A 132996-nucleotide genomic window follows, 5' to 3' on the forward strand; every position below is an offset into this window, starting at 1 on the left:
TTTTGGAGCCAGATAATCCTGTATTATAGGGACTATCGTAGCTCAGGTTGCAATAACAAGATACTATAAGTGAGTGGTTTAAACAACAGAAGTTTATTTTCTCAGAGCTCTGGATTCTGAGAAATCCAAAATCAAGGTACGAGCCAAACCAGTTCCTATGGAAGACTCTTTGTGGCCTGCAGGCAGCGGTCTTCCGTGACCTCGCACTGGCTTTCCTTGGTGCTTGCACAAAATCTTCCACTTCTTTTTTTTTTTTTTTTGAGACAGAATCTGGCTCTGTTGCCTGGGCTAGAATGCCGTGGTGTCAGCCCAGCTCACAGCAACCTCAAACTCCTGGGCTCAAGCAATCCTCCTGCCTCAGCCTCCCGAGTAGCTGGGACTACAGGCATGCGCCACCATGCCCGGCTAATTTTTTCTATATATATATTTTTAGTTGTCCATATAATTTCTTTCTATTTTTAGTAGAGACGGGGTCTCAGTCTTGCTCAGGCTGGTCTTGAACTCCTGACCTGCCAGTGATCCTCCCGCCTCAGCCTCCCAGAGTGCCTGGATGACTGGCGTGAGCCACTGCACCCAGCCCTTCAACATGTAATTTTTTTTTTTTTTTTGAGACAGAGTCTTTCTCTGTTGCCCAGGATAGATTGCCGTGGCATCAGCCTAACTCACAGCAACCTCAAACTCCTGGGCTTAAGCGATCCTTCTACCTCAGCCTCCTGAGTAGCTGGGACTACAGGCATGCACCACCATGCCCGGCTAATTTATTTTTCTATATATATTTTTAGCTGTCCAGATCATTTATTTCTATCTTTAGTGGAGACGGGTCTTGCTCTTGCTCAGGCTGGTCTTGAACTCCTGACCTTGAGTGATCCTCCCACCTTGGCCTCCCACAGTGCTAGGATTACAGGAGTCAGCCACCGCGCCCGGCCCAACATGTAATTCTGACAGGTTACGATTCAGCCCACGGCAGGAGCTGTCCTGTACCTTGTATGATGTTCAGCAGCATCCGTGGGCTCCACCCACTAGATGCCACTGAGATACCACTGGCCTGCCCCCCACCCCCACTGCAACGCCTGACAATCAAAAACACCTGTGAACATGGCCAAATGCCCCCTTGGGGGACAAAATCATCCCCGGGTGAGAACCATTGGCTTAGCAGTTTATAAATAGGGTGAGAAGAGTTGAGTGTGATGGGAGCTGTGTGAGATTTGACCATCCGTTAACAGTAGGGTGACAGCTGAGAAGGGGCACAGTGTGAAATGCTGTAGCACCCCAGAACACAGCAGGTGCAGAGGCCTGGGGTGGTCAGGGACTTGGGGAAACAGCACGAAGCCCAGTGCGGCTGGAGCAGGGCGGGCACAGAAAAGGGAGTGAGGTGGGGTGTTCATTGTGGATCGTTGATAAATGCTTAGGATGCTATTATATCCTCATTACATTGCCAAGAAAGAGTATTGTTCCTGTTTTCTCTCTTGTCATTGAGAGAACTTCATTCCATTTCTCTAAAAATAGGCGTGTCTTACCCTAAGCTCAGTTTGGAGAATTGCCCTGGACTTATAACCCTGCCTTTGCCCCCAGACTGGAGGGTCCAGGGCGGTCATTATTTTCTAGAGGAGGTAGTGTCCCTCAGCTTTGGCACGACTGCCACTTGGAGCTGGATGGCTGGTGGGGCTGTCCTGGCATGTAGGGAGTTGAGCAGCATCTCTGGACTCTGCTCACTAGTTGCCTGCACAGTTGTGACACCAAAAATGACACCCTTGGACATTTCCAAGTGCCCCCTGGGGTGGAGAGCAGTCACCCCTAGTTGAGAACCACTAAAGACAGGTCCAGGAGCATAGCCTGAGCAGCACCCTGGGCCTCTACCCACCAGATGCCAGGAGCGCCACACCCCCCCGCCCGCCATGATGACCATGGTAAACATCCCATGGGTGGCAAAATCACTCCCATTAGCACTGATCTACAAGGTCCTAAACTATGCAGTTTTCCCCAAATTCCATAAGATCTTTAAGATTTTGTACAAAGTGAGCTACAAGACACATCGCAGTCTTTACGATCTGAACAGTTTTCCATTCTTGGTCTTTTCTTTGAAAGACTGCACCGTATCAAGCCACTGAGTCCCCTAAAGTCCTGTGTTTCCTTATTTATAAGGAGATAGAATGATTGTTTGGGGGGAAAAACACTTCTGCAAAGTTTAAAATATATTTAAAATATACAGCAGAGTCTGGCCCAGATCTTTTCAATCACAACTTCCCTCCATTGTGTACTTTCTTCTTAACATACATCCTACCCTTGAGCTTGGTACCCAAGTGGAACCCTAAATTGATTCAGCCCCACTCTAGTAACTTGACCACTTTCCCCGATTCACACCCAATTTCTCCACCATGTTTCTCATTGATGTGAATTATAGATCTTTGCCTAAACCTCATACCCCTAAATATTGTTACCCAAAGGCCTAATGTCAGCTAAGTATAAACTAAATACCATAGTCATCTTGAGCATTTGAGAATCATCTTGTAATTAAGATAAAGTAGGTCCTTTGTAGTATCACTGCCTGGTTGAGTTCAGGCACTAGATACAAAATATGATGTTTACTCCCTGTTTGCTCAGGCATGTTAATAAAGGCCACTCCAAAAATGCTTTCACTCTTTATTATCCTTGTGAGAGATAACACGTGATATGAAAAGGGTATGTGACTTGTGCGGAATCCCCTCTAAACCTCAGAGAAACACCAGTGTTAATTAAATCCTACATGTCGACACCCCGTCTAGTGATTTACAGTTGATTTTCACAAACAAGAATTCTCATGGAGAGTTCACGTTCTTCCCCTTCAGACGTGTAAGTCACAGAGAGAAAGGTCCCAGGGTGCTCAGGAAAGGTAATCAACAGCATGACAGTCTAGTCGTCTCGGCAACGTTATATTCAATCATCAGTCTGGGATTGATTTCCTTTATTTCCTCCAACAGCTTCTGGATTTTCAAATTATAATCATATGCCTTCAGCCTAGAGAATAAGAACATAAAGTATCCAAACATCTGTTTCAGGACATTGAAAGCAGGAAGTTTTCTGGGTTTTGTTGTTGTTGTTGTTGTTGTTTTGTATTGTTTTGTTTTTAAGAATACGGACACAAAAATTAGGGATCTCTTTTTTTCTATGACACCTATACGGATATCAGACTGAAATCTGACAGAACATTGTAACGGGCTCACCACAGCTTCCATGGTTTCTATAGTTACTAGTATCTAGGGTGAGCTCTAGTCCTGGTGTCTGTCCACGGTTTACCTTTTCAAACGTCAACTCTCCTAGCAATGTCGTGGACCCTGACTTGAATAGGACAAGCTGCTACCAGCTGGAGAGATAAGCTGAGCGTACATGAGAAGTGTGTGGCTCATCTAAGTCAAATTAGATTACTTCTTCAGGAAATGGGGTTGTCCTTCATAAATGTTAAAGTGATCTCCAAGGTAAACGATAGCAAACTCAGATACGATGTGGCTGCGATATCCAACCTCATGTGTGTTGAAATGGGGTGGGGGCGGTGATTGAGGAAACAAGATAGGACAGAAATCTAAAACGTGATGAGAGATTAGTCACCACAGTTCTTGGTGGCATTATAGGTCTTGGTCCTGCTGGCAAGAGAAGTATGATGCTATCTTGCTCAAGTTTCATGACAAACCCATAAAACCTTAAACCAGTTTAAATGTGTGTTATATCTACAACTAAAATACACTTGAATAAGATGAATACCTACAGTATCACACTGACTACTACTTTGTTTTGGTTTTTGGGACAAGACTTCACTCTGTCGCCTGGGCTAGAGTACAGTACGGTCATCAGAGCTCACTGCAACCTCAAACACCCAGGCTCCAGTGATCCTCCTGCCTCAGCCTCCCAAGTAGCTGGGACTACAGGTGCATACCACCATGACCAGCTAATTTTTTTTTTTTTGTAGAGATGGGGTCTCACTATGTTCCTCATGCTGATCTGGAACTCCTGGACTCAAGCAGTCTTCCTGCCTCGGCCTCCCAAAGTGCTAGGATTATAGGCATAAGCCACCACTCCAAGTCTGATTATATCCCTTGAGAAAATATGAGTATGGATCTATTCATGAATAATTGAATAATTTTGGTGGTGATACAGAATCAACACAACACCTCCCACTACCAAATCACTACCCTAATTCTACCCAGAAACAAAGTCATAATAGATCAAATGGTATGTAAAGGACTAGGACATGGGTCAGCAAACTACAGCCTACAGGCCAAATTTAGCCTACCACTAGTTTTTGTAAATTAAGCTTGATTGAAACACAGCCACTCCAATTTGTTTATGTATTTTACATGGCTGCTTTTGCTCTGCGGAGTAGCCAGGACAGAGCCTATTTTTATGTACTGCCTGGTCATTTATGGAAAGTGTACATTCACCATGCATGGCGGCGAATGTCTATAATCCCAGCTACTTGAGAGGCTGAGGCGGTAGGATCACTGGAGCCCAGGAGTTTATGACCAGCCTGGGCAATATAGCAAGTCCCCATCTCTAAATGTGTGTGTGTGTGTGCACGTGTGAGTGTGCATGTGTGTCTGTGTGTGTGTGTGTGTGTGTGTGTGTGTGTGTATAAAGTGTACATATTCATCTAGAATATGTATTGCTAGAAAAGTGAGAAGCGGTATTAGAATTCTTTGGTCAAAAGCAAGAGGAAACTAAAGATAGATTACTTAAATTATTGAAGAGACACAGACGTTTCACACAATTAAGGGAATATCTGTACAACCAGCTTCTGAAAAGCTGAGGCCCAGGGCAGTGCTGGGAATACCAAAAACCGAAACTACTTATTCTCTTTTGGAGACAGTATATTCGTGCCTGTGTATGTGCATGCACATGCATACATGCACGTACTCTAGGATGGTTGAAGCTATCAGCATGCCCAGTATTGCATGTTGTGGGGAATGTTGGATAATATTCAATTCAAAAAGAATTTTAGAGAAGTATCTAATAAAAAAAAATCCCCCCCCCACCAGCCTGGCCGGGCACGGTGGCTCATGCCTGTAATCCTAGCACTCTGGGAGGCCGGGGTGGGCAGATTGTTTGAGCTCAGGAGTTCGAGACCAGCCTGAGCAAGAGCGAGACCCCGTCTCTACTAAAAATAGAAAGAAATTATGCAGACTTCTAAAAATATATATAGAAAAATTAGCCGGGCATGGTGGCGCATGCCTGTAGTCCCAGCTACTTGGGAGGCTGAGGCAGGAAGATCACTTGAGCCCAGGAGTTTGAGGTTGCTGTGAGCTAGGCTGATACCACGGCACTCTGGCCCGGGCAACAGAGTGAGACTCTGTCTCAAAAAAAAAAAAAAAAAATCCCCTAAGCTAGAGTATGCTATTGAAAGATGCTATAAGTTGATTCCTATAAGGTATGCAGCCACCCACCCCCCAAAAATAACTATTCTCTGCCTGAGTAACTCAAAATGCGAAACAAAAAGGCCATACCTGAGTGTCTTCAAGGGTCCATTCTTTTGTTTTAAAGCCTCAAAGAGCACAGTTACTCCACTATTCCCCAAATTATTCTGGCCCAGGTCCAGAGTTTCCAGCTTCTGGTTGCTAATGAGAGCAGATGCAAGATCCTGACAAGACAAAGATGTGATGGAGCAGCACCAGAGCCTGTGGAGAAAGAATACAGAAACGCACTCATTCACTGAGCAAGTACAGTATTACCAGACACACTCTTACTTGCCAGGGATCTAGTAATGAGGAAATGAAGGAAAAAGAAAAGAAGAAGAAAAGAAAAGAAAGAGAACACCAAATCTTTCTTCTCACAGAGCTTACTTTAGTGACAACAGACATCAGGACATGTTATATGTGAGACAGTGGATGATGGAATTGAGACAAAACAAACAGGATAGGGGTTAAGTCAACTGGAGCAGGACTGGGTAGATTTGAATTACAGTAGCCAGTGGAGTCCTCATTAGGAAAATGTTACAGGAGGGGAAAAAACTAAAGGTAGATAGTGAACCACTATGATAACTGGGGGAAGGAATCTTACAGCCAAAATAGTGAACCAGTGGCAAAGTTGAAAGAGTTTGCTCATAACAACAGGATTTCATAAGACCCTGTAGGCTACAGGGACCTTTTGAGTCTTCGGAAATAAGGTGCTATGGTCTGGCTTGCATCTTTAAAAGGTGCCTTGGGGTGAAAGAAATGTCAAGAAATCAAGGGCAGAAATTTGCAGACCAGTTCAAAGACTATGCAACAATCCACATGAGAGTTAGAGGCTCAGATGAGAGTGTTAGCAGTGGAAAGGTAGGTGGTCAAATTCCAGGTAACTGGAAGGGGAGACCTAACGATGGTTTGAATGTGAGGTGTGAAATGAAGGAAGTAGAGGATCGGAAGGCTTAGAATCAATGAATAGGATTAGATTGTTTTTGTAGACCTTATTACTGAGGGTTGAGTTAATCACACTTAGTAAAGCATGACATGTTATCATTACTTCTATTCCATTTCTCGTCTTGTCTTGCCAGAGCCCCTCTGAGATTGCAAGGTGCCTTTGCCAGTGGAAGGCAGTGGAAGGTTCTACGTAGGGCAGATACAGGTCATGCTAGCTTATGTATAACTCCCCTCCCCAGAAGTAATCAGCCTGGAGCACATCTGGCCAGGAATTTTAAAGAGTTCTCCAGAACAACCAGAAGTAAAAACAAAAGCACCCTGGTATTCTGGTTTTTTTTTTGGGGGGGGGGTTGTTTGTTTTTTTTTTTTTTTTTTTATCTCTAGAGCAAAGCTAAGGAAGTAATTACATTATCCAGACTGTCTTTCCGTTAGGCTTCTAATTGCAAAGTAGGTTCACCCATGAGATGCATTTAACAGACTTGGAAGAGAAGTGCGGCGGAGCTCACTGTCCCATTGATGCAGCCACTGCGTTTCCCAGGGGTGGAATCCCAGGGGACTGAGCTGGGGCAGGCCCACAGCCTCCTGATCACTGGATCCCAGCAAAAACTTTGTGTTCCTGAAATCTTCACTGGAGGCCATCCCACCTACATCCCACCTCTTCAGCCTCTGGAAACACCCAGTTACCTATATTCAATTTCTGGAGGGGTTTTCTCTTAAAAGTAGATGAGGACTGCTATGACCACAGCTTGAGATATTTTAGAATATAGAAATTAAAGATTTCCAAACACTTTAATGATGAGCAAAAGCACTTACCCCAGGCATTTTAGGTTAGAATTTGGATTCTTTAAGGCCTCACAGAGAAACCACAATCCAGTAGTTATGGTATTGAGACCCAGGTCCAAGTTTGTCAGGCTGGAGTATTCTTGGAGTAGCTTTGAGAGATGTTCGCAGCCGCGTCTAGTTATGTTGCATTGCCGTAACCTACAGGATAATTGAATGAAGATGCGTCTATTATCCCTTATGCCCTGCGAAGTAGTTGTTTCTTCCAAGATCGTGTGCCTTCTACCTTGAACCACACATTTCCAGGCAGGCTGGACATAAAAGCCATGCAAATGGACTTATGATTACATTATTTCCACCCCGCTTAGGTGGTAGAGGATTAAACCAGCCTTTGACAACCACCTTTTACCATGGAGAAACAAACACATCTTTTGAGATACAGGTTTTTCTAGGACTGTAGCCTCTTGTACATCAAGAGCTTGGGATTTGGGTCAGACAGAGCCAGGACTGTTTCTGAAGCCTCCTTTATTTTTTGTACTCTTAGCTTAGATCACTGAGATTCTACTTCCCCTGATTCATCTTTTAAGTTTTTTAAGTTTTATTTTTGATACGTGATAGTTACACATATATACAGGATTCAGACAGAGCCAGGACGGTTTCTGAAGCCTCCCTTATTTTTTGTACTCTTAGATCATTGAGATTCTACTTTCCCTGACTCTTCATCTTTTAAAAGTTTTATTTTTGATACGTGATAGTTGCACATATATACAGGATATAGTGTAATGTTTTCATATGTATGTTGTGCAATGATCAAGATGACTATAATTAATGATAACATAGTAATATACACACCCATCATTTTATTTTATTTCAAGTCTTGGCTTTAATTGACCCAGCAGAATTGTGCTGCACCCAAAAAGGTAAACATTCCTGATAACTCAGTGGCTATGGTTCTAATTTATGCACTGTAGATTCTCCTATAAGCTGAGACTTCTACAAATCCTCCAGGTTAGGAGGCCTGACCGTAGGGAAGGGTGGGCACATCACACGCTTAAGCAGGCAGATCTGCAACCAGCACCAGCAACCCTGTGCCCCAACCAAGCCAAAACAGCAGCCACTGTGGAACTTGAAGGTGACCCCAAAGAGCAGAGAGATGGTAACTAGACCAGAAGACACCGTGCTTTGTGTTATGTGAAATCTTAAAGTCATATATGAACCTGGGGAGCTTGGGAAATGAAACTAAAAGTCTAAAATTAAGTTGACAGCCTACATGATAGAGGTTTAGCCAAACATTATTGACTTTACATTTTTTAAGTAAAGAGAATTGAAAACTCATCATAGAGTAGACTTCAGACCTACTGCAGACATGACCATGGGCAAGCCAAGTGGATAAGCTCCAGATCTCTAACTAGTAAAATCACAATAAAGGTACTTATCTCATAAGGTTGTAAGGACTCTAAAAATAAGGCTTGTAGAATTTAATATAGCCTGATTTGCAGTGTTTAATAAGCATGTGACTTTTGTCTGTTTAGATGCCTACATGAACTCTAAGATAGGTCTACTTAGTGACATCATATATGAAAATTTTATGTTCCAATGAATATTTTAGGTAGAGATGTATTTCCCTTTCTTCTATCTGCCATAAGAAGCTAGATATTCAAGTCTGAAGTGATTGGGACATTAAAGCATATCCTAGAGTAAGACACTGGGAATTTCTAGGGTCCCTAAAAGCCATAGTGCAAACTAGCAGACAGCAGGTTTATAGGAGAATGAGAAACCCAGAGAAATGAACATTAGACAGAATTTCTAAACAGAAATAGGGCTCCAACCCTGTGCAATCTCTTGAGTACTGTCCTAACTATGATCCTCCTATGAACAGGTAGCTCATGCTGGGCTTGTTCCCGAAGAACCCATAGAACAAGGGTCAAACCACAGTCCATGGGTCAAATCCAGCCTGCCACTTTTTTTTAATAAAGTTTTATTCCTTTACAAGTCAACCACAATAGCAGCCAGAGACCCCATAGCCCACAGAGCAGGAAATACTTTAAATCTGGCCTTTTACAGAAAAAGGGATTTTACTGACCCTATCCTATCTCCAGTTGCAGGAAGTAAGGTGTCACATGAATTTTAAGAACATATACAAAACAGATCTGAGAACCAATCACCTGTCTCAAATCCCCACAGTAGGAAGAAAATCTGAGGACATGCCAATATTATAATAACATCTCTCTCCTTGTTTCTACCTGTTCTAATTCTCACCAGGTTCCTTCCAGTTACATTTGAAAGAAATTATTCAACCTTCACATCTTTTCTGCTTGAATTCACATGCGTGTGCGTGCATGCTCACACACACGCTCACACACACTCACACACACACACACACACACACACACACACACACACACACACAGCCAAGCAGGGACTTACACCAGGGTCTCTAGTTTGCAATCAGGGTAACTCAAGCCCTCGCACAGAATTTTCACTCCACTATCCCCGAGGTCGTTCTTGGCCAAGCACAGGTACCTCAGCTTCTGGTTGACCACCAGAACAGAAGCAAGTGTCTTGCAACAGGCTTCCGTAAGGTGACAGTCCTCCAACCTGCAAAAATATGAAACAAATGGTAAAGTGGTGAACACACTTCCAAAAATCCAATCTTCTTGGCTATATTCAAATGCAAAAGACCTCAGCTACATACAGCCCCTCTTGTTAATTCCCTGCCCTCTGTCATTTAGTAGTGAGCACAGCCATGAGTGAACAGGAATGAGACGACCAACACACAACAGCCATCCACCTGAGACCAAAAATAAGAAGCAGGTATTTAAGTCGGTGAGACGTCCCGTATGGGCTCTTAGCTAGTCAGACGTCTGTTACCTTTTCTCTTCTATGGCCCCAGACCTAAAACAGATGCTCCACAGGAAGAGAAGAGACTTACGACAGCCTCTGCAGGAAGCACTTTGGGTCTTTCAAAGTCGTGTGCAGCAACTTGACACCCTCGTCCAGGAGCTCGTTGGCTGAGAGGTCCAGGCATGTCAACGAATGGTTGATTTTGAGGGCCAAGGAGAGATCATCCCATTGCTGAGCGGTAATAGAATGAAATCCCAACCTGCAGGAGAAACAGAAATAAGTCATCCTTCCGGGAGGACAGAGAGACTCTCAGATCATCCTTCACTTCCCTGAAGAGTGTGTCCTTGGCTTATGTGACTCCACTCCAATAGGTGTCCAACCTGGCCTGAATTATCAGAGAGATTTGATCTCCTTTGCTTCCTCAGGTATCACCAAGGACATCTGGTCAACATCTAGGCTCATCTCTAAGAGACTGTAACACAATTGTGTGTGAAGTTTCACCAACGTGGTTTGCTTAGACTTAAGTAGGCGATTCCATAGGAAAAGTTGATGTGATTGTCTCATAGAGGGCAGGCCTATGCAAACCTACCCCAAAGCCCAAGGAAGCCAAGAAGCCAAAGAAAGAGGCTGATATATCCAGTTTCTCAGGAAGAATCACTTAATAGGGACTTATGAACAGAAGCCATGTCTTAGGCAAGATGAGATGGGAGATCCCCGAGCCATAACCCCCCAGACCCATGGCTTATATAACGCAGGGAAGGAATGTATAAAACAGTTGAAGTCCACCCTCAGAAAAAGGCAAGAATGCTACATGAATCTGCCTAAGGGGAGGACTTCTGGGTGAGATTGTTTTGATCTGAGGGCAGGATTTGCAATAACAATATGAAAAGGCAGGGGGTGAAGCAGAAGTCAACATGGAGGATTAGCACCCAGGATGGCGTTGCTTTAGCCTGTACATCAATATAAGGGAGAGTTTCTTATTTTGAGTAAGTTATTGAAGAAAATAAAGATTAAAGCAATGAGATGCAATTTGATACTTAGGTAGCCAGGTCCAAGGTTTGTTAAGTGTTCTACGGCTAAGAATTGAGAACTCTTCCAGTTGATGGAAACATGAATATTGTTTAGGTGTCTTGGAGAACATCGAGGCCACTCATTAGCCCATTGCACTGGGCTCTACAACGCCCCCTCTTGCAGACTCTCATTTAATGTCCTCAAAGGATGCACTGCAGACCAGACTCTAGGAAAAGCTTATTGTTTAAATCATGGCTCTGCCTCCTATGTCCAGTCTTTGCAAGTTACTTAACCTTTATAATATTTGTGTTTTTTCCATTTGTACTTTGGAGAAAGATAGTACCTTCATGTCAGACAAAGGATATAACTCATGTATATACTGTGCCTAGTAGGATGTTTTCCACATAAGTAAAATTGGAGTTCTTAAAATTAGTACCCTTTCTTCCCTTGGAGCTTAACCTATAATAAGGACATCAGCAATCAGAATACAAAGTGGGATACTAGGTGCCTGAAATCAGCATATAGGAGATTCTACATCAGCCATTTGTCATTTTGGAGCCTCAAAGTATCCATTGAGAAATAGCTAACCAAGATTTTAAAGCTATGGTTTTCTTCTAATTGAAAGACATAGAAGGCTGGGCGCAATGGCTCACGCCTGTCTTCCTAGTACTCTGGGAAGCCGAAGTGGGAGGATCGCTCAAGGTCAGGAGTTCGAGACCAGCCTGAGCAAGAGCGAGACCCCATCTCTACTAAAAATAGAAAGAAATTATATGGACATATAAAAATATATGTAGAAAAAATTAGCCGGGCATGGTGGCACACGCCTGTAATCCCAGCTACTTGGGAGGCTGAGGCAATAGGATTGCTTGAGCCCAGGAGTTTGAGGTTGCTGTGAGCTAGGCTGACGCCGTGGCACTCTAGCCTGGGCAACACAGTGAGACTCTGTCTCAAAATAAAAAAAAAGAAAGAAAGACATAGAAGATTATCTTTCTAATTGATAGCTGTTATTGATTTCTGATGTGTCTATAATTGGGGTCTTGTCCCTACACAAAGCAGTTCACATCTCATGTTTCACTCATTCTTTTTTTTTTAAAGAGACAGGGTTCTCACTTTGTTGCCCAGGCTAGACTTATACTCCTGGGCTCAAGCGATCCTCCTGTCTCAGCCTCCCACATAGCTCTGAGCTTCCACGAGGAGTAGCTGGGACTAGAGGTGCAAGCTACCACCAGCTCATTTGATTCTGAAAATCCCATCTTATGGATGAGAAAACATCTCAAGATCACCTAGGTCTTAAATGTCAGAGCAAGGATTTGAACTCATTTCTAATTCCAAAAATCTGTGCCGCTAGTCAGTACCTGGGATGCTACTCAACTGAGAGGAAAAAAGACAGCCAAATGACCACTGTGGTGGTGACACTCAGTACTCACTCAGAGAGCCACTCAAGGAGGAAGGGATCTCTTAACCAGTGAGCTACCAAGAGCCGGAACACTAGATTTTCCCACAGCATCACTGGGTGGTCAATTAAGGGCAATCACTGCTCTAAATCACACCAGGCAGGTAACATGCAGCCTAGAAGATCATGTGCCCTAAGCTAGAAGGTGGCACAAGATTCTGGGTGTTTTTCTTTGCATCCAGGGCTAGTTATGCAACGCAGGAGACAAGCTGGCAGGGGAAAAGAGGAGAGTGACACTCCATTCAGGTCTATTTGAGAAACGCATTCCCTGGTTAGCACAGCATCCAGGCAGGGCAGCTACCTTTGTCCTAGTCCACTCAGCACCACGTGGCTCCCTTCACGCACTGGAGACAGCAGTGACCGAGACCTACCTCAGATGCTTCAGCTTGCACTGCTTGTTTCTGAGGATCTCACACAGCATCGTCAGTGTCATCTCATCTCCCTGGACAGGGCCTTCCAGGGTCAGGCGAGTCAAGGACTTCTTACCAATGAAAGCCAGACAGAAATCCCGGTAAGCGCTGTCAGGGGTGACGTTTCTAATCCTAGGAAGAAACAGGAGGGATTCCATCTTCAGTGTTTAATCCTGTCGTTTAGAGGTATATGTAAACAAAAAGCTGAGTTATGTTTCAGATCTAGAGACCATTATAAATTCTCCCTTCCATTGTTGTCTCAACCTTTTACCGAAGGGCAGTAGTACCAAGCTGTGTGTCATTTCAAACAAGTGCCGTTCCTTCTATGGCTTGTTGAGGGGGAAAGGCAATACGTCGTCTTCCCTACGTTTTGCGAACAAGCACATTCATGAACACATGAGGACATCTCATAAGGACACGTCCCACAGTAAGGTTTAGAATCCCACTGCTACTGAGACAGGTTGACAAGAAACGCCTCCTTTATCTGCACCGATGGTAGGAAAACCACAAAGACGACGTTTCCAGCTTGTGTAGGTAATTAGCTCTACGGAGTCTGTAAGGAGGAACAAAACAGTAACGTGGCTAAGTCGTGTTTAGTCTGTCTATGTCTCCTTGAGCATTTCACAGCCCAATTTATGGAGTCCAAGAAGACTCTGCAAGGCTTTATTGGGCAAACTAAGAATTGTCTGGTTCAGATTTTAAATCTCATGTCTTTATTACAATTTCCAGTTTCCTTCAGCCCCTGCCTGGGCCTTCCTACACTCTTAAGAAAGACTCTTAAGATGGTCCCCCAGCAATCCCCATCTGCTGGGGTTCACATTGTGTGATCCCTCTCCCTGGATGTGAATGGGACCCATGACTTTCTTCTAACCAAATAGAACAGGGCAAAGGAGATGGGATGTACATGATCAGGTGGTCACATTGCATAACATGGTGGCACCATCTTGCTGGAGTCCCCACCCACCCCCACCCCAATCCGGCTTAGAAGAAGATATTGTGTTCTGAGCTTCCCATGGGGGGGTGCCTCATGGAAGAGCTGGGGACCACCCTTGGCTTGACAGCCAGCAAGGATTCTATCCAACAGCCACGTGAGCTTGGAGGCAGAACCTTGCTTAGTCGAGCTTTCAGATGAGACCACAGTCCAGCCTGCATCTTTTTTGCAATCTGGTGAGAGTTCTGGGAGCACAGGCCTCAACTAAGCTACATCCAGATTCCTGACCTATAGAAACTGAGATATTGAGTGTATACCGTTTGACGCTGCAATGTTTGGGGTGATGCACTATACAGCAACGGATAATTATTACACCAACACCACGTACCTCTGACCTTCTCATCACCCCAGGCCAAGTGATGGTCACTTTGAATGCCAGGTCTCCCTTCCATGCCACTATCCCTCCTTGTGCAGACCTATAGTTGCCGTACTCAGATTAAAACGTTTGGTCAGTACTGAATAGGTACAGGCACTGTTCTGAGTTCCCATCTGTTACAACAAACCACAGTTTAAGAGTTTGAACAGGCCAGGCGCGGTGGCTCATGCCTGTAATCCTAGCACTCTGGGAGGCCGAGGCAGATGGATCGCTCGAGGTCAGGAGTTCGAGACCAGCCTCAGCAAGAGCGAGACCCCCATCTTGACTAAAAATAGAAAGAAATTATCTGGCCAACTAAAAATATATATAGAAAAATTAGCTGGGCATGGTGGCGCATGCCTGTAGTCCCAGCTACTCGGGAGGCTGAGGCAGAAGGATTGCTTAAGACCAGGAGTTTGAGGTTGCTGTGAGCTAGGCTGACGCCACGCCACTCACTCTAGCCCAGGCAACAAAGTGAGACTCTGTCTCAAAAAAAAAAGAAAAAAGAAAAAGAAAAAAGAACTTACTCCTGTCCAAGTGAAACTCTGTACCCTTTGGTCAACATCTCCTTGTTACTCTCAGCCTCTGATAACCACCACTGTACTCTCTACTTTGAGTTTGATATTAGAGAACAGAATGGTGGTTACCAGAGGCAGAGGGGAGGTTTGGATGGGGAAAGTGGAGATGTTGGTCAAAGTATACAACGTTTCATTTACGCAGGAGGAATAAATTCTAGTAACCTGTTGTAGGGCATGGTGACCATGGTTATAATGTGTTGTATATTTCAAAATGGCTAAGAGTATATTTTATATGTTCATTGCAAAGAAATAAGTATGTCAGGCAATTGGATATATTAGCTTGATTTAATCTTTCCACAGGTATACATGTATCCTATCACATAGTACCACAGTGTTGATTAATTCAAGATTTAAAGTAAAATAAATGAAAAACATTAATAAAGGATACCATCATAGTCACCTGCCTAGGTGGTCCACATCTTGGCTTGCATCTGCTTTGACCTACCTTATTCAGACCCATCTCTCAATGCCATTGCCATGACAGTGGCTATGAATTCACCATCGCTTTACCAACATGCTTTTACTCGCCAACTTGAAAAAGCGCTCTCTGGAATATTTCTCTACTTTCCATCCAGGTATCCCCCTGACACATGCCTGCATTTCCTATAGGCTGAGATTCAAATATGCCCCCAGCAGAGGTTTGCAAACTTCCAAACTCTTGGCAAAATTTCCTGAAAATTACTTGATGTAATATGACTCTCCCACTGGAACAGTTTTAAGATAGGAACCATTTCCTTTCTTTATATTCCGAGCACCTAGTGGCAGCCTGGTCAGGAATTCAAATATTGCTCTCATTTTAAAAAATGCGAGAAGCCCGGCCACGCCTCAGGATCCCCCTTGAAAGATGAGCTTCTACTTACACCACATCCTGCAGATGACAGGAGAAACGGGTTATATGGTCACAGAGAATCCTCACAGAAGAGTCACTCAGGAAACTTTCACTCATATCCAGATAGCTCAGACAGGAATCTGAGCTGACCACAGAGCAGAAATCCCTCCAGAGCTGAAGAGAGTGACGGTCATGCTCAGCACAACTAGGAAGGAACAGACAAGAGCACTTACTGTATACATATTGTATACAGCAGATCTCTAGGACTAATTCATCTTGTGCAACCAAAACCCTGCCCAATAACTGTAGAGTTTGACATTTATCACAAATCTAAGTGAATAACACTATGTTTTCAATGACTTAATCCTTTTAAGGCATGTTGGTTTGGGGAAAGTTTCAACCCTTCAACATACACTGGTTTAAAAGGATGTCAAAGTAGACTCATTAAGTACAGTGCCTGTCGTTAACACTCTCCCATACTCAAACTTGCTGAGACAGATCTATTTTTGTGAGAAGACATGAGAGGGCAGGAGAAAACATTTGGAGGTGGTGGATAGGTTTATGGCAGAGAGGGCAGTTATAGTTTTGCAAGATATACTTACCTCCATACTTATCCAGTTGTATACCTTAAATGTGTACAGTTTTTCACTTCAATCATTCTTTGATAAAATGGTATGAGTCTTAGTGATCTACTGCACAGAATGGTAACTATGGTAATGGATTGTATATCATAAAATTGCCAAGAATAGATATTAAGTATTTTTACCACAAAAGAAATGTGAGGTGATGGATTTGTTAATTAGCTTGATTATTCCAAAACATAAATATATCAAGATGTCACATTATACCCCGTAAATGCATACAATTTCAGTCGATTAAAAATAAAACATAGGCTAGTTTGCAGTGGCTCATGCCTGTAATCCTAGCACTCTGGGAGGCTGAGGCAGGAAGATCACTTGAGGCCAGGAGTTCCAGACTAGCCTAAGCAATAGCAAGACTCTGTCTCTACAAAAAATAGAAAAATTAGCCAGGCATCATGGCATGCACCTGTAGTCCCAGCTACTCAAGAGCCTGAGGCAGGAGAACTGTTTGAGCCTAGAAGTTGGAGGTTGCAGTGAGCTATGATTACACCACTGCACTCTAGCCCAGGGGACAGAACAAGACTGTCTCAAAATAAATCAGTAACACAAAATTAAGCTTTTAAGTTCTGAGAAAAGAAAGAAGAGTACATATGGAAAAAAACGTAACAAGTCTGGGTAGGGAGAAAAAATACCTGAAATAATAGAACTCTCTAGGCATATTCAGGCCCATCCCCACACGAAAACTTTAACACTAAAACAAGGTCTGGCCGGGAGTGGTGGCTCACACCCATAATCCCAGTGCTTGGGAGGCCAAGACAGGAGGGTCACTTGAGGCCGGGAGTTCGAGACCACCCTGGGCAATACAGTGAGAACCCCATTCCTACAAAAAGTTGAAAAATTAGCCAGCCGTGATGGCGTGTGCCTATAGTCCCAGCTGCTTGAGAGGCTGGGGCAGGAGGATCACTTGAGCCCAGGAGTTCAAGGCTGCAGTGAGCTGTGATTCCCAACGCTGCACTCTACAGCAAAATGTTGTCTTTTTTTAGGGCTTTAAGGAATTAAGATTAAGTGAGGTTGTAAGGGAGGGAAGAACAGAACCAACATCCTTACAAGGACACAGCAAGAACATTCAAGATATAGTAGACACGATGTTGTAAGTAGGAATGGAGTCTTTGGAGCTTGTTTTACCTTTTTAATTTAAAAAGGTTTTTCACTTTTTAACGCTTTTAAAAAACTCCAGTGAGCAGGAAATTCCAACCCTAAGCTGCAGGGACACAGGAGACTGGCCTCTCCCTAGCAAAGCACGGGCACAGGGTGACGATGGGACCTAGGAGAGTAAACGGAGTTCTTACCTCTTAAGCTGAGCATGTGGTTCCAACGAATGATCATTCTCTAGGAATATCCCCTTTGCTACCTGCAGCGAGATTCTCTGTACGTTTTGACAATGCTTGAGGCAGAAGAAAGAGTACATCATCTCAAATGTATCTGTCACGTGAACAGAAACTTCCTTGAAGTGGGCCATGGCGTCCTTCACCAGCCCCTCATCTTGAGACTCGTAGAGGCAGTACAGAAACTCCTTCGTGTCCGTCTCCGAGAGGGGTTTATTCTCATTGAGGTTTGCTTTGTGTTTCAGTAATTCCGGTTTGATCTTCAGTGACACTCGGCAGCCAAAAGTCATCTCCAACTCCTGGGCTCTCTTCTCATTCGAGAGGCCGAATAAGAAGTAGCCCACTTGGGTCAGGCTGGGGTTCTTCAGTCTCTCCTCCTTGGAGAACAGCTTCTGCACGTCCCCGATGTCCCGCGTGTGGCTCTCCCGGGCATCCTCCTCCTCCGTCTCCAGGATGTAGAACGTGGCAGCCAGGAACTGCTGGAGGCTGAGGTGGAGGAAGGAGTAGCAGCCTTCGCAGTCCCTGTCCTTCTGCAGGATGCCCTTGTCCAGGAAAGGAGACAGGTCGGCCTCCTGCACCCCGAGGCTCCTGAGGTCTTCCTCGTCAAACACACACATCTGTGTCCACGTGCCCTGGACAGCCAGGAAGCACAGAGTCCTCAGTGGGCCTCGCAGGTTGTGGTTGGGGCAGTCACCGGGCGCCGGCATGAACTGGCCACAGAGGAAATGCAGGAACAGCGACGTGGTGGTCAGGCAGGTGGGGGCCGGGTCCTGCCCCTTCTCCATCTGAAGCTTCAGACAGGTGCAGACGATCCGGCACACCGCGGGCGCCGCGCCCATGCGGAACAAGGCCTCGTTGCTCCTCATCAAGTCGAAAGCTCGCAGGGCTTCCTCCTCATCTTCAAAGTGTTTCAAGAAGTAGGCTTTCCTGTCCTGCTCCAGGAAGCCCTCGATCTCTAGGAAGAGGGGCTGTTCCACCAGGAGCCGGAGATCCCTCAGGGCCTCGGGCCGCGTGGTGACCAGTAACGTGGCCTTGGGTGACATCTTCCTCTTCAGCAAGCTGCCCAGGAGGATGGGCACTGGCTTCTGCTCCTCCCAGTCGCCACAGATATCTTGGATCAGGGCCCCCTCGGGGACTTTCAGCTCTTCAAAACCATCGATGACGAACAGGATCTTCTGTGCTTGGGCAAGGACCTCAGGGACATCGTCCTGCCCTTCGGGCCAGTCCTTGGAGATCAGCTCTGCAAAGCTGCATGTGCCCATGTGGTTGAGCTCCTTGCAGCTGAAGTAGAAGGCGTATCTGTACATCTGATTGAGGTTGTCTTCTGTCCAGTCCAGCATCAATTTCCTGGCCAGTGTAGTTTTCCCGACACCTGCGGGGCCCTGGAGCACCACCGTGTGTGGTATTGGCTGTGTGCGGGTCTTGGAATGCAAGAATGGTACGAACTTCTGGCTTCTCTGAGTGACATCATCAAGGAAATGGTCACTGTCTCCCCGCCAAAATTTATTGTTCCAGACCAAAGGAGGTTTCTCCAACGCATTTCTATGTCCCCCTTTTTTACCTGCAGTGATATGCAATGGGAGAGTTGAGATGCCAATGATTCTATGGTACTCATCTGAAAAATACTTTGTAAAGTACCAGAAATAAGGAAAACTACAGAGATGTGATTTGCCTTGCAGGCTTTCAAACACCAAACTTATGACTCTAAGATATTATTTACCCACCTGGCTTTTCTACATCCAAGTCTTCCTCTGTGTCTCCCAGCTTTAAGCCATCTTCTATTCCTTGCTCCGGGGCATCCTCTGTAAAATACACACAGACATAAGCCTGACGACACACAGGGTTATTTGTACTTCCTACATCAGATATTGTTGTAGATAAAGAAAGTTTCAAATATTGTTTTGTTAGAGATGAGGTCTTGCTGTGTTGCCCAGGCTGGATTTAAAGTCCTGGCTTCAAGCAATCCTCCTGCCTCAGCCTCCCAAGTAGCTGGGACTACAAGCGTGCACCACCATGCCCAGCTAATTTTTCTATTTTTAGTTGTCCAGCTAATTTCTTTCTGTTTTTAGTAGAAATCAGGTCTCATTCTTGCTCAGGCTGGTCTCGAACTCGTGAGCTCAAGCCATCCTCCCACCTCAGCCTCCCACAGTGCTAGGATTATAGGCCTGAGCCACCGTGCCTGGCCTCAAGCTTCTATTACGTATCAAGACATAGAATATGCTAGTTATCTAGAGCTTCAGTCCCCAGCCCCCAGGCCCATGGGCCAGTATCGATCTGCAGCCTGTTAGGAACAGGGCCGCAGAACGGGAGGTGAGTAGCAGGTGAACAAGCAAAGCTTCATCCGTATTCACAGCCATTTCCCATCACCGCCTGAGCTCCGCCTACCCCCATCTGCGGAGACACTGTCTTCCATGAAACCAGTGTCTGGTGCCAAAAAGGTTGAGGACAACTGATCTAGAGAGAAAAGGCAGACAACCTCTAAATCAGATACTATGAACTGAATTGTATCCTTTAAAAATTCCCGTTGAAGCCATAACCCCCAGTGTGACTATATGTGATTGGAGTTAGGGCTTTAAGGAATTAAGATTAAGTGAGGTTGTAAGGGAGGGAAGAACAGAACCAACATCCTTACAAGGACACAGCAAGAAGGCAGGCGTCTGGAGGCCAAGGAGTGAGGCCTCAGAAGAGACTAACAATAACAGCACCTCCAGGCTATCGTACCAGTGGTATTTTGTCATGGCAGCATGAGCCAGGGAACACAGCAGACTCCATGCCTCTAGTCTTCCTGCCTTAACATGCTTCTGCAACCCAATCAGAATTTATGCATTCTGATCTGGGTATGATGACTCACACCCATAACCCCAGCTACTCAGGGGGCCAAGGCAGAAGTCCTTGATGCCAGAAATTCGAGACCAGCCTGGGCAACTTAGCAAGACCCCATCTAATAAACAAAAATGAATTCACTTTCCTTTATAAGTTTTTGTTTATGTCTGCTACTGGGAGAGAATATAAGCATCATTGTAGTGGGAAACATTTCTTCATCATAATCAGAGGCAAAAATAAAATTTGTAGAAAGCCATATAGTAAATATCTTTGGCTTTGTGGGCCACAGGGTCTCTATTACTAAACTGTCATCACAGACTGAAAGCAGTCACAGACAATGCGCAGACAAATGAGTATGGCTGTGTTCCAATAAGAATTTACAAGAACAGGCAGTGGTCTGTGTTTCACTCATGGGCCATGGTTTTCTCGGCCACGTTTGTTCTACCATATTATTTTCAAAGTTGTTTTTGGTTTTTGGTTTTTAAGGAACAAGATTCTGCTCTGTTGCCCAGGCTGGAGTGCAGTGGCTATTCACAGGCACCATCATAGCACACTACAGCCTAGAACTCCTGGACTCAAGTGACCTTCCCATCTCAGCCTCCCAGAGTAGCTGGGACTACAGGCTCATGCCACCACGGCCCAGCCTGTCCCGCTATACGATAAGGGTACAACCATTTGATGACAAGTCACATAATTAAACTACCACCAGACTGATTTTTAACAAACTGTCCAAACAAGTAGTTCTCAACCATGGGCGATTTTCCCTCCAGGGTACATTTAACAATGTCTGGAGACGTTTCCAAGGCTCACAACCAGGGGAGGTCTTCCTAGCAGCTAGTGGGCAGAGGCCAGCCCAAAATGTTAGTAGTGCTCAAGCAAGAAAACCCTACTTTAGACCCAGACTGTCCACAGGGTCAGCTCAAATCAGTCATTCCCACTCATAGTGATCAGGACTTTATTCTTGGAAATAATGGGGTCAGTCTTGTCTATGGATCTCCAATTCCAACACAAAACAGAACACATTCTCCATGATATACAGCGAATACCATACACAGTGGAAGAAAGTGGCATAGAGAGAATGCTGTGACTTCAGGGGCTAAGGGACTCAGAGGTCTCCTGTCACTTATATCACACTCCAGCACCTGGTGATGTTCATACAAACCCATTTCTCTCTTTTCTGATTCTTCTTCTTCTTCTTCTTCTTCTTCTTCTTCTTCTTCTTCTTCTTCTTCTTCTTCTTCTTCCAGACATGTGTCAAGTGTTTTGGAAAGCCATGTGTACTCTGAAAATAAGAACAGTTGGGCTTATTAGAGCAGTATTCCTGAAATATACACCAGGAAGACATCTAAGAGGGTTCACAGTTCAACTTTGGGGTCTTAGTCTGTTCCTGCTGCTATAACAGGATACCTGAGACTGGGTAGTTGATCAGAAGTTTTCTCACTGTTCCGTAAGCTGGAAAGTCTAAGATCAAGGCACCAGCAGATTTGGTGTCTGTGGGGGGCCTCACTCTGCTTCCAAGATGGTGCCTCTTGCTGCATCCTCATGTGGCAGAGGGGTGGGAGGGTGCTCCCTTCCACCTCTTATAAGGTAGCCAAACACATTCATGAGGGCTCCACCCTCATGGCTTAATTACCCTCTAAAGGCTGTACCTCGGGGGACACATTCAGACCCTAGCATAGGATCGCAACAGTTAAGCCCCTACTGAGCTAGCACAATAGTAATAGTGCCCTGAAGTTCTCAAAGCAAGCATGGTGAGCCGCTATTTCAGGGTCACTTGGTGCATTACGCTGGAGGGAATTATGAAGGAATTCATACACAGTTCAGAGCACACATACACTTGTACCTAAGGAGAAAGAAGCCTCTTGGGTTATCTCTCACATTTAATAGGTAATATTATCATGAACTAGAGACAAAAATACAGGAGGGGTTAACATATAGGGGAAAGGGACATATTTCATGATTAGCTTTTTGTTTTCATTTTTTTTTCCCTTGAGACAGAGTCTTGCTCTGTTGCCTGGGCTAGAGTGCAGTGGCATCAACCTAACTCACTACAACCTCAAACTCCTGGGCTCAAGGGATCCTCCTGCCTCAGCCTCCCGAGTAGCTGGGACTGCAGGCATGTGCTACCATGCCCAGCTAATTTTTTCTATTTTTAGTAGAGACGGGTCTTGCTCTTGCTCAGGCTGATCTTGAACTCCTGAGCTGAAACGATCCTCCCACCTCGGCCTCCCAGAGTGTTAGGATGACAGGCGTGAGCCACCGCACCCGGCCCATGATCAGTTTCTGATGGGGAAGAGTTGAACTTACCATGGGACTAAGAAGATAAACAAAAGGCAGCTGTAAGATTCTGAAATTTAAGGCCGGCTGCAAGACATCCCAGGGAGGCATCAGTATAGTTTCAAATTTAACAAGAGAGATGAAGCAGGACAAGTAGAATGTGAAGAGAGTCTGTTAGATCCCTGGGACCTACCAGATTTTGAGAAGCAGGCAAGAGAACATTAAGTCCCTGATGAATTAAAAATAATTCTATAGAAGAGAATGACAATAACATAACTGACACAGAAACCAGAAACAAGATGTTAAAAGATGAAAAAGGGCCAACAGGCACTAAATAGTGACTCTATGGTACCCCCTCAACCCTACAGAATGACAAATGTCAGCTTTAGACCTTTCATTTTCATGAAGATTAGGTCGTCCTTGAGAAGCTACCAACGAATAGGTAGTGAATTATTAGAAGTCATCCAATAGCACCAAGTTTAGGAGTGATGACAGGTAGAGCCATAAAGTAAACCATTTGGATAGAGCCATGATTCTGAGTTTTACCTCCATATCAGAATTATATGGGCAAACCAGAGCCATGGCTCATGCCTATAATCCTAGCACTCTAGGAGGCCGAGGTGGGAGGATCGCTTGAGCTCAGGAGTTCGAGACCAGCCTGAGCAAGAGTGAGACTCCATCCCTACTAAAATTAACACACTAGCCAGGCGTGTTAGCATATGCCTGTAGTCCCAGCTACTCGGAAGGCTGAGGCAGGAGGCTCATTTGAGCCCAGGAGTTGGAGGTGACTGAGCCAGGTTGACGCCATGGCACTCACCCAGGCAGAGTGAGACTGACTCAAAAAAAAAAAAAAAATCATATGGGAAGCTTTTAAAAATGCCAATTTCCAGCCATCCCACCCAACCAATGAGTCAGAATCTCTAGATAGGACCCTGGCACAGCAGTATCTTTGAGATTCTGATTTCACATGCAAATCAGTTTGAAATCCAGTGCCACAGCACAGGGATGGGCAAACTATGGCCCAAGTTTGGTCTGCCTCTTGTTTTTGTAAATAAAGCTGTATTGGAACAAGGTCACGCCCGTTTGCTTATTATCATCAAAGGCTGCTTTCATAATACAACCAACAGATGAACCATGTCATTGTAAAGAGACCCAAGGGTCTGCAAGGCCTAGCGTTTATGATCAGAACCTTTACAGAAAAAAGTTGCTGACTCCTGCCTAGGAGGAAATGTGGTGTTGAATAGTTTTCTTTTAGTGTGATAGAATTGGGTGAGTTTTTTCTACAAGGGAAAGGAAATGGGAAAGGAATGCTGATTTAGCTGGTAGCAGTCTGGAACTCTAAGATTTCTCAAGGGCATTAAACATACAATTCATGGAAAAAAGAGAACAAATGAGAATATTTACATGGGAGACTAAGAAGACCCCACTAGTAAATGCACTGTGGGATTCTGGATTGGATCTGGGCACAAACAGGATGTTAGTGGAAACAAATCCAAGTAGTCTGCAGTGAAGGGTCGTATCAGCGTCTATTTCTTAGTTTTGTCAAATGTAAGATGTGAACCTTAAGGGATGCTGGGTGAAGTGCACACGAGAAATCTTTGAATTGTCTTTGCAACTTTTCTACTAGCCTAAAGTTATCCCAGAACAAAAAATTTGTATAAGAATGCTGAAAATATCAAAAAAAAGGAGGTAATGAATAAACTAAAATCATGAATATCTGTACACTGCTATCATAGGCATTAGCCAACAAAAGGACACGGGGTGGCAGAGATCAGGGTAGACAGAAGGGGAGAAACAGAAACATGCAGAGTCCACAAATGAGGCTGGTTCTCCCCACCCACCCATATAGACATCTAGAAGGTATTCAGAGCATGCAGAATATTAGGAGTTTCAATAATATTCCTGATGTTCCTAAAACCCTGGGTACTCATTCTTTGCTACGAATGACTGATATACGGGTTCTACTTACCCGGGATTTGAGCTTTCGCCTTCTTAGACAATTCTGTGAGATTCATCTTCTCCAAGATGTTCACGGTCACACTCCTTATCCAATATTTTGGGGATTTGTCGATCAGAATTTCTGCCAGTTTCTTGCCGTCGGCCTCTTCTACCTTGGACCATGGGGTATTCCTTAGCTTACCTTGTAGGGGAAGATCCTTTAATAGAGATTTGAACCTCCTTAATTCATCCTCGTTCAGCTGATCCAGTAGGGTTTCCAGGCTAAACTCTGGCTGCAGAGATGCCATAGCGCCCAAGTATGAGACCTTAAGACAGAGGAATTGGGGTGGGGGGGAAGAAATTCATGAACCAGCATCCTTAAATGAAACAGTTTATGTGCCAAGAACAGGCCTGTTCTCACTGCCCCACTAGCAGTAAACTATATAGGCTGAATTAATAGAAAACATGAACAGACCCAGCATAAGTAAGGAGAGTGAGTCAGGAATCAGAAATCCCAAGAAAAGCCCAAGACTTGATAGCTTTACTGCTGAATTAATTCTACCAAATGGTTGAAGAACTAAGATCAATTCCTCTTAAACGCTTAAGTTGAAGGGGAAAGAATATTTCTGAACTCATTTTGCAAGGCCAGCACTACCCTGATACCAAAGTCATGCAAGGACACTACCCCAAAAAAAAGAAAAAAAGAAAAAGACACACACACACAAACACCAGTAAGCCCAAGTCAACAGCACATTAAACAGTCATTCACCGTAATCAAGTGGGATTCATCCATGAGGTGGAAGGATGGTTCAACCTATGCAAGAATCAATGAATGTGATATGCAGCATTAACAGAATGAAGGATGGAAACCCTGTGATCATCTCAACAGATGCTTTAAAGGCATTTGACAAAATTTAATGTCATTTTGCGATAAAACTGTCAACAAATTAGATATAAAAGGAATGTACCTCGACACAATAAAAGCCATACATATACGACAAGTCCACAGCTAGCATAATACTCCATGGTGAAAAACTGAAAGCTTTTCTCTAAAGATCAGCAACAAAACAAGGATGCCCTCTCACCACTTCTATTCAACATAAAAGTTGTTGGGGAGGATACTTTGGACCCGTTAGTGGGAATGTAAATTAGTACAGCCATGATGGGAAATGGCATGGTAGTTCCTCAAAAAATGAAGAATAGAACTGCCATGTGATCTAGCAATCCCACTGCTGGTATATATATCTAAAAAAGATGAAATTACTATGTTTAAGACATATCTGCTCTCCCACCTTTATTGCAACTCTGTTCACAATAGCCAAGATAATGGAATCAACCTAAGTGTCCATCAACAAATGGATGGATAAAGAAAATGTAGTATACACACACAATGGAATATCGTTCAGACATACAAAAGTGGAAATCCAGTCATTTGGGACTATGTGGATACGTCTGGAGAATGTCACATTAAGTGAAATAAGCCAGGAATAAAAACAATATACTACATGATCTCACTCATATGTGGAATCTCACTAATATGTGGAACCAAACTCATAGAAGTAGGAGTAGAATGGTGGTTGTTACCAGGGCTGGAGATGAGGGGTGGACGATTGGAGAAATATTAGCCAGGGATACAAAATTCAGTTACATAGGAACAAGCTTTGGAAATCTATTGCACAGCAAGGTGATTATGCTCAATAGTATATTGTAGTCGGGCACGGTGGCTCCCGCCTGTAATCCTAGCACTCTGGGAGGCCAAGGCGGGAGGATTGCTCTAGGTCAGGAGTTTGAGACCAGCCTGAGCAAGAGCGAGACCTGTCTCTACTAAAAATAGAAAGAAATTAGCTGGACAACTAAAAATATATAGAGAAAAAATTAGCCAGGCATGGTGGCACATGCCTGTAGTCCCAGCTACTCAGAAGGCTGAGGCAGGAGGATTGCTTAAGCCTGGGAGTTTGAGGTTGCTGTGAGCTAGGCTGATGCCACAGCACTGTAGCCCAGGCAAGAATGAGACTCTTGTCTCAAGGAAAAAAAAAAATCAAAACCTTAAGACTTCCAAAAGCAAAGACAACTTAGGCCTTCCCTAAGTTCAGAGACTCTGCTACTGCCTTAAAGAAGCCACCCATCAAAAGTTTTACAGCTGCAAAAAAATAAAAAATAAAAAATGGATTCTGATAAAGTGAGTTTGGAAGAGGACCCTGAAGCTAAGATCAGACCCCTGCCCAAGCTGACACCTTGATTGAAGCCCTCAGAGTCCCTAAGCAGCCATACCTGGGCCCCCGACTCACAGAAACTAAACAGGTTTTTTTGGGTTTTTTTGAGTTTTTTTGGTTTTTTGTTTTTTGGGGGTTTTTTTTTGAGACAGTCTCACTCTGTTGCCCGGGCTAGAGTGCTTTGGCATCAGCTCACAGCAACCTCAAACTCCTGGGCTCAAAGGATCCTCCTGCCTCGACCTCCCAGAGTGCTAGGATTACAGGCGTGAGGCACAGCACCTGGCTGCTACTACAAACTGAAAGTGATCACATGAAAGCTTTGAATGACATAACTAGATTGACCCAATAGACATATGTAGACACTACATCCAGGACCTGTAGAACACAATATCCTTTTAACTACACATAGAAACTTTTTTTAAAAGAAAAGACTATACAAAGACCGTAAGTCAAGAGTCAACACACTTCAAGAGGTTAAGATGATATAGAGTACATATTTATTTGACCATGGCAGTTAGACTGGAAACTTGGAAATTCCAATTACTTAGGAAATGATTTTAATCTCAACCAATAATTACACAAGAAATAATCAGGATCTAAAAAACATAAGCAGTCTTTTCAGACCATATATATTTTACAGTACTGTATTCAGAACATGGACCCTTGGCTGGGAGCAATGGCTCACGCCTGTAATCCTAGCACTCTGGGAGGCCAAGATGGGAGGATTGCTTGAGCTCAGGAGTTCGAGACCAACCTGAGCAAGAGTGAGACCCCCGTTTCTAATAAAAAATATAAAGAAATTTGGCTGAGCAACTAAAAAATATAAAAAAAAAAATTAGGCGGGCGTAGTGGCACACGCCTTGTAGTCCCAGCTACTTGGGAGGCTGAGGCAGAAGGATTGCTTGAGCCCAGGAGTTTGAGGTTGCTGTGAGCTAGGCTGACGACATGGCACTCTCTCAGGCAACAAAGTGAGACTGTCTCACAAAAAAAAAAAAAAAAAAAACCTTCCAGGTGATATGATGAGTGTGATACTCAAGGACCAGGGGTGTAGGGAAATAAGGCCCAAGATCACACAGCTGTTAAAGTTGAAGCCAAGACTACAATCAAATGAGTTTTATTCAAGAACCTGTCCCTTCAAACACTGAAGACACTGCCTCAGCCAAAGATTTCTTTAAGAAAATCTTTACAGGCCAGGCATGGTGGCTCACGCCCGTAATGCTAACACTCTGGGAGGCCGAGGCGGGAGGATCGCTTGAGCTCAGGACTTTGAGACCAGCCTGAGCAAGAGCAAGACCTGTCTCTACGAAAAGTAGAAAAAATTAGCCTGGCGTGGTGGCACATGCCTGTAGTCCCAGCTACTCAGGAGGCTGAGGCAGGAGAATTGCTTGAGCTCAGGAGTTCGAGGTAGCAGTGACCTATGAGGATGCCACTGCACTACTCTACCTGGGGTGACGAAGTGAGACACTGTCTCAAAAAAAAAAAAGAGAAGAAGAAGAAGAAACTATGTACATGCTCACTGCCAGCTCTCCTCACCACATCTGTACTCATAAAGAGAAAACACAGCTGGGGAACCTCAAAAACCCTTCTAGAAGTCCCACACCAACCATAAGGCTTGGAAAGGTCTATGGTAGAGACCCGACCAAACAGCTGCTGCTCGGAGAGGTAGATGCAAGAACCGGTACTCACCTTCTCTGGGTCAGGACTGGCCCAGCCTGTGGATATTCTGTGCAAAGGAAATGCACAGTCGGGAGGTTCTTCTACGAGCCCAAGCTCTTGTGATTGAGCCCTGGAAGCCTGAGTGGGGAAGCCTTTTCTCCCCCTCCAGGCGCCTCCCCACCCTGGAGGCAATGGCCCCTATCAATTAACAACAGGTGGTTCTCAACCACTGTGCTGAGACACACCCTCAGTGATGCTAATGTAACTGAGCCAGGGTGGGCTCTGCGGGGGTCAAGACCTTTAGGAACTCCCCAGGTGCGTGTAGTGTGCACATCCACTGGGTCAGGTGTGATACTGTGATATAATAGGAAACATACATTTTGGGTTTTGCACAGGACACCTGGCTCACAGCCCAAAAACTCCTGTAATTTCCTATGTGACTAGAACAATAGGAATATGTTTTGTTAAAATATTTGACCTCTAATCACTAGTTCCTGAAACCCCTCCAGAGAGCAGTACTGGAGAGATAAAGGTGAAAGAGGTGTCTTTTGTTATTCATAACCCGGCCCTTTCAACCACACCTGAGTTTATGTTAACGAGGTGACTTTTGGGAAGCTCTTAGATAAGCACCCAAGGTTATGGAGCAGGGAGACTGGTGCCAAGGTAACCAACCTGGGATTAGAGCTTTGGAACTTTCAGCACCAGCCGCCACCTGACCTTGGGAGGGGAGAGGGGCAGAAGGTCGAGTTGATCACCAACCTCCAGCTATGTAATCTAATCAAGCTCCACTCTAAGGAAGCTGCCCTAAAAATCCAAAAGGACAGGGTTTGGAGGAGCTTCCTGCTTGGTGAGGAACACACCCCCATGCCAGGAGGGTGGTGCACTCAACTCCACAGGGATAGAACCCCTGCCAAACCTCGCCCTATGTAACCCTTCTCTGGCTGCTCATCTATATCCTTTGAAATATCCTTTGTGGGCCGGGCACAGTGGCTGACACCTGTAATCCCAGCACTCTGGGAGGCCGAGGGGGGAGGACCCGTCCAGCTCAGGAGTTTGAGAGTAGCCTGAGCAAGAGTGAGACCCCATCTCTACTAAAAATAGAAAAAGCTAGCCGGGCATGGTGGTGTGCACCTGTAGTCCCAACTTCCCAGGAGGCTGAGGCAGGAGGATCCGTGAGCCCAGGAGTTTGAGGTTGCTGTGAGCTAAGCTGAGGCCAGGGCACTCTAGCCTGGGCAACAGAATGAGAGTCTGTCTCAAAAAAATAAAAATAAATTAATAAATAAAATAAAATACCCTTTGTAACAAATGGGTGAAAGTAATGTGTTTCCCAGAGTTCTGTGAGCCGTTCTAGAAACCTCCAATTTGTAGGCAGTTGGTCAGAAGTAAAGGTCACAACCTGGGACTCGTGATTGGCCTCTGAAGTGGGGAGATGTGACAAAAATCCTCTGCTTGGCCAAACTTTTGTCATGCCCCTGAGGGTTCTCCTAGCCCCATTTTGCACTTCCTTGTATTATAAAATCCAATCTGAGGAAGAACCCCCACCACCCTCAATGTCTAAACTTGTTCCTCATTCGCCACCATCCCAGGTGACGTCTGGCTACCTGGGCCTACCTTCAGCAAGAATCTCCCTTTTCCGTGATATTTCCTCTCATTTTTCATCCACTGGTCCGACACCCTGCCCCTTGGCTATACATTCCCACATGCCCACGCTGTATTCCTGAATTCACCTTCCTCAACTTCCATCCAAACCTCCTATAAAACCCACCACTCTCCCCTTCCTAGGAGTGTGTTAGGCACGTAGCCTCTGCCGGACCCTAGGGAGATAAGGGAATGGAATGCAAGAGGGGAACTTGCTTTCCTTATCCCTCCCGGTTATTTATTTATTTATTACCAAGTTGAGCCTGGTCTTTCTCACCACTGAAGATTCTATTGTGGTGCTGTGAACTGAAATAAAATTTTAAGGCTCACCCCACCCCCGCCACCAGCTGACTAAATGGAGCCCCTTGTGGCCAAAGGAATATCCTAAAACTAAATTGCCTGCCAGGAGGAAAGAGGTTAGACATATCTTATCATGCCCCCCTCCCTTCCTGGTGACACCCTTTGTAACCCATTAACAGGCCTAAGGGTATGCAAGACAGACCTGCAGTTCCTCAATTTACACAACAAATATATGTCCCCTGGCTTATCTCTGATAAACAGCAACTATGTTAAAACATTCCAAGTCTTTAGACAAAGCTTTGTGTCTTCAGCCAATTACAAGCCAAAGAATCTTTAAACCCACCTATGACCTATAAGCCCCTGCTTGGAGATGGCCCACCTTTTCGGTTCAAACCAATGTATGCCTCCCACGTATTTTTTTTTTTTTTTTTGAGACAGAGTCTCACTCTGTTGCCCAGGCTAGAGTGCCGTGGTGTCAGCCTAGCTCACAGCAACCTCAAACTCCTGGGCTCAAGTGATCCTCCTGCCTCAGCCTCCCAAATAGCTGGGACTACAGACATGTGCCACTATGCCCGGCTAATTTTTTCCTATATATATTTTTAGTTGTCCAGATAATTTCTTTCTATATTTTTTTAGTAGAGACGGGGTCTGGCTCTTGCTCAGGCTGGTCTTGAACCTCTGAGCTCAAGCAATCCACCTGCCTCGGCCTCCCAGAGTGCTAGGATTACAGGCGTGAGCCACACGCCCGGCTGGAATTAGGTTCTTATGAAACTTTTAGAGAAGCTGCGGAACTGAATGTCAGTCCACCCCTAGGTTCATTTCTGTAACTGCAGCCAGGAGTATCTGAAAGATGCTGCTGCCACATACAGGCCAGAAAACCACAGGAAACGGCCGCTTGCGTCACCACTGTTCTGCTGTCCAGAGTCATTTGACTGCTAGGAGTCTGAGGAAGCCACGAAGAAACCCCACAGGGTTGAATCAACCGCCGTCACCCCTGCAGGAGGAAGAATGGCTCCCACCTCCTCAAAGCTCCCAGCACTCCGAGGAGGGCCACAGGAAGTTGTGGCAGTGTCCCCAGGTCCCCTCCCACAGGTGCATTGACCACTAGTGGTGAGTGGGCTCTTACGGCCCACACATTGCGCGGGACCTGCTGGGTCACTCATCAGTGGGAGCCCCTGGTCAAGCCCACTGCTCTGCTCCCCTTTCCTTCCACGCTCCTCCCGCAGGTCGGCCAACGCCTGCACCAGCCTGGGTGCAGATGGAGAGCGAAGGGCAACTCTCTGGGAGGCTGGAGATGGTGAGAGAGGCCAGCCTCTGCCTCCCTCAAGGGTCACCATGTGCCTTGGGGTCCTCGCTTCATCCTCAGCCTTGCTCTCAACACCCAGCCCTGCTGGAATCGAGTGACTTCAGCCAACCTCCTGCTGCAACCCCGACGGCCTTCTGTGGACTTCTTCACCTGCACCCACAGTCGCGTCCCGTCTAACTCCTGTCATCCACGTCACTCACGGTGCTGCTGCTTTCATGGTGGAATTCTAACGAAGATGCCTGTGGATTTTTAAAGTGGTTTTGTGGACGCACTAAATGATTTAGAACAATATACGAAGCTGCCGCACGTTTTATGGAGGTTAAGACAACCCTGATCTCCCAGGTGATCTGCGTGGAATAATGTCTGGCATAAAATGAAATATCAGTAAGGGTTGGCTGTTCCGTTATTTCAGATTTTGGAGAAGAGTGGCCCCGTGAATTTGGAAGGAGGCTACGTGGTCCAACCAAAGTAATGGGTGGCAGAGCGACTCTGTGAGGCCCAGGACGTGGATAAGTTTAAGAACAGACTGGACCCAAAGAAAGCACCTCCTTTAGGTTCAAAATTGTTGCCATGAACAGAATGGGTGCTAAGAATATGCTGGGAATACAGACAGGGAAGGAAGGGAAGCCAATCATTACTCCGCTGCCTCTGCGTCAATGCCTGTTCTGGACAGTTTGCACCCACGGGGGTCACAGATTTGCAGGATCTCATCGCCATTGCCCAGCTCCGTCTGCACAGGGACGGAAGCGCAGCATGACCGGGCAGGGCTGTGAGCTCAAACAGCATCTCAGAGCAGCGCTCAGCTCAGCAGCGCTCCCTGTCCTTGCTTTATATAGAAAGATTAGAATGCCCGTGTGGGATTTGGGAAAGGAACCCGGGCTCACGTTGGACTGACTTCAGTTGGAAGTTCAAGGATGAATCAGCGTGGTGGCAGGGACTTCTGCAGCCCCACCGCGAGGTAGGAGAGGGTGAAAGGATGTGCAGGACCTTCCCCCTCTGCCTGGGGAGCGGGGCCCCTCCCACAACTTCCTGCGGGTCTGTCTCACTGGCGAGGACTCCGCTCTTCAGAAGAGCATCGCGGCTGAGGCCAGAGGGCCGGTTCGGACACAGGATCATGCACGTAGTTCTTCCCACCCTGCTCTGCCCTGGTGAGTTTTGGAGAGAAGTGTCAGGTACGAACAGAAGAATGCAGGGGGAGATCGGGCAGTTCTGGGGGTCTCGCTGTATTGCCCAGGCTAGTCTTGAACTCCTAGCCTGAAGAGATCCTCCCACCTCGGCCTCCCAAAGCCAAAGTGCAGGAGTGAGCCACTGCGTCCAGATTCAATTCTTAGCATGACCACTTCCACTGGCTTCGCTGACATCACAGTCTTCTGATATATTTCTTTTGGCCCTTGAGCTGCTCTTCCTCTATCCCAGCCATTGGCAAATATTTTCTGAAAAGGGCCAGAAAGTAAATATTTCGGGCTTTGTGGGCCATCTGGTACCCTGACACTGCAGCACAGAAGCAGCCACATTCCATATGAAAGTGAATGAGCTTGGCCATGTTCCAAGAAAATGCTATTTATAGGTGCTGCAATTTGAATTTAAGGTTATTTTTACTCATCACAGAATGTGGGTTTTTTAGTTTTTTCTTTTTTTTTTTTTTTTTTTTTTGAGATAGAATCTCACTCTGTTGCCCAGGCTAGAGTGCAGTGGCATCAGCCTAGCTCACAGCAACCTCAAACTCCTGGGCTCAAGCAATCCTCCCACCTCGACCTCCCATAGTGCTGGGACTACATCCGAGAGCCACTGTGCCCGGCTAATTTTTCTATTTATAGTAGAGATAGGGTCTCACTCTTGCTCAGGCTGGTCTCGAACTCCTGACCTCGAGTGATCCTCCCGCCTTGGCTGCCCAGAGTCCTAGGATTACAGGCATGAGCCACCACCACACCCGGCCTCTCATCACAGAATGTTATTCTTCTTTTGATCTGTGTCAACCACTTAAAAATGGAAAGTCCATCCTTAGTTCGTGGGCTGTATGAAAACAGGCGGCGGCCGGGTGGAGTCTGGAGGCCAGGATTTGCTGATTCCCTACTCTAGATTGATATAAATGTGGGCCCCATTTCCTTTCTCATCCAAGATGTTGAACAAGTAGACAAGGTGGTCAAAGCTCATTTCTCTTTCCAAAGAAAGAGGGTCAACAATTCCGTTGCTGTGAGCCGGGGCCAGGGTTTGAGGGAGCGTGCAGGAACCGGGCAGAGCATGGAGGTGTCGCATGAAGCCAAACCGCTTCCTCTTGGCAGCTCCGCCTCACACCCCAGGCCTCCAGGAGGAACACCGCAACACCCTGACTGGCATCCGAGTAGCAGCTGTTCTCACCCTCACCGTCCTCCTCCTCCTCTTCGTCCTCCACCATCACAAAGCCAAGGCCAGTACATCCTTGAGAGGGCAGGGGGAGCCCGCGCAGAGACCCCGGTGGTGCAAACCAAACAGGGGAAATGGGGACGGGGCATTTGCTGAGGGTGGGGTTGGGGTGAGGGGGGCACCGACACATGGGCGGCTGAGCTGGCTGGTCCTGTGGCCACGAGCCTTCCTGAGCCTCAGCTCCTGTCTGCAAAATCAGAGGACCGGGCTGGCACCCTCGCGTGGCACAGAAGGAACAAGTGCCTTGGCCTCTTAAAAGCATGCAAACCGCATCGTGACCCCATCTAAACCTAATTACCTCCCAAAGGCTCCACCTCCAAACGCCAACCCATTAGGGCTAGGGTTTCAGCACATGAATTTTGGGGGCATAAAAACATGCGATGTATAACAACCTCCCCCTCCTTCCAGATGTTGCCAGGAAAGAGGGGCAGCCAGAGGACGGACTGGTAACAAGTCCCTCCTCTGTCCCAGCCCCAAGGATCCCTTAGTCCTCCGATCACACCACCATTTGGTCACCTCCCTTCCCTCCCCAGGCCTCTGAAGCTGTAGGACCACAGGAGGTCACCTACTCCTAGCTGGCCTTTGGTGCCCTCACCCGGGGAAGAGCTGTGACACCTTCCTTGGTGCCCGAGCCGACCAGACCAGCGAGTACCCAACACTCACCCTGAAATAAGTCATGTGCCATCGCAAAGCTATCATTTGGGCAGTAGAGCTTTCAGCTATCTGCTAGATGGTCCCTCCTCTGGAATCACGGCTTCTAAATCTCAGGTGGGCAGGGGCACCGAGAGGACCCTGCTGCCCACCTGAATCTGGAGGCCTCAAGAGTGTGGCTCCCACCTGCGATCCTAGCACTTTGGGAGACCGAGGCAGGAGGTTGGCTTCAGCCCAGGAGTTCAAGACCAGCCTGGGCAAGAGTGAGACCCTGTCTGTACTACAAATAGAAAAATTAGCCAGGCATGGTGGTGCACACCTGTAGTGCCAGCTACTGGGGAGGCTGAGGCAAGAGGATGACCTGAGCCCAGGAGTGTGAGGTCGCCATGAGCTATGATAATGCCACTGCACTCTAGCCAGGGTGACAGAGCAAGACTCTGTCTGAATAAAAACAAAAAAAAAGAAAACTGAACCCCCCTCTCCGCCTCCCCACCTTCATATTAAAATAAATAAATAAATAAATAAAAAGAAAAAATTTTCATGAAGATCTCCAGAATTTATTCATCCTGCATAACTGAAACTTCTTACTCTGACCAACATCTCCCCATTATTTCCTCCACCCAGTCCCTGGCAATCACCATTCCACTCTCTGCTTCTGTGAGTGTGACTATTTTAGTTTCCACATATATGTGAGATCATGCGGTATTTGTCTTTCTGTGTCTGCCTTATTTCACTTAGCATAATGTTCTCCAGGTTCATCCATGTTGTGGCAAATGACAGAATTCCTTTCTTCTTGAAGGATGAATTGCATTCTTTATCCATTCATCTGCCAAGGGACATTTAGGTTGTTTCCATAGCTTGTTCACCCGTAGTTTTGCTGATACTAATACTAGATTAGAGGTTGGCAAACCGCTGGCAAAATTTGGCCATGGGGCCAAATGTGGCCCATCACCTGTTTTTATAAATAAAACTTTATTAGAACACAACCATACTGTCAACGGAAAAGAAGCCAAACTCTGTAAAATAATTTAAAGAGGTCTGAACCAAATTTGAAGACCATGACCCAGAAGCCAAGCCCAAGAAGCCTTCAGCGAGTGGACTCGGTGTAGCTGGGTTAAAGTTTGGTTTTATACATTTCAGGGAGACAGGGGTTACAGGTAAAGTCATAAATCATTACGTGGGAGGCATACATTGGTTTGGTCCGAAAAGGTGGGCCATCTCAAAGTGGTGCTTACAAGTTAAAGGTGGGTTTAAAGATTCTTTTGTTTTGTTTTGTTTTATTTTGGGGACAGAATCTCACTCTGTTGCCCGGGCTAGAGTGCTGTGGCATCAGCCTAGCTCACAGCAACCTCAAACTCCTGGGCTCAAGCCATCCTCCTGCCTCAGCCTCCCGAGTAGCTGGGACTACAGGCATGCGCCACCATGCCCGGCTAATTTTTTCTATATATTTTTAGTTGTCCAGCTAATTTCTTTTTTTTTTTTTTAGTAGAGATGGGGTCTCACTCTTTCTCAGGCTGGTCTTGAACTCCTGAGCTCAAACGATCCTCCCGCCTCAGCCTCCCAGAGTGCTAGTATTACAGGCATGAGCCACCACACCCGGCCATATATGTTTATGAAAATGGAAACGGGGTAGGCAGAAAATGCCCTCAAGAGATTTAATTTTAAAAGTGGAGAAAAGTTGGCCAGGTGCAGTGGTTCATGCCTGTAATCCTAGCATTGTAGGAGGCCAAGACAGGAGGATCACTTGAAGCCAGGAGTTCAAGACCAGCCAGAGCAAGAAGACCCTGTCTCTACTAAGAAAATAGAAAAATTAGCCAGGGATGGTGGCACATGCCTGTAGCCTCATCTACTTGGGAGACTAAGGCAGGAGGATCACTTGAGCCCAGAATTTGATGTTGCAGTGAGCTAGGAGGAGGCCACTTCACTCTAGAGCCCAGGTGACAGAGTGGGACTCTGTCTCAAAAAAAAAAAAACAAGTAGGGAAAAGTATCATGACAGGATGTTAATTGAGTCAAGGAATGGAGGTGGAGTTAATTTCCTAGATGTTGTTTATAAAAAGAGATTATGGGCCGGGCACGGTGGCTCACACCTGTAATCCTAGCACTCTGGGAGGCCGAGGCAGGAGGATGGCTTGAGGTCAGGCGTTTGAGACCAGCCTGAGCAAGAGCGAGACCCCGTCTCTACTAAAAATAGAAAGAAATTATAGGGACAGCTAAAAATATATAGAAAAAAAATTAGCCAGGCATGGTGGCACATGCCTGTAGTCCCACCTACTTGGGAGGCTGAGGCAGAAGGCTTGCTTGAGCCCAGGAGCTTGAGGTTGCTGTGAGCTAGGCTGACGCCACAGCACTCTAGCCCAGGCAACAGAGCGAGACTCTGTCTCAAAAGAAAAAAAAAAAAAGAGATTATGGATAAATGTGGCTTAATTAGCATGCAAGGAACACTGTTATTCATCATTGGCAATAGTATTTTATACAATTTGGAAGAGACTTATAATTTCCCTTTTCACATGTGGATGGCTCTTAGGGTTAAATTAAGTGGTTTTGCATTAAGCTGTAAAACAGATATTAAAGTTAAGATGTTTATATTCTCGGGAGTCTATATTCAGGGCAGCTTGAATCTACGCTTCTGGGGGGAAAATTTAAAAAGATATGTTAGGGCAGGTGTGGTGGTTCATGCTTGTAACTCCACCACTTTGAGAGGCTAAGGCAGGAGGATTTCTTGAGGCCAGGAGTTCAAGACCAGCCCGGGCAACATAGTGAGACTCCCATCGCCACAAAAATTTTTTAAAAATTAACTGGACATAGTAGCATGTGCCTTTACTCCAGCTACTCAGAAGGCTGAGGCAGGAGGATCACTTCAGCCCAGGAGTTTCAGGTTGCAGTGAACCAAGATGATGCCACTGCACTCTAGCCCAGGCAACAGAGCAAGACTCTTGTCTCAAAACAAAACAAAAAGATGTTTATATATATATATATATATACACTTTGCCACGAAGAGTCCAGAATGTCTGGAATTAGTGCAGGTGAGGAAAACTATGTACATATTGGAGACACTCTTCAATCCCTAGTGCAAAGCACATCAGTGAGTTTTCATTATGCAAACATATGTCATCTGCTTGTCAGTGTTGTGGCCCTAGTGATTTTTCTGTCTTTATCTGTCTTCCCAAAATGTGCCCAGTGATGTGAGTTTTTCAAGGACCTAACATATAAATTGCAGGGTTCATGTGTATGAACAAGTTAATTAGGAATTTTCAAGTGTTTAATTGAAATATTAACTCAAAAAAACTAAGGATGAAGCTAGAAAGCATAAAGATGTAAGCACTGAAGGTACAGGTTAAAAACCATGAGCGAATGCCTTGGAGCATTTAACTTACAGATCTGCAACAGTGTGAGCTGTTCATCTGAGAGTTGAGTGGCTAAATTATTTAAGTAGTGGGTCTGGTTATAATAGAAACCAGTCCTGTATCTGCTGGACATTTCCCAGTGATAGGAGCCTGTGGAATATACCAGTGAGAGTAACATTAACAAGGCAAACTCCATCGGAAGTGTTTTCAGAGAAACACTGGTGAAAACGGCTGCATTAAGCAGAAAACATATTTGAGCTCACAGCTGAGAATTCTGGATCTTTACCCTGGTGCCGTCAGCTTACCACAATAAATGCAGGGAGCAGCTGCCACATAAAACTGTGACACAAGGTTATAGGGGAAGGTTGGAAGGGGACTCCCCAGATTGCTGCAAAGTGTGACCTCAGAAAAGATGATGTTGTGTCTATTATAGGGATGACTTATTCTGATGCAATCAGAATATGACACAACACTGAGGTGCTAGTGGATTCATTTGAGGATTGAGTGGCACTGATGTGCAGGAAAACATTTCAGAAACAGCAGCATGTTGAATGTCACTACAAAGGGAGTGGACCCTTGTGTTGATGACAGTCCTGTTTCACACATGGGGAATACTTGAGTCAAAGAGCCACTGTGATAGGTGACAGGTTATGTACCCTCAAAGGCATTTATCTGCAAGAAAGTAGGTCGTAGTTTTCAAGGAGAGTGAAGTCACCATCTCCAGGGCAGGAGGGCATAATCTTGGGCAACTGTCATGGGAAAGAGTTTCCACAAGAAATTAAGATTCAGAGAAGTCACACACTCACTCACACAACTATAAAGACCAGATACTAGAGGAGCTGGCAGATGCCTTGACTTACTGCCATGACAAGAAAGTGATTCACAGGGATATTAAGCCAGAAAACCTGCTGCTGGGATTCAGGGGTGAGGTGACGATTACAGATTTTGGCTGGTCTGTGCACACGCCCTCTCTGAGGTAGGTCTGATGGTGGTGGTGGTAGCCTGGGCCCTGAGTACTAGTTAGGAATGCAAAATTATTCAGCTTTTATTAATTATCACTGCACATCTTAAAAGAGAAGAAACAAGACAGAGAAGGTAGCAAAGCCAGGAGAGCTCCCTAAACAAACAGCAAGGAACGGAGGCAAACAGGGCTCAGAAAGGCAGCATCCCCCGCGAATGGGCCCGGACCCAGGGGTGCTTCAGGATCTCGGTCAGGGGCAGCCGCTCCTGAGGATTGTATCTGAGAAGCTTGGAGATCAAGTCCTGAGCTCCCAAAGGCATTGATAGGGGGAACCTCACATCTACCTGTTGAAGCCAGGAAAGAAGAAAGAGAAGTTTAGTTAGTTTCTGTGGTCAATGTTCTTCCCATTTTTCCTTGAGTCCCTTCAAGGCACTCTGGACCTTAGTAGACAACCTGTGTGCCCTGGTCCCCACAGGCCCAGCAGCCAACCAGCTCCCCCACGAATGCCCAAAGTGTGACCATCCCACCTTGAGGATGCGTTTGTAGGTCTCATCGTGGGAGGCGCTCTCAAAGGGTGGATTTCCCACCAGCAGCTCATAGCAGAGCACCCCAATGCACCACAAATCCATCTTCGCATCATATGTTCTCCCCTCGATCATTTCTGGAGGCAGGTAGTCCAGTGTTCCAGACACTGTGTTTCTCCTAGAGGAAGGCAGAGAAGGGAACACTGAGCAGAAGCCCAGACTGAGGGAAATCCTCCTTCCCAGCTTCCAGTGAGATGGGAGACCTTAGGACATCCTGGACAGTCCTCTCCTGAGCACAGGGGTTTGGAGACAGACTTTTTAAATGGACCAAGGTTAAGAGAAGGCAAGTACTAGGACCTACTAAATCCATTATTTGGAATTATTCATACAATTATTTAGCTTATGATCCAGCATGTTTCCACAAGAATATTCTTAGCATCAAGAAAGATTTGGAGCCTGGGTAGTAAGTCAGTGGGGCGTGGTGACACACTCATGTAATCCCAACTACTTGGGAGGCTGAGGCATGAAGATCACTTAAGCCAGGATTTCAAGGCTGCAGCGAGCTATGATCACCCCACTTCCCTCCGGCCTGAGTGACAGAGTGAGTCCCTGTCTCTAAAACATGTATAAACAAAATAAAATTTAAAAATAGGGCCAGGCACGGTGGCTCATGCCTGTAATCCTAGCACTCTGGGAGGCCGAGGGGAGAGGATCGCTAGAGGTCAGGATTTCGAGACCAGCCTGAGCAAGAGGTAGACCCCGTCTCTACTAAAAATAGAAAGAAATGATATGGACAGCTAAAAATATATATAGAAAAAAAAAATTAGCCAGGCATGGTAGTGCATGCCTGTAGTCCCAGCTACTCAGGAGGCTGAGGCAGAAGGATTGCTTGAGCCCAGGAGTCTGCAGTTGCTATGAGCTAGGCTGATGCCATGGCACTCTAGCCCGGGCAACAGAGTGAGACTCTGTCTCAAAAAATACATATATATTAAAAAAAAAAAAGAAAAGAAATTATCTGGACAACTGAAAATATATATAGGAAAAAATCAGCCAGGCATGGTGGCACGTGCCTGTAGTCTCAGCTACTCGGGAGGCTGAGGCAGAAGTCTGCAGTTGCTGTGAGCTAGGCTGATGCCACGGCACTCTAGCCCGGGCAACAGAGCAAGACTCTGTCTCAAATAACAATAATAATAATAATAATTTGAAAAAAGCAACATTCAAATATAAACCCAGGTTTGTATCCGGGTCTTACGTGTGGAATAAATTAAAATGGATCATTCCTAACTAGTACTCAGGGCCCACCACCACCACCAGCACCAGACCTACCTCAAAGAGGGCGTGTGCACAGACCAGCCAAAATCTGCAATCTTCACCTCACCCCTGAATCCCAGAAGCAGGTTTTCTGGCTTAATATCCCTGTGAATCACTTTCTTGTCATGGCAGTAAGTCAAGGCATCTGCCAAGTCCTCTATTATCTGTATGAGCAAAGAAAAGGCAATCTGGAAGTGAAGCCTCCCACAATTTCCCTGCAAGGTAAGAATACCCCTCATGAATTTTATGATTGTAGTGGGATCTTTTATTTTTTGCTTTTCAATTCCATTACCTCGTTTTTAATAGCATTATGGTTATTGGTGGGGAAAGATTTCCTCTCCCCCTTTTTTTGTTGTTAGAGGATGGATGTTACAGGATGGACAGATCTTCCTTGTTGCCCCACAGCCTACACTGAGCTATTTAGATGATCTCCCACAGGACTTTGAGGACTGAGAAAATGATACAGAAACAGGAGGAAAGATAGAAGATCATTCATTTGACAGAGCAAGCTGACTTGACCATTGCTGCTGGAAGATCACTGTTGTGGTTTCCTTTCTAGACATCTCTTGGTACCTATTTCTAAGCCAGTTCTATCCATTTATTCAGTGAACTCTTTCACAGCCTTTTGGTACGTTTCTTTGCATAAGGTAGATTCTGTTGCTTACAACCAAAGAATCCAAACTTACACAGACTACTTATTAACGTTCTAGAGATACACTGAAGGTAATTAGGATATCCAAATGTGAAGCTGTAGGGTGTTTGTGTCATTATGTAAAATTTACATATGTGTTCTTTTGGGGTTTACTTAAGGGAAAATTTAAAAATAGATGAAAATTTAAAAAATAAAATTTACAGAAAATTCAGAAACTTTTAAAAAAGAAATGTGGACACTCATGACAGCCACAAACAGAGACCCCCACCAGCCCACAGTAAACTCATAGACCCAAGCCTCCAGGCCCCCCTCACCGTGGCTGTTTGCTGCTCATCGAATTTCTGGTTTTTCTGCAGCTCCGTGTAGAGCTCACCCCTTGGAGCATATTCCAGGATCAGGTATACCCGGTGAGCATCATGGAAGTAATTGTACAGCCTTAGGATATTGGGATGTCTGAAGGAAGGATGGAAAAAGGGTCACAGTTTTCCCTGAGGCCCAACACATGATGCTATCACCAGTGATTGGTCACACAAGTGGCAATTGTGCTGGGACCAAAATAATAACAGCTCAGTCTGGGAGTGAGTGGAGAACAGGGAACAGGCATCAAGATTTGGGTGCCTGCCACAGAGAGGGAGATTTACATGGTGTAACTGGAAGGAACTGCAGAGAAAAATCTTAAAGGTAGAAGCAAAGGGCTTTCTTGGGGGTCGTGTTGGCAGGAGTAGAATTTTATGCTACCAAATTCTGGTTTCAGATGTTAGAGATCGAAGTGAGAAAAACAGGAGAACGAGTAAAGACCCAGTGCGGGAGTCCCATGCCCAGACTGTCCTTACTGTAGATGCCAGTGCATTTTAATTTCCCTGCATAGCTGGTGCTCCAGTCCTTCCTTCTCTATGTGGGACTTGAAAAGAACCTTCAGGGCCACAGTAAAATGGTTTTCCTTGAGGCGAGCCAGGTACACATTCCCAAATTTCCCCTTGCCCAAAGGAGGCCCGATATCAAACTCATCAATTGTGAAGCGCCGCCTGCCGAGAGAAGAATAGAGCCTGAGCTCGGGAGGTAGGGCAGGTGGAAGAAAAGTCAGGGATCCCGAATGCTCCCCTTCCTCTTTGACTTTCTCTTCCCTCTGCAGCCTTCCCTTCTCCTCACGCCTAGCTTGGGGTTCATCCCTGGCTTCCACCTCCTCCCTTCTCCACGGGTAAGCCGAAGGCACGCACCTGATCGCGTTGCTGGGCGGCGGGGTTTCCGGGCCTGCTGCACCTACGGAAAGGAGGGGAGGAAGATGGGGACGGGGACAGAAGAAGGGGAGGGGGGAGAGGGAGAGATGTCAACACGTTCTTCTGTGCGCCGCACCCCAACCACGGACACCGGTCCTTCCTTCTCCACCCTCTTTCTCTGGTCGCGGTTCTTACCTTGCTCACCTGCGGGCTCATCTTTGCCCATCGGCACCACAGACCTGGGGTCACTCATCCGGTGAAGACAAGCTGACGCCTTCCTGAGTCCTCGGGAACTGGCAGCTCACGTTCACGAGCGCCCGAAGAGGGGCGGTCACCTGCAGACAGAGGTTCCTCCAATACCACCCGCGGCCTCGTGGGAGCCCCGCGAGAGTCGCAGGCTCCGAGATCCCGCGCGTCGTGAGGTGTTTGGGCAACCCCGGGCAGGCCTTTTATACCACGCGCCCTGGCCCGGGAGCTGAGCGGGTAGTTCCAGGCTGATTCCCATTGGATGAACTTTGTGCCGCGTCAGCAGCGTGTCCAATAGAAAAGACAGAAATGGGAGTTTCCGCCTGGTTCCCGAGCGCCGGGCCAATGGGACGGCAGGGGGCGGAGTCAGGACCAGGCGGGAAACCGAGAACGCGCTGAGTGGCCACTGGGGGGCGAGGAGGGGGAGGAGACTGAGGTGCTAGGGGGCCTGAATGGGCGCGCGAACAAACCCATAAATCCACAGCTGTGTGCGCCGTATAGCAAGTGCCCAGATGCGCGTATGAGTGAATATAAACCAACGTCAGGAGCGTGGCGGGGTGCCCCACCGCAAACCCCAACCCACCCACCCAAGCTTCGGGGTCGCGTCAGATCCAGGTCGCGCCCGGGGCACCGCGGGGGCCCCTGAAGTGCGCACCTCCGCCCCTACTTCCACGCGTGCACCCAGCCGCGGGGCCTGGGAGCGGTGCCGCCCGCAGCACTCATGCCTGCCCCCCCACAGCCCGTGTGTTTGTTGGGCTCTGTAATTAGTTTGTATTTTTGGTCTCAGTAAAATCAGCCCACGTATTTATTTGCTTAGCAAATGCAGACGTTTCAAAGACATTTGGAATTGGATTCTTCCAGACAGGGGAACAGATGCGGGAGAAATACAATCGAAAACACAATCTTCTCAACCCAAAAGACCTCACCACAGAGTAAGATGATTTATGGTAGCAATAAGTGCTCTGAGGAATAGAAAACAAAGTGATAAAGGAGAGAGTGCTTGGGTGTGGCCACTCATACTGGGGACATATAATCAAAAAGAAAATTTCCCAACCCAGAAAACCTCTTCACGAAGGTAGTAGAGAAAGAAAACAATTTTATTTATGTTTTTTTTTATTGTATTTTACGTTTTTGAGACAGAGTCTCACTCTGCTGCCCAGGCTAGAGTGCCGTGGCGTCAGCCTAGCTCACAGCAACCTCAAACTCCTGGGCTCAAGCGATCCTCCTGCCTCAGCCTCCCCAGTAGCTGGGACTACAGGCATGTGCCACCATGCCCGGCTAATTTTTTATATATATATTTTTTTAGTTGTCCAGCTAATTTCTTTCTATTTTTAGTAGAGATGGGGGTCTCGCTCTTGCTCAGGCTGGTCTCAAACTCCTGAGCTCAAACGATCCACCTGCCTCGGCCTCCCAGAGTGCTGGGATTACAGGCCTGTGCCACGGTGCCCAGCTGAAAACAGTTTTATTTTTGAATAAACATCAAACCAGAATGTGATGCACATCCCAGGCAATACATTAAAAAGACAGAAAAAAAAAATTCACCCTTTTGTATAATCAAACAGATACAACCCATTACATACATATATGTTCTCAAAATTACCAATAATTAAACCTCAAGTAAGAGAACATGAAAGGACCGCAGAGGCTTGGGCCCAAGTGATGGAGCTATGGGTGCCAGGAATCAAACAGCAGAGGATTATTCCCAGGGCTTAAAACCTACTGGAACTTTTTCTGCTGGATTTTTATACACCTTGGAACTGATGATTCCTCTCCACATTCTGTTTTCTCCCTTTTTGGAATAGGAATATTTATCATTTATCCTATGGCTGTTCCATTGTATTTTAGAAGCAGGCAGCTTGTTTTCTAGTTTAATAGGTCCACAGATGGAGGGGAGTTTTGCCACAGGATGGCTCGTAACCAGAGTCTCACCCATACATGATTTACATGATTGGATGATGACATTTGGGACTTTTGAACTAATGGTATTTAAATATGATTTTAAAGTTGATACTGTAATAGTTTGACACTTTGGGGATGTTGGGATGGGGTGAGTGTATTTTGCACATGAGACATGCTAATTTTGTAGGGCCAGTGGGCAGACTGCAGGGTTGAATGGTGGTCTCCAAAAAGATAGGTCCACTTTCTAATCCCTGGAACCTGTGGGATTGTGACTTTATTTTAAAAAAGGGTCTTTGCAGACGTAATTAAGTTAAGGATCTTGAGATGAGGGGATGTGTGGGGGCTGGGCCTAGAAGAAAGGATGGATGGATGGATGGATGGATAGAAAGAACGTGAGCAAGGTGAATGAAGGGTCGGGCAAAAAAACACCTGCCCAAAGCTGCTTGTTTGCTGTGTAAAGGTCAGCTGAAAATGGCTGACTTGAATGGAAGTTGTTAAAGAAATTAATAAATGGCCCTGGGCTTGACCCATTGCACGTGTCCTTGGAAATAAATATGGGGACAAACTTAGCTGAGGAGGCCATTTTCTCCTTTAGGTTTTAGTGTCTCCCCTTGTCTCTAAACACTATGTGTTTCTAGTAATTATTCATTCCTTCGCTACCGAGCTCAGGAGCAAAAAAGTAGCTACAACAGGGATCATCTTGATTATCAGGGTGCACCCTAATTCCCATGTCAGGTGTCTTTGTGAGTGACAGAAGAGAAGACACGCAGATGAGAAGGCAATGTGAAGGTGGAGGCAGAAATTGCAGTGATGTGGCCACAAGCCAAAGAAGCTGGCAAACACCAGGCACTAGAAGGGGCAAAGAACAGGATCTCCCCTAGAGCCTCTGGAGGGAGTGTGGACCTTGGTTTCTGTTGTTTTAACCTGACAAGTATATGATTTCTTACAGCAGCCCTAGGAACCTAATATGTTTGGTAAATGTCATCAAACCCCAAATATGGGACCTACCTAATGATACCTGATTGTTAAGGTACCGTAGGTGCTCTGACCCTGGGAAGCAGGAAGCCTGTAGCAGCTTCTCTAATGTAGTAATCATGGGTTTTCCAGTTCACTGTAAATTGTCATAGAAGCATTTCCAGTGCACAATAAGAAAATTATTTAACCAGCGCTTTCATTATTTTGCTTTTAAACATATTCAAGCAGTGAATTAACTAAAGTTGCAGAATTAAACAGTGGGATAAAAATAAACTACACCTTATTGGGTTAATTTTAATTATTTGAATATTAAGGTATGTGTATCTACGTTTTAAAGACATTACTTGGCACTTCATCCTTTGGTACTATTATCTATAATAAATGTTTCTCCATTTTTTTGATTAAAAATAAAGATAAACTCCCTGTTTCTAAACTCCTAAAAGTGAAAGAAAGAACGTGACAGGACCAGTTGTTACATATAGCTCATCCTAAATTTACTTGGTAATTGGGGTGACAATCTTAGTTACTTAAATTGGCTTTCTATAAAGGAAAAAAACGAACTTCTCACTTCTTTAAGATGGTTCGCCGGACCTTTGAGAAAGCCATTCCTGGATTGTAAAATTGGCCAGAGGCTTTTAACAAGATTTATATACATCTCAAAGGGGCAGAGAAAGAATTTACAATAATAAATGTCCTAAGGAAAATGCTGTAAGGAAAGGGGGTACATCTCTTCTTATTTTTAATAAAATTAAGCCTCTTTTTGTTTGTGTTTGTCTTTACTACAGTGTTCAGTTGCAAGACGCAGATTACTTTTCTATAAATAACTTAAATGCCAAGGATTTGTTTGTTTTTAATTATCTCACAGAAATAGAAGCCTAAAATTTCCAGGATTTCTTCAATACCTTAAGATGTCAGGAAGGATCCAGGCTTTTTCCAATCAACCTCTATACTATCTTCAGAGTACTGGCTTTCCTCCACTGGTCACAAGATGGCAACACCACCGCATACCACGACCTTATTCAAGTATGTCTAAAGAAAAAAAAGAAAGGTACGGATGAAGCTTCCAATTGTGCACGGGTTCTTTCTTATCATGGAGGACAATTTTTCCAGAAGCCCCACAGTACATGTTCTGTCTAGTCACTTTGTGCATGACTGAGGCAATGTCCCCACCATGGTGTCTGGCCTTTTCGCCTCTGTAAGAAGAGCAGCTCGGCCAGGAACAGGGACGGTAGGGAAGTGGCTCCTGACTGGGCCACTAATAGGCACAGACAGGATGAGTGTTTGCCAGCTCCCTAGTGTCCTCTTCTGCCTTCTCTCCCTCTCTTCTCTCTCACCCTACAGGCTTCACTCAGGCTTATTATCTCTCACTCCCTGAAGGCATTTGGCCCTCCTGCCTTGTCACAGACAATCACTACATAACAATACACACAGGCTCACTTCCCCTTCATCACCCCATGTGTTTGAAAGATGAACAAAGATGAACAAAACACAAACTTCGTCTTATGAGAAGTATTTATATTTATTTGATTTTTTAAAATAAAACAACAATTAATAGTGCTCTTGCATAAATAAAGAGAGAGCTGAGGCAAATCTTCCTAAAGAAGAATTACAAATAGAATATGTAGATAGTCCTTCTTCAGGCATAGAGCTAGATTCCCTTCCCCTTGAGTTAGCTGGACTTAGTGACTAAGTGTGAAAAGAGACAAGCAGTAACTCGATGGGAGAAACCTGGCAGATAACACCCTCACCAAGTGATCAAGGTTAGCATCATTGGGAATAATTTGTGTGGACATCCTGTGCCACCTAGTATAATGCAACAGGGACACTTTGCCACTCCGATGTTCTACCCCCAAACCCACAACTCTAATCATAAAAAAAAAAAAAAAAAAAAAAAAAAACAGGTAAATGCTAGTTAAAAGACATTGTATAAAATACCTAATGAGGGCCTGGTGTGGTGGCTCACACCTGTAATCCTAGCACTCTGGGAGGCTGAGGCGGGTGGATCGCTTGAGCTCAGGAGTTCTGAGACCAGCCTGAGCAAGAGCGAGGCCCTGTCTCTACTAAAAATAGAAAGAAATTATATGGACATCTAAAAATATATAGAAAAAATTAGCGGGGCATGGTGGCACATGCCTGTAGTCCCAGCTACTCAGGAGGCTGAGGAAGAGGGATTGCTTGAGCCCAGGACAACACCACGGTACTCTAGCCTGGGCAACAGTGAGACTGTGTCTCAAAAAAAAAAAAAAAAAAGAAGCAATCTTACTGTAATACAGGGTTTGGTGTCGTGGATCAGAGTGTGTTGGTTGTGGGTGGGGCTCCTCAATGTTTCACCACTGAGTCAGTCCCACCCTCTTATGAGTCTCAGTTTCTCTCTTGGGGGTCTAGTACCTCTGAGAGGGCTCAAAACACAGAGTGATCAGCTCTTATATGCGTTTCCTGGATGAGCCTTCTTTTAACTAATTTGTTAGGGGGTTCCCTATGGGGCCACTCGTGCCTCAGGGAATTGCCCCAGGCAACTCCCACTCAGGACCCCAGTCACCCAGGGCTGCCAAGGCTTGGAGGAGATTAAGATGCCCCTTCTTTGGAGCTGAAGAACTCAGTCTCTCATTTATCTACAAACAAGACAGTTTAGTTTCTTCTTTCAAAAATGCACAGAAAAGCCAATTGAGATTAATTTTAGGATAAAAAGACAATGGAGAAGACCCTTTAGAATGCACCTCCAAATCTAAGTTAGGATCCCAAATAACAATTAATTCCTAGGAAAAGAACCAGCTCAGAGTAGACCAAGACCATCAACCAAAAACAGGAGGTCTGGAGCTCAGGAGGATTTACCAGTTCAGTCCAAGGAGAAGCTCTGAGTTGGAGGGCCCAAAAGTTGGCTATGCCAGTACCTGGCACCAAGTTCGGGCTGCTCCTTTTGGTGGTCCTGAGTCTTCTCTGAGCCCCACATCTGGGCGCCAATCTTGTCAACAGAAAAAAAAAAGCCAAACTCTGTAAAATAATTTTTTTTTTGAGACATAGTCTTGCTCTGTTGCTCAGGCTAGAGTGCAGTGACAACAGCCTAGCTCACAGCCTCAGACTCCTGGACTCAAGCAATCCTTCTGCCTCAGCCTTCGCAGTAGCTGGGACTACAGGCATGTGCCACCATGGCCCACTAAATTTTTCTATATATTTTTAGATGTCCATATAATTTCTTTCTATTTTTAGTGGAGACGAAGTCTCACTCTTGCTCAGGCTGGTTTCGAACTCCTGACCTCGAGCGATCCACCCGTCTCGGCCTCCCAGAGTGCTAGGATTACAGGTATGAGCCACCGCACCCGGCCTCTGTAAAATAATTTTAAAGAGATTTACTCTGAGACAAATTTGAGGACCATGACTGGGAACCACGCTCGGGAAGTCTTCAGCAAGTGGACTCGGTGTGGCTGGGTTGCAGTTTGTTTTTATACATTTCAGGGGTTACAGAAAAAGTCATAAATCAATACGTGGGAGGCATACATTGGTTTGGCCCGAAAAGGTGGGCCATCTGGAAGCGGGGCTTACAGGTTATAGGTGGGTTTAAAGATTCTTTGACTTGTAATTGGCTAAAGACATGAAGCTTTGTCTAAATGCTTGGAATGTTTTAACATAGGAGCTGTTTATCAGAGACAAGCTACCGGACATAGATTTGTTGTGTAAATTGAGGACCTGTAGGTGTGTCTTGTATACCCTTAGGCCTGTTAATGCATTACAAAGGATGTCCCCAAGGAGGGAGGGGGGCATGGTAAGGCATGTCTGACCTCCCTCCTCCTGGCAGGCAATTTAGTTTTAGGATATTCCTTTGGCCAAGAGGGGGTCCATTGAGTCAGCCGGTGGCGGGGGTGGGGTGAGCCTTAAAATTTTATTTTAGTTCACAGAATCTTAGAGACCACTCCTCTCCATCTTTCTTCTTTTGCTCTTTTCCTTCAATTTTGGAGGCAGGATCCCAGATTGAATGGCTGAATTACTGTGGAAAGTAATTGACCAAAGTCAGTCATAACTACCTTGTTCTTTAATTCTGTTGTTGTTTGCCATCACGACTCATTGAATGTTAGCCTTCTAGCACACGTAACTTTGTGTTTCCGTTCTGGATTACTTACATTTTTAATTATTTTGTAATATTGACCAGGAAGACCCCCATCTATTACCTGGCTTATCAGCCACCTGAGACCCCACCCCTCGGAAGAGCCTCATCAACATAATACTAACCTATTACCTGGTGCATCAACATAATACTAACCTATTACCTGGTGCATCAGCATAATACTAACCTATTACCTGATGCATCAACATAATACTAACCTGTTACCTGGTGCATCAACTAACCTATTACCTGGCGCATCAACATAATACTAACCTACTACTTGGCACTTTAGCCACCTGAGACCCCACCCCTTAGAGCACCCCAACCTAATGGAAGTGGGAAAAATCAGGTTGACGAGGCTCAGAATTTGGTGGCTAGACCCCTCTGAGCCCTCCAGCGAATAAACCTTGATTCTCCAACTCTCCGTGTGCCACTTGGTTTGTCCTTGAAACCACCCACTATAACACTTGCTGTAACACTTGCTGTAACAATACGTTTTCTGTGTTATATTTTTACAAAAATAGCTTGTATGAAACTATTTTATTGTATTAAACTTATTGTGTATTTTATTGGTCTGGAGATGCTTCAAATTTGAGCTCTAAAGTAGATAGAAACAGATACAGATATATTTGTTCTAAAACGTAAAAAGAGCTGCAAAACTGAAAATTTCACAGTCTTACTTATGTCTACAAAATTAATATTGCAAATGTAAAACTGATGAACTTGGTTCCTTTGATGTGTTTTTTATTTACTTATTTATCTATTTATTTAGAGACGGTCTCGCTCTATTGCCCAGGCTAAAGCAATGAGTGATCGCAGCTCACTGTAACCTCAAACTCCTGGGCTCAAGCGATCCTCCTGCATGAGCCTCCTGAGTAGCTGGGACTACAGGTGTGCCACTACACCCAGCTGATTTTTTAAAATTTTTGGTAGAGACAGAGTCTTGCTATGTTGTTCAAGCTAGTATTTAACGTGTCTGGTATTTAATGTGTCATTGAACTTTAATATTAAATGTGGATGGATTTTTAATACACCTGTATGGCAGGAAAAGGCAGCCAGTCACAGCTGCAGGTTCTAAGCAATGGTTCTCAAACCCGGCTACAATTACAATCATCTGGGACTCTTTAAAGAATCCCAATGTCTGGACAGATTAGGGCATTTGACCCATGAACCAGAATCTCTGGGCATTGATACAATGAGATGATGCCCCGATACGTGAGTTTAACATGCAGCCAAAAAAAGGAGGGGGCACGGCAGGGGGCGGTGGGGCGGAAATGCAGCCCAGATTGAGAACCACAGGTGTAGGGGAACAATAGGCTCAGGTTGAGGAAATAGTTTCCTCCTATCAGTAATCAGGGTGGACACAGGAAGTTCTTGGTAATAGAGAATTAGGTCCCAAGGGCCAATCACAGACCTTGAGCAGAAAGAGAAAGCCTTCTCTCAGAGCTTTCCGCGCCCACTGCACTCAGAGGTGAGGAGTCCTGCCAAGCGTTGGAAAGGTAAGTAACAGTTCTGCACCTTGACTTTATTTCTCTCGTTCTCCACTGCACTGTTAGTTGTCTCTATGATAAAATTCCTCCTCCCTTTCTTTGAACGTTGGGGTGTCAGACCTCAAAGGGTTACTGGGGTTTCAGGTCAGACCCCTCTTTGTGCCAGGGCTCCCCCCACAGCAATGTCTACAGTCCGTCAGACACGGATAATTGGAACTGTGTGACCAGAGTCGGTGGAGGAAGCAGAAGTTCCAGTATCACCATTGAAAAGTCTCAATGTGCTTCTATTTTCATAGTCAACCAAGTTTTCACCATATATCTATCTTTTAGGTGATCCACACAGCTACCCACCTTCACATCTGATCTATACTTACACATTCATTTTAATTTTTTTTAATTTTTTAATTTTTTTTATTTTTATTTATTTATTTATTTATTTTGAGACAGAGTCTGCCTCTGTCGCCCAGGCTAGAGTGGCCTAGCTCACAGCAACCTCAAACTCCTGGGCTCAAGCCATCCTCCTGCCTCCACCTCCTGAGTAGCTGGGACTACAGGCACACACCACCACACCCGGCTAATTTTTCTATTTTTTTTTTTTTTTTTTTTTTTTTTTTAGTAGAGTTGGGATCTCGCTCTTGCTCAGGCTGGTCTCGGACTCCTAACCTCAAGTGATCCTCCTGCCTCAGCCTCCCAGGGCTAGGATTACAGGAATGAGCCACCAGGCCTGGCCTCCAGGCTCCTTTACTTTATTTTCCTATCTGGCCCCACTTCCCTATATATTAGCCTCAGTCTGTACTGGAGGACGTTGATATTCAGAGATTGACCTTAAAGTCACTGGAATATGAATGTAAATGATCTAACTTTCTCCAGATGCGAACAACATGGAATAACGTGCTTCATGCATAAACATCTTGTGGTATCCGCAAAGTATTAAGGGTGCGGAGACCTTAGTCAATGTGGTAATGTGTTGGCCATCTACAGCTGGTGTCTAATCCCTCACTTTTCTTAGCTGTTTCTTTTTTTTTTTTTTTTTTTGAGACAGAGTCTCACTCTGTTGCCCAGGCTAGAGTGCCATGGTGTCAGCCTAGCTCACAGCAACCTCAAACTCCTGGGCTCAAGCAATCCTTCTGCCTCAGCCTCCCGAGTCGCTGGGACTACAGGCAGGTGCCACCATGCCCAGCTAATTTTTTTCTATATATTTTTAGCTGTCCAGATCATTTCTTTCTGTTTTTAGTAGAGACGGGGTCTCGCTCTTACTCAGACTGGTCTTGAACTCCTGACCTCGAGCGATCTTCCCACCTGGCCTCCCAGAGTGCTAGGATTACAGGTGTGGGCCACCATGCCCGGCCGTTAGCTGTTTCTAGAAGTAGTGTTCTGCACTCATATCTCCAAGTCAAGATAGCTCATGTATTTTCTTTTCAGCTCAAGTATAATTGACAATTTAAAATTGTATACATTTAAGATGTACAATGTGATATGCATATTGAAAAGATTACCACAATTCGGTTCACATATCATCACCACACAGTTACGTATGTGCGGAGAACACAAGTTCTATTCTCTTAGCATATTTCAACTATAGGATCCAACATTATTAGCTATAGTCACCATGCTGTACATTAGACTCTCAGAACTTTGTCATCCTACCTTTCTGAACATTGCTATGCTGTAACCAACATCTCTCCATTTCTCCCCTTTGCCATTCAGCTTCTCATCCCACCAGTCTCCTGAAATTGCTCTTAAAACTTTGTCTGCTAAACACAAAGGATATTCTCTTGGCCTTCTCTGACAGGTTGCCAAAATCTAGTTGACTCTTCAATTAAATAAGTCCTCATACCAACAAAATGCATGTCATTAAAGACTGGAGAGTCAAGATTAGTCATAATAATCTCCCATAGGTGCACCTCCCAACTTAGCTTGGAAGTGTGTTTCCGGAAAGAGAGGAAAAAATAATCTTCCGTAGCACAGCCATCTAAACACAACCACTGCGTGTTTGGGTGTACTGTATATGTACTACTTATTTATTTGTTTTAAGACTAGTCAAGTGCTGTAGTGAGGAGGGGGGGGAGTAGTATATGTGTACTATTTACAGGGAAGATCCTTTTCATTGCCGCAATTGTAATCATGTTGCAATATAGCTTTTCTCTTTCCACTGTAATTGTACAGTGAGTATTGCACAGTGATCGCCAGCCTTGAAAGTCCATCAGGTTTTGACATATTTTATGTAATAAATCTCCTAGTGTAACAGAATACTTATTCTTTGTTAATCAGTTGACTTTTCTAAATTGTCCTTATTTTCCCCCGTATGATTATTGGATGTTAGAATTATAATCATTTGCCTCAATTAGCAGAGGGATTGAATTCACAGGTTCTAGAATAAAACTGCAAGGCTTAGACTATTGGCTTCAACACCTAACAGCTGTTCGAAATTGGCAATTGCTTAAGTTCCCCAAATTTCCTTTCCCCATGCTTTGAAGGATGGTCCTTACACAATGACCTCATTTAACCCTTTACAGGGTAGGCATGGTTGCCATCATCCCTTTTAAAAAGGGAAGAAATGGGAAATATCTGAAGGAAGTTATTCAGCTAAACCTTTTTAAATTCCTAATGTATTCATCTGTTTAGTTTTAGTCATCTGAAGTCAAATTTACATAGATCATAGAGCCAAGAGACTCTGAAAACTAGAAAAAGAAAGGCTTGAGGATCTTAAGCAATGGTTCTTTGACTTTTGAGGGAGGAGGGGGTGGGAATATGGTCATAGTTGCTTCTGTTAATCAGAGGATGAAACACTCATTAGAAAAGTGTCGTTTTTCTTAAGCCTGCATAAAACTCAAGGCAGCTCATGAATACCTTAAAATGTTAGGCAGTTTTTACTCTTATATTTAGGTCTTTGATTCGTTTGAGTTAACTTTTGTATGTAAAGTAAGGAGCCATTTATGTGAAACTTCCAGAACAGGAAAATGTATATGGATAGAAGCAGTTTCATGGTTGTTGGGGGCTGGGGGAGAAGCAATGGAAGTGGCTGCTTAACGGGAATGAGGTTTCCTTCTGGGGTGAGGAAAATACTGGGGAACTAAACAGAGATGGTCAATCCACTAAAGGGCATTTAATTGTTCACTTTAAAATGGTTAATTTTATGTTATGTGAATTTTACCTGAAGACAAATGAAAAAAAAAGTTGCTTCCCTGAAGGCAGGAAAAGTTAAATGGTCGTTAGGATTTGCTGAAAACCTCGATGCTAATGAGGTTACTAGGGGTGTGGCAGAGCAGTCTTGCTGCCTATGGAAGCAGGGATGGCAGCCTTCTGTGTTGAGAGCAGGATGTTCACACCTGAGGTACAGGGACGCTTCAGCTGGCTTTGTCCCCTCACAGCAAAGTCTGGCGTGTACTAAGGCACAGCAACCTGACCCCACGGGGCCTGGCTCATCTCTTGCTACCATGCTGTCTTTAGCCCAGTGCTCTTACCTCCATGGTTGCAGGTGTCCTGTCTGCATGCCTGGCCAGGTGAAGGGACAAGGGTCAAAGGGCATTCAGCATGAAAACGTGGGTTTTTTTCCTAGGATTCTTGTGGATTCAGGTCTTTTTTTTTTTTATCTGTTTTGAGCTGACTTTTATGTACGGTGTGAAATAGGCCCCAGGTTCATTCTTCAGCATGTGGATACCCAGTTTTCCCAGCACCATTTATTGAAGAGACTGTTCTTTCCCCATTGTGTGTTCTTGAAGCCCTTGTCAAAAATTGGTTAATAGGTGGGGCGCGGTGGCTCATACTTGTCATCCTAGCACTCTGGGAGGCCGAGGCAGGAGGATCGTCTGAGCTCAGGAGTTCAAGACCAGCCTGCGCAAGAGCAAGACCCTGTCTCTACTAAAAAAAAATAGAAATAAGCTGGACAACTATTTTAAAATTTTTTAATTAAAAAAAATTAGTTAACGATATATGCTTGGGTTTATTTCACAAGGGAAAAAAATCTCTCTTGATTTCTTTCCAGATATATAGTCTGAATTCAATTCCTTCTCCACAGCTGTGCCCAAGATCAAATGACCATCATGGTGGAGTGATTGATTAAAACACTCTGGAGCTCTTATGCCCGATTCACAGCCTGCCTCAGCCAGTTTCTGGCGTGTGACCTTGGGTGACTTGCCTAACTTCTGTGGTGCTTCCGTATCAATACCTGAAGTGGGGGAAGAGGATATTTGGGAATGTCATAAGGGTTAGATGAGCCAAGTCGTAGGAGCTGACTGCGGTGCCTGGCAGGTAGCAGGGGCTGCCAAGGTGTTGGCTGGCATTACTCTCACCTGGATAAAGTCAGAATCCTGAGTAGGCAGGGACAGACCCGCCCAACTTGACCAAACTTGAGTCAGCTTAGCAAAAATCCCCCCCCCCTTGGAATCTGATGGGTGATGACTGAATTTCCCGTCCCCCACCCTCAATGTCTGTCTATCACCCTGATCTGCCTTGAACAGGAATCTCCCAGCCTTGGAGTCTCCTCCGAGTAATTTTCCACCCAACCCTGCTTCCCGGCCATCACTCTCTAGTTGTCCTTGCTGTATTCAAAGTTAAGCCCAGCTTCCCTCCCCTATCGCAAAAATCCCCATCGCAGTCAACCCTCTTGAATAAAGTCATCTTTGTTGTCTTTAACAAATGTGATGAAAAATTTTTAACAGATCCTTGGTGGGATTGCCCTGTGCTCTGTGTCGGCAGTGAGAAAGTGCTTCCAGATGGCAGGTTGTGCGGTATCCCTGCTGGAAAGCTTGGGGCGGCTTCCTGCTGTACTTGGAATCAAACCAAAAAATCCTAATTTAACCTGCAACTGCTTCTGTGATCCGATGTCTGATCCTAGGGTATGAGTTGTAGGCTGTGTCCATCCAATACACGCCTCATACTCTGCCTCAAACACACAGAACTCGTTTCGGCTCTGGGCTTGGATACTGGTGGTTTACTCCGCTTAGAATTTTTATGCCCCACAAATTCCCATGACTGCTTCCTCCCTACTCTGTAGGTCTCAGTTGAAATGATATTTCCTCTGAGAAGAGGCCCACAGTCACATGACCCAAAGCAGAAGTCACCCTGCTTTTGCATGCCGCCTTTGTGTTTTTGTGTTACTTCTGTTTGAATGGATGTGTGAAATGTCTGCTTCTCCCACCCACCCCCTATATGTACTCGAAGTGAGAAACAGCCACAGGTGGACAGGGTTCTCGCCTATCTTTGCCACTGTAACTTTAGTTCTAAAATTGTTCCTGGTATCCAATGGGACCTTTTGTTTGGATAAATGAATACCGAGATAGGTGATGCTGTACTTGTATTACAGTTGGAAGTTCAGGCTTAGGGTTTAACACTCAACTGGTTTTTTTGTTTTGCTTTTTGCTTTTTTTTTTTTTTTTTTTGACAGAGTCTCACTCTGTTGCCTGGGCTAAAGTGCTGTGGCATCAGCCTAGCTCACAGCAACTTCAAACTTCTGGGCTCAAGTGATCCTCCTGCTTCAGCCTCCTGGGTAGCTGGGACTACAGGCATGTACCACTGTGCCCAGCTAATTTTTTTTTCTATTTTTAGTTGTTTGGCTAATTTCTTTGTATTTATTTTTTAGTAGAGATGGGATCTCGCTCTGCTCAGGCTGGTCTCAAACTCCTGACCTTGAGCGATCCTCCTGCCTCGGCCTCCCAGAGTGCTAGGATTACAGGCGTGAGCCACCGCGCCCAGCCTGCTTTTTGATTTTTTTTTTTAAAACCACTTTATTGAGGTATAATGTACAGAAAGCTGTACATGGGGGAAATGGGGAGATGTTGGTCAAAGGGTACAAAGTTTGAGGCAGGGTGAATAAGTGCCGGAGATGTATTGTAGAGTGTGGTGACTAAAGTTAATAAAACTAAAAATTTGAGAGAGTAGATTTTTTTAAATTCATTTATAAGAATTTGCTTTGAAAGTTTCTAACTTTTTTTTTTTTTTTTGAGACAGAGTCTTGCTCTGTTGCCCGGGCTAGAGTGCAGTGGCATCAGCCTAGCTCACAGCAACCTCAAACTTCAGGCTCAAGTGATCCTCCTGCCTCAGCCTCCCAAGTAGCTGATAGGACAGGCATACACCACTACTCCCAGCTAATTTTTTCTATTTTTAGTTGCCTGGCTAATTTTCTATTTTTAGTAGAGATGCGGTCTTACTCTTGCTCAGGTTGGTCTCGAACTCCTGACCTCAAGTGATCCTCCCGCTTCAGCCTACCAGAGGGCTAGGATTATAGGTGTGAGCCACCACACCTAGCTGAGAGAATAGATCTTGAATTTTTTTACCACAAAAAAGATAACTATGTCAGGTGATGTGTTAACTAGCTTGATCACTTTACCATTGATAAATATATCAAAACATCACATTGTATAAAATAAATATGTACCATTTTATTTGCCAATTATACTGCAATAGAGCTAGAAAAAATAAAATAAAAAAACATATTTAATGTACAGTAGTCCCTCCTTATCTGAAGTTTCACTTTCCATAGTTTCAGTAACCTGTGGTCAACCATGGTCCGAAAATACTAAATGGAAATAACTCATAAGTTGTAGATTGCGTGCCGTTCTGAGTAGCATGATGAAATCTAAAGCCTTCCCTCTCAGTCTCACCCAGAATGTGAATCATCCCTTTGTTCAGCGTGTCCATGATGTATGTACTACCCGCCCGTTAGTCGCTTTGTAGCCATCTTGGACTAGTTATTGTTAACCTTACTGTACCTAATTTAGAAATTAAACTTTAGGTATGTACATATGCATAGGAAAAATACAGTATATATGAGGTTCTGTGCTATCCATGGTTTCAGGCATCCACTGGGGGTCTTGGAACGTACCTTCCACAGATAAGGGGGGACGACTGTATACAACCTTGTGAGTATGGAGATAAGTATACACCCATGAAACCGTCACCACAATTTATGCCATGAACATATCCATCCCCTGTGTTCAGGGAGCAAGGTTTCAGATCCAGGTGTGCTGTCTCCTCCTAGCCCAACAGTAAGTTGAGAACCCACACCACGTAACTGCATAGTGAGTGTCAAGGTATTTTAACTGAAGATCCTACTTTAGTACCCAAGCTCCATGAACCTCGTAAGATTACTACATATCAAGTTGTTATCAAGAGCTAACGTTAATAGGTCTCATTAGCTCATTTGTACACAAATTTACTGAAAGCTGCCGATCTGCTGGGAACCCGAGATGCAGCAGTATAGACTAACCCTTTGCCCACGGGGCCTTGCATGTTCTCAGAGACCAAGACTCAAAAAGTGAACCATATATGCCAAGCCAAGCAGTAGGAGAGTTCTGTGTGAATTTTACCTCTATTGGGGACTTTGTTCTTGAAGGAGCAAGGTAAGCAGTGAGGGTATGTCTGCTCGTGGCACGGAGGTGACGGGCGTTTGAGACAGGAGTGCTGATTCACTGTGTCTCCGTTTCTCCCCTTGATTCTGCCACCAGGCCAAAGCTCAGATCTCACACGTGGGACGAGATGGAACCTCCTGCACAGCTGGACTTCAGCCTGCAGGCTCTTCTGGAACAGCTCGATCAGGATGAATTGAGCAAGTTCAAGTCTATACTGAGGACACTTCGCAAGGAAAGGGAGCTGCCCCAGGACACCCAGACAGGGATCGACAAGGCCGATGGGAAGCAGCTGGCAGAAATCCTCATCAACAACTACCCCGGCTACTGGGTGATGTGGGCGGTCATCCGGGTCTTTAGCGACATGAACCGGACAGATCTGGCTGAGAGAGTAAGGAATGAACTCAGAGGTAAGCAGAATCCATTCCTTCCTAGGAGGAAGGAGGAACAGTCTCCAGGATTTTAGAAATTCAGAAATGACATTGAGGCTTGGAGGAGCTACCTGTCCTGAACATAAATGCTAGGTCTTCATAAAGGTTGATGGTGTCTGTCCTTATTCCTCTGTTCTACCTGTTCCTACTCTTTTCAGGTTTCACACGGTTGGCCTTCCATACCTGTGGGTTCCACGTCTGCAGATTCAACCAACCCCAGATCAAAAATAATTGGGGGGAAAAACAAAAACTATAATGTAGCAACTACTTAACTACTTACGTAGCATTTATATTACGTGGTGAGGCATTATAAGTAATCTAAAGATATAAAGTATACAGGAGGGTGTGTATAGGTTATATGCAAATACTATGCCATTTTCTGAGACTTGAGCATCTGCAGATTCTAGTATGTGGGGGGGTCCTGATACCAGTCCCCCAAGGAGCGTACCTCTACCTCTACCCCAACCTCCTCACCAGATGTCTTCTCTTCTGTGCAAGACGATTTCTGTGAAATATATTCTTGATCACAGTCTTTCATAGGTCCTACAAGAAGTTAAATTATTATGTACTCTGTTTTAATTCCCCTTTAGGCTTCCTTCCCCACATGGTATAAACATTCTTTTACACACACACTCACAAATTCAAACCTCAACCTTCCTTTGGGTTAACAGCACTAATAGTATTTTGGGCTGGGTGATTCTTGAGCGGCATTTTGTGCATTGTAGGATATTTAGCAGCATCCCTGGTGCCCAGGTACTGGTACTGGCCCAGAGCCAGTACCTGTATCCACTAGATGCTAGGAGAACCCTCCCCCCAGGTATGACCACCAAAAATGTCTCTAGACACTGCCAAATATCCCCTTGGGGGGACATCTCCCAGGGTAGAGAACCCTTGCTTTAGGCGTTGCTTTAGGTGAGTCACTTTAGGTGAGTTGGCAGCTCTTAGGAATCTCTTAGCTTTAAATGTACTGACATCCAGGATCTAACATTGAAGATACTGATTTAATGAATTGGTCCAGGCTTCTGCCTATGCATGGAATTCATAAAAGCTTCCTGTGTAATGCTAATGTGCATTAAAGGTTGGGAAACATATTCTAGGGCTACGTTGTCCAATACACTAGCCACTTGTGGCTATAGAACCCTTGAAATGTGACTGGCTTGAATTCAAATATGCCATAGGCTAAAATATGTACTAGCTTTTAACTATATTGCTTCATTTACTATCTCTTTAGTACCTTTTATGGATGAGATATTGGCATGATACCATTTTAGATTGGTGAAGGTAGTTTTCATAATTTTTATTGAACTTTTTTTTTTTTTTGAGACAGGGTCTCACTCTGTCACCCAGGCTAGAGTATAGTGGCATCATCATAGCTCACAGCAACCTCAAACTCCTGGGCTCAAGTGATGCTCCTGCCTCAGCTTCCTGAGTAGCTGGGACTATAAGTGCACGTCACCACACCCAGCTGAATTTTGTATTTTTTGTAGAGATGTGGTCTCACTATTGCCTAGGCTGGTCTTGAACTCCTGGCCCCAAGCGATCTTCCCACCTCAGCCTCCCAAGGTGCTAAGGTACAAGGGGTGAGCCACTACACCTGGCCACACCTTTTTATCTTTTATAATGTGGGCACATAAGAACATAAAATTATAGAGGTGGTTTACATTTTCAGCTGACACTCCATTTATCTCAGACAGGAATATGTACTCCAGGGAATATAATTTTTTTCTCTTGCTCTTCAGTAAGTGCATTTAAAGCAGCTCTACTTTCTGTCCTATATTTTACATTTTTTTAATTGACTAATAACTTTTTATGCTTATAGGGTAGAATGGGATGCTTTGATATGTTTACAGTGTGGAATGATTAAATCAAGCTAATTAACAAATCCACCTTACCTACCATCTTACCATTTTTTTTTTGTGGTGAGAGTATTTAAAATCTACTCTTCTAGCAATTTTGAGATATACGTTAACTATAGTCACCCTGTTGTGCAGTAGATGACTAACACTGTTCTTGTTCAAATGAAACTTTGTTCCCTTTGCCCAGCTTCTCCCCTTTCCCCTGCACCTCCAGCCCCTGGTAACCACCATTCTTTCTGTTTCTGTGAGGTCAATATTTTTAGATTCCACGTATAAGTGAGATCATGCAGTATTTGTCCTTCTGAGCCTGGCTTATTTCACTTAGCATAATGGAATCAGCATGTCAAAGAGATATCTACACTCCCTTGTTCCTTGCAGCATTACTCACAATAGCCAAGATACAGACTCAACCTAAGTATCCATCAATGGGTAAATAAAGAAAATGTGGTCCATATACACAATGGAATGCTACTCAATCTTTAAAAAGAAGGAAATACTATCATTTTTTCTTTTTCTTTTTTTTTTTTTTTTTAATTTTTTTTTTTTTTTGAGACAGAGTGTCACTTTGTTGCCCGGGCTAGAGTGAGTGCCGTGGCATCAGCCTCGCTCACAGCAACCTCAAACTCCTGGGCTTAAGCGATCCTACTGCCTCAGCCTCCCGAGTAGCTGGGACTACAGGCATGTGCCACCACGCCCGGCTAATTTTTTCTATATATATTTTTAGTTGTCCAGATAGTTTTTATTTCTATTTTTAGTAGAGACAGGGTCTCGCTCAGGCTGGTCTCAAACTCCTGACCTCGAGCGATCCACCCGCCTCGGCCTCCCAGAGGGCTAGGATTACAGGCGTGAGCCACCGCGCCCAGCCTCATTTTTTCTTTAAAAAATTGCTAGTGTAGAGATCAGTTCTTAGTATTGTTAGGTCCGAAGCCGAGAGACACATGAAGCCTCAGGTATAGCAAAATGCTATTTATTTCTGGCATCTGGGTGCAGATGGGTGGAGGCCAAAGAGCATCTGCCCTGAGGGAGGCGAAAGCCTTGGGTTTTATAGAGAGTTTCTTAGGGGGGAGTGAGTACCTGGGCCAGAACAGCTGCTGCAATAAAATTTTTCTTTTCTTTTTTTTTTTTTTTACGCACACTTTTTTTATTATATTAAAATCAGGCAATGGTCTGACAATAAAAAGGCTGCTTATGGAATACTGTTATGTTAAACTTTGCTTACAGGATGTTAAATCCTTAGAACTAACGTTTTCCCCAGAAGAAGATGAATGGAAATTGCTTTTCAGACTCTTGACAGTTGCTGCTCAAAAGGTGGTTTTACACAAATACTAAATTAAAAAAAAAAACAAAAACTTAAGCACACACGATCCCTCTGAGTTGTTTTATTTTCCTGTATTGCTTTTGCTTTTAAACACTGAAGAAGTTTTAAACAGGGCTCTCATTTGGTCATCCTTGCAATCCATTGGGGTCTAGTTTGGAGTCTGACAACTAGAATAAAATTTCTTGTTTGTTTTTTGAACAACCAACTTCTGGGACCCCTGGGTCAGTCTCAACCTGTAGAGACAAGGCAGCAGGTAGTTCCATCCTTATCAGGGGGGAGAGGAATGCGGGCTGCAGCTGTCTGTTAGGTTTATAACCTCCAGGGACTCTCCAGACTCCTACAGCTGTTGTTTCACAAACCTCGGTTTTTCCATCAATCGCATTCTGTCCCATACATACTTTTAAGTTCCCACCTGGAACAAACCTTAACTAGTATAATATTCCCTGTCCTTAATGTACAGGTGAGGATTTTAAACTCTAGCTGGCCTCGTGGAGATCACAAATTCAGAAACAGTGGGAGGGAACCCAGGGAGTTGTATACCTACCAGGGTGTGGGCTCTGAAAGATGCAAATTTCTCCCACCTCCTCTTTCAGAAGCAGCTATGAAGTCACTTGAGAAAAACAAGCCTCGATCACTGGGTAAGTTACCTCATTTACAACTTTTATTCCTCATGTCAGGTTTTGAAACTCGGGGATCTGTCTTAATAAGACAAGAGACTGCGCTGAGCACTAGGAATGCAAAGAAATATAAGACCTGGTCCCTGGTCCCTGCTCTCAAGGAGGATCTTGTCGCACAGGAGGGTAGCAGTAAGACCAGGAAGCTAAAATGAGGTGGTGTCTGTACCGGAAATCAGTAAATGCATACAGAAAGCTTTTCTTTTGCACATGGATGAGTTGGAGATTTTTAGATTGACCTAAAGCAGGAGTTATCAAACTTACAGCAGCCCGAAAGCCAAATCCAAATTGCCGGCCACTGCACCTGGCCAACTTTTCTCCACTTTTAAAATTAAATCTCTTGAGGGCATTTTCTGCCTACCCTGTTTCCATTTTCATAAACATATGTGGCCGGGCATGGTGGCTCACGCCTGTAATCCTAGCACTCTGGGAGGCCAAGGTGGATCCTTTGAGCTCAGGAGTTTGAGACCAGCCTGAGCAAGAGTGAGACCCCGTCTCTACTACAAATAGAAAGAAATTAGCTGAACAACTAAAAATATATAGAAAAAATTAGCTGGGCATGGTGGCGCATGCCTGTAGTCTCAGCTACTCGGGAGGCTGAGGCAGTAGGATAGGTTGAGCCCAGGAGTTTGAGGTTGCTGTGAGCTAGGCTGACGCCACGGCACTGTAGCCCAGGCAACAGAGTGAGACTCTGTCTCAAAAATAAATAAATAAATAAAGACAAATCCAGACTACCGTCTGTTTTTGTATAGCCCATAAGCTAAGAATGCTTTTTACATTTTTAAATAGTTATAAAAATTAAAGCCAGGTGCAATAGCATGTGCCTGTAATCCCGACTACTCCAGAGGCCAAGGTGGGAGGATTGCCTGAGCCCAGGAGTTCGAGACCAGCCTGGGCAACATACAGAGACCCCCACTTAGCAAAGGAAAAAAAAATCAACAAGAATGTTTCATGAAATTGTAGGAAATTTTGCAAACAGAAAATATTTATTATCTGGCTCTTTACAGGGTGGGTGAAGTTTGCTAACTCTAGCCAAAAAGATTATTTTTTTCCTTTTTTCAACAGTCTCTATTTTTGACATCACCAATATACTTCTTTTTATTGAAATTATTATTATTTTTTTTTTAGAATCAGGGTTTCACCCTGTTGCCCAGGCTGGAGTGCAGTAGTGCCATCATAGCTCACACTAACCTCAGACTCCTGGGCTCAAGCAATCCTTCTGCCTCAGCCTCCTGAGTAGCTGGGACTACAGGCATGCGCCACCATGCTCGGCTAATTTTTTTCTATATATATTTTTGGTTGTCCATATAATTTCTTTCTATTTTTAGTAGAGACAGGGTCTCGCTCTTGCTCAGGCTGGTCTCGAACTCCTGACCTCAAGCAATCCTCCTGCCTTAGCCTCCCAGATTGCTAGGATTACAGGCATGAGCCACCACACCTGGCCTCGTTATTCAGTGTTGAGCTTCAAATATTTCTTGTCCCACTGTGACTTGTCACTGTTCTTTCCCAGCACAGTGTAATTTTACCCACCTTGTCAGAAACCAGGGAGTGAATCCATGACGGCTTTCGGACACCCTTGCGCATGAGTGATTGTGGGAATGCATCTGTTTCTCACACCGTGCATTCTGAACTGTGTAGGACTTCTCAGCCGTGAGGCCGTGGCCTGACACACTTTCGATTTTACATCCAGTGCCTTGTTAACATCCTCTTTACGTAATCTAGTCTTAAATATCAAGACCCAATGGTTGACCTTGAGCCACCTTGAAGTTGCAGTCAGCACAGTCATGGGCTTGTTATGTCCGTCTTTTTCTTTAGACATAACGAGGAGAGAGAACCCAAACCGTGCCTACGTGGATGAAATAATACGGCGCTTGGAAGAAAAAAACCCAGGTTGGTCTTAGGACATCCGACACTGGCATAAGCTAAGTGAAGCCACCCTCCTCGCTGGGCTGTCCCCACTCCTTTTGAGAACCCCCATCCATCTCCTATCTTTCCCCACTATTTTTGATATGCCAGTTGTCTCCTGTAGAATGGCTCCCTCCCTTGCATGAGAATAGAGGGAAAAACAAACATTGCAGAGAAACAGAACTCAATTTAGAGAAAGTTAGGAGAAGGTTGTAGAGCATTTCTCTTGGAGTTTGCCACCTTTTTTCAATTTTAAAAAAGTTGGTAGGTATTAGGTCCGGAGCCGAGAGAGACACACAAAGCCTCTTCTGTAGCAAAATGCTATTTATTTTGGGCATCTGGGTGCAGATGGGTGAAGGCCAAAGAGCATCTACCCTGAGGGAGGGGAAAGCCTTGGGTTTTATAGGGGGTCTATTTTTTTTTTTTTTTTTGAAGCAGAGTCCCTCTCTGACACCCAGGCTAGAGTGCCATGGCGTCAGCCTAGCTCACAGCAACCTCAAACTCCTGGGCTCAAGCAATCCTTCTGCCTCAGCCTCCCAAGTAGCTGGGACTACAGACATGCACCACCATGCCCGGCTAATTTTTATATATATATATTTTTAGTTGCCCAACTAATTTCTTTCTATTTTTTAGTAGAGATGGGGTCTCGCTCTTGCTCAGGCTGTGAGGGGTCCCTTGCCCTGTTCATCCCTGTAAACCCAGCCATTGGAATTCCCAGCTCACAACCTGGACAAAGACTTCGCATGAAACATTGGGCTCCGTGGAGCCTGCTGTATCCTCAAGCTTCTGACAAGGGCAGTACACCTGTTCTATGTCAAGCTCACTGTAGTTTTTGTTTTGCAGAGTATACAAAAGTACAGATAAAAGATATTACAAACGTTGGAAGAACTAGAAGAATGCTGAAAAGAGAAAAGCCAGGTCTGTTATGTGTTCCTGGAATGAGGTTGGGGTCAAGTTACTCTTCTTTCTAAACTTCATTTCTTTTTTCTTTCCTACTTAACACAAAGTATCTTTTCCCCCTAATGGATAACCAACTGTATCCTGTCTGTCCTGTACCCCATATCTCTTGAAGGTAAGGAGGACGTATATAGAGGGATAATAAGGAAGAAGTTCTGGAAAGCTTGGATGAACAATGGGCCTGGAACTGGTGAACACATTGCCGATGTCACCCAGAGAGACAAGATGATGGTCCCCTTCTGTGACCCGAGGACCTTTCCAGGGGTGTTTCCACGCACGGTGGTGCTCCATGGCCCCGCGGGCTTTGGGAAAACCACACTGGCCAGGAAAGTGATGCTGGACTGGACAGAGAACCACCTCGGTCAGTCGTTCAGATACGCCTTCTACATTGCCTGCAAGGAGCTCAACCACATGGCCCCGTGCACCTTTACAGAACTGATCTCCAGGGACTGGCCCGAATGGCGGGATGAACTCCCAGAGGTCTTCGCCCGAGCAAAAAACATCCTCCTCATTATCGATGGTTTTGAAGAGCTAAAAGTCCCTGAGGGGGCCCTGATCCGAGATATTTGTGCCGACTGGGAGGAGCAGAAGCCGGTGCCCATCCTCCTGAGCAGTATGCTGAACGGGAGGATGTTACCCATCGCCTCCATACTGGTCACCACGCGCACTGAGGCCCTGAGGGATCTCCGGTTCCTGGTGCAAAAGCCCCGCTTCCTAGAGATCGAGGGCTTCCTGGAGCAGGACAGGAAAGCCTACTTCTTGAAACACTTTGAAGATGAGGATGAAGCCCTGCGAGCTTTCGACTTGATGAGGAGCAACGAGGCCTTGTTCCGCATGGGCGCGGCGCCCGCGGTGTGCCGGATTGTCTGCACCTGTCTGAAGCTTCAGATGGAGAAGGGGCAGGACCCGGCCCCCACCTGCCTGACCACCACGTCGCTGTTCCTGCATTTCCTCTGTGGCCAGTTCATGCCGGCGCCCGGTGACTGCCCCGACCACAACCTGCGAGGCCCGCTGAGGACTCTGTGCCTCCTGGCTGTCCAGGGCACGTGGACACAGATGTGTGTGTTTGACGAGGAAGACCTCAGGAGCCTCGGGGTGCAGGAGGCCGACCTGTCTCCTTTCCTGGACAAGGGCATCCTGCAGAAGGACAGGGACTGCGAAGGCTGCTACTCCTTCCTCCACCTCAGCCTCCAGCAGTTCCTGGCTGCCACGTTCTACATCCTGGAGACGGAGGAGGAGGAGGAGGATGCCCGGGAGAGCCACACGCAGGACATCGGGGACGTGCAAAAGCTGTTCTCCAAGGAGGAGAGACTGAAGAACCCCAGCCTGACCCAAGTGGGCTACTTCTTATTCGGCCTCTCGAATGAGAAGAGAGCCCAGGAGTTGGAGATGATTTTTGGCTGCCGAGTGTCACTGAAGATCAAACCGGAATTACTGAAACACAAAGCAAATCTCAATGAGAATAAACCCTTCTCGGAGACGGACACGGAGGAGTTTCTGTACTGCCTCTACGAGTCTCAAGATGAGGGGCTGGTGAAGGACGCCATGGCCCACTTCAAGGAAATGTCCCTACACTTGAGAAATAAAATGGACATGGTGCACTCCTCATTCTGCCTCAAGCATTGTCAAAACCTGCAGAAAATCTGGCTGTATGTAGCAAAGGAGGTATTCCTGGAGAGTGGTCCTGAGTCGGAACCACACGCTCAGCTTGAGAGGTAAGAACCAACCCGGTTTTACTCTCCTAGTTCCCACCGTCAGCCAGAGTCTCTTGTTGTCTGTGGCTTAGGGTCCGCATGTTCCCTCTTGCTGGACTTTTCTTCCCATTTAACATTCAAGGTGAGAGGTACAATGTTGTGACCAAAAATTGGGGCTTTGGAGTCAGACCTGGTTTTGAGACCCGCCTCCTCTCCTCTTAGGGGAGCAGGTTTTGCAAATGGCTCTGCTTGCTCTGGTCTGTGTGTTGTTGTGTAGATTTCACAAGATGTATGAAGTGACTATCCCTTTTTTGGCACAACTGCTGGAAGGGCATTCAAGCTTTGTCATTAGAGGGTTAATCGACAAAGTTTCCAAAAGCTGCGCCCCAGCTGTGATCATGGAGCTCTTCCTTCGGTTATCTCAGACTTGCCCAGTGAGAATGCCTCGGCCAGTTACAACTCTTTGGTGTTCTCCATCTAGGTTCAGGTAACATCAGTGGAGCTCAGAGTTGCCACACACTGTTTCTAACCTGGTAGCTGCTAGAAAAGTGTGCTCTTCCATGTTCAGATGAAGATACTGGCTTCCCATAATTGCATTTGACTGGAATTAGAACACAAGTCCTTTGGCTTATAAAGTCCTGTGGTCACACTCCAAAATCGCCACCTTGTGGTAATGTGTAGGGTCCCTTGTCATACGTCGTATGACAAACACATCCTCTTCCTCACTTCTAGGTTGTTAACTAAAATCAGTATCTCTTATCCCCATGCACATTATGGGCCAGAATAGAAACTCTTTTCTTTCGTAGTGGAGATCTCTGTCTTACATATGCTCGATACTCCATGTTCCTTCATCTGGTATTAGGGTCACTCGAGTTACCCTCAGGGAGGGTTTCAACCATTATAGCTTGACATGTATGTTTTTCTACCTTCCAGATAACCATCAGTCCACAGACCTTGTCCCTCCATCCACATTCTGAAATTTCTGTTCTTTCTTCTCTCATCCACCCACTCAGAGAGGCATGCATTTGCATTTTACCTAAATATTTCCTCTGCAGGAGGATTTCTTTAAGAGATGTTTCAAATGGAAAAGAAATTGCACCAACAGTCTCTTCTGTCTCCATGTAAGACCCCAAGTCAAAATGGTATTCGTTTTCTTGTTTCTTTTTAACCTTGGTATGGTTAAAGCCAATGATGGTGCCATTTTTTTTTTTTTTTTTTTTTTGAGACAGTCTCACTCTGTTGCCCTGGCTAGAGTGCCGTGGCATCAGCCCAGCTCACAGCAACCTCAAACTCCTGGGCTCAAGCAATCCTTCTGCCTCAGCCTCCCGAGTAGCTGGGACTACAAGCATGCACCACCATGCCCGGCTAACTTTTTCTATATATTTTTAGTTGTCCAGCTAATTTCTTTCTATTTTTTAGTAGAGACGGGGTCTCACTCTTGCTCAGGCTGGTTTTGAACTCCTGAGCTCAAACGATCTGCCCGCCTCCGCCTCCCAGAGTGCTAGGATTACCGGCGTGAGCCACCATGCCCAGCCTTGCTTCTTTCGATTTTACTTTGCTAGTTATTGTATTTAGCCTGAGTTACTTTTATTTCTTGACCATTGGTACTTTTGTTTTCTTCCATGAAAACCTTCAGATATTAGACTACTCCCTTGGTTCTACTGTGTCCCCTGGTCAATAACAAAATATCTGTTAACTTTCTGACACATCATGGTTTCAGATAATTTCACCATCTTCTTGAAAATCAGAATACTTTTTTTTGTAATTACAAAGATACCACACATAAATAGAAAAATTAAAGCAAAATGTAATGGAAATGTAAACAATCCATGGCACCAGCCAATCCTTCCCTATCAGAGGCAACCACTAGAAGAAAACATACTTTTCTTTGAAAAGTCTGAGTGTATGAGTGTGTAACTACCTAAAGTTTGTATTTTCTCAAGTTTTTGCAGATATCATTTTAGGTCAACAAATATCATTGCAAATTAGCCTGAGAAATGGCCAAATATTATGTATATGGATATACCATGAAGTACTCAAATATTCCTCATTGATATACTTATTGTTATCAATCTTTTATCAATGATGTACTTAGAATTTTAACTTACTCTTACCCTCTATTGGATTGTTGTGTAAGGAATATAAATTCTTTCCCCAGTGATACTACTTAGTGATAAGTTGTCTGATAGTGGCACTAAATGATTAAATCATCCAACTTTTGGAGTTATGCTTATTTATTAGGGGTGGATGCCCAGAGAAACCCATGTCCTTCACCATGATGGAAAATGTTGGGTCAATAACCCCCTTCTCTTCCCCGCAGATCCCAGGATGATCAACACATAATTCCTTTATGGAGAGACCTTTGCTCCATGTTCGGCTCAAATAAGAATCTGAAATTTCTGAAGATTAAGGAAAGTTTCCTTAGTACCTCATCAGTGCGGCTTCTTTGTGAAGAAATAGTTTCTACCACCTGTAATCTCCAGAAAGTGGGGTAAGTAGAAACCAATCCCTAGATTGAAATCCCCAGGGCATGACTGGGTTTCTTACATTTTTAATGTTGGAGCAATACTCAAATTCCTGTCCCAGACCCGAACCAGGTACTCAAGACACAAGGAATTGAGAGAATCCTTCCTAGTCTTAAATTTGTTGAGTGGGATAATCACAGGAAGTATTTTTAACGCAGCATGAAATACAGTTTGGATGTCCACAAAATAGTATAAGGAAGAACATCAAGATCCTAGGGAAAATTCTTCATCTTATCGTGATGATGACAGGGCTCTATGCAGAGCAGGATTTCTCACCGTCTGTTGACACTGGGGCTGTGTATCTCTGTAGGGGGTGGGGAATCCAGTGCATAGGACAGTGAGCAGCATCCCTGGCCGCTGCCTACCCGGACACCAGCTGCACCTCCTCCCCCAGGTGTGACAACGAACAATGTCTTCGGACATTGCCAAGTGTCCCCGCGGGGTCCAAAATCACCCCTGGCTGGGATCCACTGATGTAGAGAGAGATGGAGAGCAGGTTGAGACATGGCTGAGAACTGAGCATTACAAGCCTCTTGGGCTGGACAGGTGTCTGTCTGGATATGACCAAAAATGTCCTTGAATGAAGTTGGAAAGAAAGGGTAGAGCTAAGAAGCACCTGAAAAAGATAATTACATACTTATATTCAGAGCAAAGTGTGCTTGTATCCACCTAAGACAGCATTTCAGAGTCTTCCTGGAGCTAAGATTCCTTTGTATGGATCACGTGCTTGGACAATCCAGCAAGCCTATATCTGGGCTGGTGTTGGGTCTCGGGGGTTGGGGAAGGAGGCTAAATACAGTTTACTCAGCTAGGTTGGCTTTGATCTCAATGAAAATTCTCCGTTTCGTTGAGAACTTCTCAGGCTGCAAGCATCTTCTTTTGTATCTTTCTTAATGTAGAGAAATGAGAGCCCTTGCCCCACTAATGGTTATGTTGGCCATAGGATCCTGATTCTAAATGCAAAGAGAATTCCTTGAAGTCAAACTATTTCACAGGAAATAGCATTTACACAGGGTACCCACTGGTAACACTACAGGGAAAAGAAAGACATTGGAGTTTCTAAGAGTTTCTAAAGGGACATTTTGGTCCGGGCGTACAAAGCTTCAGTTTTGCAAGATGGATAAGTTCTGGAGACGTCACGGACAGCAGTGTGAATATAATTCTCAACACTGTATTGCACACTTAAAATTTGCTAAGAGGGTAGATCTTAAGTATTCTCACCACACACACAAAAAGGAAATAGTAGCTATGCAAGATGAATGTCAATTAGCATGATTGTGGCAATTATTTTACAAAGCATACATATATCAGATATATACAGTTAAATATATACAGTTTTTATTTGTCAATATTACCTCAGTAAAGATGGGGGGAATTTAAACATGGGAAAAAATAGTTTCTAAGGTTTAAATATATCGAGCCCTTTGTTTCTCTTGGTGCAGAGTATGAGTATAGAAAGATGCTTGAGACATCACTTTTGTTTTCTTTTCCCTAGCCTCAAAGACATCTCCCCAGCTGATTTTTATCAGAACTTCTGCCACGCTTTATGTCGTCACAAGAGTCTAACACATCTGACCCTTCAAGGCAATGACCAGAATGACATGCTTCCCTCATTGTGTGAAATCCTGAGACACCCAAAATGTAACCTGCAATATCTCAGGTATATCTCTCCATCACTAAAAACCCTCATCAGACAAACAGCTGCCACAAGCCTACACAGCAATTTTGTGTAAATTGGAAAAAGTCTATTTTGACTGGGCCCAGTACTACTCAAGGCAGATGGCTCAAGATAGACCATGGGTTACAATTCAGCTTCCATTTGCCTTAAGCAGTGGACAACCTAGACAACCACACATGAGGGTCTTAAGTCCAAAGAAACTCACAGAATCTTGGTATCCTCCTCTCTGAGATCATTTGTTTATGGTTCATGCTTCTCCTGTGCCATGATTCAGAATACTAGCTACTTTTTTCAGGCAAGGACCCTTCAGGAACATCAAGTTGTTCCTCTCCTGTCGGTGCTCTGGTTTGAGAGATCTCCCCTTGGGAAGCTGTCCACCTGGTGGCTCAAGTGATGATCACCATCACCCATCATGGGGTTCCATAGATCCTCACTCGAACACACTTGAGCAGTAGCAGGAACACAGTTTGTGGTGGTCATTGGCCTCAAATTGTGGCTCTGCCTCTACTTACATGATCATAGGCTATTTAACTAGGTCCTTTCATCAGTAAGATGGGTACTATACATCTCCCAAGGATTTGAGGATTGAGCAAAACCAGTCCAAGCACATATACATTCAATAATTGGTTAGTAACAATAATAATTGTTACTAACCATTACAAATGACCCACCCTTCCTTTTCCTGTGAATATTAACCAGGAAAACCAAGGTTGTGTGACTTGAAGATCTGGGTCACTAATTAGTTTCTCAATGAATAAATTGATACTCAACATGGAGGAGGAGACTCCATATAAATTCAGGTTTTGGGGGGATGCTGTTAACATTCTGCTTCCTGTTTCAGTTTCCCAGTTAAAGGTGGTTCCTCTGTTGTAAGTGAGGCTCTAAGAGAATGGTTTTTAGCTGAATTTCAGTGAGTTTTAGCTATGTAGCAGGTGTTCTACTTGGCATTTCTTGTGCATTATCGACTTTCAACACTCAAAGGTATGACTTGTATTTCCAACTTAAAGATGGAGGAAATGAGGCTTCGTAAAGCTAAGTAGGTGGACCACGTCACACACACAGTAAATGGAAGAACCAGGATTACAATAAACCTCTAGAGGCCACAACGACATGTATGTTTCAGTGAAGTTCCTTTTGCCCATGACAGCCTTCTAGGGGAATAGAATGTGGGTGCCAGCTCCATGATAGGGTCTGTTGACTGGACTTCTGAATAGGTAGTTCTCAACATGTGGTCTCCAGGCCAGCATCACCTGGGCACTTGTTAAAATGCAAATTTGGGGTCCCATCCCAGATCTTCCGAATCAAATTCTAGGGATAAGGCCTGTTAATTTTTTGTTAACATATCCTCCAGGTGAACACAAAACACCTCGAAACATAGACCAATGGCCTCTACACCCAGGGTTTCTAACTCAGAATGACTGAGGTTTTGTATTTCCAGATGGTTCCAGGGACCACACTTTGACAACCACAGTTCCCAATAATTCAAGCCAGGGTGTAACATCATGAGTGAGAGAGAAAACCGAAAGCAATTCTTCGGGGTTGTGGTGTTTGGAGTCTCAGAAATGACTTGTTCCCATTTTCCCACAGGCTGGTTTCTTGCTCTGCTACCCCGGAGCAATGGGCAGATCTCGCCTCTGCCCTGGAAACCAACCAGTCCCTGACAAGCCTGATCCTCATGGCCACCAAGCTCATGGATGCCGGCGTCAGGTTGCTGCACACGACTTTGAGACACCCGAAGTCCTTCCTGCAGAGGCTGTCGTAAGTCTCTTCTCCTCTCTATGGAGTGTCTCTGTTTTACATCTGGGGCATGGTGAGAAGAGAAATGGCCATCCCCTACTTGCTGAGCAGCCCAGATGGGACGTTCTATCGATAGACACTTGGCTCCCAGTTTCAGACCCAGGCAGTTGGCTCACGAATCTAGGTCTTCTCTCATTCCTGTCCCTGCGTATGATCACTAGCACATGACGGGGAGGGCGGGGAATTAACAAGAAGGGCTTTAGGACACCAGCACTTGGAGACAGCCAAGAAGGTTGGACTTGGGAAGTGTTCTTACCACCTTACCGTTTGTGTGATCCTTTTGCAGGCTGGAAAACTGTCACCTTACAGAAGCCTGTTGCAAGAACCTCGCTTCTGCTTTGATTGTCAACCAGAGGCTAACACACCTGTGCTTGGCCGAGAACACCCTTGGGGACAGAGGGGTGGAAATTCTCTGTGAGGGCTTGAGTTACCCCGACTGTAAACTGCAGATCCTGGTGTAAGTCCCTGTCGCCTGGCTGGCTGTGTGTGAGAGAGCATTTGTGCACACATACCCCCAGATTCAAGTAGGACACTTATGGGGACAACTAATAACCTCTCTAAATACCCCACGCATGACCCTAATGGTTACCACTGGCGAGACCCAGGGAGAGGGTGACAGAACAAAATATAAGAAGTGGTATTAATATTCTATAGGGATAGCTGGTTTCCAGGTCTCATTTTTAAAAATCTGTGTCCTTAGAGCTATGTAATACAAACTGTACACAATTGGGTGTCGATGGGCCTTATTTGCCAAGGAGCTCCATATACTCCGACTGTTAATCCTAAAATCACAGAACAGATTTCTAGAAAGGAATGGGGCTACACCAGTTGTTTCTGTTCAGAGACTCTACTTAGTGTTAACATCTCTGGTGTTCTTTCTGTCTATAAAGTCACCTGCAAGAGTAAGAAACGTTCAACTTTTCCTGTAAACTAGTTTTAATCTAGAATATGCCTTAAGGCACCCAGTGTCTGTCTACCGCACCACCCCATGATGTGGTCTCTGAGTGTGTCTAAAACCCACGGCTTGATCGCGGTTTGGTGTGTAGCAGCAGCCAGGACTAACGGGGTTGTCTTATTTTCCCTTCCCGGCACTGATTCCTAGGCTGTGGCACTGCAGCATAACCGACGATGGCTGCAAACACCTCTCAAAGCTGATCGAACAAAAATCAAGCCTGACGCATTTGGATCTGGGGCTGAATCACATCGGAACTACCGGACTGAGGTCGCTGTGTGAGGCTTTGAAGGAGCCACTGTGTAACTTGAGATGTCTGTGGTGAGTTGTGCTTGATTGAACTTTTAATCCAGACCTGAAACGAAATATCGGTGTTGGCAGTTCCTTCCAGCACTTAACGTCTGTTGAGTGTTTTAAAAATCCATTCGGATGGTTGAAGGAATAGGCTCCAGTCTGTGACACCCAAAAGCCACCCATGAAAGGATTTAAGGATGCAATGTCTCAACCCATGGAGAAGCGGCTGCTGCTGCCCAACTCCCAACATTCAGAGAGGTAGGAATTAGACATTGCACCAGAACACGTTGGCCCATGAGCAGGTGAATGGACACCATTCAGTTCTGTCTTACAAATCTCACGAGAATTAGGTACCATCAATCAGATGCACTTGAATCTGGAATCCTCCCTATGAGGAACTTAAAAGATCATTAAATTCCACACGTAAGTGAGATCATGTGGTATTGATGTGCCTGGCTTATTTCACCTGGCATAATGTCCTCCAGCTTCATCCATCCTGATGCAAATGGCAGAATCTCCTCTTATGAATGAGGAATATTCCATCGTATGAATATACCACATCTGCTTTATCCATTCTTCTGCTGATAGACACTTGCATAGCAATATCTTGGCTATTGTGAATAATACTGCAATGAAAATGAGGGAATCTAAAAAAGTTGAACTCATATTAATAGAAGCAGAGAGTAGAATGGTGGTTTCCAGGGACTGAGGGGTAGGGAAGTGAGGAGATGTTGGTCAAAGGGTATAAACTTTCAGTTATAAAATGAACAAGTTCGGGGGATCTAATGTATGGTACTGGTGGTGGTGGACGTGCCCATCTGATTATGGTAATCACTGCACAGTGTGTACAGGTCTCAAATCATCACATTGCACACCTTGAATATTTTCAATCTTTGTCAAATATTTTAAAAGAAAAGCAATTAGTTTTCTGGCCTCTACAGTACAAGAAGTTACAGTCAAGTAGTAGTGTTTAACCCCTACTTCATAACAGAAACGCTTGGAGTTTTGAAAATCCTGGGGCCCAGGCTGCACCTAATCGGGTCTCTAGAAATGAGACTCAGGCATCAGTATTGTTTAAAATTTTTAATTAACACATAATTTTATTTACAGTATACAACATGTTTTGATTATATGTATACATTGTGGAATGGTTAAGTCAAGCTAATTAAAATATATAGCCTCACTCTTCTGCAGTGAGAACACTTAAATCTACTCTCAGCAATTTTGAAGTATGCCATATATTTTCGTCAATGGTAGTCACCAGAATGGACAATAGATCTCTTAAACTTATTCCTCCTGTCAAACTGAAATTTTGTATCCTTTGACCTACATCTGCCCAATTTCTCTACCCTGGCCCCCAGCTTCTTGGAACCACCACTCTACCGAGTTTGACTTTTTTAGATTTTGTATATAAGTGAGATCACCAAGTATTTGTCTTTCTGTGCCTGGCTTATTTCACTTAGCATAATATCCTCCAGCTTCATTCACATTGTTGCAAATGACAAGATTTCCTTTTCTAAGGTTGAATAATGTTTTATTGTGTACATACACGCCACATTTTCTTTATCCATTCATCCACTGATAGACACTTAGGTTGATTGTGTATCTTGGCTATTGCGAATACTGCTACAATCTGGCATCAGTATCTTTAAAGCTGAAGCATGATTGCAGTGTATGGTGAGGATGCCGAGTGAGCGGATCCTTGGACTCACAGGCAGGGAACCACTGGTTGCTACGTACCTACTTGCAGGTGAACAGTCTGCTGGCTCACAGCACAGCTGGGGTAGGGAAGGGTGGCCACCCTTTATGTGGCCAGCTGTAACTTGCTGACCGTAGTCTCAGTTACACATTCTAGGAAATAGGATTAGTTGAATCCATTGCAAAAGGTGGTTATGACGGTGAAATGTGTATGCGTGTTACTCAAGTATGTACCATGCCGTACGGTAAGTGTTCGATATGATGTTTAGCCTATTCAGGATCCTGGAGGAAACCTAAATATGACATATTCCCTGATCTCATATGTGTGTGCATATGTTTGTGTATATCTGTGCATGTATATGCATAGCCCTTGAACATTCATGTATCCCTTGTATATCTGGCTTCTCCCCACATGACACCTCCAAATGAAAGAAAGTTTTCTCTCCATACTGTTTTTTTGTTTGTTTGATTGACTGATGAGATGGAGTCTTGCTCTGTCACCTGGGCTAGAGTGCCATGGCATCAGTCTTGCTCACAGTAACCTCAAAGTCCTGGGCTCAAGCGAACCTCCTGCCTCAGCCTCCTGAGCAGCTGGGACTACAGGCGTGTGCCTAATTTTTCTATTTTTAGTAGAAAATAAATTTTCTTGGTCTCGATCTTGCTCAGGCTGGTCTCAAACTCCTGACCTCAAGGGATCCTCCCTCCTCGGCCTCTTGGAATGCTAGGATTACAGGCATGAGCCACCATGCCCAGCCCATCTTCATACTGCTTTTATCCAACATCAAAGTTTATATCTCTCCTTAGAGTTCTGATAGGCAGAATTTAGATGTTTGTCTGAAACTGATCTTTTATCCACCAAAAACTGTGGCAGGAATTATACCTCAAAACAAACTATTTTATTTATTATTTGTTGTGTAGCCTTCAAATTATCTCTGTATTCTGCCTTCATTCCCCTACAGTTTTCCAACCAAGCAGTAAGAATAACTTAGAAGATATAACTCCTGTATCTCTCTGCTCAAAACCCTCAGTGGTTGCTCATTTCAATCCTTTAAATTCCTAAACTTACAATGGCCAAAGGGTCTTATGTGAGCTGCCCCCTTTTGCCCTTGACCTCAGCTCTTAAAATCGCCACCCAACCCCTTGGCTCACTGTCATGCTGGCTGCCTTGATCTTCTATTAATATTTTACAGAATAACCATATGCAACCTCAGGGCCTTTGCACAAGCTACTTCTCTGCCTGGAGAACTGCTATTCCAGATCTCTGTGGTTCATGCCGTTCACCTCTCAAGTCGTCTTCAACCATTGCAGTTTGAACCCCTGGCTACTCCCTTTGACTTTTGTCCCTTGTCCCTCACTTCTATATGGCACAAGACACTCATTATTCTCCTATCAGCAGATGAGCTCTGAGGGCAGAGACTTTGTTGCTCATGTAGATCCCCAACACCCAAGAGTGTGCCTGGCATGTGGGACGGTATCAATCAGCATTGGTTGAATTAATGAGTTGAATTCTGTATTTTGCCAACAAGGTTGTGGGGTTGTTCCATCACCCGCTTCAGCTGTGAAGACCTTGCTGCTGCCCTCGGCAGCAACCGGAGCCTGATCACTCTGGACTTGGGCCAGAATTCCTTGGGGAATAATGGGGTGAAGATGCTGTGTGAAGCCTTGAAACGTCAAAATTGCCCCCTCCAGACACTCAGGTATGATCCTTCTACTCCCCAGCATGTCTCCTCTGTGACAGTAGGTTTTGGGGGGAGTGCAGACAGCAGGCATTTGTCACAGGCATCGGCCGCTAACGTTCATGCATTGGTGTTTGGTGGCCAGGCAATTCGCCCGTTCGCTGCCTCTGTTGCTTTGGTGAGTAAGGTAAGTCAAAGAATGCGACCAACACTCAGTCTGGAACCAGGAAGCTGGATTTGTAGCCTAAGTGAGGGAGAGCTGTGGTGGTTGGCCACTTGTTAGGGAAATCAAATTGCGGAGGGCGCTTTTGGAAAGAGGTCTGGTATGTCGACGTCAGCCTTGGAAGCATGTTCTCTGCAGTGACTCTTCTGTCCGAGAGTGGTCTGGGGCAGTAGACGCTATCGCCAATTGTCTCTTGTACACTTGCTCATCCGAGCAAGTTGTCATTGGGTTTTGTTTGCTTGTTACCATGGCAACAAAGAACCATGCACCCTTCCTAGGAGTGTGGGGACTTTTTGACATTCTCTGACGCAACACAGACTACTGGTAGCTTAAAACCATTATTGTGTAGAGAAGTAGAAGAAACATAGATTATATGTTTACTTAACATGAATCTTTTTTGGAGACAGAGTCTCATTCCATTGCCTGGGCTAGAGTGCCGTGGCGTCAGCCCAGCTCACAGCAACCTCCAACTCCTGGGCTCAAGCGATCCTCCTGCCTCAGCCTCCCGAGTAGCTGGGACTATAGGTGTGAGCCACCATGCCTGGCGAATTTTTCTATTTTTAGTAGAGACAGGGTCTTGCTCTTGCTCAGGCTGGTCTTGAATTCCTGACCTCAAGCAATCCTCCTGCCTCGGCCTCCCAGAGTGCTAGGATTATAGGTGTGAGCCACCATGCCCGGCCTTAACATGAATCTCAGCCCTAAGTTACCTTGTGAGTCGAAAGAAGGAACATGTAGACGCTAAAGTTTTGGGTTTTTTTTTTTTTCTTTTCATAGCCCTTATAAGTGAGCCCTTCTACCTTAGATAATGGTGAGTTTTAATCATGACATAAGGCCCCCAACAAAGACAACAGGGCGGGTGTTTCTTTGGACCAGCCAGTCAGACAGACATTCTTTCCTGGGTCTTTGAGTTTCAAGATCAGTGATTCAAGGTGTGTGCTGCTTCTGCCTGGATCCTAGATCCTAGAAAGGTATAATGCCCCAGCCCTGTCCCTTTTATAATTGGATATTTATCTCTCTGATTCTGTCAGATACCCCATATCCTTCTAAGTTACCTAAAGTCACTTTCTCTTACTTGCAGCCAAAGAACCCTAACATCACACCTCATATCCTTGGTCTCTAATATCCTTGGTCTCTTATCTTCATACATATTTTGATGTGATGATTCCCCCTCTCCTCCTTTTCCTGCCCTCCATTTCCACATACACAAGGGTAAATATAATTAAAAATGAGGCCACCATCATCACAGGCCAAATAACAGATGGTGGTAGTTAGCTAGTATCTTGTAGCCAAGGAAGTGGGGGAACAAAGGCTGGCCTGACTGGCTTGGTTCAAAATATCAATCTCATCTGGGTAACTGGTATTCCTGTGTGCACCAAGTGGAAGTTGTCAAAGTGGGCTACGGAGCAGGGAGGTTGGTGTTAGAGCGATGTCACAGATGGATCCATCACTTCTGTCTCTCACTCCTCATGCAATGTGAAGATCATCCAGGCATCCAAGCTACACAGTGGCTTTGTACCATGTCACTGTAAACCTGGTATCTTTTTTCCCTATCAAATCAATATGGAACTCTACTTTGCAGCATAAAATAATCAAGAAAGGTGGCCCGTGCCCTATGCATCGTTAACATGTGAGCCTTTCAGGCACTGGGAAATTTGAAACGAATCTTCTTGAAGCAACAAGAAACCTTTCTCCCCCCTTGTCTTCCAGGGTGAAAATAGATGAATATGATGATCTAATGCAGAAGCTACTAGAGGAAATGAAAGAAAGCAACCCCCAGCTGACCATTGAAGAGGACCTCTATGATCCCAGGAAGAAAAGACCTTCTTCTCATTACTTCATTTTCTGAATCCCCCACAATCGCTTGTTTACCAGTGAAGTCGGTTCCTAAATGAATCTTCAAGGTTTTCCTATGGAGCTGCCTCAAGGATAAGTTGATTGCTGGGCTAGATGTCACTTACCCTTGGTTCTGCCTCTGGTTTCTATAAAAGTACGCACGAGTCACTTCACCCTATAGATATAGAAATGTCTATGTCACAGGTCTATTGAGGGAAATAAAGGTGAGAGCATTCATGAAGGAAGCTGTGTGTATTAATGAGTTCTGACAAAAATTAGAGAATTAGATACCTTATTTGGGGAGAACTGATCCCAGGGAAAAAAGTGACAAGTGTTTTGTACTGATTTCTCTTTTTTTTTTTTTGAGACAGAGTCTCACTCTGTTGCCCTGGCTAGAGTGCCGTGACATCAGCCTAGCTCACAGCAACCTCAAACTCCTGGGCTCAAGCAATCCTCCTGCCTCAGCCTCCCGAGTAGCTGCGACTACAGGCATGTGCTACCTTGCCCGGCTAATTTTTTCTACATATATACATATATATTTTTTTTAGCTGTCCAAATCATTTCTTTCTATTTTTAGTAGAGACGGGGTCTTGCTCTTGCTCAGGCTGGTCTCGAACTCCTGACCTCGAGTGATCCTCCCGCATCAGCCTCTCAGAGTGCTAGGTTTACAGGCATGAGCCAATGCGCCCGGCCTAGAGGTCTTATTTAAAAAAAAAAAAATGTTATGTATTGCTCTTTGAGAAATTTCACTGGCACTACTAAAGTGGGGGGGTGGTGTTTGGCAAGTTCTGATTGGTAAGTGATGATAGTGGGTAAAACTATTCTTAGAGTCATAGCAGTTTTCAGTAGCTATTAGATAAAACTTAGGTTATAGCAGGCAGTGCCAGCAGCCAGGCTTGCAGAGAATTATGTTCTTGGATCAATGTTATGTACGCTGAGTGCTTTTTTCCCTGGCTTCTTTTTGTTGGTGTTGTTTTTCTTTTTGTTTTTTTTTTTGTTTTTTTTTTTTTTTTTGAGACACAGTCTCACTCTGTTGCCCAGGCTAGAGTGAGTGCCGTGGCGTCAGCCTAGCTCACAGCAACCTCAAACTCCTGGGCTTCAGCGATCCTACTGCCTCAGCCTCCCGGGTAGCTGGGACTAGAGGCATGTGCCACCCATGCCCGGCTAATTTTTGCTACATATATTTTAGTTGGCCAGATAATTTCTTTCTATTTTTTTAGTAGAGACGGGGTCTCGCTCTTGCTCAGGCTGGTCTCGAACTCCTGACCTTGAGTGATCCACCCGCCTCGGCCCCCCAGAGTGCTAGGATTACAAGCATGAGCCACTGGCCCTGAATAATATTGTGTATACACACACACACACACACATACCACATTTTGTTTATTCATTAATTCATCAATGGGCATTTGAGTTGCTTCCACCATTTTGCTATTATAAATAATGCTATGAACGTGAGTATATGAATATCTGTTCAAGTCCTTGCTTTTAATTCTTTTGGGTATATGCCCAGAAGTGGAATTTCTGGATCATATGGTAATTCTATTTTTAACTTTTTTGAAGAACCACCATATGGTTTTCCATAATAGCTGCACCATTTTACATTCCCACCCGCAAAGTGCTAGGGTGGTGTTGCATCTACTTGATGCAGAGTCATTTCCCTGGGATTCATTAACCTTCAACTTGGAAATCCCCTTTGCTTCTCTGTGTCCGAGATGCCAGCTTATGGAACTGTGCCTTGACAGAAGCCATTGCCTGGGGGAAGACAGCCTTCTCTACCCAGGTTTACAATGCCAGGATGAATATACTTTGTCTTCAGTGTACTGATGGTTATCTTGTTCCTGATTCTTTATTTGTGTGTGTTTGTTTTAATCCTTAGAAATTTCTAGGACCTCCCTTTTGTCTAAGTTGTCAGAAGCCTCACATTGAATGTGTGGGTCTACAGTTCTGCTATAAAATGACATATGTGTTCCTTAAAGTCATGGCCCCAGGTGACTACGGCCACACCCAGATGTCATCTTAGCTCATCTTCATGGTGACCCCTGGGAGGAAGTCACTTTCCAAGGTCAGGGGTCATCTCAGGGTTTGAGGTTCGTTCTGACAGGAGCTGGAACCCCCTGTGCTTATGAGCGAGAGGCACGGAGGGCCCAGGCTGCCGTCCGCCTGACAGCCGTGTCAGCAACAGAGAGGCTCCAGCCTGCGGGAGGGGGCGGCCCCCACAACATGCCGGGACTGGTGACGGTGACAGGGCAGCATTTCTGGTGTGATCCCACCTACTTCCTGGGACAAATGACCCCACACAGAGACAGGTGGGTATCAGGGAGCGGGGCTTCATTTTGTTTTAATCTTTATTAAAGTGAAATTCACATAACATAAAATTAGCCATTTTAAAGGGAACGCCTTGTTGGCATTTAGCACAACACGCTCCCGATGTCGCACAGCCATCTCCTCTAGCTCCAGAACGTTTTCATCAGCCTAACATAAACCCTGCGCTGATCAGTTATTCTTCACCTCTGCCTCCCTGTGCCTGGCTACCACCGTCCGCTTTCCCTCTAGGGATTCGCCTGCTCTGGCCTTTAGGACAAGGTTGGGACTTTGGGCTCTTTTCCTAATGTGAAGGGAAGCCATTGCCATGTTGGTACAGTTGTCATTTTACACTCGCAAAAAGGAATAGCATGACCAGCTACCGGAAGGGACCAGGCCTGTTCCAAAAACCAAAAGCTTTGCCAGACTGCAGCCTAAGGGGTGAGGGTGCGGAGCAGGCTTGGGGATAACAGAGACAGCACACAGGGCCAAGGGGGAAACATGGGAGGGTTTTGCACAGAGGAAGGGACAGCGTCAGCCATGAGGGCTGGGAGTGTTGGTGATCAGTGTGGAGCCCACATGAGAGAGGGTGGAAGAAAGAGGCCAGTGTGGACCAGTCGGGGACCATAGATCCACGGTGTGCAAGACGTCAGCGAGGAGACTTGGGGCTCCAGATTCCTTCCAGGCCCAGTGGGCGGGGGTCCTTTGACAGGGGGCCAAGTAGACACTGACTCAACAGCTCCTTGATGGAGCCCCAAGAAGAGGCCCCATGGCCCCCGTTTCCATGGCCAGAGCCTCTGCCCTCCTCCCTCTTGCTCCACACACTCCACACACATCCATATCCATCTCTCGGGTCCAGCCATCTCTGGAGCGCTGACGGTTATGAATGTAACCCCTGGTGACAAGCATCTGGTCAACTTCTGTCCGGACAGCCGTGTGATCCCTGGGTCTGGGGGAGGGGTGGGAGTGGCCTCTGCACAGCTCGGACCCTGTGCAGCAGGGGTCTCCTCCGGCTGTGCCAATCCTCTGCCAGAATCCCCGCCAGGAATATGAGGATCACAGCGCCAAGGCATATCTGCGCCAGGTTGCCCTTGGTGTAGTGCAGCCGGGCAGGGGCTGGAGCCATGAGAGAGAAGGGGCAGGTGGTAAGAGCCCATCTCCAGAACCGTCTGGCACCCTGTGATCCAGTCTGACACCCTATTATCCTGTACTAGTGCGGATGCCAAGCTCTTTCCTAGGGGTCCCTCCCGTCCCCACCAAGGGTCAGGGCTGGATGGCCCCAATTCTCTAATTAGCACCTGTCCCTGTGTCCCCTCACAGGCCCCCGATACAACCCCTCCCCAGACACAGACACCGCCTGGTTATCTGGCCACTTGCAGAGGGGAAGACGGTTATCAGGGAGGGGGCAGAGAGGGAATCTTTCTTCCTCTGACTCTTTGGAAAATCTCAACTTTCCCACCTGATCTTATCACTCAATTCTTAACTCCATATGCTGATATTCTGCCCTCCTCCTCTTAATATTTTACACACCAGGACCCAAGATCACAGAGCTGTAGCCCTGCATAGGGAAAGGAGGCAGCTTTGGGTGAGGAGAGAGAGGGGCGTGGGTCCGGGGAGGACGACTTACTCACCGATTGGAGAGCCTGACTCCTCGGTACTGGTGGTGATATTCCTAGAAGCCTCTGGGAACCACAAAAGGCTACGTGTGAACAAATGGAACCATCTCCCCTAGCCCTGTCACTGTCCCTACCCTGAACACGTGCACCTGGGAGGCAGAATTCCACGGCATTTAACAAGAGCATGAACTATAGCACCAGGGTGCCCAGATTGGAACCCAAAGTCCACCCCTTATTAGATGTGGGACACCTGGCAGGTGACAACATCTACGAGCCAATTTTCCCATCTGTCCAATGAAAATAATGGCATCAACATATCACAGGTTGGTGTGAAAATTAAAAAAAACAACAATAGTAGTACAAACCACAGTGCTTGGCATATAATCAGCACCCCCCACACGCTGGCTCTCTTAGTATTCCACAAGTATTTCCTGAGACCTGCCCGGTACTCGGCCATGTGCTGGGCACAGGGACCCAACTATTAATAAGACCTGGTCCTTGTGGGGTTTCCAGATTACTGGAGGAAACCAAGAAGTGAGCACTTTAATATATTGTGAAAATTGCTGTAACAGGTAGCCCACAAGACACTGAGCAAGGCTGGAAGAAACCCCCGATCCAGGCTGGCGGTCAGAAGAGGCTTCCCTGGGAGTTGAAGCCCGGGGGAAGTGGAAGGAAAGGCAGAGCGAGGGGTTTGGGTGCAGAGTCGGGGAGGATGTGGAGCACCGGGAAGAGTCCGAAACGACTCCGTGTGGCCCAGCACAGCACGAGGAGTGCATGGAAGGTGGACAGACACGACCGAAAGGGCCAAGAAAGATGGAATATCTAAGCCCATTGGACAGCAGGCTGAGGAACCCCGCTGCGTCCTGAGGGGGGGGGAAAGAAGGGTCTTGATCTGAGGGTGGGGAGGATCCCACCATAGTGGTTGAAAGAACCCTCTGGGATCAGAAGTCTAAAGAAAGCCAGAGTCCTGTGGGCCCAGCGGACATATCTAGCCTACCCTCCGGGGATCTGTCAAGGCGTTCTGTCTTGAAGGAGATGGAGGCTTTCCAGGAAAAGCGAGGGGAAAGGAAACTGCAGTGCAAGCAAAGAATGTGTGCAGAGGCTTGGAGTAGCAAGATGTACCGTGTCCAGGCACCTATGGGCTGTGTGGGGCTGAAGCACACGCAGGCTCTACATGGGAAACAGTGGGAACACGACTGAACACTTAGGGCCAATTCGGAAGGGCCAGGGCTTTACCCTGAAAGCAGCATGTGGGGACGGGAGTGGTCTTCCTGCCACAGCCTTGGCTCCGCCATCTTTACAATGGCCACATTACCAGGAATGCTCCTGTTTCCCAGCCTCGGTGCCCACCTCCACCACGTCCTCTGTCCTCAAATCGAGGACTCGATTGGGAAGAGTCAGATGCTTTAGTGAAGCAGGTTAAAAGCCCACAGGCTCAGATAATGGAAGACAGAGCCCCACCCTCGAGCTCCATTCTGCTGAGCTTTAAGTGCCTGGCTACTCACCGGTTGTAGAGACTTTGCTCGTGGGTGACACGCTCTGTTTCCTGGAGGCTTCTGGGGACCCCAGCAGGAGGGTTATAAGGAAGAGAAATAATGTCAGGTCTTCCCAGAGGGTCCCCACTCCCCACAGTGCTTGTGAGGTGTCTAGGCTCCCTGAGGCCCCCTTGCCTGACACCCACAGCACAGACACCGAGGAAGCAAGTTCTCAGGCCCTAAGACTTACTTCCGCCCCTCGGTGGCTTACTAAGAAGCGACCATCCACCCGATGATGGACATTTGGGTTGTTTCCACTTTGGGGCTATTATGAATAATGCTGTTGTGAACATTCATGTGCAAGTTCTTGTGTGAACTTAAGTTTTCAGCGTTCTTGGGTACGCGCCCAGGACTGGAATCGCTGGGTCGTGTGGTCACTCTATGTTTGCCTTCTCGAGGAACTGCCCGGCTATCTTCAAAGCACCCACACCATTTCACATTCCCACAGTCGTGTAAGAAGAGTTCCAGCTTCTCCAAGTCCTCACCAACACTTGTTTTTGTCCATTTGTTTGTTTGTTTCATTTTTAATAATTGGAGCCATTCTAGTGGGCATGGTGAATTTTACGTCATGTGAATTGTATCTCAGTTCAAAAATAAGAAGTGAATCAGCAGGTCTCTATGAGCTGGAAGGAAGAACATGCTGATACCAGCTTCTGAGCACAGGACAGCCCTCCCTACTAAGGCCATTTTCTTAACCAGCCACTTCCCGTGGCTGCAAAAATACTTCCTGAACCCCCTCAGCCTATATAGCTCTTGTTTAGGGTGGGGACCATGTCCAGGAGCCTTTTTTTTTTTTTTTTTTGAGACAGAGTCTCACTCTGTTGCCCGGGCTAGAGTGCCATAGTGTCAGCCTAGCTCACAGCAACCTCAAACTCCTGGGCTCAAGCGATCCTCCTGCCTCAGCCTCCCAAGTAGCTGGGACTACAGGCATGCGCCACCATGCCCGGCTAATTTTTTCTGTATGTATTTTTAGTTGTCCATATAATTTCTTTCTATTTTTTTAGTAGAGACGGGGTCTCGCTCTTGCTCAGGCTGGTCTCAAACTCCTGAGCTCAAACGATCCACCCGCCTCGGCCTCCCAGAGTGCTAGGATTACAGGCGTGAGCCACCGCGCCTGGCCTCCAGGAGCCTTTTGTGGTGAGCAAAACCCAGCTTATGCTCAACTACCTGGGTATAATGAGAGCGTGGGTATTATTGGGTCTTTGTTACTTCTCTTCCTGTAAGGCTTGTTAATAAACCTTGTTTTCATTTCAATTTATTAATAAACACAGTGGGTGGTACATGCATGCCATGGAATTCTACTCAACAGTCAAAAGGAACATGCTGTTCATGCACAGTTGGATGGATCTCAAGGGCATTGTGCTGAGTCGGGGGAAAGGCAATCTCAAAAGGTTACATACGTACCAGCTGATTTCATTTACATATGGCAAAACTACAGAGACGGAGAACAGACTAGTGGGTTTCAGGAGTTGGAGATGGCAAGGGGTGGGGGATGTGAACATAGAGGGGCAGCCCGGGGAGGTCTTTGTGAGGGCGGAAGAGTTCTGTGGCGTGAATGTGGTCATGGGTTACACAGCTCTACACATGTGAAAACTGACATAGAACTACACACCTACTTTATGCCATGTCAAATTCCTGGTTTTTATGTTGCAGTCTAATTGTATTATAGAGGGTGTGACCACTGAGGGAGACTAGGTAAAGGGGACATGGGATCATTCCATATTGTCGTCTCAAACCTCCAGGGACTGTATTTCAAAATAAAATTTTAAAAAATCTAATCAGAACCATGCACGCACGTGCACACATACACACACAGACACACACTGAAGGGCAGAAGGGGGAGCAGGAGTGACTGCATAGGCTGAATCTCCTGACACAGGCCTAAGTTTCGGTTTCCCCAAGACGGGTGGGCCTAAGTCACGAGTTCCCGGGACGGGTCCTCCTCTTCCTGCCCAGTGACTCTGCAAAACAGCTGGAAAAGTATTGGGACGTGGAGCACCTTGGAGCCAACCAATCAGGAGACAACTGGATCAAGCCACCTTTGAAGGAGCAAATGAACTAAGGGGGGAGGAGGAATGGTGTGCACAGCGTATGTAACCTACTGAAAAGCATAAAAGCTTAGCTTTTACCCCAGGGCGGGGTCCTAGTTCGTAAAGAGACCACTGCGTTGGTGCTCTGGGACTTGGACCCTGGCTCGAGCCAGCCAATAAACTCCTTTGCCTTTTGCAGCCTTGGACTCTGCTATTCTGTTCCTGGGGCCGAATAGGGAACCGGTTCTAACAACACACACACACACACACACACACACACACACAGTGTGCTACCGCTGTATATGTCTCTGCCTCCTTTGGTATAAGAGTCCTGACCCTGCCTCAACTCCATAAGTCCATTCTTATCAACCTTGGCTCTTGCTTGTTCCTCAGTCTACCCCGGGAATCGCGGGAAATGTCAGCGATGCCCAGCCTAGCGCATCATTTCCTAAAGCGCAGGCTGATTGCAGCACCCCATGTTCAGCTGAGATGCTTACGAACGTGAGGGAACACCGTGCCCCACACAAAACTTAGTGCCGTGGTTCTCAAAGTGGCACCGGGCCAGCAGCATCAGCCTCACCTGGTAACTTGTTAGAAATGAAAATTACTGGACTCGTCCCAGACCTACTGAATCAGAAAACTCTGGGGGTTCAGAAATCTGTTGTTTAAGAAGCCCTCCAGGCCGGGCACGGTGGTTCACTCCTGTAATCCTAGCACTCTGGGAGGGCGAGGCGGGAGGATCGCTCAAGGTCAGGAGTTCAAGACCAGCCTGAGCAGGAGTGAGACCCCGTCTCTACTAAAAAAAAATAGAAAGAAATTATATGGACAACTAAAATATATATAGAGAAAAAATTAGCCGGGCATGGTGGCACATGCCTGTAGTCCCAGCTACTCGGGAGGCTGAGGCAGGAGGATCTCTTGAACCCAGGAGTTTGAGGTTGCTGTGAGCTAGGCTAACGCCATGGCACTCTAGCCTGGGCAACAGAGACTCTGTCTTAAAAAAAAAAAAAAAAAAAAAAGCCCTCCAGGTGATTCTATTGCCTAAGGAAGTCTGAGAACCACTGACCAATGGTATCAGAGGCTCAGAAGCAGAGTTCAGGACCCCACAATTTGGCAAGCCACTCAGATCATTCTTGTGTGTGTCAGACATTGCAAACCATCGTCCTAGGCCAGGATGGGGGGTGGGGCAGCGTATTAATGTCTGTCTACGTAGGATACCCACCCTCCTTACAGCCAGAAATAAAGGATTTTTAAAACAAAGCAAATTTATGAAAGAGACAAATCGAGAAATCTAGGCAGAGGGGCGAAGAGAAGAGGGGGGGTCCATGTGTTCACACCCCAGGCACCAGAGAGAACCCTCTAGACCTTACCTGTTACGGAGGAAGGTGGTCCTGCTGGTAACTGGCTAGGGGTCACAGAGGTTCCTGGGAAAACAGAGGTTCCTGGGAAATCAGAAAATGAGAGAAGTCTGTGCTCTATTCGCTGTGGGGCCTGAGCAAATAAAGAACTGTTTCTGCAACCCAGTTTCCTCACCTGGAAAATGAGCGAGAAGATGGTTGTGGGTGTTAGATAGCATTTGAACAGCGCTCCTGGCGAGTTCTGGGGCTGAGTAATCATGACGTGCCCTGTAGCTCCACCCATCCTTTCTGAACCTCAGTTCTATCCCTCCTTCTAGGTCCCTGTGACTTATACCCTCACCTTGTCCTTGGGGGCTAAACTGGTTCCTGGAAAGTAGAGACAGGAACCATGGCATCAGTTTGGGGTCAGGGGCAGGGATCACAGTGTGCGGGGAAGGGGAATATCTACGAAGCAAAACACAGTCCCTCTCCACCTCCCCATACCCTGCAGCCACTCCGGCCTTGCAGCTACACTAATCTGCCAACGTCCATCCCATTACAGGGCATTCGCTCCTACAGTTCCATTCACCTGCACCAGCCCCACCTACTCCACCAATCTAGTTGTCTCTTACTCTGCCCTAAGCAAATGTTGCTTCCTCCAGGAAGCCTTCCCAGACCACCTCCCCTTCTGGCTTCTAACACACTGTGTACTTCCAATTCAGAGTGCTTATCATAGTCACAATTATACATATGTTGGATGCATCTTTGCTTAGAGACTGATCGCTCTACTGATAACTATATTTGCGGGCATGCGCGTGTGTAAGGGAGAAGAGACGGTGCACTGAGAGGGAGACTCAGCCAGCCCCCAACAGAGCACCAGCCACAGCATCAGCACTGCTTAAATATGTTCCATGAAGGAAACATTGGAACCCCAAAAAAGGCAAATCTGTAGCGACAGAAAGATCAGTGGTTGCCTGGGGTCAGAGCGGGAAATAAGGAGCCACTGCCGACGGGACTGAGAGATGGAAAGGGACAGGAATGCTCTAAAACCACACCGTGGTGATGACTGCACCACTCCGCACATTTACCAAAAATCGTTGACCCACACACTTCACACCGGTGAATGTTATGGTATATAAATTATGCCTCTAAAAAGCTGTTAAAAATTAAGGATACCTGAGTGGGGTACTTCATATATTTATCAAATATTTGTAAAGCATCTCCTCTGTGCCAGAAACTTGCTGGTGCTGGGAGTTACAGAAGCAAGAAATCAGAAAAACCTGTCTTTCTGGTGCTTACGTCCTAGAGGGTGGAGGGGACACAGGTGATAAACATCCTAAATGATACGATGTGCATGTTACACGGTGTAGGTGTGTGGAGAAAACTAAGCCGAGAAGGTGGCTAATGTGCACTGGGAAAGTTGGAAGGTGGCTTTTGGTGGAAGGTCCGAAGGAGGCAACGTGAAGAACCATGAGACTATCTGGGGGGAAGACCCCAGCAGGTGCCAAGTCCCCGAGGAAGTAGTGGGCCTGCATATTCTGGAAAAGCAAGAAGCCGGATGTGTCTGAGGCTGAGGGTCCTTATACGTGGCGGAGGGAGGCAGAAGAGTCAGAGAGAGAGGTTTAAAGCTGCCGCCCTGCTGACTTCAAAGATGGAAGAAGGGAAGAAGTCGCCAACAGCCAAGAACTGCAGGGGACTCCAGGAGCTGGAAAGGACACGGGAACAGATTCTGCCCCAGCGCCTGCAGAAGGAACCAGCCCTGTTGATGCCTTCATTGCATCCCAGTGAGACCCACTTTGGTCGGACCTCTGACCTCCAGGATGGTGAGGTAATAGATTGGTAATAAACTTGTGTTGTTGTCAGCCGGTGAGTCCGCGGTAATTTATTACGGCACCAACAGGAAAGGAATACATCCTCCTCCAAAGCTGACTGGAGCCTGGGGCTTCCCTGCCTCCCACCTCCCGTGCAGCGACTGTCCCTACCCTCGGAACTGCCTTCAGAACCTACAGAGGCTGAGGAAGAAAGGTTTGGTCTGCACATCCCTTACCTGTGACCACGAGCTCCAGGGGGTCGCTGGGGGCCGACCACTCGTACGGGTTTGAGCTGGAAAAGCTGTAGCATCGGTAGGTTCCACTGTGGGCAGCAGTCACGGTGACGATGGGGAAACTGGCCCGGTACCACACCTCGGGATTCTTGTAGGGCTCAGGATCCCCCTCCTTGTACAGAGCAAATTGGTCAAAGCCATATGGAGTCTGACACTGTAGGGTCACGTCCCCTCCTGGGGACACTGCCGGGCTGGGCTGGGCTAAGAGTGAAGGCTTGCTGTAAACTCCTGGGAGAAAAGGAAACTCTGATGTTAAAGATGGTGGTGGCTGATGTCTCCTCCGAGGGGTGGGGAGGTCCCTTTCTGGCTATATCCCTCCTGGAGCGCTCATTCCCCCTGCCCAAGCTCACAGACAGGTGACGTCAGGTCACCAAGAGGCTAAGGGAGTGTAGCTGTGTCACATCCTAGTGCCTGGGCTCTACCATTTAGGGGCTGTGTGGCCCTAGAGGTAAATCTCCCTCTCTGTCTGTGCCTCAGTGTCCCCTACTGTAAAATGGGGATGATTGAATGAGGCAATACATATAAAGCATTTAACAGAGTGCGGAAAGCATACCAAGCACTCAAAATAGGACAGTAGTAACAAAATTGTGTAAGTTTATACGGTATTCTAAGCTTGTATTATTGCATACAGAAGTTATGTTGTCAACTTGTATTAAAGTGCCAGCTTCAGGTGCCATCCTGAATTCATGACGTCTATCAATTCATTGAATCCTCACAAAGACCTATGCACTCATCGCTATTAATATTCCTATTTTTTATATGAAACTGAGGCACACGGTGTTAAATAATTTGTTCAACACTAGGTAACAATACTGTGTTGTATACTTGAAACAAACAAAGGTAACTATGTGAGGTGACAGGTATGTTAACTAGCTTGATGGTGGTGACTATTTCACAGTGTATACGTGTTTGAAAACATCAAGTTGTGCACCTTAAACATACACAATTTTTGTTTGTCAATTACACCTCAATAAAGCCGAAAAAGTTTTAAAAAATGTCAAAATCAATAAATCAATAACTTGTCCAAGGTCATATGACAAGTGGCAGAGCTGAAATTTGCAATCGGGGAGTTTGACTCCAGGGTCTCCACTGCTACACACAAACCTGCACCCCTCTAATTTGAGGTTAGTGCGGTGACACATGCCTGGCACCCAGGAGTCATCAAAGCAAAAGCTACCTGATAATTATGGCTCATTCATTCGTTCAACAACTTTTTTTCTTAAGCAACTATTATGTGTTTGTCCCTATTCTACCAAATAAAAAAAAACCCATGAAGAAGACAAGAGACAGCAACAGCCGGAGAGTGATGAGGGCCATTTTAGCTAAGGTGGTGTGGGAAATACTTAATGAGAGACAGCATTTGAGTCCCACGCCAAAGGAAGGAATGAGGAAGCCAGACTGGCATATTCCAGGAGCAGAGGGCAAGCCAGGGAGGGAACCGGGAAGAGGGGTGGCACTTGCAGCGCCCTGGGGACCGCTGTGAAGCCCTCAGGAATTAGGGTGAGGGGAGTGAGGCATTCTCCCGGATGCAAAATTTAATTTCTTCCAAACAATTAACATAATTGAAAGAAGTATTGAAAAATTGAAGAGTAGGCCGGGTGCAGTGGCTCACGCCTGTAATCCTAGCTCTCTGGGAGGCCGAGGCGGCCAGATCGTTTGAGCTCAGGAGTTTGAGACCAGCCTGAGCAAGAGCGAGACCCCGTCTCTACTAAAAATAGAAAGAAATTATATGGACAGCTAAAAATATATATAGAAAAAATTAGCTGGGCGTGGTGGCGCAGGCCTGTAGTCCCAGCTACTCGGGAGGCTGAGGCAGGAGGATTGCTTGAGCCCAGGAGTCTGAGGTTGCTGTGAGCTAGGCTGACGCCACGGCACTCTAGCCCAGGCAACAGAGTGAGACTCTGTCTCAAAAAAAAAAAAAAGAAAAGAAAAATTGAAGAGGAGATCATTAAAACCCACATTACATTATTCTAAGTTTGAATATTTAATTTAGATCCCCTCAAAAAAAATTATTGTAATTTTACATTCCAGGCTTTCATGAAAGCAAAATCGTCAATGATATCTCTGAAACCTACTTCTGGAAAATAATCGACCATTTAAAAGTGCATTAAGCCGGGTGTGGTGGCCCGAGCCTGTAGTCCCAGCTACCCCTGAGGGCAAGGCAGGGGGATGGCTTGAGTGAGCCGTGATGGTGTCTGTGAATAGCCACTGCACTCCAGCCTGGGCCACACAGCGAGACCTTGTCTAATTTTTTAAAAAAAAATCAAGTGCATTACCGCACAGAGAGAGGAGTGCCCGTTTTTCCTTCTGCCTCAGGCTTTGCTGTGGCTTGGCACCGACGCTGCCAGATGCTGTCTATTTAAAATTGTGATAGGTTGTTCATCATGGATGCTTTTGGAATTGACTTTTTAAAAAAAATGGCATTAAAATGTTATGCATGTTGATTCATGAGTTTAGCGGCACCACCACCCCCCCTAGGCCAATGCCTCACTGATGTCACCGTAATCCCGGCCCTGTGGGATCCACTGCCCTTGACATCCCCTGCGTCCGAAACTGGGGACCATGCAGCCCAGGGCCCCGAATCCAGCCGCGCCCCAGCCCTTCCCCTCCGGGTACCAGTAGCCACCAGCTCCAGCTGGTCGCTCGGCGGGGACCAATGGCCGGCGTTCTGGTAGGAGCAGCGATAGAGGCCGGCGTGCTCTCTCCTCATGGCCGGGATGAAGAGGAAGGCCTGGTCCTGGTACTTGCCGGACCTCAGCTTCTCTAGGCGATACAAATCCACGCCCGGAGGCCCGCGGCACCGGATGGTCACCGACTTCTCCAGGGGCACCAGGGAGCTGGGCACGGCCTGCAGGCTGGGCTTGGGGAGTGCTCCTGGGGGAGAAGGGGACCGGGGCCAGCATCCAGGCGGACCCCCTCCCAGGCCGACCCTGCCCACCTCCCACCCGAGGGACCCCAAAGGACTCACCGCTCTGCGCGCGCACCTGCCCCAGACACAGCCCTGAGGAAGAAAGGGACCAGATGCCAGGAACCCGCTTTAGGGGACACAGCCTACCTGCCGGGCACGGCCAGGGTGGGACGTTGGCGTGAGTTCCCTTTATTCTGTTATTATTTTATTTTTTCCAAAGACACACATATGCACGTAATTGAACTAAAAGAAGCCAGTCACAAAAAGCCACATGGACTCACTATATTAAATTGGAACTAACGGACGAGCACACACACATGCACAGAGGGAAGCAAAACTCAGTGGCAATCAAGCAGCGGGGAGGGGGGAGGAGGGGAGGAGAAGAAACCAGGGATTCCTGCCCCACACTGGCCAGCTCCACCCACTGCCCCTCTCCCACTGCACACGCGTCTGACTATTTTAGTTGTTCCTCTGAATTCACTACACATGGCACCTTGACTTCCTCCACGGCGGTGAGGATTTGGACCACTGATGTTGCTGTTTCCTTCTTTTCCTCCCTGCAATCTCCCAACATCCAGTAACACCCACGTGCATATACGGCAGTACCCAATTGTATAGACAGGTATTGTACATACTTGCATATTGTTGCATTTTATTCATTATGTGTACAATAAAACCCCTCGCTAATGGGATACACTAGGCCCCAAAATTCATCAAATAAAATACATAAATGGGTCACTGGGAAATTAACACTTTTCAGTCGTCTATATGGTCACAAGAAGCACAGCAATAAAGACAGTGAAAACTACCCTCGATTGACCACAAGTGAACTGAGAAAACCCTCCAGTGACCACGGAAAGCCACTTCCTCAGCTCCAAGCCTGTTGCACAGTGGGGAGGAGAAGGGCCACACCTTTGAGAACGGCGCTGCAGTGCAGGGTGGAGTCTCTTGCGTTGTATGTCAAGATATCCCAGAACCGTAGATTTCCCACTATTTTGTGCTTTTTTGGTTAAATCAACGTTCTGTGATTACATTATTATGACTGTGCAAATATTATTCACACCTGAGGATTATAATGTTGTACTTATACGTTTTTCCTGTTTGCTTTCCCTGGAATCAATAAATGCCTGATTTATTTCCATCTACACAGTTTCCCTTGAACTTATTGCTAATCTTTCCATAATTCTCAATAGCCTGTCTATGTAACTTTACACAACATCTACCAAATTGCATAATCTGTAAATTTTGATTTTTCCCTTGGAGGCGTTCCCCCTCTCCCGTCTTTCCTTCTGTCTGAACTAACTTTTCTCTGGGCTAAACACCTGCCCTCTTTCCCCCAAGCTCTAATTTTCTTTTTTGTCTTTATCCTGAGCTGGTAGCATGATCTGTTTCAATCTCACTGGGGTTGCCATATTTGGAAAATAAAAATACAGGGCTCACTGCTTGAATTTCAGGTAAACAAGGAATCTTGTTTTAGTATAAGTATGTCCCATAAGGTATATGTTAAAAAAAAGAAAAGGAAAGAAAAGAAAGAAAAGTACTTGTTTATCTGAAATTCAAATTTAGCCTGTTTCATCTTGCAACCCTCATCCTTACACACAAAGGAGGGATTGTTCCCATTATAAACATGAGGAAACTGGACAGAGAGGCTGAGCAACCTCCTTTAGCTCACACAGCAAGAAGTGGCTGAACCCAGATAGTCTCTGACTCCACAGCTAGGAGAGTGACAATGTCACCAGCCACCAACTCCCCCTCTGTGCCCACTGCAGTTGCCCTCTGCATCTTGTACCCAAGCTCCACCTACATCTCTGCCTCCCCTCCACCAACACAGCCCACTTCAGTCTTTTTGTGGGTCCCCTCCACCCTGCAACCCTGTTTGGAAATATTCCCGGCGCCGTGCTGAGCACTTTCTATGTTTGGACTCTGAGTCACCATAATCCTACTGGTTAGTAACCATTATTAGCCCCGTTTTATAGATCAGGCTATTGAGACAGTATCTCACCCACAGTCCCACAGCTGGTAGAAGGTAGATTCAAACACTAGCAGCATAGTTTACTGGTGAAGAACGTGGACTTGTGAACTCATAGGAGCAGAGAGTAGAACGGTGGTTACCAGAATGGTGGTTACCAGGGATGGCTGGGTAGGGATTGTGGAGATGTTGGTCAAAGGATAAAAAGTTTCAGTTAGACAGGAGGAATAAGTTCTGGAGATCTATTGTCCATTGTATCGTATACTTGAAAATCCCTAAGAGAGCAGATCCTAAATGTTCTCATCACACAAAAAAAATTTGAGGTAATGCATATGCTCAATAGCTTGATTTAGCCTTTCCACAGTGTACACATATATCAAAGCATCATAGTTGTACACTATAGGTATGTACGATTTTTATTCATCAATTAAAAAATAAACAACCAGCCCCTTCCTGAAAAAAGAAAAAAGATAAAGATTTAAAAAAAAAAAAAACACAAGTGTAGACTTGGTGTAAAAATTCCTTAGTTTGTATTCAAGCCCTAGCTGTGTGACCTTAAACAAGTTACTTCACCCCTCTGGGTCTCAGTTTTCTCATTTGTAAAATAAGGGTCATTATAGACCCTACCTCATTGGCTGTTGGTGATTAAATGAGTTAGTGCCTGTTAATTAAAAAAAAATGTAGATAATAATATCTAACCCACAGTAAATGCAACCTAAGAGTGTGCTAAACAATGAATGAATGAGTAAGCAAATGAATGAATGAACAAACGAATAAGAGGTCGTTAGTATTCATAGCTTGCCCTCTTATCCCCAAGAACACAATGGTTTCCTTCCTGCTTACCCTCCTCCCTTTAGTGGTAAATTCTCCTGAAGAAATGAGAAAATAATGCAGACGACATGTCTTGCACAGCCTGATGCAGAACAGACAGGAGAAATGCACCTGACCTCAACGCCTGTTTGAGGGAGACTTTTTTTTTTTCTTTTTCTTTTTGAGACAGAGTCTCGCTGTGTTGCCCGGGCTAAAGTGAGTTCTGTGGCGTCAGCCTAGCTCACAGCAACCTCAAACTCCTGGGCTCAAGCGATCCTACTGTCTCAGCCTCCCGAGTAGCTGGGACTACAGGCATGCACCACTATGCCCAGCTAATTTTTTCTATATATATTTTTAGCTGTCCAGATAATTTCTTTCTATTTTTAATAGAGACGGAGTCTCGTTCTTGCTCAGGCTGGTCTCGAACTCCTGACCTCGAGCAATCCTCCTGCCTCGGCCTCCCAGAGTGCTAGGATTACAGGTGTGAGCCACCGCGCCCGGCCTGAGGGAGACTCTTATTTGCGGCACTACTGTAAGGGATACTGGCAAATTAAATCTACAACCTAGTCCTGATATTTAGGGGGAAAAAAAGCAACTGAGAGTCATGGAAGAAAGTTGCCATCAGCACTAGGAGACCTGTGTTCACTTCCTGACCCAGCCGTGAGAAAGCAGGAATGAATCATACAAACAAAACACGCCATCTCCCTGGGGCCCAGTTTTCCCACTCGACAAATGAAGAGACTCTTGTGCCCCTTTTGCTCTGAAATTTATAGCTGATGCAACTTTTTAAAAAAAAATATTCTCTGTCTGGCAGCTCGGTGCCTGTTCCATCGGCACTTCCCAGATCAACCCTCAGGACTTACCAAGACAGAAGAGGGTGGGCAGGGATGGAGACATTGTTCCTCAGCCCCGGCCTGAGCTCTGTGGCCACGAAGGGAGGCCGTGGGAGCCTGGGGCACAGGTGCAGAATGTGGCGAGGGTGAAGGTCGCTCTCCCCGCTTCCTCCGCCAGCCCTGGCTTTTCCTAATGGAGACTCGTGGAGCTGGAGCCGCCTCCTCAGGACAGTGACTTGCACACGGGCTCCAGGGAACCTCGCTTATCTCCCGTGGCCAGGCTGGAGCTGCAGCTTCCGTCCGCCTGCTGGGGAAGGATCTGCGTCCGCCTGCTGGGGAAGGATCTGCGTTCCCCTTCTCCCATAAACTCACCAACACTCACAAGGGAAATGCAAATCAAACCACAAGGAGATATCAATTCACACCTACTAGGGTGGCTATAAGTTTTAAAATGGAAAACAACAAATGTTGGTGAGGATGCAGGGAAATTGGAACCGTTGTGCATTGCTGGTGGGAACGTAACGTGGCACAGCTGCTGTGGAAAACAGTTTGGCAATTCCTCAAAAGGTTAGACAGGGGCTCTCCATAAGATCCAGCAATTCCACTTCTGGGCATATACCCAAAAGGATTGAAAGCACGGTCTCCAACAGACATTTGCACACCAGTGTTCACCGCAGCTTTTTCACGGTAGCCAAAATGTGGAAACAGCTCAAATGTCTATCAGCAGAAGAATGAATGGACAAACAAAATGTGGCATATACATACAATGGAATATTACTCAGCCTTTAAAAAAAGAATAAAACCCCAATACATGCTACAACTAGAATGGACCTTGAGGACATTATGCTACGTGCAATAACCCAGACACTGAAGGACAAATATTGGTGATTCCACTTAGATGAGATCCCTAGATAGTTAGATGCAAAGAGACAGAAAGTAGAAGGTGGTTTCCAGGGGCTGGGGAGGGAGAGGGAGTGGGGAATTGTTGCTTAATGGGTAGAGAGTTTTATGTGGGGGATGATGGAAAAGTTTTGGGTATAGGTAGTGGTGATGGAGATACAACATTGTAATGTATTTAATGCTGTTAAATTGATGTGTGCTTACAAGTGGTTAAAATGATAAATACCATGTTACGTGTATTTTAACATAATTTTTTTTGAGACAGTCTCACTCTGTTGCCCAGGCTAGAGTGCCATGGCATTAGCCTAGCTCACAGCAACCTCAAACTCCTGGGCTCAAGCGATCCTCCTGCCTCAGCCTCCCGAGTAGCTGGGACTATAGGCATGTGCCACCATGCCTGGCTAATTTTTTCTATATATATTTTTTTTAGCTGTCCAGCTAATTTCTTTCCATTTTTTTAGTAGAGATGGGGTCTCACTCTTGCTCAGGCTGGCCTCGAACTCCTGAGCTCAAACGATCCTCCCACCTCAGCCTCCCAGAGTGCTAGGATTACAGGCATGAGTCACCTCGCCCGGCTGCATTTTTATTTTTTAATTAACAAATAATAACTATATAGTTGTGGGGTACCATGTGATGTTTTGATCTATGCATACATTGTGGAATGATTAAATCAAGCGAATTAACCTATCCATCACCTCACATAGTTATTTTTTTGTGGGGAGAACATTTAAAATCTACTGTCTTGGCAATTTCAAATACAGGACACATTATCATTAACTGTAGTCACCATGCTGTGCAATGGACCACAAAAACTTACTCCTCCTGGCTTACTGAAACTTTGTAGCCTTTGGCCAAATCTGTTTTTAATTTTTTTTAAATTAGGAGGAACTTCCCTACAGTTTTCCGTAGCAGCTGCACCATTTTACATTCCCACCAACGGTGAAACGCGTGGAAATTTTGACATGAGTTTTAAGGGAAAAGAACAAGGTGTTGACATGGAACATTATTGGGCAGGCAGACCTCCTTACTAGAAAGGCCTCAGGGAATTTTTCTTGGAGGGGTCGTGTTTGAGGTTATGCCTGAAAATGAGACGTGTTCAGGGAGAAGGGGTGCATTCAGATGCCGAAAGCCTTGATCAGCACGGCTGGATGAGTGAGCATACAGCTGTGGCTGAACAGAGTAGCGAGGCCACCTCAGACGGCCCCCACCAGGCCCAGCTCACCTGTGGGACCGGGATTTTCAGGTGGGTGGGGATGGGCCGTCCTGCCCGTGATGGGACGTGGAACTGCATTTCTGGCCTCTGCCCACTAGGTGTCACTAGCGTAATGCCCCCTGCAGTTGTGATAACCAAAAAAAAAAAAAAAAAAAAGTCTCCAGACATTGCCAAACGTCCCCTGGGGGACAAAAATCTCAACCCATTAGATTAAGTCATTCAGGGACGTAGAGGGCAAGACAAAGATTTGGGCCATTAATGAGTTTTCCATAAGGTTGTTCTGGTTAGGTTTGCCTTTTGTGGGTTGGGCAGATGGGAGGGAATTGTAAAGAAAAACGCAGAGCCCGGTTAAAAGCAAGTGTTTCCGACAAGGCATGAGGGTGTCTTCAAGGATACAAGCCACAGAGATGGAGAGGAGGAAGTGGACTTAGTCATCGCCTGGGTTGTAAAGTCGCCTATCCCTGGGGACAGTCCGGGTACTGGAGCGATGAGGAAGGAGATTGGCGGTCACCTTCCTTGCAGGGCACGTGGCAGACAGTGGTGCTGCTCATTCATAATAGCGTCTGGAAGTAGCCCAGGCCCGGGGTGAGGAAGGGGAGGCCATGACTTCAGGTGGGCACTCACAACACCTGTGTGTAGTATGAACTAAGGAATCTTTTTTTTTTTTTTTTTAAGACAGAGTCTCACTCTTTTGCCCTGGCTAGAGTGCCGTGGCATCAGCCTAGCTCACAGCAACCTCAAACTCCTGGGCTCAAGCAATTCTCCTGCCTCAGCCTCCCAAGTAGCTGGGACTACAGGCATGTGCAACCATGCCCAGCTAATTTTTTTCTATTTTTAGTTGTTTGGCTAATTTCTTTATATTTTTAGTAGAGATGGGGATCTCACTCTTGCTTAGGCTGGTCTTGAACTCCTGACCTCGAGCGATCCTCCCGCCTCAGCTTCCCAGAGTGCTAGGATTACAGGCGTGAGCCACCGCGCCCGGCCTGATCTAGGGAATCTGACGTACCTTTCAGACACATCCAGCCCCAGATTCCCCCATGCACACGGTGAACTGGTGAGTCTTTCTGTCCTGTTAATCTGTTGTCAATTTATTCCAGCAGATTTGAGCCTTCGAAGGGGGAAGGAAAATGCCCTTCGTCCCTACAGCGTCTCAGAGCACATTGACCCTCCCCTTGATAGGATGAAACACAGCTGAAGTTCTACATCTAGTTTTGTGATGGTATGACACATGTCTGTGTGCCCACCACAAGACTGTAATCCAAACTGGAGCAGAGACTGTGCAAAGTTTTGCTCAATAATAGATTTCCAGGGGTGGGAGAAAAAGAAAAAAGAAAAAAAAAAGATTTCCAGCCCTTTAGACATGGCCTGGCACAGAGTGAGCACTCACTAAAGCTATGTTAGGTGAATGGATGGCAAGACATCCGCCATGTTCCCTCGCTGCCCAGGACGCAGGCTCGGTGATTTCTGGATGTCCCTCAGCCAGCATAGCGGGTGTGGTGTCCATGCAGCACTTACCCGGCAGCCCTCGTGTCAAAGCATCTGCTAATGATTTGGCGCGAACAGAAGGTTTTGTGCCATGATGCCCTTTTGACAACTGAGCCACTCATGTAGTCTCAAGAATTTTATTTAGCTGACGTTCAGCAACTACTTACTGTGCACCTGCTGTGTGTCAGACATTGTTCCAGGCACGTAGGACACAGTCATAAAAACAGGAAAACTGCCCCCCTGTGGAGCTCACATCACGGCGGGTGAGATAGGGAGTGTATTAGTTTTTTACATCTGTGCAATAAATTGTCATAAATTTAGCGACTGACCAAAATGCACTTCCATTACCTCACAGTTTCTACAGGTCAGGGTGGGATGAGTCCCCTGCTCAGGGGTCTCGTAGGCTGCATTCTCAGCTGGGGGCTGGCCGGGGAAGAATCCCCTTGCAAGCTCGCTGAGTTGCAGGAACAGTCCCCTTCCTTGTGGCAGTGTGGCCTGGGGGCCCAGGGGTGCACTGTCAGCGAGAGGTCGCCCTCAGCTCCCAGAAGCCGACTTCATTTTCTGGAGGCCGCCTGCGGTTCTTTGCTAAAAAAGAGTCTCCCCAGCAAGGCCACGTGGCTCCTGGAGCCTGGAAGGAGAGCCCCCGCCTCAGGATGCACGATGTACTTCATGCCTCTTTTATGGGCTTTCATCTGATGAAGTCAGCCCACCTAGGATAATCTCCCCTTTGAATAACTCGGTGTCAACTGACTTGGGACCTTAATTCCATCTTTTAAAATCCCGTCACTTTGGCTGTATTCTATTGGTTAGAAGCAAGGACCAGATTCTACCCACACTCACTGGGAAGAAATGACAGAGGGGTGAAACCATGGGAGCCCCCCCACCAACCCCGACCCCCGCCCAGGGGTCTGTTCACCACAGTAATAAAATAAGCAAATAGAAATGTGGGATGTGTTGCAGTGACACGAGCTTGCTGAAGGTCCCTCACGGATATAGGGGCCTTGGCGCCCATTTCTTGAATTCTGGAGACCCAGGACGGAGCCCAGCGCCTGCTCGATGACAACGGTGTGTCTGCTGTGTCTCTTGCGTGCCCTCTGGTGGTGACTTTGGCATTTCTACAGACAAAGATTTCTGTCCCCCAACCCCACGTAGTCACTTATTTGGAACAAGGAGTTGGCATAAGCAACTTAGAGTGTGCCCCCTAACACGACAGCTCCCCACCCCCACCCCAAGGTATAATTTTGGGAGGAAAAAAAGTGTCTCGTCTCTGGTTAGTTGTGTTACCTGCTACCGCAGCTCCTTCCGAGGCAGGCAGGCGTCCCGCCCAGAGGGGGCGTGCAGGGAGCTGCGTGCTGGGAAATGAAACTTTCATTTGAGGCGGATGCAGGTACTGACCCGGGGCTGCCAAACCACTTAGGCATGGTTGAGTCAGAGAAAATGCAGGTGACTTGTTTACATTTCCGCAGTTGCTTCCATGTAAAAATCAGTTTTGTAGCTCCTTTCATTAAAAAAATATTCTGGGCCGGGCGCAGTGGCTCACACCTGTAATCCTAGCACTCTGGGAGGCCGAGGCAGGAGGATCGCTTGAGGTCAGGAGTTCGAGACCAGCCTGAGCAAGAGCGAGACCCCTTCACTAATAAAAAATAGAAAGAAATTAACCGGACAACTAAAAAATATATAGAAAAAGTTGGCCGGGCATGGTGGCCTGTAGTCCCAGCTACTCCGGAGGCTGATGCAGAAGGATCACTTGAGCCCAGGAGTCTGAGGTTGCTGTGAGCTAGGCCTTGGCCTCCCAGAGTGCTAGGATCACAGGCATGAGCCACTGCGCCCGGCCTGTACAAATATCTTGATAAGAGTTGTGTTGTTAAGGAGGGACAGAAGGAAATATGAGAAAGGACACATGGGGCTTCCAGAGTGTCAGCAACATTCTATTTCTGGGTCTGGGTCATGGTTATATTGCATAGATGTTCAATTTGTGAATATTCGTTACACTGTGCCTTTGTGTGTTTTACTTTAAAAGTTTTGTTAAAGAAAAGTCATTGTTAATATAATTCTTTTATTAAAAAGTTAAAGGAAAAAATCCCATAATCATCAATAATACCAATACTAATAATCAGTACTAATAGTTTATCAGTATTAATAACCAATATCAATACTAATAATCAGTAAGACCCAGAAAAACCATTTTATAAAAATCAGGTGTGGTTTTTTTTTTGGTTTTTTTTTTTTGTTTTTTTGTTTTTTGAGACAGAGTCTCACTTTGTTGCCCGGGCTAGAGTGCCGTGGTGTCAGCCTAGTCACAGCAACCTCAAACTCCTGGGCTCAAGCAATCCTCCTGCCTCAGTCTCCCCAGTAACTGGGACTACAGGCATGCGCCACCATGCCTGGCTAATTTTTTCTATATATTTTTAGTTGTCCAGCTAATTTCTTTCTATTTTTTTTTGTAGAGACGGAATCTCGATCTTCCTCAGGCTGGTCTTGAACTCCTGACCTCAAGTGATTCTCCCGCCTCAGCCTCCCAGAGTGCTAGGATTACAGGCGTGAGCCACCGCGCCCGGCCAAAAATCAAGTTTTTTAAAAAATTCTTAAATCTTCTTTAACTTAATAGATGTTAGCTACCAAAACTTTACAGCTAATATCATATTTAATGATAAAACTTTAAGGCCAGGCCGGCCTTATGCCTCATGGGATGTTGAGCAGCGTCCCTGGCCTCCACCCACTAGGTACCAGTAGCACACCCATCCCCCAGTCATGACAACCAAAAATGTCTCCAGACATTGCCAACTGTCCCTTAGGGGGCAAAATCACCCGACCACCACCACCACCACCCGGCTGGGAACCTGGTATACAGAATGGAGTTCAGGGAGAAATTCTCTGCTGCAGACATAAATTGGCAGATATCTGACAATTTTCTAATGTTATCTTTTGCCCTCACAGGCTTTCTGCCTGCCTGCGGGTCACAACCAGCTTCCTAAGTCAGCTAAACTCCCTCTCCAAAACCCTCCCACTTCCCGTTTCTGCCTCGGGCTCAGCAATGTGGTTTACAGCTGACACTGATAATCCTTCTCATTGCCTTCTTGCCTGCTATTTCCTCTGGGTAGATGCTACGGATTTCCCACCCTCCATCGGGCCACAAATTCCCTCGGGCGCTTCAAGACCCACCTCACCTAGAAAAATGCTTCTGACATCCCCATTGCAGAATGCTGCATGACCTTGTAGGAACACCAACATACGGGCCTCTTCGCTCTTGTTCTACCTCTCATGCTAGACTGTGATCCCCCGAGGGGCACCTCTGTGGCCTCGAGTACTATGTTTTCTTATCCTCTGTATATCCTCTGTATGCTGTGGCATCTGGGGCATTGCTGACCCTGGGGAGACTGACCCTCACAGACCTAACTAATTCTTAGAGATAGCAAACAACTCACCTTTCACATCCAAACCAACCAATCCAGCGCCCATACTCCCAACCACCTCCTCTGTCTGGCATTAAACTCCAAGTAGCAATATTCCTCTGTCCTAATCATCACAGGGCCAGGTACCAGACAACTAGAGACAGCCCTAAGCCTGCTTGCCCTGCCTTGCCTTGCCTTTCCCATGGAAACCACAATAAAAGTTCCTATCCATGCTTTCCCCTCCCTCCTTCTGCATTTCAACTGGCCCTGGAGCTTCCGTGTGGCCCTACATGGAGTGGCATGCCTCTTCTTCTTGGGCACTGTAACAGACTACCTTTATCAATGGCAGTTGTTCCCTGATCTGTTGTCCTCACCTTATCCGAATAATATTAAAACTTATATTTTAAAACACCCCAGCAGGCAGTGCCGGGCCTCCTCACCTCTGCCCTCCAGCACCAGAGTGTCACTGGGACTGGACCACAGATAGGAGATTGTGCTTAGAGAACCGTAGCATCGATAGGTCCCCCCGAGGGCCAGGGTCACAGGGCTCACAGGGAAGGTGGCCTGAAACATCGTGGCTTTGTACTCTGAACTCAGGCGCCACGGCCAACCAGAATCATCCTCCTTGGACAGATGGAACACATCAAACTAGGTCTTTGAGATACACATCAGGGACTTGTTCTTAGGATACTTCAGCCTGGAGTCCTGCGGGACCAAGACTGTGGGTTTCTGATACACTCCTGGAAATGAGAAGGCGCGTGTTTAAAGGAGCAGCATGTGCTCTCGCTATATCTGCTTAGGTCCGAACTAGGAGGCTCCCTATTTATTTGCTGTGCAGGGTCGTGTACAATTCAGTGGTCTTTAGTATATCAGAAAGCTGTGCATCACTACAATCAATTTTAGAGCACTTTCATCACTCCACAAAGAAACAACATACTTCTTTTTTTTTTTTTTTAGACAGAGTCTCACTCTGTTGCCCAGGCTAGAGTGCCGTGGCATCAGCCTAGCTCACAGCAACCTCAAACTCCTGGGTTCAAGCAATCCTTCTGCCTCAGCCTCCCGAGTGGCTGGGATTACAGGCATGCGCCACCATGCCCGGCTAATTTTTTTCTATATATATTTGTAGCTGTCCAGATCATTTCTTCCTGTTTTTAGTAGAGACAGGGTCTCGCTCTTGCTCAGGCTGGCCTCGAACTCCTGACCTCGTGCGATCCTCCCGCCTCGGCCTCCCAGAGTGCTAGGATTACAGGCGTGAGCCACCGCACCTGGCCAACAACATACTTCTTAGCCATCACCCTTTGATGCCCCCATAGCCTCAGCTCCTGGCAACCACTAAACCCACTTCTGCCCCTATGGATTTGTCTGTTCTTAACATTTCATTTAAACAGAATCGCACAGCACCGGGTCCTTTGTGACTGGCCACTTTCACGCAGGGTTCTCGAGGTTCATCCCGGTTGTAGCGTGTGCCAGTACTTTATTTCTCTGTGTGGAGGCTATTTGTACTTTTCATCTTCCCAGCAGCCTAGGCAAAACACTTTCTTGAGTCATCTCCACCAGTGCCTCTCAAAGCGTGAATGGGGGACCACGCCGGCCTGCTAGGAGACGAGGAGCGTCCGCTGGAACGTAAAGCGACACGCTGCTTACGTCACCAAGAAAGCCGCCTACGGAAAAAATGTCAGCTGAACTCAATCACTCAACTAAAGCTCCTTATTTCCTCAAGTATCACTGACAAACAGCTCGCAGACCAGCCAGTCGGCCACTTTAAGCAGCAATGGCATGCTCAATGCCACCATTTGATCACCTCCGATTTATTCCTTAGCCCTGCGCCACCTAGATTCCATACCAATCGCCCTCATCATGTTACGTTTTTTTTTTTTTAATTCCCAAATCACTGAGCTTGTCCAGGTTTATCTCCCGCCTCTGTGAGCTCTTGCCTGAGGTTCCCTCTGCCTGGATCCCCACATCTCGTATGGAGACTCAGCTCACCTGGAAACCCACCTGATGGGGTGCCCCATTCACCTAAAGGTCTGGCCTTGCCTTATGTGCATCCTCAACGGATCCTAAACTTAACTGCATCACGGCTGCTTGTTTGTACTGTCTCTGCCTCCACCACTGGCCTGAGGTCTATTTGAAGGCCCCTCTGTGGACCCATTGACGCTCCAAGAAAGAATCTGGTCGGCAGATGCTCAGGAAATGTCTATTGAATGAAGTCTTTGGGGTCATGACCTCCCTGTCATTCCTTTCCCATAATCCAACCACCTGGGATGACACCCTCTGGAGAAAGGTCACAGGACGGGGTGGAAGTAAGTCTCCCTTCCCTTGGGGAGTGCGCCCACCCATACCTCTGTGCTCACCTCCCCACAGTCACCTGGGACAACCTGGGGATGGGGCCAGAGGTATCTAACATGGTCAAATCCACAAGGCTCAGAGAGTGGAACGGTGTCGCCAGGGGCGGGAGAGGAGCATGGAGCATTTTTCACGGGTACGAAGTCTCAGCTCTGCAAGATGAAGAGTTCTGGAGATGGGTGGTGGACGCGGTTGCACAATAACATAAAAGTACTAAAGCCACTGAACTGCGCACTTAAAAACAGCTAAGATGGTAAATTTTATGTTATGTATTTTTCACCACAATGTAAAAGGAAAGAGAGAGCCCAGGTGAACCCTACGTGTGTATTTGGAGAACCAGGGGTTTTGAGGTTATTCTCAGCCAACCCATCTGGTAGAAGTGGTTCTCACACTTGTTTTTCCATGATGCCACAGTAGGAAATGCGTACACACACACGCACACACACACACACACACGCACACGCACACACACGCACACGCACGCACCCCTGGGGTGGGCAGGCTCTTGGGGCAGCCCCTGTGACTCCCACCTCCTGGTAGTGACACCCTGGAAGCATCTGCTCCTTTTGGACTAAACCTGTAACTTGCTCCCAACCAACAGAACGCAGCAAGCTCACGCATGTGGTGACTGGCATGACTCAGTTTCTCCCAGTTGTTGGACCAAGGGTCTCGGACCCTCTCTGGCTTTTGCACAGGGCAGCTGGCCCACGGTGTCACAGAAGCCCGGTGCCGCAGCCTAATCACGGAAGTGAGGCACCACGGCCTCTGCCGTGCGTTGCCAGGTCCCGCCACAGGCAAAGGGAGAGGACAGCAGAGGGCACCAACACCGGGAGGTGGGCATCGCTGGGGGCCAAGCGGGAAGCTGCCTCCCAGAGCCAGGTCACCCCCACACACCCTCCGATGTGGTAACAGAAAGAAAACTAACTGCATTACACACTCCAGGCAGTGATTGTCCATCCCGTCGCCAGCACTGTTGACATCCGGGGCCCAATCTCTCCGGCGGGGCGGCTGTTCTGGGTATTGCAGGGTATTGAGTAGCATCCCTGGCCACCACAATTATCTCAAAAGAAAATGTTAAAATGTTTTTTGTATCTTGATTACTGAGCTTTTGGGCACCTCCTTCCATTGGGCGCCCACAGAGAGCCCCCCACAATCCCTGCCGGTCCTATCACTGTCTTGTAAGACACCCAGAGACTTCGACCATCACTGTCCCGTGAAAGGGGTAAAAGGACCTTTCGTCTCTAAAAAGTCTGATCTTCTGCTTAGTCTAATATTTAAATTGAAATCTTAGTTTCCTAAAAGGAATAAATCCATGAGTCGTCTTTGGTTTGGGGGGAGGTTTTTTTCTGGGTTTTTTGTTTTTGTTTTTTTTTTTGAGACAGGGTCTCACTCTGTTGCCCGGGCTAGAGTGCCATAGTGTCAGCCTAGCTCACAGCAACCTCAAACTCCTGGGCTCAAGCGATCCTCCTGCCTCAGCCTCCCAAGCAGCTGGGACTACAGGCATGCGCCACCATGCCCGGCTAATTTTTCTAATTTTTGCAGACACGTCTCATTACATTGCTCAGGGTGGTCTTGAACTCCTGGCCTCAAGCAATTCCCCCCATGAGCCACTGCGCCTGGCCGGCACGTTGTCTTCGTTCAGCTCATTGGTATTTCTTCACACATGGAGAAAAAAATAAAACCTGTAACTCAGTTAGATTTTTTTGGTTTTATTATTATTATTAAGGAGCAAGTTTGAGAGTCTGCGGCTTAAATTACCGCAGGATTGGAAGGGAAGGTCAGCAGCAGCAGCAGCTGGTGGGGTTTTCACTCCATGCAGCTGGGAGTGTGAACTCGGCAGTAACGGGCAGGGTCCGTGTGGGCCTGTCCTGCGTGTCGCCTGCAGCTGGCGGGGTGTGGCACGCAGAAAGGCTCGGCAAACACTCGCCGGCAAGGCACACGCAGCCGCCATTCACCAGCCAGGCCACAGCTGGCGGCTCACCACACCATCCTGTGAGTGGTCACTCTGCAACCCCACAGCTGGAGAGGCCAAGGCTCAGAGTGGACGAGGTCCCACAGGGACCTGTCAGACACTGCCCGCAACCAGAGGGCACCAACTCCTCCCCTGGCCGTTCCCACTTCAGATTCCCAAGGGAGGCTGGTGATGGCCCCGCTGGGCTGTGGGCAGCGGGCACGTGGTACCAGCCAGCCCCGGGGTCGGCGCCCACCTGCGGCCCAGCGCACCGCGGCCAGCGGAGAGACGAGGCCCGACACTGCCCCCTGGAGGATGCTGTGGGCGTGGCAGCCAGTAGTCCTCGTGGGCTCATCCTGGAGACCCAGCCTCCCAGGTGGCTACCTGGGGAGGGACCGTGCCCTCACAGAGGACCCATGAGACACCTCCAAGCCCACCAGGCGGGCACTTTCAGCCCACAGCCTCCGGGCCACCTCGTCATCCTCGGCCTCAGGGGCCGGAGCCTTCTCTTTGAGTCCGTCGAAGTACTTTCCAGAAACGCTCTCCAATTCCTCTGCCACAGCCAGGTACGTGCTGGGCTGGGCCGCCAGCTGGGGGCTCTTGACCAGCAGCCAGAAGATGGGCCCTGCAATCAGCCCACAGAGTGTCAGTCCCCAGCTCAGAGAGGACACGAAAGCCCTGCCCCGCCAGGGCTGCCCGCCTCCTGCCCACTGCCCGGGGGCTCCCTCAGCAGCACTTCCCTTCCCTGGCACTGCCCAGATTCCTCCAGTCCCGAAGCTGCCTCCCCCAGGACGCCTTCCTGGCTTTCCCCAGGGAAATGGAAGCTCTTCCCTCTCGGTCAGCCCCGAGCCTAAGCCCTACCCCATCTTTCCTTAAAATAACTTCTATTTATTGAACGTACCTGCTACCAGCCTCTGCTTGACACCTAGCACTCACCCACACGAGCCATTTTTCAGGATTATAAATACTAGTTATAACGCCCTGTTATTCAGCCTATACTCCGGGCCAGGCGCTGTACTGGCCCTTTTAAGAAAGGTCCCATCTCATCCCCCCGGTGTTTGAGGTGGGTCCTATCACGGCCTTCACTCTGCAGGGCAGAAACAGGCTCTGAGAGGTGAAGGCATTTCCTGGGGCACAGCTAGTGTGGGGTGAAGCCAGAGCTACCCTGAGCACAGCCCGTCCAGGAGTCAGCTCTGCCACCCACCCCCTGTGACACGGTTTTGCGGTTTTCTCATCAGACAGACTACGGGCTCTGGCCTATTTCCTGGGCTGTTTGCAGCCGGCAGGCCAGATCCACCAGGGGAAGCAATCCGTCCCCACCCCTGGGAGACAGGGTGAGAACAAAGCCCCAGGCACAGTTTGGAAGGCGTCCTGGGCCCGGGGCTGAGGGCAGGGTGAGGGTTCTGCGAGGGGGACCCCAGGCCCGGAGGGGGCTCACCGAGCGTGAAGCTGGAGAAGGTGGAGTTGTGCATGCCAGTGTGTCTGCCCAGCTCCGTCCGGGCCACGCCGGGGTGCAGGGCGTTGACAGTCACACCAGAGCCTGGGGAGAAAGAATGAGGGAGATCACTGATTGCACACGCCAGGCTCACTCTGTACTGGGAAGGCGCTGCGGCCACGCTAGGCCCAGGCTGCCCTGGACTGGGCCATTTCCTACGCTTGAATCCACATGGTCCCTCTTCTCTTAACCTCAGGGTCAAGTGGTCTCATCTGGCAAGGCAGCTGTCACTGGCTGCCGGAGCAGAGCTTTCCTGGAGGGCTTGACGAGCCCCGAACGCCAGGTTCTGCCTGCCCCCAGCCCCCAGAGTCTGAATGGCGGGTCCGGGTGGGATCCGAGATGCTCCATGACCAGCTCCCAGCTGAGGCCGGCGCCGCTGGTCCGCAGACCATGGCTGAGAAGCAGGGGCCCAGGGAGGATCCCTCAGCTCGGCATTCTGGCTGCTGTGGGGCCGTCCTGTGCACTGCGGGAGGGTGAGCTGCGACCCTGGCCCCTGTGGGGCCACTAGATGCCCGGGGCAGCCCCTCCCCCGCCCAGTGGTGGGCACCTGTCTCCAGCTGCTAACAAACACCAGGTCGAGAGGCACTGGCCTAGAGCACCAAAGGCTTAGCTGCCTGTCCAAGGTCAGCCAGGGGGGACACCACCGGGCCAGGGTCACAGAAGGGCCATTCCAGGCTCAGAGCGAAGAAGAGCAAAACCGAGCTTTGCCACGTCTGCACCTTCCAGCCGCCGGCTCAGCTCCCTGGTGAATAGGACGACGGCCAGCTTGCTCTGGCAGTAGGCGGCCTTGGTGTTGTACTTCCTCTCCCGCCAGTTCAAGTCATCGAAGTCTATGTGCCCAGCGACGTGGGCCAAGGATGAGACGTTGATGATCCGAGACGGGGCCGAGGCTTTCAGCTTGTCCAGCAGCAAGTTTGTCAAGAGAAAGTGACCTGGATGGAGGACAAGAAGGTAACTTTTGTTTTTCACAGTGGCTATTCCATTTTATTATAAGTTCCCATCAGTAACAGACGAGGCTCCTGTTTCTCTGCACCCTCACCAACATGTGTTGTTATTTACCTCTTTTTATCACAGCCACTGGAGTGGAGGTGAAATGGCATCTCATTACAGTTTTAATTTGTTCTTTTTGGGGTTTTTTTGGGTTGTTTTTTTTTTCTGAGACAGTGTGCTCTGTTGCCCAGGCTAGAGTGCCATGGCGTTATCATAGCTCACTGCAACCTCCAACTCCTGGGCTCAAGCGATCCTCCTGCCTCAGCCTCCCCAGTAGCTAGGACTACAGGTGCACACCACTGCGCCCAGCTGATTTTTCTGTTTTTAGTAGAGATGGGGTCTCGCTCTTGCTCAGGCTGGCCTCGAACTCCTGAACTCAAGTGATCCTCCTGCCTCGGCCTCCCAGAGTGCTAGGATTACAGGGGTGAGCCACCGCACCCGGCCCAGTATGTTTTTTAATTGACAAATAAAAATGGTATACATTTATAGTACACAACATGATGTTTTGATATATGTATACACTGTGGAATAGCCAGAACAAGCTAATTAACATGCACTGCCTCACATATTTATCATTTTTTTGTGGTGAAAACATTTAAAATCTACTCTCTCACCAATTTTCAAGTATAATATTAATATATACAGGGGTCCCGCTTCATCTGAGGTTTTGCTTTCCGCAATTTTAGTTACCCACAGTCAACTCCAGTCTGAAAATATTAAATCAAAAATTCCAGAAATAAACAATTCGTAAGTTTTAAATTGCATGCCATTCTGCGTGGCATGATGAAATCTCACACGCCGTCCTGCCCGGCTCATGAATCATCCCTCTGTCCAGGGTATCCATCCTGTATATGTCACCTATGAGTCACTTAGTAGCTGTCTTGGTTATCAAATAGAAAAAAACAGCATATAATCTGTTACAGAATCAGTTAAAGAAAGAAAAAAGAAAAGAAATCATAGTATACATAGGGTTCGGTACTATCCGTGACTTCAGGCAACCACTGGGGATCTTGGAATGTATCCCCCGAGGGTGAGGGGTGATCACTGTATTGACTTCAGGCACCATGCTGCACCAGAGAGCTCTAGAATTTATTTCTCCTATCTGACTGAAATTTTGTATCCTTTGACCAGTATCTCCTCAATCCCACCCCCCTCTCCAGCCCCTGCTATGCATATTTTACTCTCCACATCTGTGAGTTCAACTTTTTCAGATTCCGCATATGAGATCATTTAGTATTTGTGTTCTGTGTCTGGCTTATTTCATTTAGCATAATGTCCCCCAGGTTCATCTATGTTGTCAAAAATTATAGGATCTCCTTTTTCAAGGCTGAGTAGTATTCAATCACACACACACACGCACATATTTTCTGTACCCGTTCATTTGCTGCTGGGCACTTAGACGGATTCTGTATCTTGGCTGTTGTGAGCAGGGCCACACTAAACGTGCAGTGCAGATCTCTTCGACATACTGATTTCATTTCCTCTGGACATACACCCAGCAGTGAGATTGCTGGATCAAAATAACACTTTTACTGGACACTTACTATGTGCCTAGGACTGTGCTGAGACCATTACCTTATTTCACTCTCTTGCTAACCCATGGTTCTCAACCAGAGACAGTTTTGCTCCCCGGGAGACATTTTGGGTTGTCACAATTATAAGAAGAGGGGATGCTAGTGGAATCTGGTGGGTAGAGGCTAGGGGTGCTGCTAAACATCCTACGATGCACAAAAGAGTCCCCACAACAAAGAATTATCCAGCCCCCAATGTCAAGCCCTGCAATAACCCTATAAGGTCAACTGGGGAAGAGACTGCCCTCTGTCTCCCCAAATCCCTTCTCCATTTCTTTTTCAGTAATAGAACAGTTAGCCACGCACAAGACTGCCCAGTGAAAAACCACATTGCGCAGACTCCCTTGCAGCTACATGAGATCATGTGACTGTGTCCAGTCAACAGGATGTGAATGATAGTAGTGTGTGTGTTAGGGGTTCAATTATATCCCCCTAAAAAAAGATACGTTGGAATTCTAACCTCTAATACCTCAGAGTATGACCTTATTTGGAGATAGGGTCTTCAAAGGTAATCAGATTAAAGTGAGGTCATCAGGGTGGGCCCTAATCCCACATGACTGGTGTCCTTTAAAAGGGGGAGACTGGGACACAGACCAAAACACAGGGAGAAACCATGTGAAGATGGAGACAGAGACCCCGGTGATGCATCCACAAGCCAAGCAAAAGCAAAGATTGCCAGGAAACCACCAGAAGCTAGGAGAGAGGCCTGGAACAGCCCTCAGAAGGAATCAATGCTGCCAACGTCGTGATCTTTGACTTCCAGCCTCCAGAACTGCAAGACAGGAAATTTCTGTTGTCCAGGCCACTCAGTTAGTGGGACTTTGTTACGGCAGCCTGAGCAAATTAACACAACATGCAGCTTTCAGATCACAGCCTTTCTTCCCTGTCCCTCCCTCCCCCTTGACAGGAATGAGGTCTCGCCAATGAGCCGTTTAAGTGCACGGGGACAAAGGCACCTTAAAGACAGTGAAAGAAAGGAATTATGAGGAGTCTGGACCCCAGAATCCTCACACAGCCTGGACTTCCAAGGAAGAAAAACGAACTGCCTTCTCTAAGGCACTGCTGTTCGGCTCTTCAGTTCGGCAAGTGAACCTGTAAGTCCCACATAACTAACATACTGGCACTTACAGTTCCCACTTTGCAAATGACACCGAGGAACAGAAATGCTAGGTCACTTGTCTGAGGCGACACAGTGCACAAGCAGCAAAGCCGAGGTGCAGAGCCAGCCCCACGTGACTCCAGAGCCTGGGCTCTGATCAGGGACAGCCTACTGCCTCTGTGGCAGAATTCTTGCCACGGTATCCAGAAGGTGCCTACTGAGTGCTGGCTGTGTGCCAGGCATTGTGCTGGTTCCAGAGATGGAGCGTGAAAAAGACAAGTTCCCGTCCTCGTCCTCGAGGGACGTGCGTTCTGGTCAAGCAGACAGGCAACAAACGAGAAAACAAAACAATGAATCCGAGCACCACCAGCAAGTCGCCTTTGCCCACGGCAGCCGGGAAAGGCCTCACTCAGAGAAGGGCACTGGGCTGGGATCTCGTGACACAAAAGGGCCAGTCGCAGAGACCTGGGAAAGGGCGCCTCAGGCAGACGTAAAGGCAAGCACAAAACTCCACTGCTCGGGGAATGAAAGAGCTGGAGGTGATGGAGGAAAGGAGGGAGGCCAGGGTGGTGGGGCAGGGGGCAGGGGGCAGGGTTGAAAGAGAACGAGTTCACGGACCAGCTCCCACACACGGTGCTTGGGAGAGCGTCAGATGTCATATTTCACTCTCCATGAGCTGGAAACCTGTGGCAGAATCCAGGCCCCTGCCCGACGTCCACTTCCCCTCTCCTTACACAGAACTCCAGTCTCATTCCGGGTGACATGGAGAGAATCCAGAAGCAAAGGAGAGGTTGGGGAGAGACGGACAAAGACTGAGGACAGACGGAGGCTGGGGACAGACTGACGGATGGAAACATCGCAGTGTTTTCTGGACAAAAGGACAAAGGCCAAGGGGCTGACAGAGTGTGGAACGACGGACCCAGTATCCACGTGATGAACCTGAGCCACCGAGTGACCTGTGAGTGGCCACCTGGCTGCCGGGAGAGTGGAGCGGGATCCCTCCCCGAGCGGATGACTCACCCCCGAGGAACCTGCTCACATCCCGGGGGGACACCGCCCGCGGCACAGCCCCCGGCCCGGGGCCTCACCCAGGTAGTTCACACCAAACTGCATCTCGAAACCGTCCTCGGTGGTCCAGTGGGGACACCGCATCACGGCCGCGTTGTTCACCAGAATGTCCACTCGCTCCTCCTCTGGAAGACAAGGGTAGGGACAGATGCATCAGGGGTGAGGACAGAGCCCACCCCTGCCTGAGACCCCGGCACAAACCAGGGTTGGCCTGCGCCCCCCCAGCGTCCCTGTGCACCTGGCGCCTGTGAAGGTGGCTTCTTTGGAAAGCAGGGTGTGTGCAATAACAGGGGAGTTAGGATGAGGTCACTAGGGCTGACCCTAATCCAATACGACTGGTGTCCTCAAAGGAAGGGAAAACAGAGACTCACAGACACACAGGGAGAAGGGCCATGTGACAACAGAGACAGAGACTGGAGAGATGCAGCTCTGAGACCAGGACGAGTAGGGAAGGACCCTCCCCAGCCTCAGAGGGAGCCCGGCAGACATCTCGGTGTCAGACTTCTGGCCTCCAGAACTGTGAGAGAACAAACCTCTGGTGTTCCAAGCCACCTGGTTCGTGGCATTTAATTACAGCAGCCCCAGGACACTCAGACACCCCCGTCTAAGCCTTGGAGACCTTTCTTGCAGGGGCCCCCGGGGCTCAGACGGGGGTGACCAGTGGGAGCCGAGGAGCTGGGGGCAGACGGTGCTAGGTCTCATTCCCAAACCTGCCGCTGCACTTGCACGAGCACCCAGAGGGGACACAGAGTGACCACAGCCTCAGTTTCCTCTTCTATAAAATGGGTGGGTAACAGAGCCTGCCTCCCTGGATCAGTTGGCTTGGGCTGCCCTGACAAAGTGCCACAAACCAGGTGGCCTGAAACAGATATATTCTCTCACATTCTCCCACAGTTCTGGGGGCTGGAAGAGAGACGGGGAGAAATACTCCAGCTTCTTGCCCCTACCTGTCCCCCACGCCTGCCTGGGCCTCCACTGGCCAAACCCAGCCAGAACCAGCAAGCCCAGCAAGGGACCTGGGGAAGGCAGCCTGAGACCTGGGACAAAGCAGGGAAGGTAAGGAACACACCTGAGGGCACAGAGGCCCAAGAGAGTCTCACACATATTTCTGGGAGGCAGATGTGACAGCCATTGCTGTGGTCTGAATGTTGTGTTCCCCCAGGATTCACATGCTGAAATCCTCACCCCCACGGTGATGGTATTAGGAGGTGGGGCCGCTGGGAGGTGACGAGGTCATGAGGGTGGGGCCCTCACACATGCGATTGGTGACCTTACAAAGGAGGCCCCAGAGCGCTAGTGCACCCTCCTTCTACCAAGTGAGGACTCCACAAGAAAGTGGCCGTCTGCAGCCCAGAAGAGAGTCCTCACCAGGGCCAACCATGCTGGCACCTGATCTCCGAATTCCAGCCTCCAGAACTGTGAGTGATGAATGTCTCCCGTTTACAAGCCACCGAGTCTACGGTACTTGGTGGCAGCAGCCCAAACAGACTAAGACAGGACCAAAATTCCAGGCTCCCAAAAGAAAAGCAGAATTGTACAGTTTAAACATAATGAGCCACTCTTACCAGCTCTGGCAATAGTGGGAACCCTCCTGAGTAGTAAAGGGTTAACTCAGCAGGCCTGGATTGTCCAAAGCCCGCACATCCCAAAGAACGGTCTGGCTCCTGGGAGATAACTCCTTAGCACCCCACCCTCAGTATCCTGTCTGAGAAGAGTGTGTGTGTTTACCTGCGGCCTTGGGCCATGCCAGGTAGTCTATCCTAACAATGTGATTTAGGGTGGGGGTCTTGGGCCATGAAGAGGACTGGACACTAAGTAAATAAGCGAGTCATGCAGGTGCTCCATGGCTACATCATCAACCCCCAATAAAAACCCTGGACTCCGAGGCCCAGGGGGAGCTTCCCCGGTCGGCAATACTCCAGACTTATTATCACACATGTTGCTGGGAGCAATACCCTTCCGCACAACTCCACTGGGAGAGGACAGGTGGAAGCTCGCACCTGGTCTCTCCTGGACTCTCCCCCACGCACCTTTTACCTTTGCTGATTTTAATCTGTACCCTTTCACTGTAATAAACCCATAACCCTGAGTATAACAGCTTTGCTGAGTTCTGTGATTCTTTCTAGCAGTCATCATACCTGAAGGTGGCCTTGGGGACCTTCAACAACACCTCCAAAACCCAGGTTCCCAGATGCCAGCCAAGGCCCAGCCTTACAAGCAGGCCTTTCTACACACAGCAGCCTCCAGCATAGCATGCTAATCCTTTTCTGCACATCCAAAAAATGTCCTGGACATCCAATCCCATCTTAACATCTGCTTCTTGTGTGATCCAAACTACTGCAGAAGGAGTTAGTTTTCCTATAGAGCAAGAGTCAGGAAACATTTTCTGTAAAGGACCAGATATTAAATATTTCTGGCTTCACAGGCCATACGGCCTCTGTCCCTGCTAATCTCTGCCGCTGTAACACAAGCAGCCACAGACAACATGCAAATGAATGAGCACGACTGTGTTCCAACAAAACTATTTATGGACCTGAAATCTGAATTTCAAAAAATTTTACACGTCACAAATTACTCTTCTTTTGATTTTTTTCAACCATTTAAAATTTAAGATCCATAAATATAAAAATGTAAAAAAAAATCTTTGCTCGCAAGCTGTACAAAAAAGGCAGCAACTGGACTGGCCCCCGGGCCACAGTTTGCCAGCCCCTGCTCTAAGACTTGCTTGACTCGTTTGCTCCTCAGACCTTGGCCTTGGGAGCCGCAGCCCCAGACCTCAGCCACGAGGCCAGTGCTCCCCGGCCTACCTGCGATGATCTTCGCTGCAAACTCCCGGATGGACTTCAGGGACGCCAAGTCCAGGTGCCGGGCGTTGACGTGGTGATTGAGGGTCTCCCTGCGAATGTCCTTTGCCGCCGCTTCACACTTCTCCATGTCTCGACAGGCCAGGATGATGTTGCCTCCTGGAAGCCCAGAATAGAAGAAAAATGTTTACTACATAAATAAATGAATGATCTACTCCTGGGTATCAACCCAAGGGAAGTGAAAACACACGCCCACACAAAAACACGTATGCCAATGCTCACTGCAGTACTCTTCACAAGAGTCAAAAGGCAGAAACAACCCAACTGCTCTGACCTTGGGGGTGGACAGGCAATTCAGGCCTGGGCCATCAGGGACCCATGCCTTGGCCACCTCAACTCCACAAACCCAAAGAGAGTTTCTGGTCTTCCCCAGGCCCCAACCTGCCCTCCCATCCCAGCTGATGGCGGCTGTAGTCTTCCAGCTGCTCAAACCAAACTGGGAATCCCACCGAATCCAGCTTCAAGAGATCTGGAGGGCGCTTCCCTACCACACTTCCTCCGTAACCCATCTAATCACCAGAAAAACACCACATAAACCCAAACAGAGGGGTGGCCAACCAGCAAGCCCAGATCAGCTCAGGTCAGGTCCCGACCCTTGACCTCTGACCCTGGCATGTCCCAGCCATTAGGACTGAGTCTGGCTGCAGTAGGAAACAGTGAGGCCAACACAAAGTGAAAAACCAAGACCAAAACATGCTGAGGGTCGACAATGTCCTCTGAGACCCCAAACCCTTCTTCATCTCTCCCAGGTAACGGGAGCCTTTTTGGCTTAAGCAGCTGTGAGTCTGGCTCCTGCCACCTGTAACCATAGTTTTCATCTTGCAAAACTAAAACACTGCACCCATTCAACAACCCCCCATTCCCCCTCCCAGCCCCTGGCAAACACCATTCAACTTTCTGTCTCTATAAATTAGACTCCTCCAGGCACCTCGCACAAGTGGGATCGTCCAGTATTTGTCCTTTGGGGACTGGCTTATCCCACTTAGCATAATGTCCTCAATGTTCACCCCTGTTAGAGCATGTGTCAGAAATTCTTTGCTGTGTAAGGCTAAATAACACTCCATTTTATGTACACACCACACTTTGTTTATCCCTTCATCTGTGGATGGACACTTGGGTTGCTTCTACCTTTGAGTTATTGTGAATAACTCTGCACTAAACACAGCTGTGCAAATATGTCTTCGAGATCTAAAAGCAGATGGGATTTTACCTCTTTTGGCCAGTTCCAGGGCAGTTTGTTTCCCAATGCCCGTGTTGGCGCCTGTCACAATGACCGTCTTCCCATGTATGGTGGCCTTGCTGGGGCAAGCCCCGCCAGCGACATGGTCCCTGAAGGTGAAACAAGCACAATCAGTTCTGTCTGTGCAATCTCACCCCGTGTGCCCCTGACTCAGTGACTCTGAGCTCATCCCCCCAACTGAAAGACAGAAACAAAATCACATCACACCGCGGGATCACTGTCATGTTCTCCATAAAGGGCTCAACCCAGAGTCTGCATGTAGAAAGCCCTTCATGAGGTGACAATCGTTATTTTATAAATACCCTCTGTATGAGATTCCTACCGCTGCTATAACAAAGTACTAAAAACTTAGCGACTTAAACCCACACAAATGTATCCTATAGTTCTGCGGGTCAGAAGTCCAAAATAGGTCTCACTGAGATAAAAATTAAGGTATCAGCAGAGCCACATTCCTTCTGGAGGCTGCAGGGAAGAATCCATTCCTTGTGTTCTCCAGCCCACAGAGGCCGCCCACACCCCTTGGCTGGTAGCCCCCTCCTCCATCTTCAAAGCGTATCACTCTAACCTCCGCCTCCATCCTCCCGTCTCCTTCTCTGACTCTGGCCCTCCTGCCTCCCTCTTACAAAGACCCTATAAGATTACATGGCCCCCCTAATAATCCAGGATAATCCCCCCATCTCAAGATCCTTAACTTAAGCACATCAGCAAAGTCCCTTTTGGTATGTGAGGTACCATATTCACAGGTTCGGAGCATCAGGACATGGACACCTTTAGGGAGTCATTATTCTGCCTACCACACCCATATCCCAGAGAGACTAACCACGGGAAACAAGCCAATGTCCACCAACAGGGGCTGGCCAAAGAAACAACACTACATCCACAGAAGAAGGGCACTGTACGATATGGTGGCCACCAGCCACTTGAAGCTAATTTTTAATTTAATTAACATTAAGTAGCCCTGCTTTATGCTCAATAGGCACATATGGTCAGTGGCTATCATAGTGGACAGCACAAATATCAAACACTTCCATCATCACAGAAAATTCCTGGTCAGTGCTGCCACAGACTACTTGGCAGCTGTTTTTGTTTTTCTTGAAATGAGGTAAACCCAGCAGTTAGTAAACTTTTCCTGAAAAGGGCCAGATGGTAAATATTTTCTGCGTTGTGTTCCATAGGGTCTCACCGCAACTACTCAACTCTGCCATTGTAGCATAAAAGCAGCCACGGGCAAAATGGCTGTGTGCCAATAAAACTTTATTTACAAACTCAGGCAGTGGGCCAGTATCAGCCTGGGAGCCACAGTTTGCAGACCCAGCACTCTTTCCCTGAGGACACTGCACAAACTCAGTGACACTGGATGATGACAGCACCTACCTTACAAGGTTGTGTGAGGTCCAATGTTAAGCCATGGGTTGGGCTTGCCAAAGGGCATGGGCACATAGTAGTACATGCCTCCACCCCAAGAAGTTACCTAAAGATGGGAGGGTGGGCTCACAGTACTGGGTACACATAATTCTCTGGGTAATTCCCGTGGCACCCCCAGTGGGGTGGGGCAAGGTAATTTCCCTCATGTTATAGATGACCTGCCGAAGGCCACACAGTCTCAAAAGGTGTCAGTCAGGATCCAAAGCCAGGTCAGTCTGATGTCAGAGTCCATGTTCCTAAGCCACCCCCTGCTACTGATGCCACCACAGGCCCAAGCAACTGTGGCTTCTCTTCATTTATTATAGTATCATATTATGTGAGTTATATATTATCATTATTTTAAATTTTTATTTATTTTTGAATACAACAAACACCTGGTTCAAAATTTTAAATCTCAAAAATCTCCCTTCTAGCCCTGTCCCCCAGGTAACCCACTTCCCCTCTCTAGAGGTAACTGATAGTGCCAGAGTTTTTTTTTTTTTCATTGTTTCTTTTTGCTTGTTTTGAGACAGAGTCTTGCTCTGTCCCCCAGCATCATAGCTCACTGCATCTCACTGCATCCTCCTGCCTCAGCCTCCCTATAGCTGGGACAACAGGAGCAAGCCACCCTGCCTGGATAATTTTTCTTATTTATTGTAGAGATGGAGTCTCGCTCTTGCTCAAGCTGGTCTTGAACTCCTGACCTCAAGTGATTCTCCTACCTAAGCCTCTCAATTGCTAGGATTACAGGCATGAGCTACCACACCCAGTCTTCATTGTTTCCTTCCACCTTTATTTTTATTTTTTTCTAGTTTCCTTACTGCGTAAACTACACATAACATAGGCCGGGCGTGGTGGCTCACAGTTCAGATCATGCTGCTCTCCTGCTCAAAACCCTCCAGAGACTTCCACCTCTGTCAATCAGGAAAGCCCAAGTCTGTACCTGAACACACTGGGTAGGGCTGCCACTCAGGGAGGCCTCAGGAAATAACCGGGCACATGAAAAAGAAAATCATCTTTACAGTCACCAAAGAAATGCCAATTAAAAGGAAATACTATTCTTTCTCCCTTTCCTCACATTGGGAAGGAATCTTTTAAAAAAACAATGACAGATGTCAGGAAACCAGCAATTTATGCAACTACTCACAGGAGAGTCTGCTAAATCTTTCAGGACAGTGATTTTTTTAGTCTCAGGTGTCCAAACTGAAACTGTGGGCAATGCCTCTGGACCACTCACATTTATCCAAAAGGTGCTGGAACAGACATAGATGCCCAAGGATTACATTCATTCATTGTCATTTCTAACTGCAGAAAGCAAACAAACTAAAAGAGTCACTAAGGAGGGAAGGATGACCATGTAGCCCCAGGATGAGACCCTCTACAACTGAAGCAACAGTCTGCAAGAACATGGGTGAACTTACACCCTTTAATGCTAAATTAAAGGTGGAACTAAAACAGGATTCGAAGTACACAGAGTGGCATTAAGACTGTGGGTTCTGAAGTCAGACACGCTTGGGTTCCACCCTGGGATTCCCACTCACTAGCCTTGTTAACACCAAAAGGCATTTTCCCCAGGTGCAGAATAAATGGTAGTTACTGTTCCACATATCCAATATAACCCCAAATTTCTCCGGAAAGGAAGAAAAGAAAGAAAAACGAGAGGGAGGGAGAAAGACACGAAAGATATACGTATACTGTATTTCCTAGGCAATAGGACCTTTTCGTTTATTGAGTTGTACAATCCTATTTCTTTAATATTGGATAACAAGAGTTTAGGTGGCATACATTTTCCTTGCACCTAGTCCAGCACGGAACACAGGGGAAGAGCTATTTGCTGAATAAATAAATTAATTCGAAATCTAAATTAACTAGAAGCCCAGTCCCGCCCTTCCTCAGGGTGACCTTGGGCCGGTGACCCGCCTGTCCGAGCGCTATCGGCCCCAGCACCCCGGGAGGGCCCGGTCGGTGCAGCCAGCCCCAGGCCTCCGGGGCCGGCGCGGAGCTCAATCTCCCGGGCCTGTCCTCCCCGCCCGCGGCCCGCAGCGTACTCACTTGAGCAGCACCGCGCCACCCACAACCGTGCCCAGCGCGGACACCGGCAGCACGTAGCGGCTCATGCCGGGCAGCGAGCGGAACCCGGCAGCAGACCCGCCGACCCGGGGCCGCCCGCCAGCCACGCGGGGAGGCTAAGGCGCCGCGGAGCCCGCAGTTTCCGGAACCCGGCGGCGAGGGGGCGTGGGTCACGTGAGGGGGCGTGGCTCAAGGGGCGGGACCTATGGGTGGGCCCCGAGTGCTGTCTCAGCTGGGAATGGTAGTTTCGGGAGCCGGGGGCGTGGCCATGGTCGTGGGGGCGGGGCCTAGGCCTATTGGCGCTAAGTCACCCTCGCCGCCCGGTGAGGTGATGCGCGGTTCTGGAGTGAAACAAAGGTTCGAATCCCACCGCTGCCAGTTTCAGAATGCAACCGCCTGTCGGTCTTTCAACTATATCAGCCTGTTTCTTCGTGTAAAAATATGTTTATCAATAGTACTTTCCTCGTAGAGTCTGCGGGAGGATTTGACAATTTCGATGCTCAGAGACCAGGACCTAGTAGCCTGGGGAGGCGCAAGCTCTTGGGGTCCTGAGGGAGGAGGAGGGGCTGGGGCAGGACCCCTGCGTCCCAGGGAGGCGCGGCTGGGGGCCCGGACTTACTCCCAGAGCTCAAGGACGCTCGCTCCTGTCTCCTAGCCCCTCTTCCCGGAGACCCTGCCGGTGCCGCCTCCCTGAGATTGCGCGTCACGGACACTCATGCACTTACCTGTCCGTGTTTGTCACCCCCAGCAAACTGGGTGACCCGGGCAGCTGCGTCCCCTCGCACCGGCTCAGAGCGACTGTATCTGATCCCCACCTCCTACCCCTGACAGTTCCCGGGCTCCAGGAGTGAGCAACCTGGACTCCGAGAAGGATCCCACCCAGTTCCCCCTCACTGGGAGCAAGTTTTCTTCCCCAGCAGACAAACTGTCATCGTCTCATGAGTTCTGCCCTAAGGGACGTTACACAGGCGGGGAGGGCTATTTTAAGACCTCTGCAGGCCTTAAGCACTCACCATCTCAAACGTAGTAAAGCTACCCGCATCTTACATTAAACATATGTGTTTTGTTACATTTTGGTTTTTTCACCATTTAAAAAACTGGTAAAAAGACACAAAATTTTGGCCAGGCGAGGCGGCTCACGCCTGTAATCCTAGCACTCTGGGAGGCCGAGGCGGGAGGATGGCTCGAGGTCAGGAGTTCGAGACCAGCCTGAGCAAGAGCGAGACCCCGTCTCTACTAAAAATAGAAAGAAATTATCTGGCCAACTAAAAAAATATATATAAAAAATTAGCCGGGCATGGTGGTGCATGCCTGTAGTCCCAGCTACTCGGGAGGCTGAGGCAGGAGGATTGCTAGAGCCCAGGAGTTTGAGGTTGCTGTGAGCTAGGCTGACGCCACAGGCACTCACTCTAGCCCGGGCAACAAAGCGATATTCTGTCTCAAAAAAAATAAAAATAAAAATAAAAAAGACACAAAATTTCAGTTGGGAGGAATAAGTTCAAGAGATCTAGTGTACAACATGATGACTATAGTTAATAACAATGTATTATATACTTGAAAATTGCTAAAGTAGATTTTGGGTCATCACAAAAAAAAAAGTGTATGAGGTAACACATGTGTAATTAGCTTGATTTAGCCATTCCACAATGTGTACATAGTTCAAAACATCCTGTTGTACACCACAAACATATATAATTTTTACTTGTCAATTAAAAAAACAAATTTAAAAAATGAAATTTTGATGGACATTGGAGGGGGGAAAGAGATGCTGAGACCCAGCAATCTCACTCCTAGATATTTTACCAAGACAAATAAAAACATATGTCCCCACAAAGACTTATGTATAAGAATGATCATAACAGCTTTACTCTTCATAGCCAAAAGCTGGGTACAACCAAAGTATCCATTAACAGCTGAATGGCTCAGCAAACTATGGTAAATTCATACAATGGACAATGAGTAACAATAAAAAGGAACGAACTACTGATAGTTGCAGCAATAGAGATGAACCTTAAAATCATTATCTGGAGTGAAAGAAGCCAGACAAAAGACTAGCTGTACAATTCCAGTTATATGACATTCTAGAAAAGGCAAAACCATATGAAAGGATGCAGACCAGGAGTTTCCAGTGGCAGAGAGGGTGGGGTGGGGATAACAGCAAAGGGAACTTTTTGAGCTTTTGGAATTAGTCCTTGTGTTGATTATTCTGATGGTTCTATACCCGATAATATACATTTGTCAAAACTCATCAATGTGTCCACTTAAAAATAGTGAATTCTCTTGCATGTAAATTATACTGCAAAAAAGCTGACCAAAACAAAGAGGAAAAAAACAGTGAAAAGATTTTTTGTATCAATTCGTTTTGGAAATTATTTGACCGCAAGTAACTCATTTGATTTATGATTGGATCTGATTTGTCAGTAATCAACAAACACACTTGAGAATTCTTATGAAGTGAGAAATATGTGACTGATAAATTGTTTCCATGTGTTCCAAAAGGTTTCCAAATATTGGCTTTCACAACTAATAAAGTTGATTAATGTTTTGTTTTGTAGACATAAAATGAACTGTGTCCACTTTGGCTTTGCAGTTTTTGCAGTGTGGAGCTAATGATTTTTTTTTTTTCTTGGAGAGATGTATCTTGTTTCTGTGGTGCCCTGAAAACTGTGAGCCCTGCATGCTTGGGTCCTGGACACAGGGCACCCAAAGGGAAAACTACAACCCTAGGTCCAAGGTCTGTGATCAGAGACTCAGCCTAGGAGTGAGGGAAGACTTTCCAAAAGAGAGGAAACACGAATAGGATTTTGAAGGACGAGTAGGAGTTCTTCAAGTGAACCAAGTTGAGGGGGGCAACTTCGACAGAAGTGATAGCATATGACAAGGCTAGAAGTCAGGAGGGAAGTTGCTTGGGGAGTGACAAACAAATTGTTTGGGATGGTAGGAGGGTGATTTGAAGGAGGAGGCAACTGGCAAGAGATGTAGCCAAAGAGAAAAGAATAAAAACAAATAATAATGACAGTTACTATTTATTTTTATTATTTTGATTGACAGTTTTCATAAACTACTATTTATTGAGCACCTGGTATGTGCTAACTATTGCACTGAGTAGTAACTAATTAGCTTATTTAATCCATACAACAAACCAAAGAAAAGGTTTACTGCTGTAAACAAGGATGGCTGTGTCTGGTGAGAGGCCTCTCCCTTTCTAATATGGTGGGAAATAAGGGCTCCTGGGCTGTGGATGGAGTGAGACCTGGGAAGGTGGAGGGGCCGTGGAGAACCCCAGACGTGGATCTAGACTGACCTTGTTGTAGATCCCTGCTCCACCTCTTCCTAGATGTGTATGTTGAGCAATGATTTCTCCTCCCTCAACTTCAGACTCCTCTTATCCACCAAAATCACAAAGAGTTAGTATCCTTAATATGTAGAGAACTTTTATGAATCAATAAAAGGGAAAAAGGCTCATCCCCAACAGAAAGGGGAAAACACAGGTAAAGAATATAATGGGCCATTTGCAAAGAAAGAAAGTCAACACACACATGAAACTACTCAACCTTACTGAGAATCAGATAAATGTTCATTAAGACAATGATAAGATAATATTTTTCAATTATCAGATTGGCAGGATGGAAAACGATGGCAATATCCAGTGTTGGCAAGGATGTGGGAAAACAGGTACTCATACTATGCTGGTGGGGGTGTTAATTAGTACAGCCCTCCTACAAGGCCATGCAGCAATCTGTGGCAAAACCATCTGCACATATCTTTGACCCAGCCCTTCACCTTGTAAGAAGTTATGCCAAGGTAGGTCATTCAGAAAGAAACATATATAGGAAAAGGTTCCTCACAGACTGTCTTTCTAACAGGGACATGCTAAAAGCAAATAGAATCAACCTCAATGTCCATCAGTAGGCCAGTGATCAGTCATTCCTTCTTGTGACAATTATTTAGCACTTACTGTGTCCCAGGCACTAAGCTTGACACTGGGAATTTGGCATCGAGACAGAAAGGGTCCCTGCCCTGATACTAGCAGTCAAAGTTAATTCATCTCCACCTGTTTCTGAACAGACTCTGTCTGCAGCTTCATCAGGCTTTAGAGCTTCAAAGAAAATACTGTAAGATTCTGCCTGGGGTCTCTGCCAGGCAGTGATTTTATGGATTTTTACTTTTCGCTCATCTGCTTTTCCTCCTCGTTCTTGGCTAACGGTTTCTTGCTCCTGTAGGTGAAACTAACCCATGAGAGGCAGTGAAGGGCACAGCAGCCCAAGTGCCCACTGACAGACAAGTGGATACACAAAATGTGGTCCACACATGCAATGGGATATCACTCAGCCTTAAAAAGGGAGGAAATTCTGACACCTGCTACAACACGGATGAACCTTGTGGCCATCATTCTAAGTGGAATAAGCCAGTCACAAAAAGACGAATACTGCATGACTCCACTCACGTGAGGCACCTGCAGTTGCCAAATTCACAGAGACAGACAGCAGAGTGGGGGCAGCCAGGGGCCGGGGGAGAGGGAAATGGGGAGCTGCAGTTTAATGAGTACGGGGTTTGTTTTGCAAAATGAAAAGAGTCCTGGATGTGGATGGTGGTGATGGTAGCACAACAGAGTAAATGCACTTAACACAGGTACTCACACCCTGCTGGTGGGAGTGTCAATCAGTACAGCCTTCCTAAAAGGCCATCAGCAATCTGTGCAAACCATCAGTGCATATCTTTGACCCAGCCATTCCCATTTTAAGCGTATGGAACGTACACCTAAAAATGGTTAAGATGGTAAATTTTGTTTCATGTGGATTTCATCACAATTAAATACAGAAAAATTAAAATATTAAACATAAAGAAAAATGTTAAAATTAATTAACATGGGCACTCGGTTCAAACGCTTATTCTCTCAACCTTGAAAAAAAAGCACAGTTTCCCTCTGTGCCTCTTTCTCCTCCTCTGGAAACTAGGGTCCTAATGTCATCTACCTCTAGGGCAGGGGCCAGCATATTTTTTTCTGCAAAAAGCCAGGTAGTAAATAATTTCAGCTTTGCAGCCCACGCGATCGCTGTTGCACACACTCTGCCCTGGTAGCTCGGAAGCAGCCATAGATGCTGTGCAAACAAATAAGCACAGCTGTGTTCCAATAAAACTTTATTTACATGAACAAGCAATGAGATATAGTTTGCCACCCCTTATCACTGAACTTGGAAAGATGACATGAAGCAATTGATAACAAGGACCTAACCCAAAATAAGTGCTGGAACATAGTTGGCCGTTAATGTGGTTATTATGCAGAGAACAGTGCATGCAAACTACCCACTCTGGGGACCTCCTACCTGATTCCCAGGCACACCCAGGTGGTTAGAATATCTCTTTGGACTCCAGGTAGGCCAGAGGTGCACCGCTTTGCCATTGTTGCTAATACATTTCTAACAAGCAAATGACAGCCTCAGTTTCCCCAGCCCTAGACTTCTATGGCCATTCATTCATTCGTCGTTCAACAAATGTTTATTAAGCATTTACTCTGTACCAGTCAGCAGTCTAGTAGACTGCCCCGTAGAACGTTTTTTTTTTTTTTTTTCTTTTTGAGACAGAGTCTAGAGTGCCATGGCATCAGCCTAGCTCACAGCAACCTCAGACTCCTGGGCTGAAGCAATCTTCCTCCCTCAGCCCCCTGAGTTGAAGCAATCTTCCTGTCTGAGCCCCCTGAGTAGCTGGGACTATAGGCGAGCACCACCATGTCCAGCTAATTTTGACTATTTTTAGTAGAGATGGAGTCTTGCTCTTGCTCAGGCTGGTCTCGAACTCCTGACCTCAGGAGGTCCTCCCACCTCAGCCTCCCAAAGTGCTGGGATTACAGGCGTGAGCCACCTTGCCCCGCCCCCTGAGAGCTTCTTGAGATGGAGGCCTGGGCCAAACCCATTCGAGTTAGAGTCTGGCCACCCCCTCGGTTGTTACTGTAATTGTTGTCACCATGATCGTGACTGCCCTCATAGCTACACCTCCTACCTCACCTCCTCGGGCCAGCCACACCCACCGCAGACCTTACCTGCCAGCCTCCCTAAGGTATTTCCTCCGCCTGAAATGCACTCCACATTCCTGGCTCATGCTCAAAATCCAGGTCAAGGCTCAAACGCCACCTCCTCAGACAGGCCTTCCCTGACCACCCCACCTGAGCAGCCGCACCTGCCTGCCCCCTGTCACTCCATCTCTTCTCTGTTTCGTTTCCTCCATGGCACTGCTTACCACAGTCTGAGAGTCTTATTCATGCAGGCAGCCACCTGTTTATCTTCCTTCTCCCCACCACACCCTCTAAGACGACGACGTCACAAGGGCTGGAGTTTTCCCTGTCTCCTCCTCCTAGCTCCACCACCGAGAACATGCTTGGCATGCAGTAGGGGCTTATGTATTCCTACTACATGACTTTGAGACCTTGCATAGGCCATTCCCAATGCTTAGAATCTCATTCTTTGCCTCATTCTCCTTGGCAAACTCCTATTCATCCTTCAAAACCCCATCCAGTTATCACTTCACCAGGAAAGGCTTCTTTGACTGCCTCACCCACCCACAAAGCTGGATCAGGGCTTTCTTTGTCTGGGAACACACAGTGCCCTGTGTCCCACCTCCATAGTGTGCATATCCCCATGAATTATGACTGTGCATGCTGGCAGGGTCTGTTTCCTCAACAAGACTCTCTTATGAGGGCAAAGTTTAAGGCACAGATTAGGTCTCACGGACTATTATTGAATGAATAAATTAATCACTTATTAATAATATGTAAAGTAGATATATCTTCCTAAGATCCAGTCCCCTTGTAATTCATAACCTCCTCACCCCCTCGACAACATGCCATAGTGAATTTCACCTCTCTCCTTGTCTTAAGAATTTGTCAGCACATCCTGCAGTCTGGAGGAATGTGTGCTGGGGCTGGGGTGGGGTGGGAAGAATGGAAGAGGTGAGAGTTTCAGATGGGACACATGGGGGAGTCTTAGCTCCTCAGGCCCCTGCGGAGAATTCTGTTTGGTTCCTGGGACCTCCCAAGCCAGACGGAAAACAATCCAGCTCCCCCAGGACAGATACCCCAGTCTGTGCACGGAGGCAAACCCAGACCCCAGAGTCCCAGCGCTTGCTCAGTAAAAGGCGCTCTGGTGACAGTATATGAAGGCTCAGGGTTGAAAAGGGGCTCGTGGGTGCTGGCTTTCCCTGGTGAGTTTCCAAGACAGGGCTTCACTGCCTCCGCCCTAGAGGTGCTGAGTCAGGCTGCGCAGGGGTGGGAGCTTTGACTGGTATTTGGGAACCACTTGCTACAGTTTGGACACAGGGAGGGGCCTCCTTTGCGGCCAGGGAAGGAGGAAGGAGGCCCTGAGCCCTGGAACTAGGGCGGAGGCTCAGGTTTCGGTCTCAGTCTCACCTGCTGCTCCAGACCTCAGAGCAGAGGCAGGTGGGCGGGGCCTGGGGGCTACCTGCACCACCCCCAAGTGAGGAGCTGGGTCCCCACCTCCTCCCTCAGACTCAGGGGTCCTGTCCCCAGCCCCTCCTCCCTCAGACCCCGGGGTGCCTGTATGAGATAATTTTCTCCACCTGCACCTGAAGAAATGTGCCTGGACTCAGCCAGATCGGCATCTGTGTCACATGGAGGGCCACTGTAACTTGGGCTACTGGCCTCCTCACTCTGAGCTTCTGTTTTCTCCTCTGTCAATGGGATAGGGGGTCCGCTCCTTCCCTGGAATCCCAAACCAGGTAGGGCCGAGCTCAGAAAATATTTGTGGCATGAATGTGACTAACTAGAACACACAGAGACAGAAGCCAAGCAAGGCTGAGCACAAGGACCCTCCTTCCTCTCCCTGCTGCACACAGGACGACCACCTGCTGGGCACCTGAGCTCCCTAGGAGCCCACGGCCTGCCCTGCTCACTCCTGCAGCCCTCCCCTCCTCTGCCCAGACAGTCCCTCGTCCAGGAACCTGTCAAACTTGTCCTTCAGGTTCAGCTCTGGCCTCCCCTCCTCCTCCAGGAGGCCTGCCCTGACCCTCTCAGCAGCCTTTTCTGGGCTTCTGCAGAGCTCTTGTGTCCCCAGCTGTAGCACACACAGGAAGAAAGGCCACCATCTCTGTCATTGCTAATGCTGACCCTGTGTTTCCTCTTGGCCAGGTACTATGCTGAGAGCGCTCTGTAACCTTCTTTATCCCTCCCAACATTGTTATCCCCATTTTACAGTTGGCAGGGTCTGGGGCACAGAGAGGTTAAGTAATTTTCCCAAGCTCACACAGCTTGGAAGGGGCAGGATCACAAGGTGGCAGCACAGGGTAGGATCAAAGGACGCAGGGTCTACATCGTATGGCATGGGTTCAACCACCTCCTCCACACATTAGCTGTGGGATTGTGGATAAACAACTTAGCTTGCCCATGCTTTCATTTCCCCCTGTAAAATGGGGATAATAGGACCCATTTCATAGGATGTATGAGGACTATGCATGTACACACACACACACACACTCACATTTTAATGTACTGAGAAGAAGATGTAAGCACACGATGTCTTACCAAAATTATGACGTGGCAGAGGCAGGATTCAAACCCAGACCTGCCTGTGCTCTTTGAAATCGCACCACACTGTATAATTATCTCTCTCTCTTCCTTCATCCCCATCAATCTAGGCCAAAAATGTACCTTCTCTGGTTTCCACCCTCACAGCACAGACTGTGGAGCCATGTGTTGAATGAAGCAACGAAGCAACAGTGCACATGAGTGCACCAAATGCCAAATGCTCACTCACAAACATCACTCCACCATTTACTGTGTGTTAGACAGATTCTAAGCACTGCAGATTGAGTGGGGGACTGAACAGACAAAAGTCCTCGTCCTCATGAAGCTTATATTCTAATGCGGGAGAAAAAACGAAATGAACAGGTAACATAGCATGTAAGAAGGTGGCAAGTGAGGGAAAAGAAAGAAGGGGAGAGGAAAGAGACTACAAAGTAGGGGTTTAAAACTACAAAGCAGTTTTTTTTTTTTTTTTTGAGACAGAGTCTCACTCTGTTGCCCAGGCTAGAGTGCTGTGGAATCAGCCTAGCTCACAGCAACCTCAGACTCCTGGGCTCAAGCGATCCTCCTGCCTCAGCCTCCCTACAAAGCAGTTTTAAACAGGATGGTCAGTCAGGCCTCTCTGAGAAGGTGACATCTGGGCGGAGCTCGGAAGGAGGCACGGGAGCAGGCCAGGAGGCTATCTGGCAGAAGAGCATTCCAGGCAGACAAAACAGCAGCAGGACAGGGTCTGGATATTCAAGGAGCAGCAAGGAGGCCAGTGTGCTGAAATGGAGTGAAGGGGAGAGGAAGAAGAGATGGGATCAGAGCCGTGTCCCTTACGGTCTTGCAAGACTTCAGCTTTTATCCACAGGGAAATGGGGAGCCATGGAGGATTTGGAGCAGAGGAGTGACACGAGCTGACTTAGGCTTCAACAGGGTCCTTGCACTGAGACTAGACTGAGGGGCAGGGAGGACAGAGCAGGGAGAGCAATTGGGAGGCCCCGGCAATGGTCCAGGTGAGACGAGGTGGTGGCAGAAACAAGGTGGGGGTCATGGATAACAGGCGCGGCTAAGAGTAGGCATGTGCTTCCTGGCCCCGTTCTCTGAGTTCTGGGATTCGATCTGACATTCTCATCCTATCACGGCACGTGGAACTTTGGGCAAGTTTCTTAACCCTTCTGGGCCTCAGTTTCCTCATCTGTGAAATGGAAACTCCCACACACACACTCACACACCTCACTGGGTTTTGGGAAGAAAGGATGTGTGTAGGTTGGCACGGAGAGAGCTCTCAAAAGGAGATTTTAAAATGCCTGATTTTTATGCCTGAGAAGCTTGTTCTTTTTTGTCATGGCCTTGGTCAGGCACTTTGTGAGCTAAATGTTGTCTTTCTTCACAGTGGAGGATTCTTGAGGGAAATGTCCAAAGGAAGAGGCAAGGGGATGGGCGGGGGTGAGGGCACTGGCAGAGACAGTGACCATGGACATGAGGTGTCCACAGAACAGGGACAGACAGTGGCCCTGGAGAGGGACAGTCAGCCCCGGGTTCAAATCGCCCCTTCCCCACACGCCTTTTGACCAAGCACCACA

At 46.8% G+C, this 132996-nt stretch overlaps 5 protein-coding genes across 5 annotated transcripts; 1 reads left to right on the plus strand and 4 right to left on the minus strand.

Moving 5' to 3' along the window:
- Positions 1–5476: 5476 nt before the first annotated feature.
- On the minus strand, positions 5477–24938 carry LOC123624660 (NACHT, LRR and PYD domains-containing protein 7-like). The gene is made up of 9 exons (XM_045532708.1): positions 24652–24938; positions 19307–19384; positions 17556–19143; positions 15648–15848; positions 12825–12995; positions 10078–10248; positions 9573–9743; positions 7179–7346; positions 5477–5605 (listed from the first exon to the last, which is right to left on the minus strand). The coding sequence occupies exons 1-9, from the start codon at positions 24926–24928 to the stop codon at positions 5524–5526; spliced, it is 2907 nt and encodes a 968-aa protein (XP_045388664.1). The 5' UTR covers positions 24929–24938; the 3' UTR covers positions 5477–5523.
- Positions 24939–39273: 14335 nt separating this feature from the next.
- LOC123624190 (aurora kinase C-like) lies at positions 39274–43051 on the minus strand. The gene is made up of 7 exons (XM_045531824.1): positions 42994–43051; positions 42799–42841; positions 42415–42606; positions 41896–42034; positions 40945–41093; positions 39622–39796; positions 39274–39438 (listed from the first exon to the last, which is right to left on the minus strand). Exons 1-7 carry the CDS (start codon positions 43049–43051, stop codon positions 39286–39288), a joined length of 909 nt encoding a protein of 302 aa, XP_045387780.1. The 3' UTR covers positions 39274–39285.
- A 15905-nt stretch (positions 43052–58956) lies between these two features.
- On the plus strand, positions 58957–80697 carry NLRP2 (NLR family pyrin domain containing 2). Its single transcript, XM_045532755.1, has 12 exons — positions 58957–59263; positions 63052–63096; positions 64948–65022; positions 65881–65955; positions 66110–67709; positions 70009–70179; positions 71709–71873; positions 73479–73649; positions 73975–74145; positions 74791–74961; positions 78159–78329; positions 80239–80697. Exons 1-12 carry the CDS (start codon positions 58984–58986, stop codon positions 80375–80377), a joined length of 3234 nt encoding a protein of 1077 aa, XP_045388711.1. The 5' UTR covers positions 58957–58983; the 3' UTR covers positions 80378–80697.
- A 2755-nt stretch (positions 80698–83452) lies between these two features.
- Positions 83453–98104, minus strand: GP6 (glycoprotein VI platelet). The gene is made up of 8 exons (XM_045532734.1): positions 97838–98104; positions 94256–94288; positions 93904–94161; positions 91231–91515; positions 89217–89288; positions 85787–85837; positions 84297–84347; positions 83453–83781 (listed from the first exon to the last, which is right to left on the minus strand). Exons 1-8 carry the CDS (start codon positions 97869–97871, stop codon positions 83579–83581), a joined length of 987 nt encoding a protein of 328 aa, XP_045388690.1. The 5' UTR covers positions 97872–98104; the 3' UTR covers positions 83453–83578.
- Positions 98105–108836: 10732 nt separating this feature from the next.
- Positions 108837–122994, minus strand: RDH13 (retinol dehydrogenase 13). Its single transcript, XM_045532733.1, has 7 exons — positions 122878–122994; positions 119392–119510; positions 118125–118280; positions 115338–115442; positions 111309–111521; positions 110533–110634; positions 108837–109719 (listed from the first exon to the last, which is right to left on the minus strand). Exons 1-7 carry the CDS (start codon positions 122940–122942, stop codon positions 109475–109477), a joined length of 1005 nt encoding a protein of 334 aa, XP_045388689.1. The 5' UTR covers positions 122943–122994; the 3' UTR covers positions 108837–109474.
- Positions 122995–132996: the final 10002 nt, after the last annotated feature.

Source organism: Lemur catta, chromosome 19 (assembly GCF_020740605.2).
Source record: "Lemur catta isolate mLemCat1 chromosome 19, mLemCat1.pri, whole genome shotgun sequence".
NCBI classification, from domain to species: Eukaryota; Metazoa; Chordata; class Mammalia; order Primates; family Lemuridae; genus Lemur; species Lemur catta.

What these genes read in the sequence shown, in the direction of transcription:
- LOC123624660 (XM_045532708.1), bottom strand. Translation starts at nt 24,928, where the DNA reads ATGGCATCTCTGCAGCCAGAGTTTAGCCTGGAAACCCTACTGGATCAG. An exon ending in TCGTTGGAACCACATGCTCA is followed by an intron (nt 15,849 to 17,555) that starts GCTTAAGAGGTA and finishes ATATGTATACAG; the next exon opens with TAAGTGCTCTTGTCTGTTCC. An exon ending in TGCAAGCTGAAGCATCTGAG is followed by an intron (nt 10,249 to 12,824) that starts GTAGGTCTCGGT and finishes TTTCTCCTGCAG; the next exon opens with GTTGGGATTTCATTCTATTA.
- LOC123624190 (XM_045531824.1), bottom strand. Translation starts at nt 43,051, where the DNA reads ATGAGTGACCCCAGGTCTGTGGTGCCGATGGGCAAAGATGAGCCCGCA. An exon ending in GTGCACACGCCCTCTTTGAG is followed by an intron (nt 39,797 to 40,944) that starts GTAGGTCTGGTG and finishes GCCTTCCTCTAG; the next exon opens with GAGAAACACAGTGTCTGGAA. An exon ending in CCTACAAACGCATCCTCAAG is followed by an intron (nt 39,439 to 39,621) that starts GTGGGATGGTCA and finishes TGGCTTCAACAG; the next exon opens with GTAGATGTGAGGTTCCCCCT.
- NLRP2 (XM_045532755.1), top strand. Translation starts at nt 58,984, where the DNA reads ATGGAACCTCCTGCACAGCTGGACTTCAGCCTGCAGGCTCTTCTGGAA. An exon ending in AGTAAGGAATGAACTCAGAG is followed by an intron (nt 59,264 to 63,051) that starts GTAAGCAGAATC and finishes CTCCTCTTTCAG; the next exon opens with AAGCAGCTATGAAGTCACTT. An exon ending in CCACACGCTCAGCTTGAGAG is followed by an intron (nt 67,710 to 70,008) that starts GTAAGAACCAAC and finishes TCTTCCCCGCAG; the next exon opens with ATCCCAGGATGATCAACACA.
- GP6 (XM_045532734.1), bottom strand. Translation starts at nt 97,871, where the DNA reads ATGTCTCCATCCCTGCCCACCCTCTTCTGTCTTG. An exon ending in GCCCACCCTCTTCTGTCTTG is followed by an intron (nt 94,289 to 97,837) that starts GTAAGTCCTGAG and finishes TTTCTTCCTCAG; the next exon opens with GGCTGTGTCTGGGGCAGGTG. An exon ending in GAGCAAAGTCTCTACAACCG is followed by an intron (nt 84,348 to 85,786) that starts GTGAGTAGCCAG and finishes TGTGGTTCCCAG; the next exon opens with AGGCTTCTAGGAATATCACC.
- RDH13 (XM_045532733.1), bottom strand. Translation starts at nt 122,942, where the DNA reads ATGAGCCGCTACGTGCTGCCGGTGTCCGCGCTGGGCACGGTTGTGGGT. An exon ending in CCTGGAACTGGCCAAAAGAG is followed by an intron (nt 118,281 to 119,391) that starts GTAAAATCCCAT and finishes CTGGGCTTCCAG; the next exon opens with GAGGCAACATCATCCTGGCC. An exon ending in GTTTGGTGTGAACTACCTGG is followed by an intron (nt 111,522 to 115,337) that starts GTGAGGCCCCGG and finishes TCCTCCATCCAG; the next exon opens with GTCACTTTCTCTTGACAAAC.